Source organism: Panthera onca, chromosome E2, assembly GCF_046562875.1.
Source record: "Panthera onca isolate mPanOnc1 chromosome E2, mPanOnc1 haplotype 2, whole genome shotgun sequence".
NCBI classification, from domain to species: domain Eukaryota; kingdom Metazoa; phylum Chordata; class Mammalia; order Carnivora; family Felidae; genus Panthera; species Panthera onca.
This window is the reverse complement of record NC_138353.1, coordinates 5,520,430-5,653,935: the sequence shown is the minus strand read 5'-3', so window position 1 is coordinate 5,653,935 and position 133,506 is coordinate 5,520,430. Positions and strand designations below refer to the sequence as shown.

The following is a 133,506-nucleotide window of genomic DNA, read 5'->3' as shown; positions in this document are numbered from 1 at the left end:
ACACACACACATATACCTCCCCTCTCAAGAAGAGGGGCCACAGAGTCTGTGCTCTTAGAAATTCCACCCAATGTCCATCAACTGATGAATGGATAAAGAAATTGTGGTTTATATACACAATGGAATACTACGTGGCAATGAGAAAAAATGAAATATGGCCTTTTGTAGCAACGTGGATGGAACTGGAGAGTGTGATGCTAAGTGAAATAAGCCATACAGAGACAGACAGATACCATATGGTTTCACTCTTATGTGGATCCTGAGAAACTTAACAGAAACCCATGGGGGAGGGGAAGGAAAAAAAAAAAAAGAGGTTAGAGTGGGAGAGAGCCAAAGCATAAGAGACTGTTAAAAACTGAGAACAAACTGAGGGTTGATGGGGGGTGGGAGGGAGGGCAGGGTGGGTGATGGGTATTGAGGAGGGCACCTTTTGGGATGAGCACTGGGTGTTGTATGGAAACCAATTTGACAGTAAATTTCATATATTAAAAAATAAAAAAAATAAAAAAAATAAAAGAAATTCCACCCAAACCCTCACAAGTGCCCCCAGCAAATCTGGCATATACCACTCGGGCCCCGAGTCTCCTGCAGCAACCTAGGTTCATGGAGCAGCCCTCAGAATGCCATGTGCCTGCATGCACACAGGAGTAAGGCAGAGCACACCCAACCCCAACCTGAATCCGTGTCTATGGCACTAGCAGTCCTAACACCAAGCCTGTGCAGGCTCCCTACTCGTGTCCTTGCTGAGCCTTGTCCAGCACTGCCTCCTCCTTCCTTCTCTAACCCCTCTGCAGGAGCACAGTGAGTTCGAGGCCACCGCCAGCTGCCTGAATCCTGGGCCTGCGGGAATCCACATGTCAACGAGCCCTAGGTGGTCAGGGCCTTGGGCCTGGCTGTGGTAAGGACAAACAACCCAGGAAGCCTAATACTCTGAGCCAAAAATAAGAGATTTTCCATCACCTCCCTTTTCTTGGAATATTCACTTTACCAATCTTGTCATTTGTTTCTCCATATCTTTGAAATATATGTAAATCTTTTTAAGCTGAAGAAAGCTTTCTTCAACTTTTAGGTCGGCGAATATCTTTCTCAAATGCATGGGATCTAGCTCTTTGACATGTGAACATCAAGGGATAGCATGCCCGCTGCTCCATTTCTGCATGAAGGGTAGGAGCCTAAGTCCAGCAGGAAAAAGTTCCATGGTGCAAAAAAATACTTCCTGTCCTAAAGATGTGGGTTTACTGTAATTTGGAATAGGCCAGTCAGCACACAGACAGTCACCCCAAATAGCAAATGCTGTCCAATCCTCTTACTTGAGGCCTGTTATTTACCTTATCACACAAATATGATAAGTATATGTATCTGCTTGGCTATCCAAAAACGTTAGATTTCTTTCGGTCTTTAATCACTTAGTGGATTGCCTGTAATTGGCATCACATTCCAGTTTAATGCTTATTCTGTAATAAAAGTGTTCTCTTTCTCTTCTGCCTTTGTCTGGAGGTTCTCTGGTTTGGGAGGACATTTTGTTTTTAATTCTGTTCCCCTCACCACTGACCAGAACTACCAATCCCCACCTAACCACTTCAGGTGCCCATTAGACCCCCTCTGGAGGAGCATTTCACAGAGTACCTCTTCCCAATTCCTTCTGGGGCTTCCAGCTCTAACCCACAGTTGTGCAGCACAGAGCTCAGATGCCCCAAAATCCGCACGCAGGAAGATGTCTTTGCTTACATGAGTCCTACTGTCTCCACTAGAGCAAAGTTAGACCAGATTCCAATGAAGACAACATCACAGGGTGACCATCAGCAGTTCCAGCTTGTTTTAATGTTCACACCTAAAACTGATGGAGACAGTGGGGCTTGGGAATCCCAGGGAGATAAGTGCATGCACCAAGTTGACCTGAGGTTCTGAACTGCCTCCATCTGTTGCCCAAATGTCCGTACATGTGAAGAGAATACCTGCTGCTTCCCCTTCCCTACAGAGACCTAACACTGCAGATTCAAATTCTTTTTTTTTTTTTTAAGTTTATATTTGTTTATTTTGAGAGAGAGAGAGAGCAAGCAGGGGAGGGACAGAAAGGGAGACAGAATCCCAAAGAGGCTCCCTGCTGCCAGTGCAGAGCCCCATGTGGGGCTGGAACTCACGAAACATGGGATCATGACCTGAGCCAAAGTCAAGAGTTGTATGCTCAACCAATGGAGCCACCCAGTCACCCCTGCAGCAACAAGTTCTGCATCCAGTGCATGGGGATCTTTAAGATGGGTTAGAGCATCATCTCCCCTCGGGACTCCCTCCTATCTCTGTAGCAACCACAAAGATAGAGGTACAATTCCACCTAGAATCTGCACACAGAGTCTCTTCTCTACTTGGGATTCATGAGAGAAGGCAAGATTTTTGAGCACATGCAGGTAATCCAGGGGACATGTTTTCTTGAGCTTGGCAGATGGACAGAGACATGAAGTCAAAGTCCTCACCGGAACGGGCCCCCAGTGTTGTCCAGATTTCATTCAGTGATCTGCTGCAGCTGTGTGAGGTGCTCCTGCTGTCCAGTTCAGTGCCAACAAATATGGGCAGCAAAAGCAGCCCTTTTCAGGGACGTAAGCCCTGCCTTGATGCCATGTCAAGAGGGGAGAAGGTCCCTAGGTATGGGAGGTCAGGACTCAAAATATCCAGAGCCATGACCACAATTAAACCTAAGTGTAAACTGTGTTACTGGTGTAGAGACATCTTACATAAGAGTGTCCTGCTCAGGGACAGGCTGTATCACACCTGGGGCCATGGGTGCTCTCAACCTAGCAGATCCAAGATCTACCTGATGCCACAGACCCACCCCTAGTCTCTCCTCTTCATCACTCTGGAGGCAGCAGGTCAGTCTCACTGGGGACACTCTCTCCAGCACCGGGGACTGTTTAGGATGTGGGGAATATCGTGTGCAGACTGGGGTCTGGATGACAACAGTATTTGAATTTGCTTCTATCTCAGAGGAGGTGGGGTGAGTCATTCAGGGTCCTCTTCTTCCCCCATAGAAGGAATCTCCATGGCACCCAGGTGTGAGTTAGTCCAGGTTCCTTGTTCTGGGATGAACACTGAGGAGGCTTGCAAACTGCTAGAGAAAGTGATTGTGTCTACTTAATGTGGTCATGAGAAAAACAGATGAAGAGCAATGGCCCCTACCATCTAGAGACTTCCAGTCTAGAGCAAATGGTTACACGGTTGAATTCCAGACTGTGGGGTCAGTGCAAGGAAGGGGTGGTTCACGGGACTATGGGTTCATTTTTCTGTGGTTTTATGAGTACTCTTGTGGCCCCTGAAGGCCATCCACAAAGAAAAGAGTTTTGTAGTCGTAGTATTTGTTTACCTTGTTAAGAATAAGATCTACTTGACCCGTAAACATCACGGAGGTTGGGGGCACTGACCCCACGGTGATGAAAATCTGTGTGTCACTTTTGAGTCCCTAAAAACTTAGCTCTTTTTTTTTTTTTTTTTTAAATATGGAATGCTTCATGAATTTGCATGTCATTCTAGGGGCCACGCTAATCTGTACTATTCCATTTTTAGTATATGTGCTGCAGATGTGAACACCCAAACGCTTGACTCTTACCAGGCTACTGTTGACTGGAAGCCTTACCAATGACATAAACAATCGATTAACATGTATCTTGTGTGTTATATGCACATTATATACTAGAGTCTTAACAATAAAGAAAGCTAGAGACAGTGTTCAGGAAATCAAAAGGAAAATACAGTTACTGTACTGTATTTGTTGAAAAACATCCATGTCTCAGTAGTCTGGTGCAAATTCAAACCCATGTTTTTCAAGGGCCAACTTTAGTTTCTGGTGGGATTGTCCCAGAAAACTCTTAAGAGTTTATGTTAAATTGCTTATTATTATGTTGTAAAGTAGGTAATTGGCTTAAGTGAAATATAATCATACAAAGTTTTTACTAGGCAAATGTAGGAAGACAGAATTGGGAATAAATACCCCACAGGCAGGGAGCTCAGAAGCCTAGAGCAATCTGCCTCCCCAGCTCCACCCAGATCACTCTCTCCAGAAGCTTTTCCAGCTCTGGCCCCACCCTGGGCTGTGGCCTCACTGAACTGATTAGAGGAGGTCAGAGGTTTGGTTTACTGCTCCTCCCATGTCTCAATGGTAGTGCTAATGTTTTGCTGAAATCTAAAAACAGATATACAGGAGCAAAGATTGTATGGTTTGGTGCCTTGATTTCTTTCTCATTAAATTCTGTGCTTTGAAAGGGTTTGGGACAGCACCCCCCTTCCCCCGCCCCTGCCAGAATGTGCCACTTTGGCATGTGGATTATTTTCAACTGAAGACAATTGAGACCCTGTAGGCTCAAGAGATTAATTTTGCTTCTCCCTTAATGACACAGAGGAATCTAAACTGGGGGCCCTTTCCAAACTCTGGTTATTACCAGAAGTACATTTTATCTCAGTGACCCATCTGTTGGCAGGACAAACATCTAATTATCATTGTTGGGGAGCAAGAGTAGACCTGTCCCCTCAAGGGTCCTTCTAGACTAAGGATCCTGGGGCGTTTGGGTAGCTCAGTTGGTTGGTCATCTGACCCTTGATTTCAGCTCAGGTCATGATCTCATGGTTTGTGGGATTGAGCCCTGTGTCAGACTCTGCACTGATAGATTCTCTCTCTCCCTTTCTTTCTGCTCCTCTCTCTTCTGCTTGTGCTCTCTCTCTCTCAAAAAAAAAAAAAAAAAAAAAGAATCGAATTGACAGGAGACCAGATTAACATGAGAAAATAAAATTTAAATCTGTACCTATGATGAATACCACATAGGCATGGAAATTTTAAACACAGGTAAAATGAGGTATATATGTCATTCTGAGGTAAAGACAAGGGGGTAGGTGATGTGGCAATGTTGGGGTTCAGAAGTGAACAAAGAATTCTTGAGACGACTTTGGTGCAGAGGTGGTTTTATTTAGGCATAGGGGCAGGACCCGTGGGCAGAAAGAGCTGCACTAGGACGGTGAAGAGTGACTGGTTATATACCTTCAGGTGGGGAGGGGGTTAGGGATAGTGTAAGTCTCTAAGGAATTTTGGAAACAAGGTTTCCAGGACCTTGAGGGACTACCTGTTGTTCAGAAAAGGTCATTTATTACTGTTTACTAAAAACTCAGTCATGAGACCCTTCAGATATATATCAGTGGGCCATATGCTTGGAGCCTGATTGTCAACCTGTTATCTTGGGGAAGTAGAGTTAAAGGAAGTTTCCAAAGGTATTTTTATATGTTAAAGGAGACTTACAGCATCTTGGGAGGGGGTGTGGTGCTTGGGATAATGTCAAGCTAAAGCAAAAGATTGCTGAGGTGCCTGGGTAGCTCAGTTGGTTAAGTGGCAGATTCTTGGTTTCAGCTCAGGTCATGATATCACAGTTTGTGGATTCGAGCCCCATGTCAGGCTCTGGCCTGACAGGGTGGAGCCTGGTTAGGATTCTCTCTCTCCCTCTCTCTCTGCCCCTCCCCTGCTCGCTTTCTCTGTCCTTCAGAAAGAAAGAAGGAAGGAAGGAAGGAAAAGATTGTCTTTTGCCCTTTGCAAACTATTAACATGGAGGCACTTGAGTTCCTAGAAGAAGATCACTCAATCTGTCTCAAGGTTTGTCAATGGGCTGCAAGTTGCAAGGAGATTGATTTTTTTTTTTTTCTTTCGCCTTTGTTCCCCATATCGATAGGGGTGTAGGATTTCAGAGTGAAGCCATACACTTTACAGGATAAGGAGAGCAGATGTTTGGAAATTAGAGTTCGGCTCACCTGCATATCCCCTTTGGTCCCACTGAAGGAAATCCCTTTCCTGTTCCACCACTGCTCTTCTGCCTTGGATTTTGTCAGCAGCTAGTGGCCAAACCTGGTCTGGGGGTGCCTGGGAGGCTCAGTCGGTTAAGCATCCGACTTTGGCTCAGGTTCTGATCACAATTTGTGTGTTCTAGCCCCGCGTGGGGCTCTGTGCTGACAGCTCAAAGCTTGGAGCCTGCTTTGGATTCTGTGTCTCCCCCTCTCTCTCTTTGCCTCTAAAAAAATAAAAATAAATAAAACATTTAAAAACAAAACAAAACAAAACAAAACAAAGCAATCCCTGGTCTGTTTGGGATCTCCAGAACCAGATGTCCTTCCCCACTCTGCACTAGCTACAAAATGATTAACACAGTTGGGCACCTGGCTGGCTCCATTAGAAGAGCATGCGAATCCTGATCTTGGGGTCATGAGTCCGAGCCCCACGTTTGGGTGTAGAGATTACTTAAAAATAAACTCTTAAAAAAAAAAAAAAAAAAAGATCGCCACAATCTGTTTCGGAACCAGGCTGGGACGCTGGCGGAAAAATCAAGCGGCACTCGGAGATCTTGGTGGATCAGAGATTTATTTAACACCGACAGGCTCAGAGGAGATTGTTTCTCCAAAGATCTGAGCCCCAGATGCGAGCAGGAAGAGTAATTTATACTTGTAAGCCACCGCATTTGTGGGGGGGGGGGGGGGGGGGAGGGGGGGAGGGGGGGTTGCACGTGCAGCAAACAAAGGAAGAAGAACCCGGAGGGATCTCTAATAAGCTAGAGACCAGAGTTTGTTTTAGCCGCATCTGCCATCTTTGGCGTACTTTATTCATTTCTCCAACAAGTCAAGCTAATGATCATGTCCCTTACCTCCTGTAGTTAAGGTGTGTGTGTGTGTGTTGGGAATGCAAGCTGGTGCAGCCACTCTGGAAAACAGTATGGAGAGTCCTCAAAAAACTAAAATAGACCTACCCTATGACCCAGCAATTGCACTACTAGGCATTTATCCACGGGATACAGGTGTGCTGTTTCTTTTTTTTTTTTCTTTAATTTTTTTTTTAACGTTTATTTACTTTTGAGACAGAGAGAGACAGAACATTAATGGGGGAGGGTCAGAGAGAGGGAGACACAGAATCTGAAACAGGCTCCAGGATCTGAGCTGTCAGCACAGAGCCCGACGCGGGGCTTGAACTCATGGACCGTGAGATCGTGACCTGAGCTGAAGTCAGACGCTTAACCGACCGAGCCACCCAGGTGCCCTAGGTGTGCTGTTTTGAAGGGACACATGCACCCCCATGTTTATAGCAGCCCTATCAACAATAGCCAAAGTATGGAAAGAGCCCAAATGTCCATCGATGGATGAACGGATAAAGAAGATGTGGTCTATATATACAATGGAGCATTACTCGGCAATCAAAAAGAATGAAATCTTGCCATTTGCAACTACGTGGATGGAACTGGAGGGTATTACGCTAAGCAAAATTAGAGAAAGACAAATATCATATGACTTCACTCATATGAGGACTTTAAGACACAGAACAGATGAACACAAGGGAAGGGAAGCAAAAATAATATAAAAACAGGGAGGGGGACAAAACAGAAGAGACTCCTAAATATGGAGAACAAACTGAGGGTTACAGGAGGGGTTGTGGGAGGCTAAATGGGTAAGAGGCAGTAAGGAATCTACTCCTGAAATCATTGTTGCACTATATACTAACTAATTTGGATGTAAATTTAAAAAAGTGTGTGTGTGTGTGTGTGTGTGTGTGTGTGTGTATGGTGGGAATGCTTCAGATGCCCTCTCCTAGCAAATTTCAAGCGTGCAATACACTATTATTAACTATAGTCACCATGATGTACCTTTGATATTGCATGCTTACACATCCTGCATAAGTGAACCTTTTTACCACTTGACCAAAATCTCAACATTTTCCCCACCCTCAGCTCCTGGCAACAAACATTGCTAATCTTCACTTTTATGATTCTAATTCTTTTAAGATCCTGCATATATGTAGTTTCAAACAGTATCTATTTTTCTCTATGTGGCTTATTTAACCTAACAAAATGTCCTCCAGTTTTATTCTGTTGCTGCACATAGAAGGATTCTCTTCTTTTCTGAGGCTGATATATGTACCAAAAAGAAATTAGATGGGGGGCCTCTATCACTCTATCAGGAAGAGAGTTTACACCAGAGACAATTTAAACAAAAAAAAAATTTTTTAATGTTTGTTTATTTTTGAGAGAGAGAGAGAGCAGGGGAGAGGCAGAGAGAGAGGGAGACACAGAAACCAAAGCAGGCTCCAGGCTCTGAGCTGTCAGCACGGAGCCTGACACGGGGCTCGAACTCATGAACTGTGAGATCATGACCTGAGCCGAAGTTAGATGCTTAAGTGACTGAGCTGCCCAGGTGCCCTCCAGAGACAAATTTTTTTTTCAATATATGAAATTTATTGTCAAATTGGTTTCCATACAACACCCAGTGCTCATACCAAAAGGTGTCCTCCTCAATACCCATCACCCACCCTCCCCGAGACAAATTTTTATATTAGAAAGAGTTACCTGCCTGGCATGGCAAATATTAGTTTACCAAATATTTCTTCTTTCCATTTCCCTGTGGATGTACTTCCCCCATTTGTTTATTATTGTTGTTGGTAATGTTTGTTATTTTTGAGAGAGAGCATGAGTGGGAGAGGGGCAGAAAGAGAGGGAGACAAAGACTCCGGGGTCTGAGCTGTCAGCACAGAGCCTGATGCAGGGCTTGAACTCACGAACATTGAGATCATAATCTGAGCCAAAGTCAGATGCTCAACCAACTGAGCCACCCAGGAGCCCCTACTTACCCCCTTTTTGAAACTGTAAATCCCTACCCCCTTCTTGTTAAGTCAGCATGGCATATAAGCATGAATTGCCTGTTTTTAAGCCTCATATCTTTAGGATTCCTGTAACTAAGAAATTAAATTTTTGTCCTGTTAATCAGGTGTGGGAAACAAAGGCAAAGAGAAATGTAGCTTAAATCTCCTTCCAGCTTGCAGCCTACTTACTGATGGACACCTGAGACAGCTGAGCATGACTCTTCCCCAAAGAACTCAGGGCTGCCTTCATGTTTATATCATATCAAAGACTTAAAAGTAACCTTCTCTTAACAACAGCTAGCCCTTCAAGGTCTGGAAAGCCTTGCTTCAAAATTCCTTAGAAATTTACATCATCTCTAACCCCCCTTCCTCCACAAACTTAGAAGTTATATAATCAGTCACTTCTCACAAGCCCAGTGCAGCTCTTTCTGCCCACAGCTCCTGTATCTTGCTTTAACAAAATCACATTTTTGCACCAAAAACGTCTCAAGAATTTTTTCTTAGCAATTTCCTCATGAACCTCACTTCCAAATTTTATCAAATCTGTCTTATGTCAGTTTGATTACTAGATCAGCCAAGGAATCTAGATGCAAAAACAAAATGTTTCTTCTCCTACACAGTCTTCTCAGTCATCAGGACAAATATAGCAAGGCCGCTTCATATTTTATAGTGAGAAACCACTTAATATTTCTAGAATGGCTAAAATTAAGACAAAAAGATAATACCACTTTCCATGAAAATGTAGAGGAATTAGAATTCTCATGTATTGCAGATAGGAGTGTAAAAGTTACATTTACTTTCGAGAACTGTTTGGCAGTTACTTATGAAAATAGGCATTTACCTACTGAAGGAAAGCATTTTGCCACCCCAAAACATGGGTTAGTTTAGGCTGGTTATTTTATTTATTTTTAAATTGTTTTTTAACATTTATTTATTATTGAGAGACAGAGAGAGAGCATGAGCATGGGAGAGGCAGAGAGAGGGGGAGACACAGAATCTGAAACAGTCTCCAGACTCTGAGCGGTCAGCACAGAGCCCGACACGGGGTTCCAACTCACCTACTGAGAGATCATGACCTGAACTGAAGACGGACACTTAACTGACTGAACCATCCAGGTGCCCCTAGGCTTGTTATTTTAAAGAAACAGCAGACAAAGGGAAATCTCTGAAACACAGAAGTTTCCTTTGAAAGAGACATTTACATTTATAAAGGAAATCTCCATTTGGAAGGCTCCCTCTGCGTAGAAGAAAGAGGGGGGAATGTATAAATCTCCAGAAAACTCTGATCAGTGGAGAAGGCATGAATTTAAATTTGGACAACAATCGGGGCCCCTGGGTGGCTCAGTCCGTTGGGCTACTGACTTCACCTTGGGTCATGATCTCACGGTTCGTGGGTTTGGGTTTGAGCCCTCATCGGCCCCGTGCTGACAGCTCAGAGCCTGGAGCCTGCTTTTGATTCTGTGTCTCCCTCCCTCTGCACCTCCCCTGCTCGTGCTCAGTCTCTCTCTGACTCTCAAAAAATAAATAAATGTTAATAAGAATTTTTTTTTAAAAAATTTGGACAACAACCATAGCCATGGTTAGTTTTCCGTCTGGTCACTTCCCCAAATGCTTCCCAATAGGTTCACGTGTGGAGTTTCAAACACCATCGTTGTTGGTGCCCTCCCCGTCAGTTGGTGTGGGTGGAAACAACAGTGTTGTTTTAATTACAACTGCTCCAGGTGATTCTAAGCGAGGCCAGGGTTAAGCAGGAAGGATTCCCATGAATTTAGGAGAGTTGAGGGCAAGCTTTGGCTCAAGGAGAGGTAACAGGGTCTCCTCTACACGAGTCTGGGAGGATCGGGTCCAGGCAGCACAGTCTTCCTACGCTTTAAATTGAGTTTGTGAGCATCTGTGGGACAGGAGGGCCCCGGAAGCAATGGCCAGTTCTCTGGTAAGCCGCATGTCCCACGTCAGAGGCTGTGTCACCATTTTCTCCTGAAATTCCGTGCTTTTAGAAATTGCAAATGTTGATTCCTCTAGCTCTGATATTTCTGCCTTATGTGTTCACCTCATTTTTAAGCCATTTTATTTATTTTTTAAAGTACTATATTTTTCAAGTTTATTTCTTTTGAGAGAGAGAGAGAGAGAGAGAGAGAGAGCGTGTGTGAGCATGAGTGGGGGGTGGGCAGAGAGGAGAGAGAATCCCTAGCAGGCTCAGTGTTGTCAGTGCAGAGCCCAACACAGGGCTTGAACTCACGAACCGTGGGATCACGACCTGAGCCGAAACCAAGAGTCGGATGCTTAACCGACTGAGCCACCCAGGCGCCCCTACACCTTTTTAAAAATGATACTTAAGGTTAGGTCTTTACAACACATCTCCTGTATATCCCAGAGCTTTCTCTCCCTTCTCCAGCCTGGCCTCCAATAGCACATCAACAATTGTCGCTTTGAGTTAAAGTCCTACAAGTATTGAAAATATTCCCTTTGTGACAGATTCACAGGGGAAGGCCTTGAATCCAAGATTCCTATTGCTGATGGGGTCTGGTCCTGGGATATCAGTCAAGAAAACCATTTCACATTTAGGTCCCATCTAGATGCCTTATTAGCTCTGTGTGGACCAGGATTAAGAAAATGCACAAATAAATAGGATGTATATGAGACCCAGGATAACTCAGAAGGGAGTTATATATATAAAAAGGGAGTCATGCTGTTTAGAATGTGAAAAGGATACTTTATTTAAAATATATTAAATATTACAGGACATAGAGATTGTAGGTGATTGAACTTTGTATAAATCAACCATATGCTCGTAATTTGATTTATATTCTGATTTATTTTTTGCTGTCCACAAGAACACACCAGTGATAATAGGTCCTTTAGTCTGACTTAGGCACTGATATCAATTTCTTTCATTATAGATGATGTTAACTTCTTTTACTTGGCTTGGGGCTCTCTGGTAGATATTTCCCCTTTGTTTTAATTTTTTAAAATTTTTAAAAAAAATATTTCTAACATTTATTCATTTTTGAGAGACAGAACAGAGTGTGAGCGGGGAGGGGCAGAGAGAGAGGGAGACACAGAATCCGAAGCAGGCTCCAGGCTCTGAGCTGTCAGCACAGAGCCTGATGTGGGACCAAACATACAAACTGTGAGTGAAATCATGACCTGAGCCTGTGAGCCTGACGCGGGGCTCGAACTCCCTGACTGCGAGATCACGACCTGAGCCGAAGGCAGACACTCAACCCACTGGACCAGCCAGGCGGACGCTCGACCCACTGACCCACTCAGGCGCCCCGATATTTCCCCTTTAAAGTTCATATTTTTTCCTGTCAATCATTCCTAAGGATCTTAGATGGATTTACTGCGACGTGCAGAAATTATCACCTTTAAACTGGAAACTTCTTTCGAGTTACCTTTGCTTGTAGTTTCTGATGAGGAAAACAAAGACAAAAGAAAGGTAGATAAAATTAAATTTCCTTCTGACTTGCAGCCCCCTGATAAATAGTTGAGACTGGCAGAGTAAGATACTCCTCAAGGAATTCACAACTGCTTTAATGTTAATGCTTTTCTCAAGACATAAAGCAACCTTAGCTGGACAGTAACCAAACCTCCAGGATCCTGTAAGTCTTCTTTAACATAAGAAAGTACCTGTAGAGGGCCACCTGGCTGGTTCTGTTGGTGGAGCGAAATCAGGGTTGTGATTTCGAGCCCTACCTTGGGTGTAGAGATTACTTAAACATAAAATCTTTAGATACTTGGTGGTCGTCACTGCACAGACTAGACTTGACCTGCTCATGAGTCTTACTCTGCTTCCTCTGCAACCATGTCTGACAAACCCAATATGGCTGGGATTGAGAAATTTGAGAAGTCAAAATTGAAGACGACAGAGCAAAAATCCATGGCCTTCAAGAGAAATGATTGAGTGGCATCTGGGTGGTTGGTGAAATGTCTGACTCTTGGTTTCAGCTCAGATCATGATCTCAGGGTTCACGAGATCCAGCCCCCACCTCAGGCTCTGGGCTGACAGCACAGAGCATGCTTGGGATTCTCTGCATACTCTCTCTCTCTCAAAATAAATAAACATTAAAAAACAAAAAAGACTGATCCACTCCATGTACTGGATGTTTGACAAAATATTTGCATACAGGGGCATCTGGGTGTCTCAGTCAGTTGGGCGACTGACTTCGGCTCAGGTCATGATCTCACAGTCGGGGGTTCAAGCCCTGTGTCGGGCTCTGTGCTGACAGCTTGGAGCCTGGAGCCTGCTTTGGATTCTGTGTCTCCCTCTCTCTCTGCCCCTCCCCCGTTCACACTTTGTCTCTCCCTGTCTCTCAAAGATGAATAAACGTTAAAAATTTTTTAAAAATATTTGCATACAAATAGAATAATGTGTTTGCTGTCTTAGATTATCTATGTTTCTATTAACTTATGAAAAACTGTTACATACTATGTAGTAAATAGGAAATGCTCAGAAGGCTTGTTGTTGCCTTTCTTGCTCTTCTAGTAGAACCTGTAATTGCTATAAAACCTAATGTGATTTGAAGTTTGGGTTCCAGAGCAAAAGGCCAAGAAAAAATTCTTGAGATGTTTTTGGTGCAAAAATGTTTTTTAATTATAGCACAGGTACAGGACCTGTGGGCAGAAAGAGCTTGCACTGGGATTGTGAAGAGTGACTGGTTCTATACTTTTTAGTTAGGGGAGGAGAGATAACATAAGTTTTGAAGGAATTTTTTTTATGCTCAAGTGGAGTTTACTCGACCTTGGAGGTCTGGCTATTGGCAAGATAAGATTGCCTGTACTCTGTAGCAAAACACCGACATTAAGGCAACCATGAGTTCCTTGAGGAATGTCATACTCTGCCTGTCTCAGGTATCTATCAGTGGGCTGCAAGTTGTAAATTTAATTTTGGCTACACTTCTCTTGCCTTTGTTTTCCTCATCAAAACCCATTCAGTTCCAAGTCCTCCAAGAATTCTTGCCTGGGAGTTCAACTCTTTACTATTCAAAAATGTATCCCTTGGCCCATAGGCTAATACCTTGGAAGAAATGCAGGCTCAGGGGCACCTGGGTGGCTCAGTCGGTTGGGCGGCCGACTTTGGCTCAGGTCAGGATCTCATGGTCTGTGAGTTCGAGCCCCGCGTGGGCTCTGTGCTGACAGCTCAGAGCCTGGAGCCTGTTTCAGATTCTGTGTCTCCCTCTCTCTGACCCTCCCCCGTTCATGCTTTGTCTCTCTCTGTCTCAAAAATAAATAAACGTTAAAAAAAAAAATTAAAAAAAAAAGAAAGAAAGAAACGGAGGCTCAGTGGGTGCCAGGGTAGCTCAGTTGGTTGAGCATCTGACTTCAGCTTCGGGGTATGTTCTCACTATTTATGAGATCAAGCCCCACATTGGGCTCTGTGCTGACAGTGCAGAGCTGTTATGCCCAGAATTCGTGATCCCCAAATACCGCCAGGGAGCCGAGTCCGATGTAAAAGCAAAAGAGCCTTTATTCGAGCTAGCTTGAGCTCAATCCCCTACCTGCACTGACGCAGCGGTGAGATACCTGGGAGAGCGAGTTTCAAAAGGACAAAGGTTTTATTGGGGCCTAGGGGCAGTTGGTGAGGTAATGGCTATGGCCTCAGCTGATTGGCTGGGGAAGGGTCCTGGGGAAGGGTCCGAGTCCTGTTAGGCAGGTGAGGGGGGGGTTACTCAAGGGGAGGAGGTGTGGTCAAGGTGAAGGACACAGAACAAGATGGAGTCGGCCGGCGTAGGCCCGCCCTTTCAGAGCCTGCTTGGGATTCTCTCTCTCCCTCTCTCTCTACCACTTCCCTGCTTCTCTCTCTCTCTCATTCTCTCTGTCTCTCAAAATAAATAAATAAACAACAAAAAAAAATTCAGACTCAGATCCCAGGGCGGAACTCCTGAATAAAATTTGCATTTTAACAACATCTCCAATGTGCTTTTGGGAAAGTCTAATTCAGATTAGAATTTGATAAGTATATTTGTAACTCACCACAAAACTTTCTATCAAAGAAATAGACACAAATTATACTGTATGATATAACCATAGTGATGAGGGAGCATGAGGCAAGCTGACAGGCCACAAATACTGCCTGACTCCCAGGTGTGATATTCCTCAGGGCACTCCTGGCTGCCCAAGAACAAAGGAAAGGGAAAAAAAACAAAGGGTTAACTGATAGAGATCATAGTCTTGAAGGACCTGAGTCTCCGTCTGTTTACAAATATCTTAGTAAATCACCGAGAAAAGGGCAATCTTATCAACAGCCTAATCTCCAGAAACCTATAGACTGTTTTCTGGAGCACCAACATCACCTCTCCATAGTGATGGGGGAAACAAAGGCAGAAGGAAATGGCGGATAGAACTAAATTTCCCTATAACCTGCAGCCCATTGACAGATACTTGAGGCTGGCAGAATAAAACATTTCTCCAGGAAATTCCTAGTCTTAATGCTAATGGTTTGCTAGAGGGCAAACAACCTTAGCCTGACAATAGCTAAGGCTTCCAGTATCCTGTGGGTCTTCTTTAGGATATGAAAGTCTCACTGAAAACTTCCCCTGGACATTACCTCCCCCCAGCTCGATAGTGTATATATAACCAGTCTCTCCTCACAGTCCCCGGGCAGCTCTTCCTGCCCACGGGTCCTGTCCCTGTGCTTTTAGTAAAATCACCTTTTTGCACCAAAGACATCTTCAAGATTCTTTCTTGGCCATGGTTCCGGACCCTGGGAGCCCCACTATTCCCCCTGGCCCCCCAAAACCTCATCACATAGTACTCAGAAAAGGTGTATGCCTGTAACAGTTCTTACCTTAAAGTTAGAGCATACATGGGGCGCCTGGGTGGCTCAGCTGGTTGAGCGTTCAGCTCAGGTCATGATCTCACAGCTTGTGAGTTTGAGCCCCGTCCCTTCCCAGAGCTCAGAGCTCAGAGCCTGGAGCCTGCTTCGGATTCTGTCTCCCTCTCTCTCTGCCCCTCCTCCACTCGTGTGTGTGTGTGTGTGTGTGTGTGTGTGTGTGTGTGTGTGTGTGTGTATGCGCGCGCGCTCTCTCTGTGTCTCTCAAAAATGAATAAACATTAAGAAAAAAAATTTTTTAAGTTAGAGAATACATTAGAGCATATGGGACTGTGTTAAAAATTATCTCACTGCAGAAAGCGTGAAACTCACTTAAGTCAGAACCACTTTTTTTTTTTACTATAACTGAACTAGCATGAGTTTACTTCCTGGTGAGTCACAGGTAGAAACTACACCATATGGGGTTGTCACATGAGAGACTAAGAAAAATTACCAGGTGTACTCACAACTGCAAAGAAAAGATCCCCCCCCCTCCCCCCCCGCCATTCCTGGAAACCAGCCAGGGCGTGCCCGGTTGTAGTCTGACCTAAAGGCAGGAACCAATAAAGTTCTGCTGAGTGGTTTGAAATAAAGGCGGGAACCAAACAAGTTCTGCTGAGCGTTCAAATTTAAATGTCAACCAATAACAGCTCTGTAACTGCAAAAAATCCCTAACTTGTTTGTGCCTGTCTATAAAAGAAGCTGTAAGAGCCTTGCTCGGGGCCTTTTAGCGTCACTGGCAACGAGTGCGCGGAGGGCCGGGTTCCAACCTGCAATAAATGACCCTTGCCGCTTGGCTTTGACTCTGGACTCTGGTGGTTTGTTTTCGGGGGGGGGGGGGGGGGGTGTCTCTCGAATCGGGGCATATCACACACAAGGGAAACTTCATGTGCAGCCAAAAAAGGAGATCACAGGGAATAACTTTTTTTTTTTAAGTTATTTATTATTTTTTTTCAGAAAAGAGGCATTAAGAAGTAATGCCATAAGTTTATTTACAAACATATTGAGTATGTTGTATTCAAGAGTTTGATCCATTTTTCAAAGAGACTGCACCTCTTAAAATGCTCCTTTCCACATCTGTGTAATGGATTAATGAAAACATCCTTATTTGCTAAGCAGTTGGTGTCTTACCATAAAAAAGGGGGCAGCAAATCCAGATCCAAAATACATAGTCATCATAATTAGTGACTGTCACTTGTTTTCCACTGAAAATGGCAAATTCTTCCCTGGGCCCTCCTCATAGTGGCTCCTATGGACCACAGATGTTGTGAACCCTTGGATGCTCTGTCCCAACATAGTGCTGTTGGAAGTTCTGTGAAAGGCGCAGAGATTCCAGATGGTAGGAATAACATCAGCATACCAAGTCTTCTTTTCAAGACATGTTGTTCCCTGGTGTGTAAGAGACAGAGGGGTAAGGTTGTTTTTTTTTTGTTTTTTTTTTTTTTTTAAGTTTGTTTATTTTGAGAGAGAGAGATAGTACCAGTGGGACAGGGGCAGAGAGAGAGGGAGGGAGAGAAAATCCTAAGCAGGCTCCTTGCTATCAGTGCTGAGCCCCATGTGGGGCTCGAACTCATGAACTGTGAGATCATGACCCAAGGGAAATCAAGAGTTGGATGTTTAACCAATGGAGCCACCCAGGCACCCCCACAGGGAATAACTTCTAAAACAGACTCACAGAGTAAGGGGGAATGATTTCCTTTTATTTAAGGTTAGGATGGATATTTGGAAAGGGGAGCTTTATCATCTATGTAGAGTTGGGCATAAGGTCACACGTGAGCCTTGAGAAAGCAATTCTAGGGGCACCTGGTAGGCTCAGTCAGATGAGTGACCAACTTCTGCTCAGGTCATGCTCTCACAGTCCAGTTTGTGAGTTCAAGCCCCATGTTGGGCTCTATGCTGACAGCTCAGAGCCTGGAGCTGCTTCAAATTCTGTCTCCTTCTCTCTCTGTCCCTCCTCCATTTGTGCTCTGTTTCTCTCTCAAAAATAAATATTAAAAATTTTTTTAAAAAGAAAGAAGTTCGAGGGGCACCTGGTTGGCTCAGTCAGGTAAGTGTCCGACTCTTGGTTTCAGCTCAAGTCATGATCTCACAGTTTTGTGGGTTTGAGCCCTGCATCAGGCTCTGCATGGACAGCACAGAGCCTGCATAGGATTCTCTGTCTACTTCTCTTTCCCCTCCTCTCCCACTTTCTCTGTCTCTCTCAAAATAAATAAATAAACTTAAAAAAAAAAAAAAGAAACCAGTTCTATCATGCTTCGTATATTATGTAAATAAGGTTTGTGCTCCTTCTTACGTGGAGATTTTGGTATTACAATGAGGTCAAGGCAAGTCCTTACTCCATGAGTTACTCCATAGTTGATCTGCTTAGATATAAGTGGGGAGTAAGCTCAACCTGGGCCTGCCCAAGCTCTTCCTCAGGGCAGTCATTACCTTTTGTTAGTTTCTATCTCCCTCATGGGAGACTATGACCATGAGACTATGGCCTGAAGTGAAAGATAAGATGGAAAGAAGAGGTTAAGTAAAATGAGGGGCTAAGGTTAGTGGGTACAAGCAGGTAAGCAGTAAAGGTCAGGTCTTGGAGTCTAGCTGGTGACATTAACTCCCTCTTTCATCATAGGTACCATTATGAACTCTGCCTGTGTCCACTTGGTAACCGTGGTATTTGTTGCAGGGAGTGCTGACCTTCAGAGATATGGCTGTAGAATTCTCTCAGGAGGAATGGAGATTCATAAATCACAGTCAGGGGGAACTGTACAGGGATGTGATGTTAGAGACCCATGGACACCTCCTCTTTTTGGGTGAGGATAACTCCCTCCAGACTTCCCAAACCACACTCCGGGTTTTGTTCCTTCCTTTGAAGAGTCTCTTGGAAGCTTCTTCTTTGCATGACTGGGATTCAGATCCCTGCAGTAAGGGAAAGAAGTAGGAGTTTGTAGATGTAAAGAAATATCTTCATGATGTTTCCTTTTCAGCTTTAGCTTCCTCTTCCTTAGAGTAACACCATTTCTGTAGATTAGTGGCATTTCTAAACATTAAGTGACATAAAATGGTCCTGCCCACATCTCAAACTCCAATTTCCACTCTTTTTTTTAATAAAAATTTTTTTACATTTATTTATTTTTGAGACAGAGAGAGACAGAGCATGAATGGGGGAGGGTCAGAGAGAGGGAGACACAGAATCTGAAACAGGCTCCAGGCTCTGAGCTGTCAGCACAGAGCCTGACGTGGGGCTCGAACTCACGGACCGCGAGATCATGACCTGAGCCGAAGTCGGCCGCTTAACTGACTGAGCCACCCAGGTGCCCCTCCACTCTTTATCATTGTGTCTAGTACTTGGAAGTGGAGGTCAAGATCTGAACATTGGAAATCCCTCCTATGTGTTCTAAAGGGGCTATTGGGTAACAGCCTTTGGGAAATCATTTCTTAGAATTTTACAATGTCCTCTCTTATCTGCTGAGTGCAATACTGGATTGAAAGTTAGAATCTCTAACAATACTCATTTCTTTTTTCTACTAAACAGGTCTTGTGTCTAAGCCAGACCTAGACACCTTTTTGGAGCAAAAGAAGGAGCTATGGGGAGTGAAGAGAAAGGAGAAGGTAGCCTGACACCCAGGTAGGTTGAATGAATGAAGCAGATGACAGAGGTGGAGTCCAAATGTGAAGGAGGAAGATAGACCTTAAAATGTGGTTCCAGTAGCTCTCCTTGAATAAAAGTCTGAGAAGCCTAGTTTTAGGTCTCTCCCTCTCATGATAAAACATCTGGTATCCAACATTATCATGCTCTATGTTCTGTAAGGATTTGACTTTAGCTCCAGTGATGGCCCATCCTGTCCACTGCGAGGGCCAGGAGACTTTCCTTGCAGCATGAGGGCCTCCATATTCTGAGAGCTGCTCCATTGCTTTGAGGGCCCCGGGGAAATCTCCATATTTATGAGGAACTTTATGCTAAAGCCCTTCTAAATTCTGCTTTGCCTCCTGTGAGAAGTGTATCAGGGTAGTGTGGGCATATTGTGGTTTGGTACAGAAATCCTGGAACACTGGAGACCAATATCATGTGTTTACTGATTTATGATTTCCAATGTTACAAAGGTTTTACACAGAATGGTGCTAGGTAATTTCATCAGATAACAAAACACCTCCCTAAAATGAGAGAATCTAGTCCTTTATTTCATTTCAAAAGTTCATTTTTTTTTTGTATTAGCTAAAACTAGAAATTTCCACTCCATGTGTTTCATTCCTCAATGATGAAATCATTTAATGTATCTTTTTGTTTCTTAGAATCTTATATAAATTAATGCCATAGGGGAACTAGAACATTAAAACTTAGAACTCACAGTGTAAAATAAATTCTCAATTGTTAACTTGTTTCTTAATAATTGCATCATTTCATAATTTTGTCTTATAAGAAGTTCCTATGACTTTGTCATATATTTTTTACTTTCTAATTATATACATATGAGATTCATTTCTGATTTATTAAATCAAAAATTCTGCTATGACATTGGCATGTGCTTTATAAGAAGTAAAATAGATAATTAGTAAAATTCTCATTGAATAAAAAAGGTTTGTTCATACATGTAATTTTACTTCAGGAAAAATTAATCAGTACGATTTTTTCTACTTTCCTCAGAATGTATCTGAATTTAATCCCAAATATTTAATTTTTATAAAGTGATTGTCAACATATTTTACAACTTTGATGGTATTTGTCTGTTTAGAAATGAAAAGTTTTTGTTTTTCTGCTTGGTTCTAAATGTGGGATTATAGCCTTAAACTCTGTATGAGGAGGAATATATTAATAACAATATATTTTTCATGTCTTACAAGTGCTTATTTATAAAAATTTTTATCATAGCTTTTCATGGTGGATTTTAATGAATATTCTTTATAATTTTACTATCAATGAAGACATGTCTGTAATTCAAAATGCTTGTTTTTCATGGGTACACGGTCACTGTTAAAAATCATAGTTGTATACATAGTAGGTTTCCTTTTAAATTTTTTTTTAGCGTTTATTTATTTTTGAGACAGAGAGAGACAAAGCATGAACGGGGGAGGGTCAGAGAGAGGGAGACACAGAATCTGAAACAGGCTCCAGGCTCTGAGCTGTCAGCATAGAGCCCTACGCGGGGCTCGAACTCACGGACCGTGAGATCATGACCTGGGCCGAAGTCGGCCGCTTAACCAACTGAGCCACCCAGTCACCCCAGTAGGTTTCCTTTTAAATAATACATCTTTTTTATGTAGAATTTTTTGGGTTAAATTTTGTCTTATTCTGTTTTTGCAGTTCCATAGTAATCAGCTTCCATTTATATGTGACTTTCCACAGTATTAGTTAGTTGTGGTTTCGTTTCCACATGTGTATTTTGTTATAGGATAAATTTCAACTCATTACATTCTTGGATAATGTGAGTGTAACTCAAATATGAATCAGCTTTATGCACTTTGCCAATAAAATTCTCTTCTCTTCCACCCCCTTCCCATATGTTCATCTGTTTTGTTTCTAAATTCCACATATGAGTGAAATCATATAGTATTAGTCTTTCTGTAATGGACTTCACTTAGTATAATACATTCTAGCTTCATCCACACCATTGCAAATGCAAGAGTACATTCTTTTTGATGGCTGAGTAATATTCCATTCTATATAAACACATACACACTGTATCTTCCTTATACATTCATTACTTGATGGACGTTTGGGCTCTCTTCATAGTTTGGCTGTTGTTGATAATGCTGCTATAAACATTGTGGTGCCTGCACCATTTCAAATCTGTATTTTTGTATCCTTTTAGTTAATACCTAATAGTGCAATTGCTGGGTCATAGAGAAGTTCTATATTAAGCTTTTTTGAGAAACCTCCATACTGTTTTCCAGAGTGGCTGCACCAGTTTGCATTCCCACTAACAGTGCAAGAGGGTTCCCCTTTCTTTGCATCCTTGCCAACATATGTTGTTTCCTAAGTTGTTAATTGTGGCCTATGGCAAGACTATGGTATGTCTTGGTGATGGTCTGCTTTTGTTGAATTTAATGGAAGTTCTCTGTGCTTCTTGGATTTTGATGTCTGTGTCCTTCCACAGATTAGGGCAGCTTTCAACTATACTTTGCTCACAAATCCTTCTGCCCCCTTTTCTTTCTCTTTACTTCTGGGACTTCTATTATACGAATGTAATTCTTTAATAAGTTGCTGATTTCTCTAAGTCTTGTATTGTGATCTTTTGCCTGTGTTTCCTTCTTTTTTCTGCTTCATTATTTTCCATAATTTTATCATTTATTTATTTATTTATTTATTTAATTTTATTAATTTTATTTTTTTTAATTTACATCCACATCACTTAGCATATAGTGCAACAATGATTTCAGGAGTAGATTCCTTAATGCCCCTTACGCATTTAGCCCATCCCTCCTCCCACAACCCCTCCAGTAACCCTCTGTTTGTTTCCATATTTAAGAGTCTCTTATGTTTTGTCCCCCTCCCTGTTTTTATATATTTTTATTTCCCTTCCCTTATGTTCATCTGTTTTGTCTCTTAAAGTCCTCATATGAGTGAAGTCATATGATATTTGTCTTTCTCTGACTGACTAATTTCACTTAGCATAATACCCTCCAGTTCCATCCACGCAGTTGCAAATGGCAAGATTTCATTCTTTTTGATTGCTGAGTAATACTCCATACATATATATATACCACGTCGTTTTTATCCATTCATCCATCGATGGTCATTTGGTCTCTTTCCATACTTTGGTTATTGTTGATAGTGCTGCTATAAACATGGGAGTACATGTGTCCCTTCAAAACAGCATGCCTGTATCCCTTGGATAAATACCTAGTAGTGCTATTGCTGGGTCATAGGGTAGTTATATTTTTAATTTTTTGAAGAACCTCCATACTGTTTTCCAGAATGGCTGCACCAGCTTGCATTCCCATGTAATTTTATCTTCTATATCACTGATTTACTACTCTGCTTCATCCATCCTCACTGTCTTGTCATGGCATCCATCCGAGATTGCATCTTAGTTATAGCATTTTTAATTTTGGCCTAAATTTTAGTTCTTTTATCTCTGCAGAAAGGGATTTTCTGGTGTCTTCTATGCTTTTTTTTCCATCCCCAGCTAGTATTCTTATAATCGTGGTTTTAAATTCTAGTTCAGACATTTTGATTGTATTTGTGTTGATTAAATTCCTGGCCGTGAGTTCTATTGCCTGTTCTTTCTTTTGGGATGAGTTTCTCCATCTCATCATTTTGTCCAGAAAGGAAAAGAGGAGAGAAAGAAAAGAAAGAAAACAAACAAAACAAAACAAAATGAAAAAACAAACTAGATCTTGTGTGTTTTTTCTGCTTGTTAAAAGAATCTAGATCCAAGAATAAAATAAAATATAATAAAATGAAATGAAAACAACTAATTAGATCAAAATAAAAATAATATGTATATATAAAAATTAAAAATAAGGGCACCTGGGTGGCTCAGTCAGTTAAGCATCCAGCTCTTGATTTGAACTCAAGTCATGGTCTCACAGTTTGTGAGTTTGAGTCCTGCATCAGGCTCTGTGCCAACAGCCTGGAGCCTGCTTGGAATTTCTGTCTTCCTCTCTCTCTGCCCCTCCCAAGCTTGATCTAAACAAACAAACAAACAAACAATTAAAAATGTAAAAAAAAACTTAAAAAATAATACTAAAAAGTAACAAAGGGAATTGAAAAAATAAGAAAATAAATGAAGAAAATAATAATAAACAATAAAGAATAGAAATAAAAGAGAAGTTAGATCCTATTTCCCCTAGAGGTAAAGTCTGTTAGTGTAGAGTTGGTGCAAGTGAGTTGTTTGTGCTGGTCTTCTGGGGGAGGGGCCTGCTGTGCTGATTCTCAGGTTAAATTGTTCCAGTGGAAATGCACCTCCAGATTGCAAGGGAGTGGGTTTTGGTGTAAGTGGCAGTGGCCTCTACTAGGTGGGGCTGTTTTGCTCCCTGTAGGCTTTCAGTTCTGAATGACAGAATGAATATGGGGTTTTCCCATTCTGTAGCCCCAGAGCTTAAAGTTCATGACCCCCACTCTTAAGGGGAAACCTGATTAAAGAGCAACTAATCATCCCTCTTGTGTCCCCAGTTTCTGTCAGAACCTCGCGGTCACCCTGACTATGTCCAAGCTTTTTTATTGCAGGCAGCAACTGAATTTCAAAACCCCAAATTTTATGGATTCCCACAGTGTGGACCCACGCCGTTCCTCTGGGGTAGTGTCTGGCCATGCTTTTGCCAGCCCATCTTAAAAAAAGTCATGTGACTATGCAGTTGTTCAGAGTTTATGTCAAAACAGCAGAAAGCCGGCACCCCTGCTTGCCGCCTCAGCCAGAGTGAGTCCCATCTCATGCCTGGAAATATCCCAGCGTGTTGGCACAACCCATCTTTCCTGAGACCCCAGAAATCCTCAGAACACCCTGTCACTCCTGGCATTCTGCCCCTCTTCACCACATGGACACCTTTAAGTCAGGCACTCCCCCTACAGTAGCAGACTGCTACAAGTTCAGATTTTGTGCTCCACAGCTTATACTACTTTGCAGTGGCCTCCATATTAGGCTCCCTCCCTGGGCCATACCCAGAGCAGTATGTCCCTGGGTAAACTCTCTGAACTTCCTACTTGCTGAAAGGTGGTCACTTTTTACTTGTAGTCTTGCAGTTTTTGTTCTCTCAGATCTCCGATTGATTTCGTCGGTGTTTAGAATGATTTGATAACTATCTGGCTGTGTTCAAGGAAAGAGACAAGCTTAAGGTCTCCCAACTCCTCAGCCATCTTAATTCCTCCCCCTTAAAATTATTGTTCCATAGAAGGTTTCCTTTTAAATGTGACTTTCTATAATTTATCTATTTTTTTATTTTTATTTTTTAAATGTTTATTTATTTATTTTGAGAGAGAGAGAGAGAAAAAGAGCGCACGCATATGTGTAAGCAGGAGAGGGGCAGAATTGTGCTTTCTCTTTTACCTATGTAGTTTGTCCCAGAATGGCATTTCTCACCTTAGGACGTTTTTGGACAATGTGTGTGTTACCCAAATATGAATCATCTTTATGCTCTTTCCCAAGATTAGGTATTATATTTTATCCTTAATTTTGTTCTACCCATCTCATGTTTTGATACCATTCTCATTAACTTTTGCATCCTCTGAATGTATTTTCATCACTTTACCTTAGAGATTACTAAAACATTCTAAAGATAACAAATCATTATAAAGTGATATTGTCAATTGCATACAAAACTCTTCTACTTATCAACTCCACCCCTGCACCCACCTTAAGTTCCTGATATCACAAGTTCTGTCTTTTATGTTGTGTATTTTATTACCTAGATTTATGATTGTTATACTTTTATTTAAAAAAATTCTGTAGCAGAAATAAAAGTGAGTTGTGCTGCTTCATTACAGCCTTACAGATTTCTATAATTGTGTAAATATTTATATTTAGCAGAGAGCTTTGTGTTGTGTCATTTTAATTACTGTTTAGAATCCTATTTTAACTAAGACTTCCTTGAACATTTATAGGACAGGTCTACTGGTAAACATACAGAGGTTTTTACTTGGCAAAGTCTTCATTTCTACTTTCATGGAAAACAGTTTTGCCAAATAGGGATTCTCGGTGGATATTTTTTGATCATTCAGTACTTGAATACATTGTCCCATGCGCTTCTTCCTATCAGGTCTGCTGAGAACCCCACTAATAATCTTACAGGAACTCTCTTGTACAAGAAGAGTTGCTTTTGTCATGCTTTTCAAAATTCTCTTATCACTTGTGATTTTTGATAGTTTAATTATAATGTGTCATTGTGTTCATGTTGACATTTATCTTACTTTGAATTTATTGAGCTCATTGAATTTGTCTCTTTTTTCCACATGCATGGGAAGTACCAGCCTTTACTTCTTCATGGAAATTCTCTGTCCCCTTTCACTCTCCTCTCCTTATGGGGTCCCTGTAATGTACATACTGGTTCACTTGTTGGTGTCCCATGGGTCACTTATCCTCATTCCTTTTCCACATTTTTCTTGTTTCTCAGTAGATAACAAAAAGGGTCTTTAGATTGTCTGATTCTTTCTTCTGCTTGATCAAGTCTATTGCTCACCCCTTAGTGTATTTTTAAATTCAGTGATGGTACTCTTCAGCTCCCAATTTCTGGTTGATATACTTGCTGTCTCTTTGGGTTTACATTTTGGTCCTGCATAGTTGTCCTGACATCATTTAGTTACCTGTTTTCTCTCCTTCCATGAGTATCTTTATGATGGTTATTTGAATTCTTTGTCAGGAAACTTATGGTTCTTTTTTTTTTTTGTAATTTTTTTTAACGTTTATTTATTATTGAGAGACAGAGCATGAGCAGGGGAGGGGCAGAGAGAGGGACACACAGAATCCGAAGCAGGCTCCAGGCTCTGAGCTGTCAGCACAGAGCCCTACACGGGGCTCGAACTCACAAACCGTGAGATCATGACCTGAGCTGAAGTTGGACACTTAACCAACTGAGCCACTCAGGCGCCCCAAGTTCTTTCTTAATTTAGGGCCAGTTTTAGAGATTTATTTTGTTCCTCTGATTAGAACACAGTTTTCTATTTCTTTGTATGGCTTGTGATCTTCTACTGACATTTGGGAATTAAAAACAAAAACAAAAATAAAAAGCCTCTGGGCCCAGGATTATGGACTTGCTTTGTACAGGAGAACAAAAATAATAGTAATTCTGGGGCCTGTCATACATCTTCTGGGCATTTGCAAAGTCTGAAATTTTGTAATTTTCCAGTTTACAAAAGTGTAATTACTTCTTTAGAGCCCATGATACCTTCCTCTCTCTGTGTGTCCTCGCTCTGTAGTCTTTTCATTGTTTAAACAAACAGTCACCTTTTGTTTGAGCAGCCACCACAGTGCATCCAGAGGGTGCTGTCATTCCCTCTGCTTCCATGTCCTGTGTGACAGAAATAAGCCCCCCAGGCAGCTGCAAAGAAGCAAGATCACTGAATATACAGGTCATTTACTTGTTTCTCTCCTGATGAGGGGTAACCGTTTTTTCAGTCTTGCCATGGCATGTCACAGAGGGTGAACAGCTGTTGTGTGTAAGTGTCACAAACTTTTCTTGTCTCTTTGATGTGGCTCTTCATTTGTACTTGCCTGGGTGTGCTATGTTCTCCTAACTAGCTTCTAAAAGGTAATGTGGTCCATTTTTGTCTCCACGGGGGAGTAAAGTCCAGGTTGCTTCCTATTCCTCCATTCTGCTGATGTCCTGTTATGAGTATTAATTTTGCACGTTAGCGGGGTGCCTGGATGGCTCAGCCAGTTAAACTTCCAACTTCAGCTCAGGTCATGATTTCATGGTTTGTGGGTTTGAGCCCTGTCAGGCTCTGTGCTGACAGCTGGAGCCTGCTTTGGACTCTATGTCTCCCCCTCTCTCTCTGCTCCTCCCCTGCTTGCTCTCTCTCTCTGTCTCTGAAAAATAAGTAAACCTTAAAAAAAATTAATTTTGTTGGAATGCAAGCTGGTGCAGCCACTCTGGAAAACATTATGGAGGTTCCTCAAAAAACTAAAATAGAACTACCCTATGACCCAGCAATTGCACTACTAGGCATTTATCCAAGGGATACAGGTGTGCTGTTTTGAAGGGACACATGCACCCCCATGTTTATAGCAGCACTATCAACAATAGCCAAAGTATGGAAAGAGCCCAAATGTCCCTCGATGGATGAACGGATAAAGAAGATGTGGTATATATACACAATGGAGTATTACTCGGCAATCAAAAAGAATGAAATCTTGCCATTTGCAACTACGTGGATGGAACTGGAGGGTATTGTGCAAAGTGAGATTAGTCAGTCAGAGAAAGACAAATATCATAAGACTTCACTCATATGACGACTTTAAGATGACAGAACAGATGAACCCAAGGGAAGGGAGGCAAAAATAATATAAAAACAGGGAAGGAGACAAAACACAAAAGACTCATAAATATGAAGAACAAACAGAGGGTTCCTGGAGGGGGTTTGGGAGGGGGGATGGGCTAAATGGGTAAGGGGCATTAAGGAATCTACTCCTGAAATCATTGTTGCACTATATGCTAACTAATTTGGATGTAAATTTAAAAAAATAAAAAACAATTAATTTTGCACATTAGCATTTTAATGTACATGCATGTTAGTGTAACAAATGGGATAACTTACTTTGTATCTTTTGATTGCATCTTTCCATAACACCCTAGGCCTGTTGGCAGACAAGCAAAGGAGATTCATTCCATAGAATGATATGGGAAAATATGGAAGCTGTGGCCTTGAGTATTTATACTTAATGAATCACTGGGAAGGTGGTGGGAGGTAGTGATGGGCAGAACAGATATTATGATGGATATAACCGAACTGGGACAATTATCCATGAAGAAATCCTTACTGCTAGAGGAGATCAAGAGTGTAAAACATTTGGGGGAAAACACTACCTTAAGTCAGTGATATTTGCAGAAAGTGTCTTTGAACCCAAGGACCAAAATCCATTTTTAAAAATATGTTTATTTATTTTTGAGAAAGAGACAGCGTGAGCAGGGGAGGGGCAGGGAGAGAGGGAGACACAATCTGAAGCAGGCTCTAGGCTCTGAGTTGTCAGCCCAAAGCCCAATGTGGGGCTCGAACTCACAAACTGTGAGATCATGACCTGAGGTGAAATTGGACACTCAACCAACTGAGCCACCCAGGTGCCCCCAAAATCCATTTCGTAATCCTTCATATTCTCTAGAAGGACATTTGGAAATTCTGGAAAGTCACCTAAACCATGCCGAAAGTAATCATTGAAACCGTTTCAAATACAAGATTGGATTAGTAATTCACTGAAATATTTCTGAAAGTTAGACATTTAAGAATAAAGATAAAAATTCTACATGTGATTTTGAGAAGATCTTTTCAGAGTATTCATTATTCTCCCACCAACACATAATCCCTCCTCATTCTAACGTCTAATTTTGATAAACTTCAGAAGGTCTTTATCCCAACATCACTGTTCTATAGTTATCACATGACACTTAATTTGGAGCAAGTTTTTATGTATTGTGATTTTAGGAAGGTCTTTAGTGAGGACTCAGTCTTCTGTAATTACTGAGGTATTTGTAGTGGAGATAAAACTTACTAATGCAATGAATCTGGGAAAAAATGTCAGTTAAGGGTCAAATCCTAGTAAACATCAGAAAACTCAGTTTCCAATGAACCAGTATAAAAGTAATAAATGTGGGAAAGTCTTTTATAAAAGCTCAAATCTTGTTGTACATTATTGTATCTTTACTGGGCAGAAGACTTACAAATGTAGTAACTCTGGCAAACCTTTTAACTAGTCTTCAAAACTCACTCAACAATAGAGATTTAATAATGGAAATAAATCTTACAAATGTAAACAATGTGGCAAAACATTTATCACTCAAAACATCAAAATTAGGTAATATGTTATGGAGAGAAGGCTGAAAAATGTTTACAAAAATGTGACAATGCCCTTAAGCAGAACTATAAACTTTCTGAACATCGTAGTGTGCATACTGAAAGAAACCCTACAAATGTAAAGAATATGGTAAAGCATTTAATTCATAACCAAAAATATCCAACGTGAGGCAGTATCTCTTGGGGAGATAACTTACATATGACAAGAATGATGGTCATGTCTTTATCTGGCTTCAAACACTTAACTCAACATCAGAGAAATCATAATGGTTGGAAGCCCTATAAATGTAATGGTTGATGAAAGACCTTTGTTTTTAATACATGCTTCAGGGAAAAAAGAGTCTTTATAACAGGTAAAAACATGAAAGTTGTAAACAATTGGCAGAGTATGTAATGGAAAACAAAATCTAAATAAAATGAGAGGTTTCACAGCAGAAAGCAATAGGTCAATATCATTTTTCAGACACTATTCTAAATCAGAGCGTTTATTATAGAGAAAAATCTGAATATAAAACTCTAATATGAATTACATTTTCACCTTGGAGAATGTAGGCATTGGGGGTATGACCCCACCACACCTGAGAATCTTACTGTAACTTTTGAGTCCCCCAAATTAAAACCATACCTGGTTTTCCACAGAAATAGCCTATCGTTGACTAGAAGTCTTACCTAGAATATTAACAGTCAATCATCTCATTCTTTGTTGTCTGTATTATAAATGGTATTGTTATAATTAAGTAAGCTTGAAAAAACAAAAGATTAAGGAAATCATAACAGAGAGGAAACATTTATAGTACTGCAACGTGTTTGTCAAAAAATAAATCTACTTGGACCCACACTGCTCAAACCCATCTTACTCAATGATCAACTGTATTTGCTAATGTGCCTCAAAGTCTAAAGGAAAGATGGATGTCTGGAGGGGAATAATTTCAGTGTGTCTCTTTTTTTTTTTTTTCTATTGACCATGTTTGAGATTTTTTTTTGCATGACAAATACTATTAATTTCACCCTTAAATCATGTCATGCAATGCCTTTATTTGTGTGCGTGCAAAATGATTTGATTGTTGTCTCACAGACATGAGTGGCTCTTTTATGATGGGGAATTCATTCATACCTACTTTTCCATGGAAGATTGAGACTGTAGTGTACAATGTATGAAGAAAATCTACTTGGAGATGCTGTTTGTGTTTGATGTCTAAGAGGGATACAACTCATGATGAAGTAAGGGTTCAGGGCATTATTATTTGAAATAAAGTAAGATAGAGAAACATTTTGAGTTTTAAATAGTTGTGTTAGTTGCTGTTTAAGGAGAATGGCAGTTCATTAAAATCTGGATGTATTTTCATAATAGCAATTGATACAAGTCAAGAATATTAGTTATGTGGTTGAAATTTAAAAAATTTTCTCAGATATCTGGGGAAATTATAGCTAACTCTTCCATAAAAGGGTATGAAATTATTATAATCCACATTTACTCAATAATGAATAATTATTTGAAAGTGTAGGAAGTATAACTCACAGATCCTTATATCACAGGAACAAGAATGGTTCTTGAATGCTTGTCATGGGCATTTTAACCAAGAATCATGCAGTAATTTTGCAGTGGTTTGTTTAGAGTGCATTTGAACTTAATATATTTTCATTAATAACACTGAATGGATTTTAATGTGTTAACACTGATGTGTAATAAATGAAGTTTTAACCTACACAAACCCTGGACTGTTGCAGGTTAACAGATGGTAACACAAAGTACACTTGACCCTTGATCAACATGGGTTTGAACTGTGTGGGTCCACTTACAGTCAGATTTATTCATAGTACAGTACTGTAAATGCATTTTCTCTTGCTTCTGATTTTCTTGAGCTTCCATTATTGTAGGGATACCATATGTAACATATATAACATATAAAGGTGTAATAATTGACTGGTTTTCATAACGTTTCTTGTCAACAGAAAGCTGCTATTATTATTTTTTGTTTATTTTTTTAAAGCTATTAAAATTAAGTATTGGGGAGTCAAAATTACACATGATTTTCAACTGCATGAGTGGTGGGTACACTGACCATTACTTGAGATTATTTTCCCTATGTTCGTGTATCATATATTTTCTTCCTTATTGTGACTGCTGGAACATTATGATATTTTTAATAAGGATATAGAAGTATTATTGAGACTGTAGCTAATCAATTCATACTGCTGCCTTGGAATCCATCTTGTACAACTAGACTGCCTGCAGGGGCTTTTGAAGTGACTCTAGCTCTGCCCAGTAGCAAATACACTATAGATAACAGTCCCTACAGTCACAAGCAAAGGTAAGATCCTCCTATGACTTCCCCAGTAGCCTCTGTGAATGAGTGTCCACTCCCTCCCTATATATTTACCTTGTGTACCCCCTACAGAAGACTCTCTCAGAGTTTACCATTTTCCACTCATTTTGATTTGAATTGTGCATTCTAGACTTAGCACAGGAACTCTAAAGCACTCCAACCATGCACCCCAAAAAAGGCATCTGCCCCAGTTCCTGCCATTCTGTCTACCTGCACTCAGCCTTGACCTCTCCATGTTGTCCCTCAAGGGATATTGTGTACATTCTCCAGGATCTAAGGGTAACAAACTTCATGTATTTAAATTTCTTTGTTTTCTTTTATTGAACCATGGGTCACCATCCATATGACTACCAAGTACTGGTTCTACTTAACTGCTAATTGAACAAAGTCACTGCAAATATAGTTATAAGCCATATCTACAGAATTCTCAATCACTGTTTTTAAAACTTTACACTATATTTTTCTTTGCTTATGTTGCTTTTCTGAGCATACTGAACACAGTTTTTTTGGTTTTGATATGCACAGAAAATAATATGCTATATTAAGCTAAAGGTATATCTTGTAGTAAGAGAACAAATTAAGAAGAAATGCATGTATATCTATATCTTCAGAATGAAAGGGAATATTAGATCAAATGAAGTAGTTTCCAGATTTCAAAATTGATGATTTCCTAGCAAGCAAAATGTCATATATTCATAGTGGGAATAATTTTCTCTACATTGTATTGAATTGATTTCTCCTAAATCACTTGTATCTTGGTTTGAGAATCTCCCCATGCAAATCCTGTCTTGTCTACCTACTTATTACTCATGTAGGATCTACTCTGTTTCCCTTGTTCCAACGTTCATGAATTGTTGCTTTTATGACTTGCTCAGGGATTTTAAGAATACGTTGCGTGAAATGACATGGTGTTCCAAAATTAATTTGAATATGGGAGTAATTCCACAGTAATTTAATTCTGTGTGGTTTAATTGCTCCCTTTTACTTCTTAACTGGACAAGAATACTAAGTAAGATTTTTTTTAGTTACTGTTCTTTTTCCTTCTTGGAAGTGACATCATCCACGTTATTCACTTTACTGGAACAATTTGATTAGGTGAAAACTTGGAGATTTCATGAGTCATGTGTTATTTTAACACTAATTTAAAGGAACCAAACTTGGGACAGTGCTGGGTGCTTAGTAGGTGTTCTTGACTTAGGAAGAAAACAAATACTAAGAGTGATGATGCAGCCCAGGGTAAAAGATAAAATGTCCAGGCTGAAGCATTGGCATGAGTTCTTCATTTAGGTAGAGGACACCTGTCTAAGGCTGAACTACTGAGTCTAAATTTAGAAGGATAAACTTTACTTGTTTTCTTTCCAAATCATCTCCAGTTCTTCGATGTCCTCATCTCCATTCCAGTGATGTAGGCATCACTGCTATCCTTCTTTCCTGTGTTATGGAGACCCCATTTTCACTGCTGTCTCCTCCCACATAAGCCATGTAGGCCCTTCTAGGCTCTTAGGAGTAGTTTGGAATTTTTTAATTCAATGGGAAATGGTTGGTCACTGGATCATGTATGGCCATACTTGGGACTTAAATACTATGTTGTCACCACTTCATTGGAAGAACAGGAAAACACCATCAATGGGTCACAGGATTGTTTCAGGCACTTGGTACTAAGATGTGTGGGGAAGGATAAAACATGATGATGGTATCCTTTAAGAGGAAGATAAATCCTACTAGAAGCAAATACGGAGAACTCTTGAGATGCAGAGAAAGATCTGGTAGGGAGCCCCTCTTGGTCACTGCAAGGTCTTAGGAAGCTACTTGTAATGGAAAAATGTGACAGAGATGGGAACTTGGAAAATGTGGTTTCCTGGGATTGAGGGAGTCAGATCCTTTCTTCATGATTTAATGAATTCCCTGGTGGTTCTGAGGACTGTTGTTATTGGATGGCAGGGATAACTGTACTTTCCCAGGCCCAGGTCGGTGGCAGTGGATGGAAAGGGGAGATTGGATATTTAAACATTATGGCCATTGTCTTAAGATATCACATGACAGAGTACATACTGAAGATGAAGAAGTCTTCTGGACACGAATAATCAGAATCAGCAAGGCATGTGGATAGTTCCTCAAAGCACTGGCCTCCCAGGTATAAAACCCCAGTATAGGTCTGATGTAGTATAAATGGATCACTTTACAAGGATGCTGATCTGCAACTGGCAGGGACCCCTTTCACTTCCACCTTTCCCCTTTCAGCTTGTGATGAATCTAGTCCCGTGCTCTGGACTGTGTATAAGGCACCTTTTAGTTAGGGAGCAGTTCACTGTTCATGGGCCGTGAACATTTCTGTTTCAAACAGCCCACCCACTTTTTAGTCTAGATGTCCCTACATTGTTTCACAGCCCATGCTATCCTTTCACCCATTCTGACCCAAGCGGAAAGAGGATTTTTATCAGTTGTAGAAACTGATAGAATAAAGTTTGGTAGCATGTTATACTCACATTTAACATAGATTCAAATGAAGATTAATCATTCATTTTTCAGTACCTCCGATTTTATGGTCAACTCTACCATGAAAAGGCTGATGTGTATATATAGAAAAGAGGTGGATTTTGTGTTATGTATACAGTGAGTAGGTAGATGCTCATATCTGATAAAATGGCACAGACACCCTTTGGTGTGCTCTGGGTTTTCCATTTCTTCTCTCTTGTATTGTCTACCCCCAGGTGTTGTGCTCATATTTGCTCTCCCATGGCCCCAAGATACCTACACCACCACCAGGCATCATAGTATGTTCTATGCAGCAAAGGAGGCGGTGTAAATCTGATTGAGCTAGGGAATTTGTTTTGAAGTCTTGTTTTCATTCAAGGAAGGCCATCCTCCCCAAGGCTCTTCTCCCTCCAAGTCATTGACAAGAACTTTGACATATGGGCCAGTCTAAGTAGAAATATATAAGTGTAACACAGGTAGACATATAAGATGTTTGTGAAGGGCTCTTTTTCTCTGAACTGTATCACAGCATCTAACAGAAAGGCAATCACATTTCGCATTGAAACTAGCTATTACAAAAAGTCTGTAGGGGCGCCTGAGTGGCTCAGTCAGTTAAGCGTCGGCTCAGGTCATGATATCATGGCTCGTGAGTTCGAGCCCCGTGTTGTGCTCTGTGCTGACAGCTCAGAGCCTGGAACCTGCTTCAGATTCTGTGTCCCTCTCTCACTCTGCCCCTCCCCTGCTCATGCTCTCCTCTCTCTCTCTCTCTCTCTCTCTCAAGAATAAATAACGACTTAAATTTTTTTTAAGTCCCTAAAATTTACAATTTCCTTAACCTTACTTCATAGGGATTTTATTCTGCATACAAATGGAGTGCTGATGAAGCACTTCTTAAGCCTGCAATTACTTATGGTCTCATGTTTAAATCATCAAATACAGATCTATAGTGAGAATGCTATATTCAATCCCATGATAATATATACCATGTGTTAATGTCTGGTATGCATTTCATAACTCACTTGATAAAATATTTAAATAAGTTCCAATTCACTCTAACTTGGATTGCTTTCATTCAGGAGCATGAACAGAAGTGTGTTTGGGGTCATTCCAGGAAGCTCAAGGAGGGTATTGACCGAAGGGAGAGGAGGAAAATAAGACAGGCTTTTGTTATTTTTGAATAACGAGAATGTGTCTTGTGGATCTTGTGTGTGTGTGTGTGTGTGTGTGTGTGTGTGTGTGTGTGTGTGTGACAACACTAGCATGACCACAAGCATAGAGCAATTCTAACAGTGATTTACCTGTGATGACCTGTAACTTAGTTACCACAGAGGCTCTCAAATTAGTGTCAGAATCCCCAAGTGAACTTGTAAATCAGATTGCTGTGCCTGTCCCCACATTACTACTTTGGTAGTTCTGGGGTACAGCTCCCCCAGTTCCCTTTCATACACATTGTCAGGTGCCTGTCTATGGAACCCACTCTGAGAACCAATGTCCTGGGGCATGTTTATGGTTGTGTTACTCAGTAAAAATATTAGCATATTGCACAATGCAATCAGGCACATAGGTGTCTAATTTTGGTTTTCCAGATGTGAAAGTGAACTCATGTGTGTGCCAGACCTTCCCTGCACTTGTAATTTGGATGTCTGACCTCTATGTCTGGTTCTTAGTAGTCAACCAGAAAGCCACTCAGGTTATATGTGTGTGGTTTGGGCTGGAATTTTCACTTTGAAGTCTCATTTCATAGAGTCTGTTCTCTGCGAAGACTTATGGTGGGGCAGGTTTGGACACTATGCTCAGCAGTGGGAGGTGACTTCCAACTTGCATGCCTGCTGAGACAGGCCATAGAATGGCTTCCATGCTCTAGTTCAACCTGTTGGCTGGAGACACAAGTCAGGCATAGCTGCTAACAAAGCTCCTTGACCAAGTAGGTCCATCTCAGCTCTGCAGGTGGGCAGAGTCACTGACATCTCTGATTGGGTGTCACCACAAGGTGGAACACAGTCTGTTCTGACAGTCTTCCAAGATCTGAACACTGGTTGTTGTAAGGTTTACCCACCTTCTCCATCCTTATATGATACCCTATGGTCCAGCAGTATAGATTCCCCCAAGGATCCACTTGATAGGAGACCTAACTGGGCCACCCAGGAAGAGGCCGGCCATTTGCAGAATGTTGGATTCCCACCTTGGTCTCTCTCTCTTTTTGATGGAGGAATCATTGTTTGAGGTGGTCTCTCATGGTGGGGCACTGTGCTGTCCTGGGGGAGGTGCTTGTGGTCAAAGTGAAATGGCTCTTCTTACCCTTCTAATGCTGTCCTTTTTTTTTTTTAATATTAAAAAAAATTTTTTTTAACATTTACTTATTATTAAGAGACAGAGCATGAGCAGGGGAGGAGCAGAGAGAGGGGGAGACACAGAATCCAAAGCAGTCTCCAGGCTCTGAGCTGTGAGCACAGAGCCCGATGCAGGGCTCAAACTCACAAACTGCGAGATCACGATTTGAGCTGAAGTTGGACGTTCAACCGACTGAGCCAGCCAGGCACCCCTCTAATGCTGTCCTTGGTCTCTGGTCTGGGGTCTCTGGTCCAGGGGTGCTTCAGTCTCATTCCTGAGAACTGAGATTTGCCCAATGGTGTCTTATGTGAATAGTTGCTAGTTGAGCTTATTACAAGACAGACTGAAGTGGGAACCATATATTTCACCATCTTAATGATGTCACCCCTCTGTAATCAATATTTTCATGTCTCATGATCTAGATTTTTTTGATGTTTGTTTATTTTTGAGAGAGAGTGAAGTCAGGCAGAGGCAGAGAGGGGTTTGGGGCAGAGGATCTGAAGCAGGTTTCACATGCTGATGATAGAGGGCCCGATGCAGGGTTTGAAGTCATGAATGGTGAGATCACGCCTGAGCCAAAGTCAGTAGCTTAACCGACCAAGCCACCCAGGTGCCCCATCTCATAAGCTAAAAACGGATGTTTCCCTTTTATAGATAGTACCCACTTGCTGCATTAGTGAGAGAATGAAGACCATTCTCAGCCGACTGTAGACATGACAGAAAATGTTGACATCAAACATCACTCTGAGGGGCGCCTGGGTGGCTTGGTCGGTTAAGCGTCCCACTTCAGCTCAGGTCATGATCTCACGGTCCGTGAGTTCGAGCCCCGCGTTGGGCTCTGTGCTGACAGCTCAGAGCCTGCAGCCTGTTTCGGATTCTGTGTCTCCCTCTCTCTCTGCCCCTCCCCTGTTCATGCTCTGTCTCTCTCTGTCTCAAAAATAAATAAACGTTAAAAAAAAATTTTAAAAAGCAAAAAACAAAAAAACCCCACATCACTCTGGAGGAACGCACTGTTATTGAGAAGGGCCCCAGAGGAACCCTGTGAAGGGACTTCAATCACATCAGTGTAGAACTCAGTCTCCTCGAAAGGAAAAAGAGGAGGCTCTGAGTCGACAAATGGTGGGGAAATAGAAAAGAAGTGGCTACTGTTCACACCATCTGTCATCATGTACGGTGCATTATCAAGGAAGGGCATTAACTGGGCTTTTGTAACAAGATGAGGTCTGCGTATGCTCACTTCCCCACCAACATGGTTATTCAGGAGAATGGTTCTCTTGCTAAAATTCAAAATTTCACGGGTGGAAAATACATCTGTAGGGTTTGGATGAGGCCAGGTGTTGCTTGTTCTGTATCTCAAGCCCCTAAAAATAAGTTAATTCTTGAAGGAAATGTCATTGAACTTGTACCAAACCCAGCTGCTTTGATTCAGCAAGCCACAACTGTTAAAAACAAGGATATCACAAAATTTTGGGATGGTATCTATTTCTGAAAAAGGAACAACTCAGCATCTGATCAATAAGATCTCAGTTGTCCAGCTTCAGAAAAAGCAAGATGGTGGATGATTTTCCAGACTTATTTGTAATATTTTATTTTTTAATCTAATATCTTATAATTCTATATACATGTATGTACATCTGCATATGCTTATATATGTGTATGAATATGGGTTTTATTTATTTATTTTTAACTTTTCATCCTCATGTTTTAGTTACAGCTCTAGGAATAATCCAATTGAATATAGTCAAGCAAATGTTAGGAGGAACATTTGGTTTATTTATGTTAATATTCTAAGGGAGATGTTGGGGTTTGGGTTTACCAAGTTTTTTATATTTTCCCTTACACTCTATTTTTTTTTTTTATTATGTTTTATGTGCTTTCCTGTGTGCATTTTAAGAAAATCATTCTAGGGGCACCTGGGTGGCTTGGTCGGTTAAGTGTCTGACTTCGGCTCAGGTCATGATCTCACGGTCCATGGGTTCGAGCCCCACGTTGGGCTCTGTGCTGACAGCTCAGAGCCTGGAGCCTGTTTCAGATTCTGTGTCTCCCTCTCTCTGTGACCCTCCCCCATTCATGCTCTGTCTCTCTCTGTCTCAAAAATAAATAAACGTTAAAAAAAAAAGAAAATAATTCTAAATTTCATTCTTTCTCTGTGAACACTGTGTACTCAGTACCATATGGTTTAGCTAGAAATTAAAGCATGCTTTCAAAGTCTAGTCACAGTTTGAAGTTACTTCCTACTTTTAATTTCAACTTGTCAATATGTGTACATTATGATACTTATCTGTTTACTTATATCTATTTTTTTGATCAGTTTTTTAAAGTCACAGTGCAGATCATAAGTGAACACACAGCTCAATGGAATTTCACAAACTGATCGCATCTCTATAAGCCCCTGAGATCAAGAAACAGAATATCATTTGTCCTCCAAAATTCCCCCTTGAGGTCCCCAGTAGCTTTGCCCAAAGCCCAGCACTCTTTTAACATGTAGATAATAGATTGCTGTCCTCGTTTTTGCACTTTTTTGTAAATGTAATCAGGCATGAAGAACTCTTCTGTTTGGCTTTTTTTCTTTCCATCTATTGCTTGTGAATTTATCTGTATTTACTGCACGTTGTTGTGCATCATTCATTAGACTGGATGGATCCAATTCCATTGTGTGAATATCCATTGATCTCATCATTCTACTATTACTGGGCAGGTGAAGAATTCTCCGTGTAGAACTGTCATGAATAGTACTGGCATATAAAATCTTTAATTTGCCTTCTAGTGGAACATGCACACATATCTGCTGGCTATATATGTGGGAGCATATTGCTGGTAAATACAGATGTGTTCAGCTTTTATAGATAGTACCCAATACTTTGCCAAAATCTTTGTACTAATTTTCACACCCACCAGCAGTATATGGGATTTCTGGCTTATCTACATACTTTGCAAAACTTGGTAGTTTAGGTCATCTTCACATTAGGCTTCTGGTTGGTATGTGATAATGACCAAGTCATGGTTTTATTTGCTTTGCTGTTGTTGTTACTTCGTGTTACTATGGAGTTAGGCATTAATTTGGGTAATCGCCTTTTCAAAATGTCTAGTTAGTTATTATGACCATTTTGTTCTGTTGTGATATCTTTTTCTTCAGGCTTTGTAGTTCCGTATATATGCTAAGAATGACTCCATTGTCTCCTCTCTCATGCCTATTTCTAGCTCTTGAGCTTGTAGTACAAAGAAGTTCTTAATTTTAATGTATCTAATTTGTCACTTTACCCATTATGGTTAGTGTTTTTTATTGTTTTTAGAAATCTTCTCTTATACCAAGACCACATAGATAGAATCCTTTGTGTTTTTCTAAAAGCATCATTAATTATCTTTACAATTTTGGTGAGAAATGTATTAAAAATCAATGAGTTATGTGGTTTGTGTAGTGACTGATGTTTTTTATTCTTTTTCTTTTTTTCACAACATGGCTAACAAATTGAAACATATTCTGAAAATGCTGTATTGTGCTTTTTTCCTTCTGCTTGCACAAGTCATTTCTTTTATTTCTTTTTTATGTTTTTAAATTATTTTACGTTTATTTATTTTTGAGAGAGAGAGAGAAAAAGTGCAAGCAGGGGAGGGGCAGAGCGAGAGAGGGAGACATAGAATCTGAAACAGGCTCCAGGATCTGAACTGTCAATATAGAGCCTGATGGGGGGCTCGAACTCATGAGTGTTGAGATCATGACCTGAGCTGAAATCGGACACTTAACTGACTGAGCCACACATAGGCGCCCCGCACAAGTCATTTCTTGACATGGATTAACATCACCACCATCTTGGAGCACATTTGTACTGTGATTTCTCTCCATCTTTTCCTGCCAGCGGTGTGTCCGTTGTGTTATAATGTTTGTATTGGGTGTCTTCTAGACTGTTAAGATTAGCCCTATGGACATTGATTGGAGCTTAAAGTAAAAGCTTCCAGGTACACTGAGTTTTTAAAATTTTTCCTCTATATGTCATTGCCAAATGAGCAGCAAAAACATCATGAAGGGAAACCCATTTTGAGTTTCCCCACTGTTGTGGAAAACAACCCACTGTTGTGGATATCAGAACAAAATGATATATTCCTACATACAGCATTGTTATTATTCCTTGAAATTATGCTGTCAGCTTATGATCTAGACCAACATTTCCTTGATTTTCATCCAGTAGAGGCACAAACAGTGCTTTCTTCCATCAGTGTTTCTTCCATCAATGTTTGTTCCAGCTCTTCAACTGAGTTCAGGGCAGCCCAAAGTATTTTTGTCCTTGTGACCACCTCTGTTTCATTTTACACAATCTCCTTCATCTTTTATATCTATGTTGCTCCTTTAAATATTCCCTGTTGATGGTTGGTAAACACCTCTTCCCTAATTCCTATGTGTTTCTCAACTCTCAGCCCTTTTCTTATAATAAACCATGATTTCATGGTATCCAGCACCTGCCTTGCCTGGGTAAGGAGTACAAAATCCCCTCACCTTATCAGATTCATGTAAATCATATGATTTTGCATAGTTTAGTTGTTTCTTCACCCATCTCCCTTAGAAAGCCCACTACTGAAATTTAAGGTAGACTCTCATGAGTATTGGGATTTCTTTACCTGGTTGAATGCAATGACTCACAGAGACATTGGAGAAGTGAGCGTTACAAGTCACTGGATTCTTCTGCATTGTATCCTGCCAATCATAGCATTGGAAAATGTTTCATGACATAAGTTGAATAGATTTTATCCCAGATCCTATATCAGATTAATGAGTGTTTGATGAGGTGGTGTACACATGAGAAAATTAGGCAGGAGTCAAACCACGGTCAGAGTGGTGGATATTGTTGGGAGACAATTTTTTAATTATTTCAGTTTCTCCATGTGTTATAGATAGAGCATTGTAAGTTTTTTTTTTTTTTTCTTAAACGTCTTTCCACTAATGTTTGTGTATAGAAAGCATTGGAATGTAGTGATATTATCTTGTCCATGGGGTAGAGGACATATTTATTTATTGCACATGAAAACAGATGTTGTCTTCTATGGCAAAAGTTTGGGCAGATGTGCTAGGTGTTGCTTTAGGATATTGGGGTTTCCTGGGATGCCTAGGTGGCTTAGTCATTGGGCATCTGACTTGGGCTCAAGTCATGATCTCATGGTTTGGGAGTACGGGCCCCCACGTCGGGCTCTGTCTTGACAGCTCAGAGCCTGGAGCCTGCTTCAGATTCTGTGTCACCCTCTCTCTCTGCCCCTCCCCTACTTGTGCTCTGTCTCTCAGTCTCTCTGAAAAATAAGTAAATATTATAAGTAAACATTAAAAACATTTTTTTAAAGATATTGAGGTTTCCTATGGTCAAGGTCTCACAGATGTTACACAAACCATCTACGTGGGCAGGATTTACCTGTATGAATTGGGAGTTGGGTCTGGGAGTTGGGGCTGACAAGTGAAATTAGTGTGAAGAAGTTTATGGTGTTAGCTGTGTCATAAGGCATAAATTTTTTGAGTTTGATTTAGGAGTCTCTTGTTTTCTGCCAACATTGGAAAATTGTTACAGGCCAAATTGTTACATTGTAAATGTGTGGAATTTTGGAATTTTTATAATTCTTGAGATTATCCATGGACTTTTTTCAAAACAAAATAGATATTTATGAGTACGTTTCTGGTTTTATTTGTTCATTTGTTTTGTTTTCTAGATCGCACCTATAAATGAGAGCATATGGTTATATGTCTTTCTTTGTCTTATTTCACTTACCATAATACCTTCTACATCTATCCACATTGTTGTAAGTGGAAGAAAAAAAACACGACAAAAGCAGAAACAGACCCATAAATACAAAGAACAAAGTGCTGGTTATTGGAGTGAACTGGGAAGGGAGCATGGGTAAAATGGGTAAAGGGGAACGGGAAGGACAGGCTTCCAGTTGTGGAATGAATACATCTTAGGGTAAAAGATACAGCTTTGGGAATGCATTCAGTGCTATTATAATAGCATTATATGGTGACAGGTGGTAGCTACACTTGTGGTGAGCACAGTAGAACCTATAGAGTTGTCAAATCACTATGTTGTACACCTGAACCAATGTAACTTTGTATGCCAGGTATACTTTAATTGTTCTGGCTAGACTATCCAGTACTGTGTTGAATGGAAGTTGGTGAAGGTGCTTCCATACCTTGTTTCTGATCATACAGGAGTTTTCATTCTTTTACTATTGAATATGTTAGATTTCAGCTTTTCATGCTCATGTACCGTCTTTTAGATTTGTGGTGGTTTCTTTGTATTTTAATGAGTGTTTGCAATCATGAAATGGTGTCCAAAAGCTCTCATTCCTGTTATGCATCAATTAATATAATCGTGTTATTTTTTATCTTTAATCTGTTAATGTGCAGTCTTAAACTGATAGCTTGCCATAGGTTGAAACACCCTTGAATTCCAGGAAGAATTCCCAGTTGATTATGCTGTAAAATGATAAAATGTGCTTTTGATTCAGTTTGCTTTGTTTTATTGTGGATGTTACATGAATATTCCTCACAGGTAGTAGTTTGTCTTCTTGTTTACTTGTAGTCTCTTTCTGTGACTTTGATAACCGGGTGATGCTTGTTTAACAGATACTGTTTTGTTTTGTTTTTAATTTTTTTAATGTTTATTTATTGTTGAGGACAGAGAGAGACATAGTGTGAGCAAGGGAGGATCAGAGATAAAGAGAGAGAGAGACACAGAATCTGAAGCAGGCAGCACAGAGCCTGACACAGGGCTTGAACCCACAGACCACGAGATCATGACCTGAGCCGAAGTCGAATGCTTAACTGGCTGAGCCACCCAGGCACTCCATTGTTGACCTTTTCTGAAATCAATTCTTCCTATTGTTGATACTTTCCTATTTTTGCTGTATCCTATTTTGTTGAGTTTGGTTTTATGTTTAAATTTTCTTCCTTCTGCTAATTTTGGGCTCACATGGTACTTCTAATTTTTTGAGGTATAGGAAAGTGATTTGTGCTACAGCATGACAATATTACAGAGTTATCTCTTAGGCAAGTTTATGTGTTCATAGAGGAATGATGTAGTGACATTTCCTTCTCAGCCATCTGATTACATCCTCTGATTGTATATTAGAAGTTTTCAGAATATTCATCTGAGAGTAGTAAGTGGAATGATTTTACTTTTCTCTTATTTGATATCTTTCAGCTGTATCTTCATATGGTGCCCAGAGATTCCTGCCAAAGCCACACATAGAAGCTTCTTTCCAAAATGTGTCAATGGGTAGATATCAACTTGGTACCCTTGAGAATTTACCCTTAATTACAGACTGGGACAGTGATGGGGAGAGTGAAGGGCAACAAAGATTTCCTGAAGTACATATCCAAATGGAGACAACTGCCCATAATAAGAATCTCACTGCCCAAAATGGTGAAGAACATAAAGCAGTTTGGAAAACATCCGTGTTTAAGTCTGCTACTTCTGCAAAGCAGTGCGTTCCTGTAAGCAAAGACTCAAATAAAATACTTAAGGATACATATTCACGGAAAGAAAATTTGAAAACTCTGGGAAGTTATCTAGTCCATGCTGAAAATAATTATTTGAACCCTTCTAAAAAGAGGATTGGATTGACCTTTCAGTCAAATATTCCTGAAAATCAGAGATTTAAAAATGAAGAAAAAAGTGCCAAGTGGCATCAACTTGAGAGGGCCTCCGCTGAGCAGTTGACCTTACAACATAACCACAGCATTTTTAATGGAGGCAGAATTACTGAATGCAGTGAATCTGAGAAAAAATTTAACCAAGGCTCAGATGTTAATAAACATCTGAGGACTCATTTTCCAAAGGACCATTATGAACGTAACAAATGTGGGGAAGTCTTTTATCAAAGTTCAAAACTTATTATACATAAGAGTACACATATGGGAGAGAATCCTTATAAATATAATATATGTGGGAGAGCTTTTAACCAGTTCTCCAATATTGATGATCATCAGAGAATTCACATGGGAAAAAAATCATACAGAAGCGATAAACCTGGGAGCATGTTTAATCATCAGGACTAAATATACATAAGATAATAGGTACTAGAGAGAAAAGGTACATTTGTAAGAAATGTGGCAAAACCTTTGACTGGCACTCAAGACTATCTCAACATCAGCGAATGCATACTAGAGTGAAACCTTATAAATGTGAAGAATGTGGTAAAACCTTTAAGTATGGCTCATCACTATATGGACATAGGAGAATCCATACTGGAGAGAAACTTCACATATGCAAAGAATGTGGGAAAGCCTTTAACTGGGCCTCAAGGCTTCATCATCATCACAGAATTCATACTGAAGAAAAACTTCACAAATGTAAAGAATGTAGCAAGGCCTTTAACCAGCTCACAAGCCTCATTAGACATCATAGAATTCATTCTGGAGAAAAACCTTATGAATGTAAAGAATGTGGTAAAGCCTTCAACCAGCAGTCAATGCTTACTCGACATCACAGAATTCATGCTAGACAGAAATTTTAGAAATCTAAAAAATGTGGCAAGGCCTTTAACAGGCAGTCACACTCAACATCACAAATTTCATACTTGAAAGAATCTTTATCAATGTGAAGAATGTGGGAAAACCCTTAATCACTGTTCAATGTTTACTCCTAATCACAGAATTCATACTGGGTCAAACCTTACAATTTTAAAGAATGTGAGTGAACTTCTTTTTTTTTTTTTTTTTTTTTTTTAATTTTCTTTTCCTTTTGATAGAGAGAGGGAAGGAGAGCGTGAGCATGAGAAAGGGACAGAGGTAGAGAGAGAGAGACTCTCAAGTCTGCTCAGCAAACAGCCTGATTCAGGGCTAGTTCCCATGACACTGGGATACTAACCTGAGCTGAAATCAAGAATCAGTGTAGAATGTCAGCACTGAGAAAGAGCTCCATAGACTCAGATATGAAGAGACAGCTATAAGGAATTGAGATTGACTTTATGGAGCCAATAAAGCCCCCTTGGAATTATCAGCTTAGTACCTTGCTGACAGAGTTTTCAGCAGCCTTGTGAGTTGAGTAAAGAAGATCATTTCTTTTGTTTTTAATATACTTTTTTAAACGTTTATTCATTTTTGAGAGACAGAGAGAGCACAGTAGGGTGGGTCAGAGAGAGAGGGACACACAGAATCCAAAGCAAGGTCCAGGTTCCGAGCTGTCAACACAGAGCCTGATGCGAGGCTCGAACTCACGAACCATGAGATTATGACCTGAGCTGAAGTCAGATGCTTAACCGACTGAGCCACCGAGGCTCCCCAAGAAGATAATTTCTTTTTTTTTTTAATTTTTTAAAATGTTTTATTTATTTTTAAGACAAAGAGACAGAGCATGAGTGGGGATGGGGCAGAGAGAGAGAGACACACACAGAATCTGAAGCAGGCTCCAGGCTCTGAGTTGTCAGCACAGAGCCCAATGCAGGGGCTCGAACTCACGAACTGTGAGATTGTGACTTGAGCTGAAGTCGGATGCTCAACCAACTGAGCCACCCAGGTGCCCCAAGAAGATCATTTCTTAACAGGTGCAGGAACCTCAGGACATTTGGGGACTTCAACTATAGGTATTGTAGCCAAAGTCTGATGGTAAGTATTTGGCTTGGCTTCTGGGCTTGAAATGCTATTAAAATTAAATCTAGAGATTCATTGTGAAAAGCCCTGGCACAACTGGTTTTAAAGAGTCTTTAAGTCACTGCAGCAACTTCTTATTCAGCATGTCTCCAGAAGCAAGGGAAACAAAAGCAAAAATGAGACTTCATCAAAATAAACAGCTTTGGCACAGCAAAGGAAACCATCAGCAGAATTAAAAGGCAACCAATGAAATGGGAGAAGATATTTGCCAATGACATCAGATAAAGTGTTAGTACGCAAAATCTATAAAGAACTTATCAAACTAAACACCCAAAAAACAAGTAATCCAGTGAAGAAATGGGAAAAAGACATGAACAGACACTCCTCCAAAGAAGACAACCAGATGGGCAACCAACACATGAAAAAATGCTCAGCATCACTTATCCTCAGGAAATACAAATCAAAACCACAATGAGATACCACTTTACACCTGTCAGAATGGCTGACATTAAAAACAACTCAGGCAACAACAGATGTTGGTGAGGATGTGACCTAAATATGTTGTTCCACTTTCTTTTGGCAAAAAGTTTCACTGTTAAAAGTCTAGTGATATTCCAATTTTCTCCTATTTTGCAAATGTAGAAATATATTAAATTCTGTTAAATAGGGGAAAAAAAAGAGTCTTTAAGTCAAACCTCTATTCTTGCTGCACTTATGTAAATAACCAGGCCAAGTGTTTTTCTCCTAAACTAGACTTTTTTTGCAATGAAATTTGGCTATGTTTGGTAAAAATGAGGGTGATTATAGTAAAAAATGTTTCAGTGAAACATCTTTGTGGATATTAGACTTAAATGCTATTCATCATAAACTGGACTAAAATGCTGGATCAGTGACATGAAACCTGGTAACTTTTAATACGTGAAACTCCCAAGGAAGTTTCAGATGACAGAATGGAAGGGGATTTGGACAGACGTTCCCACCCCACCCCCATAATGTGCCAGTTTGGCCTGTGGATAATTTCAGCTGAAAATACCTGAAACTGCAGCCTCAAGAGGAAAACTTCTCCCTCCTTTAACCACACGGAAGAATCCAAAATTGGAAGTCTTTCCCAGAAGAACAATTATTAACAGAGGCAAAGTTTATCTCAGTGACCCATCTGTAAGTCAGGGCAAACATCTAATTACCTAATAGCTGCTCTTACTGTCCTGTGAAGTCCATTCATTTCCTTAGGAGTTCTAGGCACCTACACCATTTTCCTTAGTTCAGGATGATATTTGTACCTCATCTTGCCTGACAGTCTTTGGAATGTCCCCATCTATGTGAATTCCTTGTATGTCTACCTATTAAATTTTATTTTCTCCTGTTAATCTCTGTCATGTCAATTTGATTCTTAGTCCATCCAGAATGACCTTTGAGGGGACAAGAATTCTTGTTTTCTGACAGAGGATTTGATTTTAATACCTCATTTTCTGGCATCCCATTTCAAGTATAAAAAGATGGTTGAGAAGTAGGAAATACTTCTACAAGGGTTGATTAAAAAAAATTTTTTTTAATGTTTATTTTTAAGAGAGAGACAACATGATCAGGGGAGGGGAAGGGAGAGAGGAAGACACAGAATCCGAAGCAGGCTCCAGGTTCTGAGCTGTCAGCATAGAGTCCGACGGCTCTATGGGGCTTGAACATACGAACTGCCAAATTATATAACCTGCACTGAAGTCAGACACTTAACTGACTGAGCCACCCAGACACCCTGGGGTTGGTACATTTAAGCTCAGTTTTTGTCACTATTTCAGAAGGCTCCTTTTTTATTTTTTGCATGGTAACTATCTTGTCACTGTTTTCTTTAAAAGCTTCTAAGTTGCAGTCAAAATATATACCCCATTTAATTTGTTTAGGTGAATAGATGGCTGTCTGGAGGAGGATGTATACGTATACAAATTGAGTATGTCTAGGGGTCTTCATTGAAGCCATGTGAGCGTTAAAATCATGCCATGAGTCCCATGTTATGTTAAAATAAAAAACATCTAGTTAGAATTCAGCCTTTCATTGCCTTGTTACAATAAGGTGAAATTGAGCACTTCTATTGTCCTTAGCTCATCAGAAATAATAGAAATGGTGTAATTTTGTGGGGTAAGGTGAATCTGCAATAAACAGAAAAGAAAAAATATAGTAGATCTCAGAAAAAAAAAATGATAGTGCCATTGACTAACAAGGTCTGGTCAGCGGTCAGTGTGTCAATACTCTCCCCAAAATAAGCACTCTTGGCAGCTGCTGGCTGAAATCTTTGAGATGCCCCCACTGGCCAGGGGCCAATGAATCATGTATAGAACATCTACATGGGACTAGGTTCCCGCTGTGCTCACCAAAATAGTAACCAAAGCAAATGAGAGTTTGTCTACCATGTGCAGCAAACCATAAAATCATACATTGAGCTTTTTCAGTAAACCAATTTAAGCTATTTGTATGGACCCACCCAGGAGAAGGAGGAGCTAATGCTCCAAAGACTTGAACTCCTCAATGGCTTGCAAATTAAGGTTTTTAAGGAGAAAATTGGGTTCAACAGTATTCTGATGAGATAAAGCAGAGACTAGATTCAGCTCTCCTCAACCATGAAATCCAGCATTTTTTGACTCCCTGGATAAGGGGGAGGGGGGGGAACCAACCTAAAACTCTATGCCTCTTTAGTAGTTTGTGTTGCAGGAATTCAGAGGGAGGATGCTTACTGTGAACACTGGTAAAGATGACCAAACTAGGGTATGCCATGATGAATTCCCTGATCTCTAATTTAGGGGGTATGCCAGAGGACACTTTCCTTTCCTTGGTGTTGTGTTCTTCATTCTCAAGCATGCAGCCCAGTGAAGCCTTGCATGAAACTCCCAATTTGTTTCATTGTTGATTTCTATTGATCAGAGAGCTCAAGGACTGGGTCAGTTTTAGTATCACTGAGAAAGTGAATGCCCTTGATTGGAGACCTGTGAGGCCATGTTAGCAGATGTTACTTAATAACTTTTGGTCATACTTCACCTGGTACCCCAGAGGTGTATTCCATCTCAAAAGTCTTTCAATCAGAAAAATATCTTTCTTCTTTATGTTAGAGGTTTCATTAGGGGCATCTGGTAGTTCTGTCAGTAGGGTAGTGCTGATAACATGTAAGCTAGTGGGGTTGCATTCCAATCTCTTGAGTCTAGGCTACATGTGCCTTGGCTGGTACATCTGTGCCTAGAGGCAGTATGACCTGTGCACTGTTTCTTCTGAACCATCAAGATCAATGCTGGCTTCATTAGATCAATTTTGTGTAGATAGTGTCAGGGAGCATATGAATTTCTTTCCCCTTAAAGGTCCTTCTAGCTGGACTAAGAATCCAATTGGAATAAGACAAATTAACAGGAGAAGATCAAATTAAATTTCATAAGTAGAAGATACCCTCACAGACATGGAAATCCCAAAGATAATCAGGCAAAAGGAGGTATACATGTCATCCTGAACTAAGGAGGCAGGTCTGGGACTTCACAGTGGAGAAATGCCCTTCACAGGGTGATAAGAGCAGATGTTTGGTAATTAGATGTTTGCCCTTTCACACAGGTGGGCGACTCAGATAAGATTGCCTCTGGTAATACTTATTCTGTGTAGAAAAAAAAAAAAAAAAACAACAACCAATTTTGATTCTTCTCTGCAGTTAAGGAGGGGCAAAAGCTTCTCTTGGGCCTACAGGGTGTCAAATGCCTTTGCTCAAAAAACTCTTCATACCAAAGTGTCCCATCTTGGAGAAGCCTCCCCTGGGCCACTAAAGAACATTGCTTTAAGGTAGTCTCTGTACATAGAGCTGTGTGTCATGTTAGATAAACTCTAGTTCAGGTAACCTTGGTTGAAACCTAGTTTGCCTTTATTGGTTGGTTGGCAAAATACTGTCATAAAAGAGGAAAAATAATATAATTGGGTTTTTTTTTAAGTTCATTTATTTTGAGAGAGAAACAGAGCATGTGAGTGGGGGAGGAGCAGAGAGAGTGGAAGAGAGAGAGAGAATTCGAAGTGCTGTCACTGTAGAGCCAGACTCTGGGCTCGAACTCACAAACTGGGGGATCATGACCTGGGCTGAAATTAGGAGTTAGACGTTTCACTGATTGAACCACCTAGGTGCCCCAATATGTTTAGTTTTAGAAAATTTTCTTTTATTTTTTGCATTAACTTACAAAAATTGTTGTGATGTTATCCAGTGACTAGTAAATTTTTGAAGAGGATTATTGTTGCCATTCTTCATATAACCTATACAACCTATAACTGTCATAAAAATTATTCCATTCATTCATCAAATAATATTTTGGGAAACTATTTCCTAGAATTCTACAACATCCTCTCTTCTCTAATGAGGACAATACTGGATTGAAAATTAAAGAATCCAACAAAACTCATACTACTATTTTTAAAATAAATGAGTCTTGCAATATAGGATGAGTCTAAGCCCTATCTGATCACCTCATGGAGCAGAGAAGGAATCCTGGGATGTGAATAGAATGGAGCCTTACATCCAGGTAGGTTGGAATGAATGAAGCAGATGACCAAGGTGAGGTCCAAAGGTCACGCAGGAGACCAAATCTTAAAATGTGGATTGAGAAGCACTACTTGAAATAATTTTCCAGAAGCTTCAGTTCATATCTCCTGCTGTCACAGAAGGACAGTCCTATCCAACACTCACTATCTTCCTATGTCTTCTAAGGATTCTCCTTCTGCTCCCCTGGTCTTCCATCATATTGACAGTGAGGGCCAAAGTGCTTTCCATAGTCTGTGGGGGCCTGCATGATCTGCCTGCTTTTCTATGGCTTTGGGGGGGGGGGTGGTCTGGGGAAATCTGTGCATATTTCTGAGGAACTCTATGCTAAGCCATTTTTTTTAAGTTCATTTTTGCTGCATAACAGATGTCAATTGTTACTGTATTTCTTAACAATGATGATTTTCTAATTTTGTCTTGCATATATTAAGTTCGCATGACTGTGTTCTAGATGTTTTCACTTTGTGGTTAGTTTTCTGTGAAATTCAGCTGTGATTTTAATTTCTCAAGTTCTGACAGAACATGCTTGAATGTACATGTGTTTTAAAAGTAGTGAGTTTGATCATTAGTGAAAGTCCCCATATTTATTAAAATGTTTTGTTCATATATATAAATTTCCCTTGAGACAAAAATCATCAGGATTTTCATCCACTTTCCTTAAAATGTATCTGAATTGTGGTATGATTAATACCTAAATGTTTATTTTATATAGCTGTGATTCTCAGCATATTTTGCAATAATCGTGTTTCTTTATTCAGAAATGTTTGTTATTGTTGTTGCTTCTAAGGAATGAATAAACAGCCTTGCCATTCTGTGTAAAAATAGGAGTAGCTCTTAATAACACATTCTCTGATGTCATTTAAATATTTATCATACAAAATTTTTAAGTATTTATTTTGAGACAGAGAAAGCAGAAGAGGCAGAGAGAGAGAGAGAGAGAGAGAGAGAGAGAGAGAGCGAGCGAGCGGGAGAGAATCCCAAGCAGACTCCATGCTGTCAGCACAGAGCTCAGCATGGGGCTCCATTCCAGGAATGGTGAGATCATCACTTGAACCAAAATCAAGAGCCAGATGCTTAACCAACTGAATCAGCCAGCTGGCCCCTTTCATAAGATTTTTACTAGAGCATTTTATGATCGACTATAATGGATTTTCTGAACAATTTATGTCATATAACACATGCTACTTCTTCAAATGCTGCTTTTCTTGAGTGCACAGTCTCAGTTTAAAATGAGAGTTATATAGAAGGATCCTTTTATAATAGAGTATCTATGTGTTGTTTTTTAAAATTTTTTTTTCTGGCTGTAGATTTATTCGACACAAAACAATCTCCAGCTTTAATGAGGTGGCTGACCACATCGACAACCAAATCTGCCTGTAAACTGGAATTCAGTTGCTGACCCAGCCCAGGCGCCAACTTCCTGGTTGGCACCAGGGGGCACAGCGTTTCATCTGTTGGCATCTCTGTCAGCTTCCCCTTGTGTGAGACTTGCAGGTCACTTTCCCTCCAGGCCTTTGGGCCATGGCCTCCCTGTCTCAGGACCTCTGTGGGGCAGCGTGGCAGGCATAATCTCAGGGGGCAGGTGGAGGTAAGCGTGGAGATCCTGGATACCCTCATTGGTAAGATAGCAGTAGAAATGTCTGCAGGCAAACTGTTCCTTTATGTAGCCTCATGATTTGAGAGACTGCATGGCCTTCATGATGTGAAGTTTGACATGTTCTTGTCTGCCAGCTCGGGGTGTTCTGGCATGTGGACATCCTTCTTGGCCACCATCACTCCCTCCTTGAAAGGGAGTTCATAAATGGCAATTCAGTTCTTCTCCGGCATCAACATCTTGGCAGCTGCTATGTATGAGACAGGTGCTGGAAAGCTAGAATATCTAGGTTTTATTCAGAATTTTTTAACATTTCTCTTTTTCTTTAAAAAATTGTTTTTTAAACATTTTTTCATTTTTGAGAGATAGAGAAGAGTGTGAGCAGGGGAGGGGCAGAGAAAGAGAGGGAGACAGAATCCAAAGCAGGCTCCAGGCTCTGAGCTGTCAGCACAGAGCCCGTCACCAGGCTCGAACCCACGAACACCAGATCATGACCTGAGCCGAAGTTGGACACTCAACTGACTGAGCCACCCAGGCACCCCAACATTTCTCTTATTCTTGTTTTGCAATTCAGTAACAAAGCTTCCTGTTTAATGATGGTTTCCACAGCATTAATTAGTTGTGCTTTTGTTTTTTAATCTATGTTTTATAATTTTGGATAACAATTCAACCCAGTACTTGAAGACCATGTAGGGTTTAATTCAAATAGGATTTGGGTTAGACATGTCAATTGCCAATAAAAGTATACGTGTATTGGGGCGCCTGGGTGGCTCAGTCGGTTGAGCGTCCGACTTCGGCTCAGGTCATGATCTCACAGTTTGTGGGTTCAAGCCCCACATCAGGCTCTGTGCTGACTGCTTGCTCAGAGCCTGGAGCCTGCTTCAGAATCTGTCTCCTTCTCTCTCTGCCCCTCCCCCGCTCACGCTTTGTCTCACTCTGTTTCTCAAAAATAAATAAAATGTAAAAAAAAAAAAATTAAAAAAAAAAGTATACGTGTATTGTTTGTATAAATACTACCTATACATTGTTGGTTCATGACTTACCACGTTTGTTTTTTTTTTCTTGGTTAGTTGTCAGTGGTTGTTTTATCCTGTCTGTTTTATCCTGGGTAAGTTGTCATAATAGAATTAGTGTTGTCATCTATTTGGGAATGAATTCATATTCTCTTTGGGAGAGAAACACCTTTTTGAATCGAAATTAATTTTTTAAAACTCACATCTATGGGGCCCCCGGGTGGCTCAGTCAGTTAAGTGTTTGACTCTTGATGTCAGCTCAGGTCATGATCTCATGGTTCATGGGTTTGAGCTGAACATTGGGCTTCACACTGTGCAGAGACTGCTTGTGATTCTCTTTCTCTCTCTTCCTCCCCTGCTCTCTCTCTCAAAATAAACTTTAAAAAAAGCCCACTGCAAATTCATAAAAATAACTTAAAAAACTCATATCTCTATCAATTTTAGGTGTCATAATTTATTCTTAATTGTGGCAAAAAATACATGCCATGAAATGTACCATTTTAATCTTTTTTTTTTTTTTTTTTTTTTTTTTTTTTTTTTTTTTTTTGAGAGAGAGAGGGCACAAGTGAGCAACGGGCAGAGACAGGGATAGAGAGAGAATCTCATGTGAGGCAGAGAGAGAAGCAGGGTTAACCCGAAGCAGGGCTTGTGCTCACCCAAAGTGGGGCTCAAGCTCACCTGAAGTGGGGCCCCAACTCATGAATTGTGAGATCATAACATGTGTTGAAGTCGGATGCTTAACTGACTGAGCCACCCAGGTGCCCCTTAACCGTTTTTTTACTAAAGTGTTAAGTGTATTTACATTATTGTAAAGTCAATCTGGAGTTTTCTCATCTTGCAAAACTGAGACCCAATACCTTTTAAGCAGCCAGTTTGACATTGGTCTCCATTTCTAAGCCCCTGGCATGCTTTCTCTCTCTCTTTCTCTTTCTCTCTCTCCCCTCCTTCCTCCCTCCCTTCTTCCCTCTCCATCCATCCATCCATCCATCCATCCATCCATCCATCCTTTCCTCCCTCCCTTCCTGCCTTCCTGCCTTCCTGCCTTCGTCTGCCCATCGTTTCATCCTTCCTTTTTCGTGAGGTTCTCGATACTAGGTTAGTCACTTAAATGAATCATAGTGTAGCTCTCTGTGACTCATTTATTTCACTTAACATAATATCATCACATCTTAACCATGTGTATAAAGTGACAAGATGTGTTTCTTTTTTAAAGCTGGGTATTATTCTAGTGCATGTATATGCTACATTTTCTTTATTTGTTCACGAACATTTCTATTGTTTTCATTTATTAATGGTTTTCTGAATAATGCTGCTATGAAACTGCTTTTGCAAATATCTCTTGAAGATAGTACTTTGAATTCTTTTGGTTATATATGCTCAAGTGGGAGGGCTGGATCATATGAAATATGATTTAAAAATTTTTGAGGAAACTCCATTCTCTTTTCCATAGTGGTTGTGCCATTTGCATTTCCTCTAGTGGTGCATAAGGGTTCCAATTTCTAGTCTTGCTTTCCAACATGTGTAGGTTTTGTTGTCGTTGTTGTTGTTTAATGGTGGGATCTGAACGGGTGTGAGGTGATACCTCACTGCTTGATTTGTATTTCTCTAATGAATAGGGATTTTGAGCATCTCTCATATGCTTATCCATTTGTATATCTTCCTTGGATTATGTCCATTCAATCCTTTGTCCATTTTTTAATCATGCTAGTTGCTTTTTGGTTGTTGTTGCAAGAGTTCTTTCTATATTCTAGATGTTAATTCTTTTTTTTTTTTTTTTTTTTTTTTAATTTTTTTTTTCAACGTTTTTTATTTATTTTTGGGACAGAGAGAGACAGAGCATGAACGGGGGAGGGGCAGAGAGAGAGGGAGACACAGAATCGGAAACAGGCTCCAGGCTCCGAGCCATCAGCCCAGAGCCTGACGCGGGGCTCGAACTCACGGACCGCGAGATCGTGACCTGGCTGAAGTCGGACGCTTAACCGACTGCGCCACCCAGGCGCCCCTAGATGTTAATTCTTTATGCTGTAGAGGCTCTGTAAAAAATTTCCTTCCATTTCTCAGATTGCCTTTCTACTCCAGTTTCCTTAGAATTACTTTCTCTGAATTCCATGAGTTTAAATATATTGTGTTTCATTTCATTAGCCTCAAGATATTTACTGGTTATTTTTTGAATTTCATTTTGACCCATTGATTGTTCAAGAGCGTGTTGTTCAATTTCCAAATATTTGTGGAATTTCCAATTTTCCATCTGGTATTCATTTTTAGTTCCATTCCATTGTGGTCAAAAAAGATACTGGTATGATTTTAATCTTCTTTATTTTGTTAAACTTATTTCATAGACAAACGGGTTGTCTCTACTAGAGAATGTTCCATGTGTGATTGAGAAGATTGTGTATTCTGCTCTTGCCTGGTGGAGTGATCTATGTTATGTCCATTATATGTAATTGGTCTATAACATTGTTCAAGTACTCTCCTTATTGAACTTGAATGTAGTCTTTTTATCCAGTTAAATCGAAGTATTACCCTTTGCTACTATCATGATGCTGTTTATATCTTGCTTCAGTTCTGTCGTTTGTGCTTCATATATATGGGATCTCTGGTGTTAGGTGCACACATAATGATAATTGTTCTGGTACCTGAGTAATTTCATCTCTTTATCTACATATAATGCCATTTTTCTGTTCCTGCACTCTTTGCACTTAATGTGTATTGTCTGATATTAATATGGCCACCTGTGCCCTCTTTTGGTCTCCATTTGCATGAAATGTTCATTTAAATACTTTTACTTGCATCTTATGTGTGTCCTTAGATTCGATGTGACTCTCTTGCAGACAAGAGGTTGTTGGATTTTGTGTTTTACTCACTCAGCCAGTTTATGCCTTTTAATGGGGGAGTTTAATTTACTTACCATCAAAGTAATTACTGAAAGGGAAGAGCTACTACTGCTGTTTTTTCATAGTTTTCTATACTTCTTGTGCCTATTTCATCCCACTTTTCCTCTTTTATTGTGTTCCATTATGTTTTTTTGATGTTTGTAGTGATATGTTTTCATACCATTCTTATTTCCTTTTTGTGTCTTCTATAGTTTTGTTTTGTTTTGTTTTGTTTTTGGTTATCATGGGCATACTTAAAACATCTCAAAGCTGATATTGTCAATACATACACAAATGTACTACTTAAAATGTCCACCCCTGCACCCACTTTATGTCACCAATAACCCAAATTATTTTGTTTTATACTCTGTAATTTAGATATATCATTTTTGTGCCTTAAAAAAATTGTCACAAAAAAAGCAATTTGTGCTATTCATAGCAATAGTCCAGTTTTCTCTACTTGTGTAAACACTTACATTTACCAGAGAGCTTTATATTTTCATGTGGTTTTAGTTACTATTTAGAATCTTTTTAAATTCTAAATAGTATGCTTAACCGATTGAGCCCCTACAATATTTTTGGTTGATATTTTCTGATCTTTAAGTACTTGAATATATTATCCTATGCACTTCCTCATATATGTTCTGCTGAGAAACTATTCATATTCTTAGAGGAGCTCTTTTGCACAAGTTGGATTGCTTTTCTCATGATGTTTCACAATTCTCTGTTCACATGTGATTTTTGATAAATTAATTATAATACATCACTGTGTTAATGTCTTGACATCTACCCTACCTAGAATTCACTGAGGTTCTTGAATTTCTCTCTTTTCACAATTGTGAGAATTATAAACCAATAGTTCTTTATGTAAGCTCTCTACCTCCTTTCACTCTCCTCTCCTAAGGGGATCTCCTTAACGTGTATATTGGTCCACTTGTTGGTATCCCATAAGTCCCTTAGACTCTGTCCTTTTCCACATGTTTTTTTTTCTCCTCTCAATGGGTAACTTAAACTAATGAGTCTTTAAATTGTCTAATTCTGGGGCCCCTGGGTGGCTTGGTTGGTTGAGCGTCTGACTTCGGCTTAGGTCATGATCTCGCAGTTTGTGAGTTTGAGCTGTGCATCAGGCTCTGTGCTGACAGCTCAGAGCCTGGAGCCTGCTTCAGATTCTGTGTCTCCCTCTCTCTCTGCTCCTTCCCCGCTCATGCTCTGTCTTTCTCTGTCTCTCAAAAATGAATAAACGTTAAAAAAAAATTAAATTGTCTAATTCTTTCTTCTGCTTGATCAAGTCTGTTGCTGGCCCTTTAGTGTAATTTTAAATTCAGTTATTGTGCTTTTCAGCTCCCAATTTATACTTGGTTGTTTTTCATACTCTGTCTCTTTTGATTTTCATTTAAGTCATGCATAGTTTACTGGATATCATTTAGTTACTTATCTATTTTTGCCTCTTCCTTCATGAGCACCTTTATGATAGTTATTTTGAATTCTTTGTCAGGTAATTAATAGTTTTCTATTAATTTAGAGCCAGTTTTGTAGTTTTATTTTGCTTCCTTGATTGGAACATGTTTTTCTGTTTCAATGTATGCCTTGTGATCTTTTGGTGAGGATTGGGAATTTATTTTTCTTAATTTTATTTAAATCCAAGTTAGTTAACATGTAGTGTAATAATGGTTTCAGGAGTAGAGTTTAGTGATTCATCACTTCCATAGAACACCCAGTGCTCATTCCAACAAGTGCCCTACTTAATGCCCATTGCCCATTTAGCCCATCCCCCCACCCAACACCCCTCCAGCAACCCTCAATTTGTTCTCTGTATTTAAGAGTTTCTTCTGGTTTGCCTTCCTCTCTGTTTTTATCTTATTTTTCCTTCCCTTCCCCTATGCTCATCTGTTTTGTTTCTTAAATTCCACATGAGTGAAATCATATGATATATATGTTTCTCTGACTTATTTCACTTAGCATAATACAGTCTAGTTCCATCCATGTTGTTGCAAATGGCAAGATTTCATTCTTTTTGATTGCCAAGTAATATTCCTGTGTGTGTGTGTGTGTGTGTGTGTGTGTGTGTGTGTGTGTGTACACCACCTTTTCTTTATCCATTCATCTTTCAGTGGGCATTTGGGCTCTTTCCACAATTTGGCTATTGTTGATAGTGCTGCTATAAACACTGTTGTGCATGTGCCCCTTAGAATCAGCATTTTTGTATCCTTTGGATATATATCTACTAGTGCAATTGCTGGGTCATAGGGTAGCTCTATTTTTAATTTTTTGGGGAAACTCCATACTGTTTTCCAGAGTGACAGCACCAGTTTGCATTCCCACCAGCAGTGCAAAAGGGTTCCCTTTCTCCACATCCTCACCAACATCTGTTGGTGGCTATGTTGATAATTTTAGCCATTCTGATAGGTGGGAGATGGTGGGAGATGGTATCTCATTGTGGCTTAAATTTGTATTTCCCTGATGATGAGTGGTGTTGAGCATCTTTTCATGTGTCTGTTAGCCATCTGGATGTCTTCTTTGGAAAAGTGTCTGTTCATGTCTTTTGCCCATTTCTTCACTGGATTATTTGATTTTGGGGCATTGAGTTTGATAAATTCTTTATGGATTTTGGATACCAACTCTTTGTCTAAAATGTCATTGCAAATATCTTCTCCCATTCCATAGGTTGAATTTAGTTTTGTTGATTGTTTCCTTCTCTGTGCAGTAGCTTTTCATCTTGATGCAGTCCCAGTAGCTCATGTTTGTCTTTCTTTCCCTTGCCTCCAGAGACAGATCTCGTAAGAAGTTGTTCTAGTCTAGATCAAAGAGCTTGTTGCCTGTTTTCTCCTCTAGGATTTTGATGGTTTCCTGTCTTACATTTATGTCTTTCATCCATTTTGAGTTTATTTTTGTACATGGTGTAAGAAAATGGTATAGGCTCATTCTTCTCCATATTGCTATCCAGTTTTCCCAACACCATTTGTTGAAGAGAAGGTCTTTTTCCCATTGGATATTCTTTCCTACTTTGTTGAAGATTAGTTGGTCATACGTTTGTGGGTCCATTTCTGGGTTCTCTATTCTGTTCCATTGATTTATGTGTCTGTTTTTGTGCCACTATCATATTTTCTTGATGATTACAGCTTTGTAATACAGCTTAAAATTTGGAATTGTGATATCACCAGCTTTGGTTTTCTTTTTCAACATTGCTATTCAAGGTCTTTTGTGGTTCCACACAAATTTGAGAATTGTTTGTCCTAGCTCTGTGAAAAATGCCAGCGTTATTTTGATAGAGATTGTATTGAATGTGTAGATTGCTTTGTGTAGTATTGATATTTCAACAATATTTTGTTCTTCCAATCTATGAGCATGGAATGTTTTTCCATTTCTCTGTCTTCTTCAGTTTCTTTCATAAACTTTCTATAATTTTCAGTGTACAGATCTTTTACCTCTTTGGTTAGGTTTATTCTTGGTATTTTACGTTTTGGGTACAATTGTAAATGGAATTGATTCTTTGATTTCTCTTTCTGCTGCTTTATTATTAGTGTATAGAAATGCAACTGAGGGATGCTTGGGTGGCTCAGTAGGTTAAGCATCCAGCTCTTAATTTCAGCTCAGGTCATGGTCTCATAGTTCGTAGGATCAAGCCCTGCATCAGGCTCTGCTCTGACAGTGCAGGACCTGATTCAGGTTCTCTCTCTCTCTTTCTCTCTCTCTCTGCCCCTCCTCCACTGATGCATGCTCTCTCTTTCCCACTCTCTCTCAAAAAAAAAAAAAAAAAAAAAAGGAAGAAAGAAAGAAAATAAATGCAACTGATTCCTGTACACTGGTTTTATTCTATCTTGTGACTTTGCCGAATTTATGGATCACTTCTAACAATTTTTTGATGAGTCTCTTGGGTTTTCCATGTTGAATTATCATGTTATCTTCAAAGAGTGAAAGTTTGACTTTTCCCCTTTGCTGCTTTCATAATTCTTTCTTGTCTGTGTATTTTGTGAATTTGACTATGATATGCCTTGGTGATGCTGGGTTTTTGTTGAATCTAATGGGAGTTCTATGTGCTTCTTGGATTTTGATGTATGTGTCCTTTTCCAGATTAGGAAATTCGCTCACATAAGCCTCCTGCCCATTTTTCTCTATCTTCATCTTCTAGGACTCTTATGATTCAAATGTTATTTGTCTTTAATAAGTCACCAATTTTTCTAAGTCTTCACTCAGCTCTCTAGTCTCTGGTGTGGGAATTTTGTGCCCTTAGAGACATGCAATCAGGTACCCCTCCTTTGTCTCAGGTTTCTGTCCACTCCCCCACCTTTACCCTGTTTGTGTCCAGGCTGTGTGTCTTCCAGATGGTGCCTCCCTCCAGAGTTTTATCTAAGATTGGGCAATGTTTCAAAACCCCATACTTCAGAGATCACTGCAGCTTGGACCCACACTGATTATCTGGGGTGGGTCTTGCTGAGCAATGGCTGGGTGCCAGCTTGTCCCAGAAAACATTTGCATGATTGTACAGCAGCAGAGGCTCAGAGTTTATGGTAAATCCCAATACACAGCTGGGATCTGGTTTTGCTGTGCTCTGGCATCTTTTTTCCAATATCCATAAATGTGGCAGCTCTCTAGGATCTGCTGGAACTTTTGCCCAGAGGGAAGCTGTATGGCCCCTAAGCCTCTATCAAACGCATTTCAAGCAGGGGAACCACTTCTGCCCATGTGGCACATGGAATCCTTAGACTGCGATCCTGCTTCTGGGGATTTGCCCTACTTCCTCACCAGAGCACCACCAGGCACTGAGAGCTCCAAAACCTCAGACTCTGTGCTCCACTGTTTATAGAATCCTGGTGGTATTGAAACCCTCTCCTTTCTCCCTGTCAATGGTTTTGGGGAACAGATTTCTTGTCCACTCCTCTACAAATATTTAAATATTTTCACTCTTTGTCTCCAGCTACTTTCGGGGGTAATGGTGTTCTTGTGCAATCACAGTGTGCTGCACTCTCCCCTTTCTCTTTCTCTCTCTGTCCTCTCTCTGTGAAAACTGCTCCCTAAGGTCTGAGTCTCTGCAGCTTTTCTCTCCCCCAATTCACCTTTCCATACCACATACCTGCCAAGTTCTCTTGCTCAAATTATGCAGATTGTTGTTTTAATCCTTAGATCAACTTCCTAGGTGTTCAAAATGGTTTGATCCTGATCTAGCTGTGTTTCAGGGACAAGACAAGCTCAGGATCCCCATAATGAACCAATCCTCGAGGATTGGGAATTTAAAAAACAGCCATCAGGGCGCCTGGGTTGCTCAGTCGGTTGGGTGTCCGACTTTGGCTCAGGTCATGGTCTCACAGTTTGTGAGTTCAAGCCCTGCATCGGGGTCTGTGCTGACAGCTCAGAGCCTGGAGCCTGCTTTGGATTCTGTGTCTCCCCCTCTCTCTGCCCCTCCCCTGCTCATGCTCTGTCTCTCTATATCTCTCAGTAATGAATAAACATTAAAAAACAAAAACAGCCTGTGGTCCCAGGATTTATGGACTTGCTTAAATGGAGAACACAACAGCCAGCTGTACAGTAATTCTGGGGTCTGTCAAACACTCTGGAGATGTGTAATGTCTGAGTGCTTGTAATTTCACAGTTAAACAATTATTGTTTCATGTTAATTGCACATGATACACCCCTCTCTTGATGTTCCTCAGCTCTGCATTCTCTCTCGTGTTGGAACAAATACTTACCTATTCTGTGAATAACCACTACAATGCAACAAGAGGGTGTTCCCATTCCCTCAGCCCTCCATTTCAGGCATGACAGAAATAAGTCCTCCAGGCAGCTGCAAAGAATCAGACTGTTGCCCATATACATCACTCACGTCTTTCTCTCCTGAGCAGAGTTGAGAGTTTTCTCACAGTGTTGCCATGGAGTGCCAGGTAAGGTGAGCAGCTACTGTGGGCAAGTATAACAAACTTTTCTTCTTTCTTCAAACTGGATCTTCTTCATTTGTGCTTGCCTGTGGGTGCTGTGTTCTCCCAACTGGCTTTTGGAGCACTCAAAAAGGCAATTTGGTCAATTTGTGTCTTCATGGAGGAACAAAGTCTTGGTGCTTCCTATTTCTCCATCTTCCCAATGCCCTATGATGGATATGAATTTTGTACATTAACATTTTAAAGTATATATATACATAAGTGCAATAAGTGGGTTAATTCTTTTGATAACTTCCAGCTATGTCTTCTCATCACATCCTGGGATTGTTGACAAAGACAGGGGAAGAAGATTTATTCCCTATAGTGGTACTGGGAAGATATGGAAGCTGTGGCTTCAAGAATTTGGGTAATTGGGGCGCCTGGGTGGCTCAGTCGGTTAAGCGGCCAACTTCGGCTCAGGTCATGATCTCGCGTTCCGTGAGTTCGAGCCCCGCGTCGGGCTCTGTGCTCACAGCTCAGAGCCTGGAGCCTGTTTCAGTTTCTGTGTCTCCCTCTCTCTGACCCTCCCCCGTTCATGCTCTGTCTCTCTGTCTCAAAAATAAATAAACGTTAAAAAAAAAAAAAAAAAAAAAAGAATTTGGGTAATAAAAGACTAAGAAGGTGATGGAAAAAGTTGAAGGGTAGAATGTTATAATGGATGTAACTAAACTGGGACAATTACCTTTAAAGGAATCCTTACTCCCAGAAGAGATAAAGAATATAAAACATTTGGGGAAAGCCCCAGTTTAAGACACTGATGTTTGCAGAGGAAGGTCTTTATGAACACAAAGACCCAAATCCATTTTTTTTTTTTTTAGCATGTGTATTCTCTGAAAGGAAATTTGGAAATTCTGGAAAGCTACGTATTCCATGCTGAAAGTAATGTTTTGGACCATTTCAAATATATGAAGGATTAATTACTCGAGCATTTTTGTAGATTAGAACTTTGAAAATAAAGATTTAAAAGGCTAAATATATATAGGGGAGCCTGGGTGCTTCAGTCGGTTAAGCGTCCGACTTCGGCTCAGGTCATGATCTCACAGTTCCTGAGTTCGAGCCCCGCATTGGGCTCTGTGCTGACAGCTTAGAGCCTGGAGCCTGCTTCAGATTCTATGTCTCTCTCTCTCTCTGCTCCTCCCCTACTCATGCTCTCTCTCTCCTTCAAAAATTAAAAAAAAAAAAAAAGGCTAAATATAATCAATTTGAGAAGTCCTTTTCTAAAGGTTCATTATTCTTCTACCAACAAATTTTTCCTTGTTCCAAAGTCCCTAATTTTGATAAACATGGGAGCGTCTTTATCCAACCATCACTGTTAAATAGGTTTCACATAATACACAGCCTACAGCAACTATGTGTAATGCCTTAGGAAGGCCTTTTGTGAGGACTTTATCTTTAATAAGTATCAAAGTGTTTATAGTGGAGACAGAACTTATGAATACAACGAATCTGGGGAAAACATTTACAAGGTTGAAATCATAATAAAGTTTAGAGAACTCACTTTCCAGATATCATTATAAAAGAAAAAATGTCAGAAAGTCTTTTTTTCAAAGCTTCAGCCTTTTTATATGTCATTGTATTCTTACTGAATAGAAGATTTACAAATGTAGTGAATGTGGCAAATCTTTTTTCCAGTCTTCAAAACTCACTCATCAATAGATTTCGTACTGAGAATAAACCTTACATATGTAAAGAATGTGGCAAAGTCCTTAACCAGTAATCAAAATTATCTGGAAGGTACATACTGGGGAGAAACCTTGAAAATGTCAAGAATGTGGCAAAGCCTTTAATCAGCACACAAACCTTTCTGAATATAAGAGAATATTTACTGGGAAGAAATATTAGAAATCTGAACAATTTGGTGAAGCCTTTAACCACTGCTTAAATCTTCTTTGATATCAGAGTATACATTCCTGGGAAAAACCTGAACAATACAGAAATCATAGCAAAGCCTTTCACCAGGACTACAACCTAAGTTAAACAAGCATACTGGGGAAAAAACTTATAAATGTAAAGAATGTGGAATGCATGTAAAGAATGTGGAAAAGCTTTACATGGAACTCAACATCAGAGAATGTATAGTGGATAATAACCCTTGAAATGAACAGACAAAAAAAGTTGTTGTGAATGTACATATCAGAAAAAGAGAGAATCATACAACATAAAAATTTAAATATGTAAAGCTGGCAATGTGCAAGATGAAAAAAATATATAATTAACAGCAGAAAATTCACAGTGAAAAGCACTAAGTGTACACGACTTTTTAGATATTAATCTAAATCAGAGTATTTGTTACCGAGAATAAAACAGGTTAAAACACATTGTTTATAGTACAGCCTTCCACATGTTAGGGGCTCTGACCTCTATGCAGTTGAAATAGGTGTGTTGCTTTTGATTCCCACAAAATTTAACTGTTAACAGCCTACTATTGACCAGAAACCTTACTGAGAATATAAACAATTTGGTGAACATATATTTGGAATGTTATAAGCAAAACCATGGAAACCACAACTCTCAGATTATTATATCAGAGAAAGAAGACTGGTTATTGAATGTTTGTAGTCTGTATTTTGACCAAGTATTATACAGTGATTTTGCAGTGGTTTTTTTTGAACTGAATATATTTTAATTAATAAAACTGAATGGGTTTTCATGTGTTAACACTGATTTGTAATGAAGGAAGTGTTATCCTTGAACCAACCTTAACCTACTCTGTCTTAAACAACATTGTAGGTAAATAGACTGTAATGACAAAGTACACTTGAACCTTGAACATGTGGTTTTGCACAATGCATATCCACTTACATCGATATTTTTTAATGGTACAATACTGTAAGTGTATTTTCCTTATGATTTTTGTGATAACATTTTTTGTCTACCTTATTTTAATATAGTCTATAATATGTATAACATAGAAAATATGTGTTTATGGACTGTTTATGTTTTCAGTGAGGTTTCTGGTCAACAGTAGGCTATTTGAAGTTAAATTTGGGGGAGTGAAACGTTATATATGTATTTTCAGCTGCTGGGGGATTGAAGAATCAACCCCTCCATTAGTCCACAGTCAACTGTACTTATGAATGCCGTGGGATAACATCACAATATTCCCTTTTTCCAGTAACCTGAAATTATTTGAGATTATTTTCCCCCAATTTATGTACTGTATCTTTTCCTCCATTTTGTAACTACTCAGACATTATAATGGTTCGAATATAGATGATATAAAAGTATTATTGAGAGTGTAGCTAATTAGTTTATATTGCACTGGACTCCATTTTATATAACCAGGTTGCCTGTAGGAGGTTCGAACTGACATTAGCTCCTTCTAATAGCTAATGTATTAGATAAAAGCCCCCAAAGTCACAAGCTAGTGTACGTTCCTGATATGACATCCCCATTAGCCCTTGTGAACACCAGTCTCCACCCCCAGTGTATTTACCTGTGCACCCTTTGGAGAAGACGCCCACAGAGTTTACCATACTCCACTCATTTTGCTTCAGATTGTGCATTTTAGACTTGGCCCAGGCATGGCAAGGCATTACAACCATGAACCATAATAAAGGCACCTGCCCCAGTTCCTGCCAGTCTCTGCCTCAACTTGAAGGCATACCTAAGACATGCTCTTAGGTCTATGAGTAATAAACCTATTTCAATTTCCTCTGTGTTCTTGCATTGAACTATGGCTCACGATCTAATTCCCAGGGGCTCTACTTAACAAATAATAATTTATCACAGTCACTGCAAATATAATTATAAGCCATACCTGCACAATTCTAAATCAGTATTTGTAAAATTTTATTCTGTAGTATCCTTTGCTCATGTCCTTTTTCTGAGTGTTCTGAACACAAAAGACTCCCATGATTTTGATATGCATGGAATGCAAATTGTAAATTTACCAAGCTTAAGATATAATTGAGGTGTAACAGGACTAATGAGGGAAAAGTTTGTGCGTGTACGTGTACCAATATCTTCACAATAAAAGGGAACATCAGATCAATGTAGGTAATGTCAAAATTTCAAAATTGATGATTTCCTGGCAAACTCAAATGTTACAGATTCATAATAAGAACGCTTTTCTGTACATTGTGTTGAATTTTTCTCTCCCAAATCTCATGACTCTTGATGTGAGAATCTGCCCATGCAAATCCTGTCATGTCTATCTGCCTATTACTTGTGTGGGATATACTCTGTTCTCCTTGTTCCAATGTTCATGAACCATTGTTTGTATGACTTGCTCAGGGATTTTAACAATGGCTTGCATTGAATCACATGCTGTGCAGATATTAATTAACATGGGATTAGTTATACAGTAAGCCTATTAAGTTCCATGTGTAATTGATATATTTCATTCTGTCTCAGTGGGACAAGAGCACTGTTTCAGCTTTCTTTAGTTAATGTTTCCTTCACTTTTTATAAATGATATGTTCCAAGTTGTTCACATTGCTGTGACAATCAGGCAATGAGAAAGCATGAAATCTGGCCTTTTGTAGCAACGTGGATGGAACTGGAGAGCTTTATGCAAAGTGAAATGAGTCATACAGAGAAAGACAGATACCATATGTTTTCACTCTTAGTGGATCCTGAGAAACTTAACAGAAGACCATGGGGGAGGGGAAGGAAAAAAAAGAGAGGGAGGGAGCCAAACAATAAGAGACTCTTAAAAACTGAGAACAAACTGAGGGTTGATGGGGGGGGGGGAGGGGGTGGGGGGGGTGGGAAGGCGGGGAGGGTGGGTGAGGGGCATGGAGGAGGGCACCTGTTAGGATGAGCATTGGGTGTTGTATGGAAACCAATTTGACAATAAATTAGATATTAAAAAATAATAAATAAATAAATAAATAAATATGAAGATGTCATAAGTCATGGGTCATTTTGATATTTGTTTGAAGTGAACAAGCATGGGACAGTTCTGGGTGTGTAGTAGTTTTCTATACTTAGGAAGATAACAGTATTCCATTGGGAGTAATGTTACCGCCCCATGTAAGAGATGAAAACAATCAGATGAAGTCTTGGCCTGAATTCTGCATGTAGAGAGAGACAGGACACTTGTCCTGGGCTGCACTAGTGACTCTTAACTTAGGAAGGTAAACTCTAATCGTTTTTTTTCCAAATCATCTCTAGTTCTTCGATGTCTCCTCATTTCTTTTCCCATCAACCTAGGCATCAGAGCTGTCCTACTCCCACATCAGTCACTCGGGCCCTTGTAGGTTCGTTCTCATGAGCAGTTTGGATTTTTTTCTGAGCAATGAGAAATGACCTTTAAAAAAATTTTTTTTTTACATTTATTTATTTTTGAGAAACAGAGTGAGACAAAGTGTGAGTGGGGGAGGGGCAGAGAGACAAGGAGACACAGAATCTGAAGCAGGCTCCAAGCTGTGAGCAAGCGGTCAGCACAGAGCCTGATGCGGGGCTCGAACCCACAAATTGTGAGATCATGACCTGAGCTAAAGTCAGACGCTCAACCGACTGAGCCACCCAGGTACCCCGAGAAATGATCTTTAAACAGATCATTGGAGGCCATACTTAAGATTTTTTTTTTTAACGTTTATTTCCTTCTGAGAGACAGAGCACGAGGCAGGGACGGTCAGAGAGAGAGGAAGACACAGAATCTGAAGCAGGCTCCAGGCTCCGAGCTATCAGCACAGAGCCCCATGTGGGGCTCGAACCCACGAACCGCGAGATCATGACCTGAGCCAAAGTCAGCCCCCCAACCAACTGAGCCATCCAGGCGCCCCTATGTATAAGATTTAAATACAACATTGTCACCACTTCATTGAGATAAGAGGAAAGAGGTGTCAGTGGGCCACAGGTTTAATTCAGACACTTGGCACTGAGAGAGTTATGAGGGCAGATAAAACATGATGATGGTATCCTTTGAGAGGAAGATAAGACCGACCTAAGAAAATATGGAGAACTCTTGAAATGTGGGTGCACAAATGGGAGGGAGTTCTTTTTGTCACTCCAAAGGCTTAGGAACCTACATGTGATGAGCAAATGTGACAGAGATGGAGACTTGGGAAATGTGGGTTTCAGAGAAGTCAGTTCCTGTCTTCACGAGTTCATAAATTCTATGTATTGCTGAGGACAGGGGATGCCGGATGACAAAGATTCCTGTACTTTTCAGGCCAAAATCAGTTGTGGTGGATGGAGAGGGTTTGCTGGAAGATGCAAATGTTGTTTGTGGGCATAGCTTTCCAATGTCACATGGCAGAGTAGATACGGGAAATGAGGAAGCCTTGTGGACCCTGGCAGGAGCAGCAAACTGCACTGACCTTCCACAAAGCACTAGAATCTTAGGTTTATAAACGCATGTTGGTCTGACCCACTGTAGATGGATGACATTCCAGTGAAGCTGATCCACAGCTGGGAGGAAAACTCAGTCCTGCTTGAGCCCCATGATGAGTGTTCTACTCAGGATTGTGCAAGGTACTGATTAGGTGGGGAGCAGTTCACCAGTCAGAGGCAATGAGTATTTCTGCCCCAAACAGTCCACTAGTTTTTAGGCTAGAAGCCCCTCTGTTCATTCACAGCCCATGTAGCATTTTTTTCCTATCTGGTGTGTGTCTGTGTGTGTGGGGGGAGAAACAGGATTTCTGTCCGTTGTGGAGACAGATGATACCATGAAGTTGGGAACCAGGTTATGCTTGCAATTAACATTAGCACAAGTACTAATAATGCATTTGGGGGTAGCTGTTCTTTTGTGTTCCACTATACCATGAAAAGGCCAATGTGTACGTAATACAAAAGAAGATGTATATTTGTATTATGTAAACAGTGAGTAGATAAATGTTCATGTCTGATAAAATGGCATATACACCCTATGGTGCACTCTAGCTTTTCCATTTCTTCCCTGTGGTATTGCCCACCTGCAGGCATTGTGGTCACACTTGCTCTCTCGTGGTCATAGATGCTTGCCCCACTATCAGGTATCAGACCGTGTTCCACGCAGCAAGGAGGGAGTGTAAATATGATGGGACTTAAGGAACTTACTCTGCAACACTCCTTTTTGTCTCAGGATAGGCCATCCTTTTCAAGGCAGTTCTGTCTTGCTGGCATACCACAACTCTAAGTAAAAACATATCTGTAACACAGGTGGATATGTGAGATTGTTGGGAATGGCCAGTGTTACCTGAAATGTTTCAAGGCATCTGACACAAAGGACATCATGCCTTGCACTGGAATCAGCTGCTATGGAAAGCACCTGAAATTTAGAGTGTGCTTACTCAGATGCGCAAGAATTGTATAATGTATGCAAAAGGAGTGCTAATTCTTTATACTTGGGCACAAAGAGCTGCTTAAGCATGCAATTATTTATTGTCTTGTACTAAAAATCATGAAATACAGATTCATAGTGAGAATGTTGCTTTATTCAATTCCATTATAAAATATAACACCTGTTAATGTGTGGCTATATGTGTTTAATATCTTATCTGATGAAATGTTTGAATAAATGCCAATTCACAATAAATTGTATTATTTGATGAAAGCTTGTGAGGACAAATGTATTTTGGGTAATTCCAGGATGCTCAAGGAGGGCGTTGAGGAGAAAATGAGTCATGGAAGACATTAAAACTGAAATAGACCATGTTAGAGTCAGACTTATTAAAATGTGTATGTTGTGTGTGTGTGTTCCACTATGTTAGTGGAACATAGAGGGTTCCTAAGACTGACTTTTCTGTGCATAACTCAGGGATGACCTTTGATTTAGTTACTACAGAGACTGTCAAATTAATTTTGGATCAGATTTACTTGGAGCATTTACAAAATATCAGATATTTAGGCCTCTTCCCATGTTATTATTTCTTTTTTTTTTAATGTTTTATGTTTTTTTTTTTTTTTTTTTTGAGAGAGAGAGACAGAGTGAGAGTGGGAAGGAGGAGCAGAGAGAGAGGGAGACACAGAATCTGAAGCAGGCTCCAGGCTCTGAGCTGTCAGCACAGAGCCCAATGCGGGGCTCGAACTCATGAAATCATGACCTGGGCCAAAGTCGGATGCCCAACCGACTGAGCCACCAGGTGCCCCCCATGTTACTATTTCAATAGTTCTGGGCTGTAACTCCCCAATTTTCCTTTCTCACAAGTTCTCAGGTGACACCTAAGGGCTAAGTTTTGGGAAGCTACTTGGAGAATAAATGTCTGGGGGCATATTTATGGTTGTCATTTTCAATAAAGATATTAGCCCATGGTGGTGCCTCGGTGGCTCAGTTGGTTAAGGATACGACTTCGACTTAGGTCATGATCTCGTGGTTTTTGAGTTCAAGCTCCACATCAGCTCTGCCCTGACAACATGGAACCTGCTTCAGATTCTCTGTCTCCAAGTCTCTCTGCCTCTCCCCACGATGCACTCACGCACTCTTTCTCAAAATAAACAAACATTAAAAAAAAAAATCAGCCCGGGACGATGCAGTCAGATACACAGATGACCATGAATTATTGTAGGTGGACTCTGATCTTGGTTTCTAGATGGGAAACCTGTGTTTTAAGCCTGAAAGGTTGACCAGTGTACCTTGTCCTCAGTAGTAAAATAAATACCCACTCTGTTATCTAACATCAGTAGAAAAGGAATCAGATATGTCCAAATGCATAAAGCCATAAGGGTTAAATCATTAGAATAAAGCATTAATAACAGTGAACCATACATTTTATTTTTATTTTTTTATTTTATTTTTATTTATTTTTTTTTGTGAACCATACATTTTAAAAGCTTTAGAATGACTTTAGAGTTTGGTGAATAGTGTAGATTGGATTTCACTTTTCGTGAGCCCACAACTCCTGTTTCCCTGCTGTTTTCACTGTTTCTGAATATAAATATTGAACCATGGAAAATGGTAGCTGTGTATTGAGAGTGGAAATGATCTTCCTGGTCCAGATTTTCACTGGAAACCTGCAGGACTTCTAATGTCATCATTTTCCTTTACTGTAGTGGAACCAGGCAAGGTTGACAGGTTTTTCTTCTATGGGACCTGGAACACCAAATGATTTATATGCACGTGAAAACTTGGAAGCACAGAAGTTCTTATCAGCCTGGGTTTACAATAAACATCCCTTGGCAAGTTTTAGGAACCAGCATCACCTGTGCTCCCTGTGAGAGTCTGTCTATTGGTCAGGGTGAGAGCATTGGTGCTGCTTTAACTACAAGCTCCAGGTGACTCTCAGGTGAGGCCAGGGTGAAGCACGAGGATTTGCAGGCATATTTGGGAGGGCTGCATCTGCCTTTCAGAAGAGATGATGATAGTCTGCTTGGTGGGGACTTGGAAGGGGCAGGTCAGTGCAGCCCCATTCTCTGAGCTGTGGCAGGAAGTGTGGCTGTCTGTAGGAGACAGGAAGGAGAAACTCACAGGTAAGTGTCCATGGAGGAGCTCCTTTATTCTGAATCTCTCCTGTGACAAAGTCAAGGAGATGGCAGCGTTTACTGCATTTCAAGATTCTTCTGCCTCTGAGGTGATGAAAGCAGGTGAAGAGGCTGTGGTGAGGCCTTTAAAGGCCTACAGGTGTGATTTCTCCACCTAATAGCACCTCAGAAAGCACTTGAGAGCAGAAGGGAGAGGAAGAAATGGCTGCTTCTCAGGTAAATCTTGTCCTGACTGAGCTCAGGGCCTGTGTCCTCATCTCTTACTGAAATGCTATGACTGTAGAGCTTGAAAACATTTTTTTTTCTTAACCTTTGATGGACCTGCCTGGCAAATTTCTTTTGGACTAGTATTTATCCCTTTTATGATAGTCAAATTCAGCTCTTTAGGACATTCCTGTGTTACATCCCTGGGCCTTCTCTCCATTCTCTCCAACTGGGGTTTCCATATAGCTTGAGGACTTGTACCATGAATTCATGAACTGCAGCTATTGAAAATATTCCCTCTGTGACAGATCCATGTGGTGCTGTGTTGATACCCAAGATTCTCACTGAGATGGGTCTGGTTTCAGGACCCCAGTGAAGGAGGAGAATATGTAATATTTAGGGACTGTCTGGGTGTGGCCTGAGTCTATGTAAACTAGTTAATGAACATGAACAAACAAAACAGATGACTGTTGGGCCCAAAATAAGTGGGTCTTTGGAAAAGAGAGCCTTGCTGTTGAGATTTCTTAAAAAAGAAAGAGAGAGACTATTTAAAATACACTAAAGATGATAGGACATGGAACCAATATGTCGCTTGAAATTCGTATAAAGCTGCTGTATTTTGCATGTTTGGAATTATACCATGATTTGTGGTTGGTTTGTGTTTTTGGGAACTATATCACAGCAGCAATGAGTCGTTCTCTGCATCAGGACACTGGTTATCAATTTGATTTGTTACAGTTCATGTTGACTTTATTCACTTGGTTCAGGGTCTCTCTCCCAGATTCACCCAGAAAGTGAAAGCTCTCACCTTTCTTTACTGGAGATCCTGGCCTTTGCAAATAAAAGTTCATATTAGTCCTTGATCTCTTAAGATTACACTTTGTTCTGCACCTTGTCACAGATATTCTCTCATTTATCACTCTTTTATTTTCAGCAAAAGGCAATCAGTATCCTATAATTATGCTATATTCAAGTATCTTAAAATTCTATACAGATAAAGGACATCATTTCAAAAAGGAACTAATAAGGCATTTGTTGGTGTAAAGGAGGAAGTATTCATGATGTTTTATCTTTACTTGAACCTTCCCTTTGCCCTGGGGTAATGTGGTCCTCACTCTAGATTAGATATAATTCTAGCACCTAAATGGCATGGAATATTGTTGTACACATTGCACAAGCAGCTATCTATTCTTTATTTTGACTCAGTAGTACTTCAAATTGGAATTAAGGAGTGGAACATTGAAAAGGCTTCCCAAGTGCTCTAAAGAGGCCACCAGGAAACAGGGTTGGGAGAAATAATTTTGTATATCGTTTGTAATATGCTGTCTTCTCTGGTAAACATAATGCTTGAGTTGAAATCCTAGATTCTCTGGCAAGACTCATGTTTTTTGTTTTCTTTTGTTCTTGGTAAATAGGTCTTGCTCTCTCTGGATCTGGTCAAGATTTCTGGAAAAGGAAAGAGCCCTGACATGTGAAGAGAAAGGAGACATTACCCACACATGCAGGTAAGTGGGAATGAATGCACCAGATGACAGAGGTAAGGACCAAAGATCAAAGGAGAAAACGTGACCTTAAACTGTGGTTTTGAAAGCTCTGCTTCAATGGACTGATTCTGGAAACCTGGGTTTATTTCTGTGGTGGTCACAGAGGGACCTATCCTGTCTCCCTCTTGTCATGTTCCTACATCCTCTAAAGAATTCCCTTCTGTGCCAATGTCTTCCATGGCATTCACAGTGAAACCCAAATGCCTCCCCATGGCCAGTGAGGGACTGTGTGATCTGATGGCTATTCCATTGCTTTTGGGTGGCATGTGAAAATCTCTACACATAGGCAGTTTCTAAGTAGAGGCCCCAATGTGATTTACTCCTCTCCCACTTTTGGGTACTCTTGTCTGTTGCAGACATGCACAAACTCTGGTACATCAGGAATGTGTGGGTAAATTGAATCTCCCATATCAAATAGTATACAGAGCGGCCTTCCCCATAGAGGTTTCCCTATTGACCAGACCCTATACTCCATCCTCAGAAATGTATGTGGGAGTATGGTGCTTGGGTGGCTCAGTCAGTTAAGCGTCCAACTTCGGCTCAGGTCATGACCTCATGGTTTGTGGGTTCGAGCCTTGCTTTGGACTCTCTGCTGACAGCTGAGCCTGGAGCCTGCTTCGGATTCTGTCTCCCTCTCTCTCTCTGCCCCTCCCTGGCTCACTTGCTTGCACTATCTCTCTTAAATAAACATTAAAAAAAAGAAATGTACCTGGGAGCCTCAGTGTTCACATTGGCCTCACAATGGAATACGTTGGTCCACTTCATTAATACCTAATTGATGCTAGGCCCCATCAAGAACTAAGTGCCAAAATCTTTGGGGTGGGACACTGGAGATGGTAGTGCGAGAAACTACACAGGGTATCCCAACGGGAAGGCAAAGCTGAGAAGAACTTTTCTAAATGTTGCTTGTCAAAATTTCATGTATATACCAATCACTTCAGGTTACCATTAAAAAAGATTCTAGGGCCCCACACTCAGATATCATGACTCCCTAGGACTAGACGAAGGTCATTAGTTTGTACTTTTAACAGTCATTGAGGCTGGTAACCCAAGACTACATTTCCAGTAGCACTAAGCTAGAGAAAGCAGAAGAGCACACCCGAGCCCCTTACACCCAACCATCTTATCTCAACATAAACACTGCTGTTGCCAGTGTGAAGATTAACAGCTTCTGGAAAGATGGCCTTTTCTGCTCATCCCCTGCAAGTTGGAAAGGGACTAGATAAGGCAGGGATGTCTGAGCAAGGCTGTTTGGGGTTCATAATAGGTACTCATTCTCGAATGTCTACTGAGCATCTTTTCCATGGTCTAGGTATAGGAGGATGCAGTCTGTCCAAGATACTGTGCAGGGAATCAGACATATATTACGTGGGTTAATCTTTCTAAAACCTTGGAAATTGGGTACTGCACATTGCTTTGTTCCAGGTGGGTTTTGGATGCTCAGTGAGCCTTCCTGGGTTTAGAGATGGCTTCTCTTCTTTTGCATCATCAGTAATCTTGAAACAATGTTGGATTTAATGGCACAAATATAGAGAAAAGATTGGGAAACAGAAAAGAAGGGTGGATTAGAGGGATATTTAATAGGCCAGTAATTTTCCTTACCTATTTGGTTAGTTTTATTAAAGAATTCTTTTAATGTTTATTTATTTTTGAGAGAGAAAGAGACAGAGAGAGAGAGAGAGAGAGAGAGAGAGACTGAGAGTGGGGGAGGAGGGGCAGGGGCAGTGAGAGGAGACACAAAATCTGCAGCAGTCTCCAGGTTCTGTCAGCACAGAGCCCAAAGTGGGTCTCCAACCCACCAAATGTGAAATCAAGACCTAAGCAGAAGTCAGCGGCTTAACCATGTGAGCTGAGCCTCCCAGGCGTCCCCAGGTGCCCAGTGTTTGGTTAATTCTAAATGTGGACTTTCAAAGGATGTCCCAGGAATGGAAGATGGGATGCTTTGGGTTACCTTGGAAGCACTGTTTTAACCAGCTAGGTGAAAAGGATTCACCAAGTTGTAAGTGCTTGACTCTCCTCTATCTGAGTCTGAGCCTCAAGAAATTTTGAGCATCAACTTGGGCCACCCAGTAGGTGGAGCTGCCGGAAACTCTGTCCTCTGAGCTGTTCTTTGAAAGGAGGATCAGGGACTGACTGTGGAGGCATGGAGGGCAATATCAGGGCCCAACAGGTCATCTTTGACAGAATCTGAAGGGAAAGTTCTCTGTTGGGCTTTGCAAGCTGCTTTTAGGCAGAGGGTCTCTTCCCAGTGCAAATTCAGGGGTAGCTGAGCTCTGTGCCCAGTGTTAGGCCCAAAGTATGGATCAGGAATGGGGCTGGGGGTGGTGTGTCAGAAGGGCCACTGGAGGTGGGATTGATGGGTCTGGTTGAGCCAAGATGCAAGGCTGGTGCTGGGGAGCCCTGGGCAGGTGAAAGGAGAAGCCGGTGACTACAGGTTTAGTCCCAAGAGGAAAGGTCTATGCTACAAGTCCCCTGTGCGCATGTGCCACACTTGGTGGCAACCTGTCTGCGCAGGCGCGGTGGGGAGCCATTACCAAGAGTGAAGTCTGGGCAAGTGAGGGCAGAGTTTTATTGAGGTCTAAGGTGCACGTGCAAGAGTGAGCAGCGAGGGGCAGGGAAAGAGGTCACACTGACTCTTAGGCCCACAATGCAAGTGGGCAAAGTGGAAGGTGATATCGTGTGGTGGTAAATGATGAACTGATGTACATTCACATTTTCAAGGGTTAATTTGACCATTTAATTGATCTATTCAGATGACTGGGCATGTTCCACTTGTAGGAGGTAGTGATAAGGATTTTACAAGAGAAGAGGTGGAAGCCAGTGAAGGAGAGTGTTTCAGTGCACACACCTTAAGCATTTCCTTGATTTTTGGAAGGCCTATTTGACTGTAACTGCTTAAGTTCATTTTCTTCCTTTCCAGTGCAGTGACTGCGAATTAAGTCACAGTTTCCCTACAGAGGCTTTGGTGGCATTAGAACCACTGCAGGCTATGGCTTCCCTATTTAATTTAACTGTGGAAACATAGTTGGTAGGATATCATGTGGTCTTTGTTTTAAATCCATTAGCAGGGGACATGTAGAAATAGTCCATTCAGTGTAAGAATGCAGTCATGATGATGCAACAATCTCCATAACCACCCAGTTAAGTCACATGTGTTCACCTCAAAGATCACATTTCATGATGTGTGTGATAGGAAGAGACAGACACATTGAACTATGTAAGCGTATAAACAAGAAACTGTTGGAACAAGGACGTTTTCTTTATAATTACCGTGGTATATGATGCGTTTTGGTTTTTGTGAAATCAATTTTTACTGGTGTGAAAATACCACCCTCATGTAGCATTAAGAAAAGCAATTTGAGAATAAGTTTGACGTGACAATATTTATAGAAACATTGAACCAAGCACAAGATACTTTAGTGCCTGTGTGTTGCTCAATTTCAAGGGCAATTTCACATACACTCTGAATTTGCCTAAGAGGGAATATCCACCTCTACTTGAAAAATAGTTATCTCCGAAGGTCTAGCTATTTTTGATTGACAGGAATTAATGTTACTTTTTATTTAAATATTTTATAAGTGTATACTTTATAATTTTCATATTATAATACATGATATGCCTAAGGTAGTTGTTTTCTATCACTACCATAACCAGTCATCATGATTTTAGGAGGGAATGTAAACACAATTGTGTTGTTAATAAATGTAAATTTCAGTAGACTTGGCTTTACTTTCTGTTCAGGGTCTTGTGAGGTTAAAAATCAAGGTTTCATGAGGCAAATATCTTCTGGGTCACCACCCTCATTCCCTTATCCTTATGTATGCACAACCACTAGTCTGCTTAGGTTTTTTTTTCTACTTTTATTCAGAGAGAAGCTGTACACCTGTCTAATATGTGTCACCTAAGGATTTGATACATGTATATATTGCAAAGTATTTACCATAAATCTAGTTAACATCCATCACCTCACAGTTAGAAATTTCTTGGGTGTGATAAGAAGTTTGAGGAGCTACTCCTTTTAGCATCTTTCAAACAGGCAATACAGTATTGTGAATTAAAGCCAGCATATACCTTATATACGCATCACATTATCTACTTCTCTGGCAGGGGCCACAAATGTTTTTCAAGTCCTGGCTTTTAGGAATGTTGCATTTTGTTGAGTTTTCACACTTGAGATTTTTATTTTGTTTTGTACTTCTAAATGACTTCTGGTTTTATGTAATTGTGGTTGAAAAAGATGCTTGTTGAATTTTTTTTTTTTTTTAAGTTTGTTCCTTTGGAGATAAAGAGCACCAGAGTGAGCATACGAGCAGGGGAGGGACAGAAAGAGGGAGAGAGAGAGAATCCCAAGCAGGCTCCACCCTGTGATTGTGGAGTCTGGGGGTGGGGTGGGGCTTAAACCCAAGAACTGTGAGATTGTGACCTGAGCCAAAGTCAAGACTTGGACACTTTTGAGCCACCCAGGCACCCTGCTTCATAGGATTTCAATCTTAAATTTATTGATTTTGTGACCTAGCATATAACATATACTACAGAATGTTCCATTTGTACATGAGAAGAATGTGTTTCTTGCACCTGTTGGATGGAATGTTGTAAGACACCTACTTAATGGCATTGAAGTCTGATATTATTTTCTGTCTGGATACTCTACTCATTATGGGAAGGTGCACTATTGAAGTCCCCTGCTAATATATCTTGTCTTTTTCTCTATTCTTGTTTATTAATAGTTGCTTTATATTTAGGTGCTTTTGTGTGGTGTGGACAAATATTTACCAAAGTTCTATCCTTGTGTTGAATTGATCCGTTTAGTTTCTTTTAGTTTTTTAACAAAAAAAATTTTAATGTTTATTTACTTTTGAGAGCAAGAGAGAACTTGAGTGGGGGAGGGGTTGAGAGAGAGAGAGACACACACAGAATCTGCAGCAGGCTTCAGGCTGTGAGCTGTCAGCACAGAACCCGATGTGGGGCTCAAACTCAGACCGCGAGATCATGACCTGAGCCGAAGTCGGCAGCTTATCTCACTAAGCCACCAGGCACCCCTCTATTTATTCTTTTTTTTGGGAAACCTGGTTATATTTCTGTAAAAATCTATAAAAGATTTCTATATATATATTTAACAAACAAAAGTAGTTTTTAAAAATAAGTAACTCTAATGTACCAAATGTTGACCACATCAACACAACAATCTGATGCACAAAAACATTATTATGTACCTCAAGGAGTAAAAAGCAACAAACACAATTAAATGTCTTGTCAATGCAGACACTACATGAATATACAAATCTATTGGTTTAATGTAACACGGACACATTCTAAATACATGCATTAGCTACCTTTCTGCAACATGAAAGGATTCCTGTTTTCTATTTGGTGAATACATATATAATGTATAAAACCTTTAGTAACAGGTACTGGAGGTCTACAAATTGTGAGCCAAGTAGAATGTAAGGTTTTCATCTATCATTTCAGAAAGAACCCAACATGAAATAAATCCACTATCACAAGTATTGCAAAGGTGATTCATAAAAAGTGATGACTGGCAATTTCATACAAAGAAAAAGTCCTCAGAGATGAATGTTACGAATTTGACAGACAGGTAATTTGGTAACCTGCCTGAAAGGACCAATAACTTATTTGGGGGCTTAAAACATCAGATAACAATGCAAATTAATTGATATGTGAGAGGAAAAAAATGCAGTGTATTACAGCAAGAGGTTAGCAAATGGAATACTGTGGAAAAGATTTATTAACCTCTACAAGTTGGTTTTGAAAAACCATTGGTCACTTGTTAGTCAAGTACCCAGATTTTCATTGCAACATTTATTTTCCCACACTCATCAAAACCTGGAAGCAATAGGTGTTTCTCAAAGTGTCATTCACTGTTCTTTTATTTCCCCCCAACCCTCAAATCACAGGAATAGGTTTTTGAATATCAACTAGCCATTTAGGAGACTCCTAAGATACAGATGTTCATAAACATTACACAAGCTACAATTCAGATACCTGCACAAATACCACCAACATTAATGGAAAAATGTGTTGGTTTTCAAAGTGTTAAACACTATATGAGTTATGCGAACACACTCTTGGTGTCCTTCCCAAACAAAAATGGGTGAACACCTTATTGCCATTCTGCCAAACACCACATAACTAAAAACGCTGCATGAGGTGACCCCTCTATTTTGTAAGGCCATGCACTGTGACTTCTTACAGTCTTGGGCTTAAAGTCTGTTTTGTCTCATGTAAGCATGGCTACTCCACATTCTTTTGTTTTCCATTGGCATGGAAGATCTTTTCCCACACCTGCGCTTTCAGCCTGAGTGAGTTCCTACAGCTGAAGTGAGTCTCTTGAAGGCAGCACATATCCTTAGTTTGTGTACTTCTTTCTTTTCAGCCAACGATTCTTTTGGTTGGAGAATTTAGTCCCTTTATATTTCAAGTAAGTATTGACACAGGTATGGATGGAGTTACTCTTGTAATTGTTTTCCATGTTTTTAGCTGTTGTAGAAGTACTTGCCCCTTTCTTATCCATTTGGTCTTTTTCTTTGTGATTTGTTGATTTTCTAGAGTGGTGTACTTTGATTCCTTTCTCTTTACGTTTTGTGTATCTACTACAGGTTTTGCTTTGTGGTTACCAGGAGGCTTTAAGGAGACATCTTATAAAAATCTATTTTGTTAACACCTTAATTTTGCATACCAGGACACTTTGAGACCCGAGGTAATTCTTAAAAGAGGTCAGTGTACAATCCTATGCCAGGTTAGGGAAGAGTTAGTTACTCACTTTCTGATATGTGTGAAGGTTTCTTCCTTTCAACCACATCAACTGGTATTCTCTGCTTCTAACTAAATCTGTTAAGAACTTGTCTCAGGGGGCGCCTGGGTGGCGCAGTCGGTTAAGCGTCCGACTTCAGCCAGGTCACGATCTCACGGTCCGTGAGTTCGAGCCCCGCGTCAGGCTCTGGGCTGATGGCTCAGAGCCTGGAGCCTGTTTCCGATTCTGTGTCTCCCTCTCTCTCTCTGTCCCTCCCCCGTTCATGCTCTGTCTCTCTCTGTCCCAAAAATAAATAAACGTTGAAAAAAAAATTAAAAAAAAAAAAAAAAAAAAAACTTGTCTCAGTATGTGCCTGGACTGCACAAAACCAGTAAACAAAACATTTTATTTGTAACATTCAGAAACTTTTTCAGTTTTCATAAATGTTCAAGAATGACGTTCTGAACACCCATTTCGTAATAACTTACATCAGTGTTAGAAACATAAGTGACATCTCCAGTTAGGTTTGTTCATAGATTGTACATGATATTGTCCTCCATCTTCCATGGAAAATCAGGTATGCAGGAGTCCCACCTAAGAGGGAAGGGCATCTGATATCTTTGATGCAGGAAGAATCAGCCACATACTTTCAACACCCACTGGGAATCAGTGAATTTTCTGAACTGATTTAGGAGCACCAATACATTAATACTTGTAGTCAACATCTTAAAGAGGGCCAAGGTAAAACAAAAACACATTGAAACTACTTATCCCTATGCAAAAAACAGCCCCAGTCTATTTTCAGGCATACCCGCATATTCGATATCTAAGTGTTCCACTTTGTTTTATCCCATATGGTTAAGTATTTTTATGGAGAAGAACGTCTGAATAGAGTGACCGATGTACTCCTTTCTACTGTGAATTGTGACGTTTATTGACAGTTGATGTTCAGATAATTAGATGACTAACTATATCTTTCAGGTTACTTTCCTCTCTGTATGGCTTTGTTTTCCAAAGTGTATACTTAAAAAGGTCTTTCCTTATTCATACATTATCCCCAAGTAGGCATTTGGAGATACTGAGTCATGACTGAATTGAGTTAAAGGCATGGCCACTCCCTTTATATGTTATAGTTTTGTTCTTGTATCATAACTATGATACTGAGGCAGTTGTGAGGTCCAGGCTAGAGGTTTGCCACATTCATTACATTTGTAACGTCTCTGTGCAACAGGAACTATGGTAATGAGTAAGGCTTGAGCAGTCTGAAACGTTTTTTACCACATTCTTTGTAAGTTTTCTCTGCAGTATGAGTTCTGTGATGTTGGATGAGGCTTGAGTACTGATTAAAAGGCTTGCCAAATTCTTTGGATTGGTAAGATCATCTCCAGTATATATTCTCTAATGAAGAATCAGGGTTTAAGTTTTGCTTTAGTATCTTGCCACATTCCCAATGGGTATCATTACTCTTCACTATGAATTATCTGATGTGGAATAACAGTTGAGCAGTCCTTAGAAATTCTGTCATAGTCTGAACATTTAGAAGATTTGCTCTAGTATGAATTCTGTGTTAATAAGTCAAAGTTGAACAGTAATCAAAAGTTTTCCCACGCTCTTTATATTGGTAAAGTTTCTCTCCAAGATGAATTCTGTGATGTACATTAAGATGTGCCTGGGGGGAACGGCCTTGCTACATTCATTACATTGGTAAGGTCAATCTCCAGTATGAATTTTGTGATGGTTGGTAAGGCTTGAGTGGTGCGTAAAGGCCTTGCCACATTCTTTGCATTGGTAAGGTTTCTCTCCACTGTGAATTCTGTGATGTCTCTTAAGGGCCGATTGACAGTTAAAGGCTTTGCCACATTCTTTACATTGGTAAGGTTTCTCTCCACTGTGAATTTTGTGATGTCGAGTAAGTTCTGAGTGCCCTTTAAAGGCCTTGCCACACTCTTTACATTGGTAATGTTTCTCTCCAGTATGAATTCTGTGATGTACACTAAGATGTGCCTGGCGGGAAAAGGCTTTGCCACATTCTTTACATTGGTAAGGTTTCTGTCCAGTATGGACTCTGTGATGCATATCAAGATGTTCCTGGCGGGAAAAGGCCTTGTCACATTCTTTACACTGGTAAGGTTTCTCTCCACTATGAATTCTGTGATGTCTCTTAAGGGCCGATTGCCAGTTAAAAGCTTTGCCACATTCTTTACATTGGTAAGGTTTCTGTCCAGTATGAATTCCTTCATGTTGTCTAAGGGATGATTGCTTGTTAAAGGCCTTGCCACATTCTTTACATTTGTAAGGTTTCTCTCCACTGTGAATTTTGTGATGTCGAGTATGTTCTGAGTGCACTTTAAAGGCCTTGCCACACTCTTTACATTGGTAAGGTTTCTCTCCAATATGGATGCTGTGATGTACATTAAGATATGCCTGGCGGGAAAAGGCCTTGCCACATTCTTTACATTTGTAAGGTTTCACTCCAGTATGAATTCTGCGATGTTGTATAAAGTTTGAGACGAACCCAAAAGCCTTGCCACATTCTTTACACTGGTAAGGTTTCTGTCCAGTATGGACTCTCTGATGTACATCAAGATGTTCCTGGCGGAAAAAGGCCTTGCCACATTCTTTACATTGGTAAGGTTTCACTCCAGTATGAATTCTGTGATGCATCGTGAGGGCTGAGAGCCGGTTAAAGGCTTTACCACATTCTTTACATTGGTAAGGTTTCTGTCCAGTATGAATTCTGTGATGTTCTGTAAGGACTGAGGCCCGGGAAAAGGCCTTGCCACATTCTTTGCATTGGTAAGGTTTCTCTCCACTATGGATTCTCTGATGTAACTTAAGGGCTGAGTGCCAGTAAAAGCCTTCATCGCATTCTTTACATTGGTAAGGTTTCTCTCCAGTATGAATTCTGTAATGCTCTGTAAGGGCTGAGGGCCGGGTAAAGGCCTTGCCACATTGTTTACATTGGTAAGGTTTCCCTCCACTATGAATTCTGTGATGGGTCTTGAGGGCTGAGTGCCAGTTAAAAGCTTTACCACATTCTTTACATTTGTAAGGTTTCACTCCAGTGTGAATTTTGCGATGTTTTATAAAGTTTGAGAGGTACCGAAAGGCCTTGCCACATTGTTTACATTGGTAAGGTTTCTCTCTAGTATGGATTCTATGATGTCTCCTAAGGGCTGTGCGCCAGTTAAAGGCCTTGCCACACTCTTTGCATTGATAAGGTTTCTCCTCAGTATGAATCCTGTGATGTTCAGAAAGTTGTGAATGATGCCTAAAGGTCTTATGACATCGTTTACCTTTGGAAGGTGTCTCTGCAGTATGAATTCTTTGATGTCTTGTAAGGGATGAGGGCCAGATAAAGGACTTGCCATCTTCTTTATCTTGATACGTTTTCTCTCCAGTATGAATTCTTTGATATCCTGTAAGGTTTGAGAACTGGTTAAAGACATTGCCACATTCTTTACATTGGTAAGGTTTCTCTCCAATGTGAGTTAACTTATGTTGAGTAAGGGTTGGGCACAATTTAAAGCTCTTGCCACACTCTTCACATTCATAAGGTTTCTGTCCAGTATGCCATTGCTGGTGGTCAAAGGCTTTGCCACATACGTTACCTATATAACTTTCCTCTCCTGTACCAGTTGTCTGACCTGTACTGAATCTTGATGAATGACTAAACATGCTCCCAGGTTGATTACATCTGCAATGGTTTCTTCCCTCATGAATCCTCTGATGACCACCAACATTGGAAGACTGGTTAAAATTTTCCCACATTCAATATATTTATAAAGATTCCCTCTCTTAGGGATACTCCTGTGTGGAATAAGGTTGGCACTTTGATAAAAGACTTCCCCATATCTATTACATTCATCATCGTTCTCTGGAAAAGGAGTCCCCAGATACCTTTGCCCTTCACTCTGCCCAACCTTGATCCAGTCTGTCGTTAAGTGTACATTCTCAAGGGAACTATGTTTATATCTACTCATGACCCTTTTTGGAACGAAGCGTCAATGCACGACTTTGGCAGGAATGTCTCGGTGCCATGTGAAAATATAGCTGACTGAGGTCAAAAAAGAGAAAAGTAAAATCATTCTGGGGTACTACTCTCAGAGGAATGTACTGACAACTTCTAATATAGAACCTTAAAATCAATCAGAATATCAGGAAGACAGCTAAGAAGAAATCACCAGGACTTCCTTCTTCCATGGACACATAAACTTGCACACAAGGAATTGACCACATAGCTTAGTAGAGAATTCTGTAGCATCTCTTGCTGTAGCACAAATCACGTTCTTGTCTCTCAGAAAGTGAAGAAAGTACCGTATGTGCTCAAAATTAGCAGAAGTAAGGCAATTGAAACCTAAGACAGAAATGAAAACTGTAGGATAAAGCAAAAATAGGAACAATCAACAACAGAAAGGTTGGTGTTCAGAAAACCCCCCAAAGTCAACAGACCTGTCTCTAATGAAGTCAGAATGATAGAGAAGACTAACTAAAATCAGAAGTGAAGAAGTGAAGGCAGACACAGTATAACTGATCCCATAGGAATAAAAATAAATCTAGCCCACAATAGATAATTATCTGGCAAGAAGTAGATAACAAAGAATGGTTATGACTTTCCAAAAAGATAAAACCTACCAGGACTCCATCATGAAGACATCTGTCTGTCTGTCTGTCTGTCTCCCTAGCTATCTAGCTACCTACTTACCTACCCACATATCAATCTGGGGTGTTTAACACAGCATAGAGATCTTGGGTACCTGGGGGAAAGAAAGGTGCATTTTGGCACACTGTTCAAGTTCATTTGGAGAGTAGAGCCCAGGCATGTACCACAATGGCATTTTGACGCCCTCCCTTACAGCCTTGAGAACTGTACCAGTACTCTTGTGGTCAGAAAGCAGCTCCTGCCCAAGATTTTGGAGGAAAGATCATTCTCCTCTTTTCCACATCCCCAAGAAATGATTGTTACAACAACTGTGCCTCTGATTTTGAAGAACTAGACATAGATAGATTTCCTCGTATTTGGAGTGTCAGGAGGGGAAGTTGGCACAGCTCCACAGGGTGAGAGGGCTTGATTATTTACAATGGGTGGTCTGCCTTGCACATTTGGTCCTTGCAGACCTGTCATGGCAGAATCATTGGTTGCCAGGACCAGAGGCAATACTGGGGCTCAAGCCTCCATCGTCAGGGGAGGGGCTCATTTGAGATGGGGTAGACTGTGTGCAAGCAGCATCTCAGTTTCCCGGTAAGAGCTGGCCAGTGGATCCTGGTCACCTCGTGGTGGTTCTCTATGGCTTTGGGCACATTTTGAATATAATGGCATTGGGCAGGATATTATTGAACACTTGCCAACAATTGCGATATAATGAGACCTACAGTCCAAGGGGAGAATACTGGTTGTTGCTTTATTGGAATAAGCTATTTTCTTAGGTGACACTAATATTTACACTGACTTTCAAGTTTTTAATAGATCCTAAGGATGAGAATCTTAAAATGATAGAAAAGTCTCCCTCCTATCATTTAAAGGATTATAAAATTATTATCCGTATAATTATCCATGTATCCACCTATTAATACTCTACCAAAATACAAAGCTTTCTTTCCTTAGATACTCTCCAAAAGTGTTTTTTTTTTTTAAATGCAATTATAAATGCAGATTATTTTCCTCCTTCCTTATAGTTGGGCATTATTCCACTTCATTGGTTTTCTACCAAAGGATTTTGGGTTGTTCCCAATCTTTGGCTTTTACATAGGGGTGGTGAATACTTGAAGGTCACTGTTGTGCAAGTTTGCAAGTACTGTGTAGGTAAATTTGAGGGAAAACTGTTAGCAAAGACATGAAAAAGTATACACAATTTTGCTAGATATTACCAAATTGCCTTCCACAGCTACTTAGAAAATTTCACCCCCAATAGCAAGTATGCCTGTATCTCCCCAAGGTCACCCAGAATGATTGGCACTATTTTGCTGACCTTTTAAGGCACATAGTCTGAGTTCAGTATTTCTGGCTTGAGTCTGCTTCATAGGCCAGCACTTGTGGCTCTCTCAAATTTCCCTCAGCTAGTGCACCCTTCCCACAATCACTTGGCAATGAATGTGTGTGCAAATGTAAACTGGAGAATTGGGAACCCAAATTCTGCAATGTGAATGAAACACACAAAAAGGTCTTTGCCTTTAAGGAGCGCCTGGGTGACTCAGTAAGTTAGCATCAGACTCTTGATTTTGGCTCCTTTCATGATCTCATGGTTTGTGACATCCAGTCCCTTCTCGGGCTCTGTGCTGTCCATACAGGGCCCGCCTGGGATTCTCTCTTTCCAAAAACAAATAAATATTAAAAACAACAACAGGGGTGCCTGAGCCCCTCAGTCGTTTGAGCAATTGAATTTGGCTCAGTTCACAAACTCGTGGTTAGTCAGTTCAAGCCCCACATTCAGCTCTGCAGGAGGAGAAGGAAATACCAAGGAAAAATCAGAAATTCATTAAATAGTTGGGGCACCTGGGTAGGTCAGTCTGTTAAGCATCTGACTCCTGATTTCAGCTCAGGTCATGATCCCAGAGTTGTGGAATCAAGTCCCGGGTATAAGATTCTGTCTCTCCCACTCTGCCCCTTGCCCCAGCTTGCATGCGCGCTCTCTCTTGCTCAGAATAAATAAACACATAAAGAAAACTAAAAACTTAAAAATTAGAAATGAGAGACCAGAATAAACAATAACATGGAAAATAATGCCCAGGTTTTTCAAAACAAACAAAAATGGAAATTCTCCAACTCCATTATAAGAAAAAAGGAGAGGTAACTCAAGCACCAATAGGGATGAAACAGAAACCTCACAACAGATAACCGCAGAAATATATAGTGTGATAACAGATCACTATCAACGATGATATACTAACAAGTTAGACAAAGTAGGAAAAAATTTTAAAGAACGCACAAGTTACCAAGATTGAGAAATGAATTTTGAGTTCAAGAAATAAGGAATCTTCTTAGAGCATCACAAATATACAAGTTGAATTTGGAGTAGAAAACCTCCCAGCATAGGAAAGCCCACAGCCTCTTGCCTTCATTGGTCAATTCTAACAAACATTAGAAAGAAAATAAAATTTTGGGCACTCTTCATCAAAATCTTAAACACAGAATAGAAGGAACCCATTCAAAATAACCCTAGGAGGCCAGCATTACCCTGGTACCAAAGCAGGGTAATTGCCACACAAGAACAAAATATCTGGTTTGTCTGTCCTAAGTATTGCTACTCTGGCTTTCTTTGGACCTTCATCTGCATGAGAAAGGTTTCTCTATCACCCTCACTTTGTTTTTGTTTTTTTTTTTTAATATATGAAATTTATTGTCAAATTAGTTTCCATACAACACACAGTGCTCATCCCAAAAGGTGACCTCCTCAATACCCATCACCCACCCTCCCCACCCTCCCACCCCCCATCAACCCTCAGTTTGTTCTCAGTTTTTAACAGTCTCTTATGCTTTGGCTCTCTCCCACTCTAACCTTTTTTTTTTTTTTCCTTCCCCTCCCCCATGGGTTTCTGTTAAGTTTCTCAGGATCCAGATAAGAGTGAAACCATATGGTATCTGTCTTTCTCTGTATGGCTTATTTCACTTAGCATCACACTCTCCAGTTCCATCCACGTTGCTACAAAAGGCCATATTTCATTCTTTCTCATTGCCACATAGTATTCCATTGTGTATATAAACCACAATTTCTTTATCCATTCATCAGTTGATGGACATTTAGGCTCTTTCCTTAATTTGGCTATTGTTGAGAGTGCCGCTATAAACATTGGGGTACAAGTGGCCCTATGCATCAGTACTCCTGTATCCCTTGGATAAATTCCTAGCAGTGCTATTGCTGGGTCATAGGGTAGGTCTATTTTTAATTTTCTGAGGAACCTCCACACTGCTTTCCAGAGCGGCTGCACCAATTTGCATTCCCACCAACAGTGCAAGAGGGTTCCCGTTTCTCCACATCCTCTCCAGCATCTAGAGTCTCCTGATTTGTTCATTTTGGCCACTCTGACTGGTGTGAGGTGATATCTGAGTGTGGTTTTGATTTGTATTTCCCCGATAAGGAGCGACATTGAACATCTTTTCATGTGCCTGTTGGCCATCCGGATGTCTTCTTTAGAGAAGTGTCTGTTCATGTTTTCTGCCCATTTCTTCACTGGGTTATTTGTTTTTCAGGTGTGGAGTTTGGTGAGCTCTTTATAGATTTTGGATACTAGCCCTTTGTCCGATATGTCATTTGCAAATATCTTTTCCCATTCCGTTGGTTGCCTTTTAGTTTTGTTGGTTGTTTCCTTTGCTGTGCAGAAGCTTTTTATCTTCATAAGGTCCCAGTAGTTCACTTTTGCTTTTAATTCCCTTGTCTTTGGGGATGTGCCGAGTAAGAGATTGCTACGGCTGAGGTCAGAGAGGTCTTTTCCTGCTTTCTCCTCTAAGGTTTTGATGGTTTCCTGTCTCACATTCAGGTCCTTTATCCATTTTGAATTTATTTTTGTGAAAGGTGTGAGAAAGTGGTCTAGTTTCAACCTTCTGCATGTTGCTGTCCAGTTCTCCCAGCACCATTTGTTAAAGAGACTGTCTTTTTTCCATTGGATGTTCTTTCGTGCTTTGTCAAAGATGAGTTGGCCATACGTTTGTGGGTCTAGTTCTGGGGTTTCTATTCTATTCCACTGGTCTATGTGTCTGTTTTTGTGCCAATACCATGCTGTCTTGATTACAGCTTTGTAGTAGAGGCTAAAGTCTGGGATTGTGATGCCTCCTGCTTTGGTCTTCTTCTTCAAAATTACTTTGGCTATTCGGGGCCTTTTGTGGTTCCATATGAATTTTAGGATTGCTTGTTCTAGTTTCGAGAAGAATGCTGGTGCAATTTTGATTGGGATTGCATTGAATGTGTAGATAGCTTTGGGTAGTATTGACATTTTGACAATATTTTTTCTTCCACTCCATGAGCAGGGAATGTCTTTCCATTTCTTTATATCTTCTTCAATTACCTTCATAAGCTTTCTATAGTTTTCAGCATATAGATCTTTTACATCTTTGGTTAGATTTATTCCTAGGTATTTTATGCTTCTTGGTGCAATTGTGAATGGGATCAGTTTCTTTATTTGTCTTTCTGTTGCTTCATTGTTAGTGTATAAGAATGCAACTGATTTCTGTACATTGATTTTGTATCCTGAAACTTTGCTGAATTCATGTATCAGTTCTAGCAGACTTTTGGTGGAGTCTATCAGATTTTCCATGTATAATATCATGTCATCTGCAAAAAGCAGAAGCTTGACTTCATCTTTGCCAATTTTGATGCCTTTGATTTCCTTTTGTTGTCTGATTGCTGATGCTAGAACTTCCAGCACTATGTTAAACAACAGCGGTGAGAGTGAGCATTCCTGTTGTGTTCCCGATCTCAGGGAAAAACTCTCAGTTTTTCCCCGTTGAGGATGATGTTAGCTGTGACTATCACACTCACTTTGTATCTGTGTCTTCAGGTCTGCATGGAGTCTCTTGTAGGCAGCACATAGATGGGCCTGGGCTTTATTTTTTGTTGTTTTTGTTTGGTTGCTTTATTCCATCCAGAGACCCTTTGTGTTTTGATTGGAATGTACAGTACGTTTTCATTGAAAGTATTTATTTATACATACTTATTGCCATTTTATTATAGTTTTGTCATTGTTTCTAGAAACTTTCTTGATCCTTTTTCTGTGTCACTTTTGGTGTCTTCTTTGCACTTCAAGATTCCCCTTTGACATTTCCTGCAAGGGCTAGTTCACTGATGAGGAATTCCTTGAGATTTTGCTTGTCTGGGAGACTCTGTCTCTCCTTCCCTTCTGAATGATAGCCTTGCTGGATAGAGAATTCCTGGCTGCCTATTTCTCCCAGTCAGCACGTGGAATAGATGATGCCACTCTCTTCTGGCTTGCCAAGTTTCTGTTGAAGAATCACCAGATAACCTTATGGTTCTCCCTGATAAGTGAAAGATGTCTTCCTGCTTTGAAGAGTTTTTATCACCGTATTTTGAAAATTTAATTCTAATATATCTTGCTGTGGGCCTGCTTTTGTTGATTTTAACGGGAGTTCTCTGTGCCTTCCGGATCTTTTTTTTTTTTATTTAAAAAAACTTTAAGTTTTTACTTTTGAGACAGAGAGAGACAAAACATGAACAGGGGAGGGGGAGAGAAAGAGGGAGACACAGAATCTGAAGCAGGCTCCAGGTTCTGAGCAGTCAGCACAGAGCCTGACATGGGGCTCAAACTCACGGACTGTGAGATTATGACCTGAGCTGAAGTCTGACGCTTAATTGACTGAGCCACCCAGGTGCCCCTGTGCCTTCTGGATCTGTTTCCTTAGCCAGAATAGGGAATGTTTTGGTTATTATTCCTTCAAATATTTTTTCTACCTCCTTTTCTCTTCTTCCAGTACCCTTCTAGTACTATTCCAAAATTTACAAGTACTCCAGATGATTCTGATGAAAGCTAAATTTGACAACCTCTGCAGGAACTAAGAGAAAATCCTTGACTTGGCCACAGATAAGTGACTCTTGGAAATCTGTTTGTGATCATGCTCGTGTGGTCTCACACTCACCATACACAACAGGTTTATTTTCTTAAGTAAAACTGACTCTAATAACACAATCTGTACAAAACATTAATACATGTTATATGTTGTAAAGAGACCAAATATAGCCTTCTCACTATAAATCTGTACTTGCTGGCTTTTACCCTAAGACCATCAGTAATTACAGGTTCATGCGGTTCTTCCTCAGCAGTCCATGTGCATGTAGAATAAATCCCCGTGCATTCCGTTTAAGGATATTCTAAATTTAAGGGCTAATTTCAGGGCAAAGTGTGATGGCCTTTTTGTCAAATGCTGTGAAACAGTTCAGAGAATGGGAGCAGTTTGCAAATATCTTATGTGTCCACCAGTGCTATGATTTCTAATTAGACTAACCCATATACCACAATTCTGGTCTAAGACTTGGAGGAAGTAGTGACTTGGGGAGGAGGGCCTTCCCTGAATGGAAACAGAAAGACTTCAGATCCAGTTCTCTAAGTCCTGTCAGATTTCCATTGCCTCCTTTGCTGCATGGAACATGGTTGGATGCATGTTGGTGGGGCAGGTACACTGGGACATGAGTGAGCAAGTATGAGGACAATCACGGGCACCGAAAGTGCCAGAGCAAGGAAATAATCAGTATAGAGTATACTCTAGGGTGCCTGAGGTATTTTTTTTGTTCATTATAATTTTTCTATTATTTTTTAAATTTACATTCAAGTTAGTTAACATATAGTGCAACAATGATTTCAGGTGTAGATTCCTTGATGCCCCTTACCCATTTAGCCCACCCCTCCACCACAACCCCTCCCATAACCCTCTGTTCTCCATATTTAAGAGTCTCTTATGTGTTGTCCCCCTCCCTGTTTTTACACTATGTTTTCTTTCCTTCTTTTGTGTTCATCTGTTCTGGGTCTTAAAGTCCTCATATAGTGAAGTCATATGATATTTGTCTTTCTCTAATTTGGCCAAGCATAATACTCTCCAATTCATCCATGGACTTGCAAATGGCAAGACTTCATTACTTTTGATTGCCGAGTAATACTCCATTGTGTGTGTATGTATGTATGTATATGTGTGTGTGTGTGTGTGTGTGTGTGTGTGTGTGTGTGTATATACACACATACACATACACTCCACATCTTCTTTATCCATCCATCCATGGAAATTTGGGGTCTTTCCATACTTTGGCTATTGGTGATAGTGCTATTATAAACATTGGGGTGCATGTGCCCCTCTGAAACAGCATAATTTTGTCCCTTGGGTAAATATCTAGTAGTGCAATTGCTGGATAGCAGGGTAGTTCTTTTTTTTATTTTTTGAGGAACCACCATACTGTTTTCCAGAGTGGCTGCACCAGTTTGCATGCCCACCAGCAGTGCACAAGAGATCCTCTTTCTCCACATGCTTGCCAAAATCTACTGTTCCCTGAGTTGTTCATGTTAGCCATTCTGATAGGTGTGAGGTGGTATCTCATTGTTCCTACATCACTCTTTAAAATGAATATTCCTTACCTGACTTTGCCAATAGGCCTATGGTGTTATGGAAAGACACAAGTAAAAGATACACAATCAGTTCTCTCACTTACTACACTCACATGCATATATGTGAAAATGCTAATATGCAAAATTAACACCCATCACAGGACATCAGCAGTGGAGAAATAGGCAGGACCAGGAAGTTGCTCCTCCATGGAGACAGAAATGGACTAAGTTACCTTGTGAGTGCTCCAGAAGGCAATTAGGAGTACCCCACCCAGGCAGGCAAGTACAAAAGACAAAGAAAAACATCAAAGAGACAAAGTTTGTGACACTGGCCCACAACAGCTACTCACCCTTCCTGACACTCCTTGGCAACACTGTGTGGAAACAGTTACCTCTCATCAGGAGGTGAAAACACAGGAGTGACCTCTATGTTCAGTGATCTGGCTTTTTTGCAGGTGCATGAGGGACTTATTTCTGTCATGAAGGACGTGGAAGCAGAGAGAATGAGGGCACCCGCTGGATGCACTGTGATGGCTGCTCAGACAACAGGTGAGCTTTTGTTTACACACTGGAGAGACTAAAGAGCTGAGGACAACAGAGGAAGGTATCATGGGCTCTAAAGAAGTAACTATACTTCCGTAAACTGGGAAATTCCAAAAATTCAGACGTTACCAATTACTTGTGTTCTCCTGTACAAACAAGTTCATAAGCCTAAACCCAGAGTTTGTTTTCTTAAATTCACTAATCTCAACAAAAGACCACAAGGCCATAAAGAAAAAGAAGAATTTGTTTCACTCACAGGAATGAAATAAATCTCCAAAACTGACCTTGAATTAATCAGGAAGTATTAATGGTATGACCAAGAATTCAAGAAGACAACATCATAAAGATGCCCATGGAGGAAGAAGAGAAAACAGACAGGTAACTAAATGAGAGCAGAAAAACTATGCATGACCAGAATGGAAACCCAAAGAGGCAAAGTATAAGAAACAATCACCCAGAATTTGGGAGCTCAAGTGGAGAATCTTTGAATTTAAAAATATACTAAGGAGTCAGCAACAGACTTGATCAAGCACAAGAAAGAACTGGGCAACCTGGAGACCCCTTGTTTTAAATTACCTAAGAGGACCAAAGAAAAGTGTGGAAAAGAAGAAAGACTCAGGACACATGGGACACCTACAAGTGGACCCATGTGTACATTATGGGGACCCCATAAAGAGAGCAGAGTGAAAGGGGGCAGCGAGTTTCCATGAAGAACTAAAGGCTTGTAGTTCCCCTATATGTGGAAAGGAGAGGCAAGTTCACAAGCACAGTAAATTCACAGTAGGATAAGTATCAATGGCAGGAGATGGGTGAGGGACAGTGTGCTTGGTGATAGCTATTAAGGAAAGCACTTGTTATGATGAGCACTGTATGCAAATGATGAGCCACTGAATGAATTATACTGAAATCAATATTGCACTGCATATTACCTAATTAAAATTTAAATAAAAATTGAAGGAAAAAAGACAGGACATGAACACAGTTGTAATTAACGGACCAAAAATGACCAGTGAAAAGAGAATTTTGAAAAGCTTGACAAAGGCAACTTATCTTGTACAAGAGAGCTCCTACAAGATTGTTAGTGGGGTTCTCGGTAGATGTTATAGAAAGAAAAGCATTGAACGATGTATTCAAATACTGAAAGATCAAAAAATATCCACCAAGAATACCCTACCTGGCACAGCTATTTTCCATGCATGTAGAAATGAAGACTTTGCCAAGGCAAAACCCCTCTAAGTTTATCAGCAGATCTGTCCTACAAGAAATGTTTTTTTAAACTTTTTTTAAAAATGTTTTTATTTATTTTTGGGACAGAGAGAGGCAGAGCATGAGCAGGGAGGGGCAGAGAGAGAGGGAGACACAGAATCCGAAGTAGGCTCCAGGCTCCATGCTGTCAGCACAGAGCCTGACGCGGGGCTCGAACTCACAGACTGTGAGATCACGACCTGAGCCGAAGCTGGACGCTCAACCGACTGAGCCACCCAGGCACCCTACAGGAAATGTTAAAGAAAGTCCTTCTAGGGGCACCTGGGTGCGTCGGTTTGTCAAGTATCCAACTTTGGGTCAAGTCACGTTCTCACGGTTCGTGACTTAAGCCCTGTGTTACTATCTTGCTGACGACTTAGTGCCTGGAGCATGGTTCAGATTCTGTCTCTGTGTCTCTCTCAAAATATAAATAAACATTAAAAATTTTTTTAAAAAAGTCCTCATTGAGCTGAAAAGATTCTAAACAGTAACTGAAAACACATGATAACCTAAAGCTCTGAGAAGTATAAATGTTTACACAATTATAGACCTGTAGTGTTGTAACAAGGTAGGACAAGTCACATTTATTTCTGCTACAGTCTTTTTCTTAAATCAAAGCATAAAAATCAAATCTAGGTAATAATATATGCAATATAAAAATAGAATTTGTAATGTCATCAATATAAAGTGGGTGCAGATGCAGAGATGATAAGTACAAGAATTTGTATAAAATTGACACTCTCGGCTTAAAACAGTGTGTTAGGGGCATGAAGGTGGCTCATTCGGTTATGTGTGCAATTCCTGATTTCAGTTAAGGCATGGTCTCCCAGTTTGGGAATTCATGTCCTGAGTTGAGGGTTACTCCAGTGGCTCATTCGGTTAAGTGTTGGACTTCAGCTCAGGTCATGATCTCAGGGTTCATGAGTTTGAGCCCTGCATTGGGCTCTATTCTAACACAAGGAGCCTGGAGATCCAGATTCTGTGTCTCCCTCCCTCTCTGCCCCTCCCCTGCATGGACTTGGTCTCTCTCTGAGGAATAAAAAAACATTAAAAAAAAAAAAAAAAAGCAAGCCCTGTGTTGAGCTCTGCACTAGCAGCATGTATAAAACTTTGTTATACCTTTAAGATGCTTTAAGTAATCTCTAAGGTACCTGGAATGAAAGTACATACAGACATTACACTCACCAATAAATACATGATGAAATTAATTCTATTAGCATGATAACTCACCTAAACAGGATACAACATTCATTTACCACTAATCAAGGAAAGAAATACACAAGATGAGTCACAGGTACGCACAGGTAATATTGCTACAAGTACATAGATACTTTTATTAGCGAAGGGCATAAAGCTGATCTTATCTGAGTTAGACTTACTCACGTTGTCCAAAAACATTAGGAATTGAAAATTGTCACCCTATCGGGCACCTGGGTGGCTCAGTTGGTTGGGCAATGAACTTCCTTCAGGTCATGATCTCACAGATAATGAGTTTGAGCCCCACATCGGGCTCTGTGCTGACAGCTCGGAGCCTGCTTCACATTCTGTGTCTCCCTCTCTCTCTGCCCCACCCCCACTCACATTCTCTCTCTCTCACCTTCAAGAGTGAAATAAGACATAAAAACAAAATTAAAAAGGAAATTGAGACCCTAAAACAAAATACAAAGTTAAAAGCAAAATCCCACCTAAATAATGCTGTGGAAAGTTCCATACAAAAGGAAGCACATTATTATGGAATTGCAAGACCAGACAAAATGTAACCCAAAAATTTCTACATAAAAATGATGAAGTATTTAAAAGAGGCCCATGATAAATGTAGATATTTTTTAAAGCTTATTTTGAGAGAGAATGCTCTCCTAAAGCAGAGGAGAAACAGAGAAAGAGAGAGAAAGAAAGAATCCCAAGCAGGCTCCACGGTGTCAGCTCAGAGCCCAATGCAGTCCTCAGACTCATGAATCGTGAGATCATGACCGGAGCCCAGGCACCCCTAGCTATAGCTCTAATTTTCAACTGTGACTGTGTACCCATGAAAAAGGAACATTTTCAATTACAGGCATGTCTTCACGGGCATTATAATTGTCAAGAATGTTCCTTAAAATCAACCATGGAAACCTCTAATGAAAACTTTTGTGAATTAAGCACTTAAGACATTAAACAATGTGTTATGTTAATAGATTTCTCCTATCACACAGATTTCAGGGTATAATCCATTGTTCATTTTTTTAATGTTTATGTACCTTAGAGAGAGAGAGCACAAGCCAGGGAGACTTAGAGAGAGAGGCAGACACAGAATCTGAAGCAGGCTCCAGGCTGTGTGAGATCTCAGCACAGAGCCAGACATGGGGCTCAAAGTCACAAACCCAAGATCATTTCCTAAGCTGAAGTTGAAAGCTTAACCAACCGAGCTACGCAGATCCCCTATAATCCATTCTTTAGAATCAAGCAAACAAAAACCTTTCATTTCTTTTTTGTGAATGTGTAAAAAGTTTGAGTAGAAATGGAGAGAGGGAGAGAGAGAAGGGAATTCCAAGCGGGCTCCACACTGGGTAGAGAACTGGACTTAGGGCTTAAATTCAAAGCATGAAGTCATGACCTGAGTTGAAATCAAGAGTCAGATGCTCAACCCTCTGAACCACCCAAGTGCCCCAAAACCTTTCATTTCTAAATAAACAATCAAAAATGTAAAATAGGCCAACAATCGCTTTTTAAAAAAAATATTTGGTGTTAAATTCAGATACATTCTGAGTAAATAAATAATAATTGATTTTTTCTCACGTGAAATTACATTTATAATGAACTCTTTTTCTAAACATAGGATGTTTCCTAACTCTCTGCCTCACTTCTTATAAAGCAAATGCCCATGGTATATCAGGACTTTTGATATAATACATCATAAAGGAATCTCCTATATAACGACTCAGAGTGAAAACATAGGACAAAGTCACAGGGACTTCATATTATACAAGATAAATTCATAAAAGGATTCAATTAAGAAATAAAGTAACAATTGAGACTTTCTTATAGGCTGTGAGTTTTCACTTCTAAATATCCTAGCTCCCCTATGGCATTAATTTATATAGAATTATATGAAAATAATAGGTACTTTACATTATTTCACCATTGAGGAATGCAAAACATTGAGTGGAAATTTCTTATTTTACTTAATACAAAGAAAATGAAAGTTTATTTGGATGGAGAGATAAAGAGAAGTGTGGAAAGGGCAGAGAGACAAAGAGAGAGAGAGAGGAGGGACAGTGGGAGGGAGGGAGAAACCAAGCACCATCTGGGCTGTCAGCCCAGAACCCTATGTGGGGCTTGAACTCAGAAACCCTGAGATCATGCTCTGAGCCAAACCAAGAGTTGGACTCTTAACCAACTGACTCACCCAGGCATCCTGAACTTTCTTTCTTTCTTTTTTTTTTTTTTTTTTTTTGAGAAACAGAGAACATGTGCCAGATGGACAGAGAGGCAAAGGATCCCAAATGGGTTCTTCACTGACAGCAGAGAGGCTGATGCAGGGCTCAAATTCAAACTGTCAGATCATGGCTTGAGCTCAACCCAGACGCTTAACCAACTGAGCCAACCAGGCAACCCAAGAAATGAACTTTTGAAGTGAAACAAAGAACGAGATTTCCTCATATTAGGGAGTTGCTTTATCACCTGATGTGATTACTGGGTCTGTATTTTGTATGATTAAAATGAAAGCCACCTTAATCCTGGAAAGGATCAACCCGAAAACTTGTGATGTCTCCCTCTAGCGTTCCTGGGATTTCTGCACCTCACCTCAAGGTGCCCACCACTATCCTGACACACTTCACACAAGAAGCAAAACAGAAGTCAGAAATGCATTGGCGTACAGTTCCTCAGAAATACAGAGATTTCCGCAAGACCTCAAAGCAAATGGAGAACCAATTAGATTATGGAGGACCTCACTGTGGATGTGAAGAACCCTCCGTGGAACTGAAGGAGAATCCTTAGAGAATGGAAAGCTTGGTATGATGGAAAGCAGATGTCCGATGTGAGAGGAAGAGACCTGAAACTGGCCTTTTCAACCTAATTTGCATTCAAGGAGAGCTGCTCAACCACATTCTGAGGTCCAATTCCTCCTTCACGACTGGACCTCAGCTCTGTCATCCACTTCATTTCCACCTACCTGGGTGTGTAGCTACGGTCTCCTTTCTCTTCACGGCCCAGACATCCTTCTTGTGTTCCAAAAAGATGACCAGGTCTGGCTTTGACACAACAAGACCTGTTTATTAGAAAAAAAGAATATGAGTGTGGTTGGAGATTCTAACTTCTGATCCACTATTGTGCTTAGTAGAGCAGAGAGGACAGAGTGGAAGCTAGAAAATGATTTCCCAAATGCTGTGGCCCAACAACCCCTTTAGAACATGCAGGACAAATTTTCCATGTTCAGATCTTGACCTCCACTTCCGAGTACTAACATGACAGTAATGAGTAGAAATCGGTATTTAAGACAAAAGAGATACCGTTTTATGCCACTTAGCCTTTAGAATTGTCATTAATGTACAGAAATGATGATGTTACCCTAAGGAAGGGAAGGTAAAGCTGAAAAGGAAACACCATGAAGATTTTTCTCTACATCCACAAACCCATACTTCTTTCCCTGACTGCAGGGATCTGAATCCCAGTCATGCAAAGAGGAAGATTCCAAGAGACAGTCTTCAAGGGAAGGAACAAATCCCTGAGTATGGTTTGGGAAACGTGGAAAGAGTTATCCTCACCCAAGAAATGGAGGTGTCCGTAGTTCTCTAACATCACATCCCTGTACAGTTCCCACTGACTGTGGTTCAGGCACCTCAACTCTTTCTGAGAAAATTCTATGGCCACATCCCTGAATGTCAGCAATCCCTGCAATAAAAAACACACTTTTCAAGTGGCCACAGGCAGAGTTCATAATGCTAGGTCAAATGAAAGAGGCAGTTAATGTCACCAGCCAGACTCCAAGACCTGACTTTAATGCTTGTGCTTGTACCCACCGATCTTAGTTCCACACTTTACTTAACCTCTTTTTCTATCTTATCTTTTACTTCACAAAAAACTCCCCATGGGTATAGTCTCCTGTAGTGGAAACAGAAACCATCCAACACAAGGTAATGACTGCCCTGAGGAAGAGCTTGGATGGGCTCAGTTGGAGATTAACCCCTGACTCACACCTAAGCCAATGCATAATAGACTAAACTACGGAGTGAGTACAGTTACCTTCATCTCATACATACATTTTATTTTAAATCTTATGTCTTTGAGTGAGATAGAGCGTGCCCAAGTGGGGGTGGGGCAGAGAGAGAGAGACAGAATCCCAACCAGGGTCCATGCTCAGAGTGGAGCCTGACCTCAGGACTTTCATCCTGACCTGAGCCTAAGTTAAGAGTATGACGCTCAATGGACTCAGCCACCCAGGAGCTCCCTTTTACCTCATTATAATACTAAAATCTCACCCAAGGAGGAGCACAAACCTCATTTCCTATGAAATATGCAGAGTATGTACACAACTGTTCTCTTAAGGCTTATGTGCAACCTTATACTCCACTTGACATAAGATGATGGCCGCCCCTTTCTGAATATCCACGCTAACCCTAAATGAAAGGACACCATTCCCCCTTCCTCCGTGAGTATCTGATTTGGAACTTCCTCCCTGTGATTTCCTTGTTTTTTGTAAATCATTTTTGCTTTGCTCACATCCTCACCTGGTATAGTTTTTTTGTGATTCACCAACGACTGAACTTCTGTTAGTTCAGTTAGATCAGGAGAACTGGTTCTGGCTTAGGTGAGGTTCCTGCTTGATGAGGTAAGATTATTTGTCACCCAGTATTATTCTCTAGCATATTCTTTACCTTGGAAGTAAGAACCTTTATAAATACTGTTTTTATTCAAGAGAATTTTTAAAGTGAAGGCATCAACACAGGCATATACATTTTGAATACTGTATTTACATCATACAGTACATGTGCTATCTATTTCTTAAATGGAAAGTTCTGGGGAGTGACAAATGTACTTAGCATATTCTAATATGAATTAGAATTTCACAACAGGACCTTGGGGATCTTGTTAAAATGCAGATACTGTTCAGGAGTTCTAAGATGGGGTAGATGTCTGCATTTCTAACGAGGCATTAGTCTATGGGCCAAGAGATACATATTTCAATAACGAAGAAGAACTCAAAGACAAGAACTTTTGGGGAACTTGGAACTGAATGGTATTCATAGCAACTATGGGTTCTACTAGAATAGCAAGAAAGGCAATAAAACTTTCCAAGCATTTCCTGGTTAGTAGAGAGCATTCAGTTTTTCATAACTTATTGGAAAATAAATCATATTCTAAGACAACAGACACATTATTCTTCTATTTCCATGTGAATATTTTTTCAAGTATCCAACGTGGTAGGGATCAGGTTTTAACCCAGGTCATCTGACCTGGAGTTGACCTAAAATGACACCTAAAATATACAGAGGGGCCCCTAACCAAATGATCATAGCAGGTGTCAAACCTGAAGAATGATGGAAAGAAGGTATGCACACAAAATTGATCACCTTTATACATTCCATGCTCACATCCATAAATATGCAAAGAAGTTGTATAGATATTAAATGTAGAAAAGTATACTGGTGACTAGGAAACATTTTCAATGAAGGACACCTGGGTGGTTCAGGTGGTTAAGTGTCCACCTCTTGAATTCGGCTCAGGTCATGATTTCACAGTTCACCAGTTCAAACCCCACCTCAGGCTCTGTGCTGACAGTCTGGAGCTGGCTAGGGATTCTCTCTCTCTGCCCCTGCCTCTCTCTTCCTCAAAATCAAACAAAACGTTTTCAGTGACATGAAACTCATAAAACTAATTGTAGATAATGGTGCTTAGGTCTTTTACTCACACTATCAACACAAACACACATTAAGATACAAATACAACAGTTATTTCTGACTCTAGTATGATGAGGGATACAATCAGAAAAATTTTCACCTTTAGGACAGAAAGCTAACATACAGTTGTATTATGTGGACATTCATCAAATAAAGGCTGGTTCCTACATTTTTCTTTAAGGTTATTTATATTGTGAAAGAGAGCATGGATAAGCACGGTGTGAAAGGTGGAGAGGCAAAGAGAGGGAGAGAACCCCAAGCTGTGACTCAAGGCTCCAGGCTGTGACTGAGCCACCTAGGTATCCCTGGTTATTACATTTTTACAGGGTCTCATGACAACAGGGACATGTCACCACTGCTTCATATTGAACTGAATGGTAAGCACCAGAGAAATCTTGCAGAAGCAGTTTTACACGTAGAAATTTAAAGAAACATTTGTGATTGAACACTCTGTGCACCTACCATCCCCTTGAACATATAAGCTTCATGCAGCCAAAGTACAGTTCTTTCTGCCCATGGGTCCTGCCCTGTGCTACTTCAATAAACTATCTGGCACTACACAGTATCTCAAGAGTTGTCTTGACCATAGTACTCCATGTTCTGCTAATATAGTTTTTATTTGAAAGCTTTTTTAAATTTTATTTTTTAATTAATTATTACTAAGGAGAGAGAGAGAGACAGAGAGAGACAGGGAGAGAGAGAATACCAGGAGGGGCAGAGAGAGAGAGAGAGAGAGAGAGGGAGAGAGAAATGGAGAGGCATGGCTCCTGTTCACCTGATGCTGGGCTCCAGCTCAGGACTGGTGAGATCATGACCTGAGTGGAAGTCCCACGCTTAATGAACTGAGCCATGCACGTGCCCCTCATTGAAAGCTTTATTTCATTCATCATTTGTGCTGTTTTATTTCAGGATTTTAAGACACTCAAACATGGTAATTCTTGGTACTATGTGATTCTTCTTTCTTTTTCTGAAATACACAGAAGTAAATAGAGTATGCATGTGTCATGACTATGCAGCAAAACAAAAAGCTACAGGATGAAGGTCTGACTCATTGAGAACCTCGATGTAGAGGTCATTACATCTACTACACAACAATAAGGGTATCATTGTCCGGTGGGGACTAATTTGATGTGGGCCAGGAGACAATGTTCAAGGAAATAGCCTTGAGCCATTTTGGTAAACGATGCTGTTTGTGTAAAAGCACAGGGACAGGATCTGCGGGAAGAAGGAGCTGAAGGAGATTGAGAGGAGCTGTTGATTATATACTTTAAGTTGGGGGTGGGGGGAAGAATTATAAGTTTCTACAGGGATTTCCTATGTTAAAGAAGACTTCCAGGACCTGGAATTCTATCTAGGGTAAAGCTAAGCTTGCTGTTTGCCTCTAGGAAAGCATCACCATTAAAGCAGTTGTGAATTCCTTGAGGAATATCTTCCTTGGCCAGTCTTGAGTATTTCTGTGGGGCTTGTAAGTTGTGAGAAATTTCAATTTTATCCACATTGCTTTTGCATTTGTCCTCCTCCTCAGAAACTACAATGGAGGGAGGGGTGCCTGGATGGCTCAATCAAGCTTCTGACTTTTGAATTAGGCTGAGGTCAAGACGTCTTGATTTGTGAGTTCGAGCCCCGTGTCTGACTCAGTGCTAACCCTGTGTCACCTACTTGGGACTTGGCTCTCTCTTGGCCACTCCCCTGCTCTCACTCTCTCTCTCTCTCTCAAAATAAACTTAAAAACTTAAAACAAAAAAGCTACAAGGTAAAAAGAATACAAGAAAAGAGAAACTAGGAGAAAGATATTTCCAGTTTAAATGTGATGGTGTCTGGAAATTACTCAGGGAATCTGGCTGAAATCATTACAACTGATAAGAAAAATATGAACATTACAGGGGAGGAATCTGGCAGAGAGCACAAACCCAAGTGATAGAAGATAACATCAGCTGTAAGGAAACAAAGTGCTATCAGTGCCTAAGGTACACCTCAGGACATCGGATTGCCGGTGTGCTCTTGTGACCCCAAACAGTAAATCACAATATAAACAAGTTAAGCACAGTGGATTTATAGAGACTTTACTGCATATACTTGTCATGTCCTGGAATATCTAGGGTATCTTAAAGTAGCTTTTCCACATCCTCAAGAGCAGGAACATTCTAAGTTATTCTGTGCCTCATATCCATCTTGTGTATTTGTGCATTTTCATAATCCTCCTCTACCGGGGCACAGAAAGCATTCGGATAAGACCTACACGGGAATGGTTTTCCTTGATTGGTATCCCAGGACCAGACCCCATCAGCAACAGGACAGTTGGCCTCAACACCTTCCTCTCTGGATCTGTCACAAAGGGAATATTTTCAATACTTGTAGGAATTTAATTCAAAGTGACAACTGCTGTTGCCCTACTAGAAGCCAGGTTGGAGAAAAGGGAGAGAGGTCTCTGGGATATAGGGGAGGAATGTTCTGAAGACATAACCTGGAATATCATTTGTGAAATGTTAATAATAGGGTAAAATCTGGGGCACCTGGGTGGCTCAGTGTGTTGAGCGTCGACTGCGGCTCAGGTCGTGGTCTCGCAGTCTGTGAGTTCGAGCCCCACATCCAGCTCTGTGCTCAGAGCCTGGAGCCTGTTCCGGATTCTGTGTCCCCCTCCTTCTCTGACCCTACCCTGTTCATGCTCTCTGTCTCTGCCTCAACAAAATAAAAGTTGAAAAAAATTAAAAAAAAAATAGGTGAAAACCTAAAGCAAAACCATAAGAACCAAACAAATAAAACCATTGGTATTTAAAATTTTTTCATTTAGAGAGAGAGAGAGAGAGAGAGAAAGAGCGCGAGCGCACGCATGCATGCAAATGGAGGACAGGGACTCAGGTAGAGAGAGAAAATCTTAAGTAGGCTCCAAGCTCAGAAGGAATCCTGATACAGGGCTGGATAGCAGGTCCCTGGGATCAAGACCTGAGCCTAAATCAAGAGTCATATGCTCAACTGAATGAACCACCCAGATGTCCTGCAATTTCTACACGCATGGATTATCCTGAGAACAAGGTGACAGGTTCTCTTGCAATGGACTCGAGGCTTACCTGAGAATTGGCCATTTCTCCTTTCCTCTCCTCTTCAAGATTTTTCTCAGAAGATTTTTGTGGAGAAATCCCAGCTGAAGTGGGAGCAAAAGGCTTTAAAGCCACCACTGCAACCTCTTCACCAGTAACCTGGTCACCTGCTGGCAGGGATTTGAAATGCAAAAAAGACCCAAGTTCCTCATCATTTCTGTCAGGAGCTATTCAGAAACTATGGTGTCCCACCTGAAGACCAGCCTCTGAGTTTCCTGTCTCTGCTTTTGGCAGGGGGCGGGGGGTTCTCCTCACACAGAAGCCCACAAATTCTGCTTGAGCATAGGAACAGTGTGTTACATGGACCTGACCCTCCCCAACTCCTGTACAGGAGACCCTTGAGCCAAAGCCTGCACTCAACTCTGATAACTTAATGGGAAGCCTTTCAGCTTAACTCTGGCTTCCCTTAGCATTTTGATAGGAAAAGATCGGATTCAGTAAGGAGAAAGGGAACCATTAGGACCTGAGGTCCCTGGGTGGGGAAAACACATTTTGGAACAATGCTGGGAATGTCTGACTACTGAAAACCCCCTCAGGTGTAAGGTTCCTCTTAAGAATGTGACAGACACCACCTACTCCCCCGCAGGAATTTGACTAAAGACCTAACTAAAAACTGGTAGATGATAAAACTTAAAACCCACAAGGAACAATATGGCCATAGACCACCGTTCCTGCAATGGAAATGAGCCAATCAGGAAGGGACAACCCAGCACCTGGAGTTGTTAATCCAGTAAGTGTAGGACTTGAGAAGGAACAAGGGGGAAGGGAAGAGGGAGAGACCAGAACCTTATACCACAAAGGCCCTTGCCTATTGTCACTGGTATTCACATTCCAACGCCCCCTCTCTGTAAAGAGAGCTTTCCTACTACTCTTCCTCTGTTATACTGTATTAAGTTTTGCCTGTTGCTCATTTTGTGTCCACCTCTTTATTCTTTGATTCAGTGAGAAAACAAATCCCTGAATCCTGGGTATTTATGTAAAAATCCCATAACAGAATCCCCTGGAGCACTTCACTAAAACAACACTGTTGTTTCCACCCACACCAGTTGAGGGAATCTGAGGGGGAGGGTAGCAGCAATGATTATTAATGCAAACTCCACACAGGATCCTTTTGGGAAGCATTTGGGAAGTGAGCAAGGAAAACACAGTAACCATGGGTATGGTTATTGTCCTGATTTGAATCCATGCCTTCTCCACTGATCAGAGTTTCTGCAAATTTACACATTCTCCTCCATGCTGCTTCACAGAAGGACACGCGTTTACAAATGGAACTTTCTCTGATACATGCGAATGAGCAAGTTTTGGGGTGATAGTGGGGTGGTCCAGAGCTGATGGCCAAGAAAGAATTCTTGAAGACATTTTTTCCATTGGCATGGAAGATCTTTTTCCACACCTGTGCTTTCAGCCTGAGTGTGTTCCTACACCTGAAGTGAGTGTCTTGAAGGCAGCACATACCCTTAATTTGTGTACTTCTTTCCTTTCAGTCAATGTATCTTTTGGATGGAGAATTTAGTCCCTCTATATTTAAAGTACTTATTGACACAGGTATGGATGGAGTTACTCTTGTCATTGTTTTCAATGTTTTTAGCTGTTGTAGAAGTACTTGCCCCTTGCTTACCCGTTTGGTCTTTTTCTTTGTGATTTGTTGATTTTCTAGTGGTGTACTTTGATTCCTTTCGATTTGGGTTTTGTGTATCTACTACAGGTTTTGCTTTGTGGTTACCAGGAGGCTTTAAGGAGACATCTTATAAAAATCTATTTTGTTAACACCTTAATTTTGCATGCCAGAACACTTTGAGACCTCAGGTAATTCTTAAAAGAGGTCAGTGTACAATCCTAGGCCATGTTAGGGAAGAGTTAGTTACTCCCTTTATGATATGTGTGAAGGTTTCTTCGTTTCAACCACATCAACTGGTATTCTCTACTTCTAACTACATCTGTTAAGAACTTGTCTAAGTATGTGCCTGGACTGCACAAAACCAATAAACAAAACATTTTATTTTTAACATTCAGAAACTTTTTCAGTTTTCATAAATATTCAAGAATGACGTTCTGAACACCCATTTTGTAATAACTTACATCAGTATTAGAAACATAAGTGACATCTCCAGTTAGGTTTGTTCATAGATTGTACATGATATTGTCCTCCATCTCCATGGAAAATCAGGTATGCAGGAGTCCCACCTAAGAGGGAAGGGCATCTGATATCTATGATGCAGGAAAAATCAGCCACATACTTTCAACACCCACTGGGAATCAGTGAATTTTCTGAACTGATTTGGGAGGACAGATACATTAATACTTGTAGTCAACATCTTAAAGAGGGCCAAGGTAAAACAAAAACACATTGAAATTACTTATTCCTATGCAAAAAACAGCCCCGTGTCTATTTTCAGGCATACCCACATACTCGATATCTAAGTGTTCCACTTTGTTTTATCCCATATGGTTAAGTATTTTTATGGAGAAGAACGTCTGAATAGAGTGACCGATGTACTCCTTTCTACTGTGAATTGTGACGTTTATTGACAGTTGATGTTCAGATAATTAGATGACTAACTATATCTTTCAGGTTACTTTCCTCTCTGTATGGCTTTGTTTTCCAAAGTGTATACTTAAAAAGGTCTTTCCTTATTCATACATTATCCCCAAGTAGGCATTTGGAGATACTGAGTCATGACTGAATTGAGTTAAAGGCATGACCACTCCCTTTACATGTTATACTTTTGTTCTTGTGTCATACCTATGATACTGAGGCAGTTGTGAGGTCCAGGCTAGAGGTTTGCCACATTCATTATATTTGTAACGTCTCTGTGCAACAGGAACTATGGTAATGAGTAAGGCTTGAGCAGTCTGAAACGTTTTTTACCACATTCTTTGTAAGTTTTCTCTGCAGTATGAGTTCTGTGATGTTGGATGAGGCTTGAGTACTGATTAAAAGGCTTGCCAAATTCTTTGGATTGGTAAGATCATCTCCAGTATATATTCTCTGATGAAGAATCAGGGTTTAAGCTTTGCTTTAGTATCTTGCCACATTCCCAATGGGTATCATTACTCTTCACTATGAATTATCTGATGTGGAATAACAATGGAGAAGTCCTTAGAAATTCTGTCATAGTCTGAACATTTAGAAGATTTGCTCTAGTATGAATTCTGTGTTAATAAGTCAAAGTTGAACAGTAATCAAGTTTTCCCATGCTCTTTACGTTGGTAAAGTTTCTCTCCAACATGAATTCTGTGATGTACATTAAGATGTGCCTGGGGGGAACGGCCTTGCTACATTCATTACATTGGTAAGGTCAATCTCCAGTATGAATTTTGTGATGGTTGGTAAGGCTTGAGTGGTGCGTAAAGGCCTTGCCACATTCTTTGCATTGGTAAGGTTTCTCTCCACTGTGAATTCTGCGATGCCTCTTAAGGGCTGATTGAGAGTTAAAGGCTTTGCCACATTCTTTACATTGGTAAGGTTTCTCTCCACTATGAATTTTGTGATGTCGAGTAAGTTCTGAGTGCCCTTTAAAGGCCTTGCCACACTCTTTACATTGGTAAGGTTTCTCTCCACTGTGAATTCTGTGATGCCTCTTAAGGGCTGATTGACAGTTAAAGGCTTTGCCACATTGTTTACATTGGTAAGGTTTCTCTCCACTATGAATTTTGTGATGTCGAGTAAGTTCTGAGAGCCCTTTAAAGGCCTTGCCACACTCTTTACATTGGTAATGTTTCTCTCCAGTATGAATTCTGTGATGTACATTAAGATGTGCCTGGCGGGAAAAGGCCTTGCCACATTCTTTACATTGGTAAGGTTTCTGTCCAGTATGGACTCTGTGATGCATATCAAGATGTTCCTGGCGGGAAAAGGCCTTGTCACATTCTTTACACTGGTAAGGTTTCTCTCCACTATGAATTCTGTGATGTCTCTTAAGGGCCGATTGCCAGTTAAAAGCTTTGCCACATTCTTTACATTGGTAAGGTTTCTGTCCAGTATGAATTCCTTCATGTTGTCTAAGGGATGATTGCTTGTTAAAGGCCTTGCCACATTCTTTACATTTGTAAGGTTTCTCTCCACTGTGAATTTTGTGATGTCGAGTATGTTTTGAGTGCACTTTAAAGGCCTTGCCACACTCTTTACATTGGTAAGGTTTCTCTCCAATATGGATGCTGTGATGTACATTAAGATATGCCTGGCGGGAAAAGGCCTTGCCACATTCTTTACATTTGTAAGGTTTCACTCCAGTATGAATTCTGCGATGTTGTATAAAGTTTGAGACGAACCCAAAAGCCTTGCCACGTTCTTTACATTGGTAAGGTTTCTGTCCAGTATGGACTCTGTGATGTACATCAAGGTGTTCCTGGTGGAAAAAGGCCTTGCCACATTCTTTACATTGATAAGGTTTCACTCCAGTATGAATTCTGTGATGTTCTGTAAGGACTGAGGCCCGGGAAAAGGCCTTGCCGCATTCCTTGCATTGGTAAGGTTTCTCTCCACTATGGATTCTCTGATGTAACTTAAGGGCTGAGTGCCAGTAAAAGCCTTCATCGCATTCTTTACATTGGTAAGGTTTCTCTCCAGTATGAATTCTGCAATGCTCTGTAAGGGCTGAGGGCCGGGTAAAGGCCTTGCCACATTGTTTACATTGGTAAGGTTTCCCTCCACTATGAATTCTGTGATGTGTCTTGAGGGCTGAGTGCCAGTTAAAAGCTTTACCACATTCTTTACATTTGTAAGGTTTCACTCCAGTGTGAATTCTGCGATGTTTTATAAAGTTTGAGAAGTACCGAAAGACCTTGCCACATTGTTTACACTGGTAAGGTTTCTCTCCAGTATGGATTCTGTGATGTCTCCTAAGGGCTGTGTGCCAGTTAAAGGCCTTGCCACACTCTTTGCATTGATAAGGTTTCTCCTCAGTATGAATCCTGTGATGTTCAGAAAGTTGTGAATGATGCCTAAAGGTCTTATGACATCGTTTACCTTTGGAAGGTGTCTCTGCAGTATGAATTCTTTGATGTCTTGTAAGGGATGAGGGCCGGATAAAGGACTTGCCATCTTCTTTATCTTGGTACGTTTTCTCTCCAGTATGAATTCTTTGATATCCTGTAAGGGTTGAGGACTGGTTAAAGACATTGCCACATTCTTTACATTGGTAAGGTTTCTCTCCAATGTGAGTTAACTTATGTTGAGTAAGGGTTGGGCACAATTTAAAGCTCTTGCCACACTCTTCACATTCATAAGGTTTCTGTCCAGTATGCCATTGCTGGTGGTCAAAGGCTTTGCCACATACGTTACCTATATAACTTTCCTCTCCAGTACCAGTTGTCTGACCTGTACTGAATCTTGATGAATGACTAAACATGCTCCCAGGTTGATTACATCTGCAACGGTTTCTTCCCTCATGAATCCTCTGATGACCACCAACATTGGAAGACAGGTTAAAATTTTTCCCACATTCAATATATTTATAAAGATTCCCTCTCTTAGGGATACTCCTGTGTGGAATAAGGTTGGCACTTTGATAAAAGACTTCCCCATATCTATTACATTCATCATTGGTCTCTGGAAAGGAGTCCCCAGATACCTTTGCCCTTCATTTTCCCTAACCTTGTTCCAGTCTGTCGTTAAGTGTACATTCTCAAGGGAACTGTGTTTATATCTACTCATGACCCTTTTTGGATCGAAGCGTCAATGCATGACTTTGGCAGGAATGTATCGGTGCCATGTGAAAATATAGCTGAACTGAGGTCAAAAAAGAGAAAAGTAAAATCATTCTGGGGTACTACTCTCAGAGGTATGTACTGACAACTTCTAATATAGAACGTTAACATCAATCAGAATATCAGGAAGACAGCTAAGAAAAAATCACCAGGACTTCCTTCTTCCATGGACACGTAAACTCGCACACAACGAATTGACCACATAGCTTAGTAGAGAATTCTGTAGCATCTCTTGCTGTAGCACAAATCACGTTCTTGTCTCTCAGAAAGTGAAGAAAGTACCGTATGTGCTCAAAATTAGCAGAAGTAAGGCAATTGAAACCTAAGACAGAAATGAAAACTGTAGAATAAAGCAAAAATAGGAACAATCAACAACAGAAAAGTTGGTGTTCAGAAAACCCCCCAAAGTCAACAGACCTGTCTCTAATGAAGTCAGAATGATAGAGAAGACTAACTAAAATCAGAAGTGAAGAAGTGAAGGCAGACACAGTATAACTGATCCCATAGAAATAAAGATAAATCTAGCCCACAATAGATAATTATCTGGCAAGAAGTAGATAACAAAGAATGGCTATGACTTTCCAAAAAGATAAAACCTACCAGGACTCCATCATGAAGACATCTGTCTGCCTATCTCCCTAGCTATCTAACTACCTACTTACCTACCTACATATCAATCTGGGGTGTTTAACACAGCATAGAGATTTTGGGTACCTGGGGGAAAGAAAGGTGCATTTTGGCACACTGTGCAAGTTCATTTGGAGAGTAGAGCAAGAGCCCAGGCATGTACCACAATGGCATTTTGACGCCCTCCCTTACAGCCTTGAGAACTGTACCAGTACTCTTGTGGTCAGAAAGCAGCTCCTGCCCAAGATTTTGGAGGAAAGATCATTCTCCTCTTTTCCACATCCCCAAGAAATGATTGTTACAACAACTGTGCCTCTGATTTTGAAGAACTAGACATAGATAGATTTCCTCGTATTTGGAGTGTCAGAAGGGGAAGTTGGCACAGCTCCACAGGGTGAGAGGGTTTGATTATTTACAATGGGTGGTCTGCCTTGCACATTTGGTCCTTGCAGGCCTGTCATGGCAGAATCATTGGTTGCCAGGACCAGAGGCAATGCTGGGGCTCAAGCCTCCATCGTCAGGGGAGGGGCTCATTTGAGATGAGGTAGACTGTGGGAAAGCAGCATCTCAGTTTCCAGGTAAGAGCTGGCCAGTGGATCCTGGTCACCACGTGGTGGTTCTCTATGGCTTTGGGCACATTTTGAATGTAATGGCATTGGGCAGGATATTATTGAACACTTGCCAACAATTGCGATATAATGAGAACTACGGTCCAAGGGGAGAATACTGGTTGTTGCTTTATTGGAATAAGCTATTTTCTTAGGTGACACTAATATTTACACTGACTTTCAAGTTTTTAATAGATCCTAAGGATGAGAATCTTAAAATGATAGAAAAGTCTCCCTCCTATCATTTAAGGATTATAAAATTATTATCCGTATAATTTTCCATGTATCCACCTATTAATACTCTACCAAAATACAAAGATTTCTTTCCTTAGATACTCTCCAAAAGTGTGTTTTAAATGAAATTATATAGGTACATTATTTTCCTCCTTCCTATTATTTGGGCATTATTCCACTTCATTGGTTTTCTACCAAAGGATTTTGGGTTGTTCCCAGTCTTTGCCTTTTACATAGGGGTGGTGAATACTTGAAGGTCACTGTTGTGCAAGTTTGCAAGTACTGTGTAGGTAAATTTGAGGGGAAACTGTTAGCAAAGAGATGTGCTCAAAATTAGTAGAAGTATACATAATTTTGCTAGATATTACCAAATTGCCTTCCACAGGTACTAAAAGAATTTCACCCCCAATAGGAAGAATGCCTGTTTGTTCACAAGGTCACCCAGAGATGATTGCACTCTTTTGCTGATCTTTTAAAGGACATAGTCTGAGTTCAGTATTTCTGGCTTGAGTCTGCTTCATAGGCCAGCACTTGTGGCTCTCTCAAATTTCCCTCAGCTAGTGCACCCTTCCCACAATCACTTGGCAATGAATGTGTGTGCAAATGTAAACTGGAGAATTGGGAACCCAAATTCTGCAATGTGAATGAAACACACAAAATGGTCTTTGCCTTTAAGGAGCGCCTGGGTGACTCAGTAGGTTAGCATCAGACTCTTGATTTTGGCTCCTTTCATGATCTCATGGTTTGTGACATCCAGTCCCTTCTCGGGCTCTGTGCTGTCCATACAGGGCCCGCCTGGAATTCTCTCTTTCCAAAAACAAATAAATATTAAAAACAACAACAGGGGTGCCTGAGCCCCTCAGTCGTCTGAGCAATTGAATTTGGCTCAGTTCACAAACTCGTGGTTAGCCAGTTCAAGCCCCACATTCAGCTCTGCAGGAGGAGAAGGAAATACCAAGGAAAAATCAGAAATTCATTAAATAGTTGGGGCACCTGGGTAGGTCAGTCTGTTAAGCGTCTAACTCCTGATTTCAGCTCAGGTCATGATCCCAGAGTTGTGGGATCAAGTCCTGGGTAGGGCTTCACTCCCAGTGAGGAGCCTAAGATTCTGTCTCTCCCACTCTGCCCCTTGCCCCAGCTTGCATGCGCGCTCTCTCTTGCTCAGAATAAATAAACACATAAAGAAAACTAAAAATTTAAAAATTAGAAATGAGAGACCAGAATAAACAATAACATGGAAAATAATGCCCAGGTTTTTCAAAACAAACAAAAATGGAAATTCTCCAACTCCATTAACTAAGAAAAAAGGAGAGGTAACTCAAGCACCAATGGGAAATGAAACAGAAACCCCAGAACAGATAACCACAGAAATATATAGTGTGATAACAGATCACTATCAACGATGATATACTAACAAGTTAGACAAAGTAGAAAAAAATTTAATTTTAAACAACGCACAAGTTACCAAGATTGAGAAATGAATTTTGAGCTCAAGAAATAAGGAATCTTCTTAGACCATCACAAATGTACAAGTTGAGTTTGGAATAAAAAACCTCCCAGCATAGGAAAGCCCACAGCCTCTTGCCTTCATTGGTCAATTCTAACAAACATTAAAAAGAAAACAAAATTTAGGGCACTCTTCATTAAAATCTTAAACATAGAAGGAACCCATTCAAAATAACCCTAGGAGGCCAGCATTACCCTGGTACCAAAGCAGGGTAATTGCCACACAAGAACAAAATATCTGGTTTGTCTGTCCTAAGTATTGCTACTCTGGCTTTCTTTGCACCTTCACCTGCGTGAGGAAGGTTTCTCTATCACCCTCACTTTGTATCTGTGTCTTCAGGTCTGCATGGAGTCTCTTGTAGGCAGCACATAGATGGGCCTGGGCTTTATTTTTTGTTGTTTTTGTTTGGTTGCTTTATTCCATCCAGAGACCCTTTGTGTTTTGATTGGAATGTACAGTACGTTTTCATTGAAAGTATTTATTGATATATATTTATTGCCATTTTATTACTCATTTTGTCATTGTTTCTAGAAACTTTCTTGATCCTTTTTCTGTGTCACTTTTGGTGTCTTCTTTGCACTTCAAGATTCCCCTGTGACATTTCCTGCAGGGCTAGTTCAGTGGTGAGGAATTCCTTGAGATTTTGCTTTTCTGGGAAACTCTGTCTCTCCTTCCCTTCTGAATGATAGCCTTGCTGGATAGAGAATTCCCTGCTGCCTATTTTTCCCAGTCAGCACGTGGAATAGATGATGCCACTCTCTTCTGGCTTGTCAAGTTTCTGTTGAAGAATCACCAGGTAACCTTATGGTTCTCCCTGATAAATGAAAGATGTCTTCCTGCTTTGAAGAGTTTTTATCACCGTATTTTGAAAATTATTTTCTAATATATCTTGCTGTGGGCCTGCTTTTGTTGATTTTCACGGGAGTTTTCTGTGCCTTCCAGATTTTTTTTTATTTAAAAAAACTTTTTTTAAGTTTTTACTTTTGAGACAGAGAGACAGAACATGAACACAGGAAGGGGAGAGAGAGAGACACACACAGAATCTGAAGCAGGCTGCAGGTTCTGAGCTGTCAGCACAGAGCCTGACATGGGGCTCAAACTCACCGACTGTGAGATTATGACCTGAGCTGAAGTCCGATGCTTAACTGACTGAGCCACCCAGGTGCCCCTGTGCCTTCTGGATCTGTCTGTTTCCTTAGCCAGAATAGGGAATGTTTTGGTTATTATTCCTTCAAATATATTTTCTACCTCCTGTTATCTTCTTCCAGGACCCTTCTATTACTATTCCAAAATTTACAAGTACTCCAGATGATTCTGATGAAAGCTAAGTTTGACAACCTCTGCAGGAACTAAGTCAGAGATCATTCTGGACTTGGCCACAGATAAGTGACTCTTGGAAATCTCTGTTTGTGATCATGCTCGTGTGCTCTCACACTCACCATACACAACAGGTTTACTTTCTTCATAAGTAAAACTGAGTCTAATAACACAATCTGTACAACACATTAGTACATGTTATATGTTGTAAAGAGACCAAATATAGCCTTCTCACTATAAATCTGTACTTGCTGGCTTTTACCCTAAGACCATCAGTAATTGCAGGTTTATGCGGTTCTTCCTCAGCAGTCCATGTGCATGTAGAATAAATCCCCGTGCATTCCGTTTAAGGATATTCTAAATTTAAGGGCTAATTTCAGGGCAAAGTGTGATGGCCTTTTTGTCAAATACTGTGAAACAGTTCAGAGAACGGGAGCAGTTTGCAAATATCTTATGTGTCCACCAGTGCTACGGTTTCTAATTAGACTAACCCATATATTACAATTCTGGTCCAAGACTTGGAGGGAGTAGTGACTTGGGGAGGAGGGCCTTCCCTGAATGGAAACAGAAAGACTTCAGATCCAGTTCTCTAAGTCCTGTCAGATTTCCATTGCCTCCTTTGCTGCATGGAACATGGTTGGATGCATGTTGGTGGGGCAGGTACACTGGGACATGAGTGAGCAAGTATGAGGACAATCACGGGCACCGAAAATGCCAGAGCAAGGAAATAATCAGTATAGAGTATACTCTAGGGTGCCTGAGGTATTTTTTTTGTTCATTATAATTTTTCTATTATTTTTTAAATTTACATTCAAGTTAGTTAACATATAGTGCAACAATGATTTCAGGTGTAGATTCCTTGATGCCCCTTACCCATTTAGCCCACCCCTCCACCACAACCCCTCCCATAACCCTCTGTTCTCCATATTTAAGAGTCTCTTATGTGTTGTCCCCCTCCCTGTTTTTACACTATGTTTTCTTTCCTTCTTTTGTGTTCATCTGTTCTGGGTCTTAAAGTCCTCATATAGTGAAGTCATATGATATTTGTCTTTCTCTAATTTGGCCAAGCATAATACTCTCCAATTCATCCATGGACTTGCAAATGGCAAGACTTCATTACTTTTGATTGCCGAGTAATACTCCATTGTGTGTGTATGTATGTATGTATATATATGTGTGTGTGTGTGTGTGTGTGTGTGTGTGTGTATATATATATATACACACATACACATACACTCCACATCTTCTTTATCCATCCATCCATGGAAATTTGGGGTCTTTCCATACTTTGGCTATTGGTGATAGTGCTATTATAAACATTGGGGTGCATGTGCCCCTCTGAAACAGCATAATTTTGTCCCTTGGGTAAATATCTAGTAGTGCAATTGCTGGATAGCAGGGTAGTTCTTTTTTTTTATTTTTTGAGGAACCACCATACTGTTTTCCAGAGTGGCTGCACCAGTTTGCATGCCCACCAGCAGTGCACAAGAGATCCTCTTTCTCCACATGCTTGCCAAAATCTACTGTTCCCTGAGTTGTTCATGTTAGCCATTCTGATAGGTGTGAGGTGGTATCTCATTGTTCCTACGTCACTCTTTAAAATGAATATTCCTTACCTGACTTTGCCAATAGGCCTATGGTGTTATGGAAAGACACAAGTAAAAGATACACAATCAGTTCTCTCACTTACTACACTCACATGCATATATGTGAAAATGCTAATATGCAAAATTAACACCCATCACAGGACATCAGCAGTGGAGAAATAGGCAGGACCGGGAAGTTGCTCCTCCATGGAGACAGAAATGGACTAAATTACCTTGTGAGTGCTCCAGAAGGCAATTAGGAGAACCCCACCCAGGCAGGCAAGTACAAAAGACAAAGAAAAACATCAAAGAGACAAAGTTTGTGACACTGGCCCACAACAGCTACTCACCCTTCCTGACACTCCTTGGCAACACTGTGTGGAAACAGTTACCTCTCATCAGGAGGCAAAAACACAGGAGTGACCTCTATGTTCAGTGATCTGGCTTTTCTGCAGGTGCCTGAGGGACTTATTTCTGTCATGAAGGACATGGAAGTAGAGAGAATGAGGGCACCCGCTGGATGCACTGTGATGGCTGCTCAGAAAACAGGTGAGCTTTTGTTTACACACTGGAGAAACTACAGAGCTGAGGACAACAGAGGAAGGTATCATGGGCTCTAAAGAAGTAACTATACTTCCGTAAACTGGGAAATTCCAAAAATTCAGACGTTACCAATTACTTGTGTTCTCCTGTACAAACAAGTTCATAAGCCTAAACCCAGAGTTTGTTTTCTTAAATTCACTAATCTCAACAAAAGACCACAAGGCCATAAAGAAAAAGAAGAATTTGTTTCACTCACAGGAATGAAATAAATCTCCAAAACTGACCTTGAATTAATCAGGAAGTATTAATGGTATGACCAAGAATTCAAGAAGACAACATCATAAAGATGCCCATGGAGGAAGAAGAGAAAACAGACAGGTAACTAAATGAGAGCAGAAAAACTATGCATGACCAGAATGGAAACCCAAAGAGGCAAAGTATAAGAAACAATCACCCAGAATTTGGGAGCTCAAGTGGAGAATCTTTGAATTTAAAAATATACTAAGTAGGGGCGCCTGGGTGGCGCAGTCGGTTAAGCGTCCGACTTCAGCCAGGTCACGATCTCGCAGTCCGTGAGTTCGAGCCCCGCGTCAGGCTCTGGGCTGATGGCTCGGAGCCTGGAGCCTGTTTCCGATTCTGTGTCTCTCTCTCTGCCCCTCCCCCGTTCATGCTCTGTCTCTCTCTGTCCCAAAAAAAAAAAAAAAAAAAAAAAAAAAAACGTTGAAAAAAATTAAAAAAAAAAAAATATACTAAGGAGTCAGCAACAGACTTGATCAAGCACAAGAAAGAACTGGGCAACCTGGAGACCCCTTGTTTTAAATTACCTAAGAGGACCAAAGAAAACTGTGGAAAAGAAGAAAGACTCAGGACACATGGGACACCTACAAGTGGACCCATGTGTACATTATGGGGACCCCATAAAGAGAGCAGAGTGAAAGGGGGCAGCGAGTTTCCATGAAGAACTAAAGGCTTGTAGTTCCCCTATATGTGGAAAGGAGAGGCAAGTTCACAAGCACAGTAAATTCACAGTAGGATAAGTATCAATGGCAGGAGATGGGTGAGGGACAGTGTGCTTGGTGATAGCTATTAAGGAAAGCACTTGTTATGATGAGCACTGTATGCAAATGATGAGCCACTGAATGAATTATACTGAAATCAATATTGCACTGCATATTACCTAATTAAAATTTAAATAAAAATTGAAGGAAAAAAGACAGGACATGAACACAGTTGTAATTAACGGACCAAAAATGACCAGTGAAAAGAGAATTTTGAAAAGCTTGACAAAGGCAACTTATCTTGTACAAGAGAGCTCCTACAAGATTGTTAGTGGGGTTCTCTGTAGATGTTATAGAAAGAAAAGCATTGAACGATGTATTCAAATACTGAAAGATCAAAAAATATCCACCAAGAATACCCTACCTGGCACAGCTATTTTCCATGCATGTAGAAATGAAGACTTTGCCAAGGCAAAACCCCTCTAAGTTTATCAGCAGATCTGTCCTACAAGAAATGTTTTTTTAAACTTTTTTAAAAAATGTTTTTATTTATTTTTGAGACAGAGAGAGGCAGAGCATGAGCAGGGAGGGGCAGAGAGAGAGGGAGACACAGAATCCAAAGTAGGCTCCCGGCTCCATGCTGTCAGCACAGAGCCCGACGCGGGGCTCGAACTCACAGACTGTGAGATCACGACCTGAGCCGAAGCTGGACGCTCAACCGACTGAGCCACCCAGGCACCCTACAGGAAATGTTAAAGAAAGTCCTTCTAGGGGCAACTGGGTGCGTCGGTTTGTCAAGTATCCAACTTTGGCTCAAGTCACGTTCTCACGGTTCGTGACTTCAAGCCCTGTGTTACTATCTTGCTGACGACTTAGTGCCTGGAGCCTGCTTCAGATTCTGTCTCTGTGTCTCTCTCAAAATATAAATAAACATTAAAAAAATTTTTTTAAAAAGTCCTTATTGAACTAAAAAGATTCTAAACAGTAACTGAAAACACATAACCTAAAGCTCTGAGAAGTATAAATATTTACACAATCATAGAAACCTGTAGTGTTGTAATAAGGTAGGACACGTCACATTTATTTCTGCTACAGTCTTTTTCTTAAATAAAAGCATAAAAATCAAATCTAGGTAATAATATATGCAATATAAAAATAGAATTTATGATGTCATCAACATAAAGTGGGTGCAGGTGCAGAGATGATACATAGAAGAATTTGTATAAAATTGACACTATCGGCTTAAAACAGTGTCTTAGGGGCACGAAGGTGGCTCATTCAGTTATGTGTACAATTCCTGATTTCAGTTAAGGCATGATCTCCCAGTTTGGGAATTCAAGTCCTGAGGTAAGGGTTGATTCAGTGGCTCATTCGGTTAAGTGTTGGACTTCAGCTCAGGTCATGATCTTGGGGTTCATGAGTTTGAGCCCCACATCGGGCTCTGTGCTGTCAGCTCACAGCCTGGATCCTGCTTCAGATTCTGTGTCTCCCTCTCTCTCTGCCCCACCCCCACTCATATTCTCTCTCTTGCCTTCAAGAGTAAAATAAGATGTAAAAAAAAATTTAAAAAATTGTGACCCTAAAACAAAATACAAAGGTAATAGCAAAATCCCACCGAAATAATGCTGTGGAAAGTTCCATACAAAAGGAGGCACATTATTATGGAATTGCAAGCCCAGACAAAATGTAACCCAAAAAATTCTACATAAAAATGATGAAGTATTTAAAAGAGGCCCATGATAAATGTAGATATTTTTTAAAGCTTATTTTGAGAGAGAATGCTCTCCTAAAGCAGAGGAGAAACAGAGAAAGAGGGGAAAGAAAGAATCCCAAGCAGGCTCCACGGTGTCAGCTCAGAGCCCAATGCAGTCCTCAGACTCATGAATCGAGAGATCATGACCGGAGCCCAGGCACCCCTAGCTATAGCTCTAATTTTCAACTGTGACTGTGTACCCATGAAAAAGGAACATTTTCAATTACTGGCATGTCTTCACGGGCATTACAATTGTCAAGAATGTTCCTTAAAATCAACCATGGAAACCTCTAATGAAAACTTTTGTGAATAAGCACTTAAGACATTAAACAATGTGTTATGTGAATAGATTTCTCCTATCACACAGATTTCAGGGAATAATCCATTGTTCATTTTTTTAATGTTTATGTATCTGAGAGAGAGAGAGAGAGAGAGAGAGAGAGAGAGCGAGCACAAGCCAGGGAGACTTAGAGAGAGAGGCAGACACAGAATCCGAAGCAGGCTCCAGGCTGTGTGAGATCTCAGCACAGAGCCAGACATGGGGCTCAAAGTCACAAACCCAAGATCATTTCCTAAGCTGAAGTTGAAGGCTTAACCAACTGAGCTACGCAGGTCCCCTATAATCCATTCTTTAGAATCAAGCAAACAAAAACCTTTCATTTCTTTTTTGTGAATGTTTAAAAAGTTTGAGAGAGAAAGGGAAGGAGGGAGGAGGGAGGAGGGAGGCTGGGAGAGAGAGAGAGAGAAGGGAATTCCAAGCGGGCTCCACACTGGGTACAGAACTGGACTTAGGGCTTAAATTCAAAGCATGAAGTCATGACCTGAGTTGAAATCAAGAGTCAGATGCTCAACCCTCTGAACCACCCAAGTGCCCCAAAACCTTTCATTTCTAAATAAACAAACACAATCAAAAATGTAAAATAGGCCAACAATCGCTTTATAAAAAAAATCTTTGGTGTTAAATTCAAATACATTCTGAATAAGTAAATAATAATTGATTTTTTCTCACGTGAAATTACATTCATAATGAACTCTTTTTCTAAACATAGGACATTTCCTAATTGTCTGCCTCACTTCTTATAAAGCAAATGCCCATGGTATATCAAGACTTTTGGTATAACACATCATAAAGGAAGCTCCTACATAACGACTCAGAGTGGAAACATATGACAAAGTCACAGGGACTTCATATTATACAAGATACATTCATAGAAGGATTCAATTAAGAAATAAAGTAACAATTGAGACTTTCTTATAGGCTGTGAGTTTTCACTTCTAAATATCCTAGCTCCCCTATGGCATTAATTTAAATAGAATTATATGAAAATAATAGGTGCTTTACATTATTTCACCATTGAGGAATGCAAAACATTGAGTGGAAATTTCTTATTTTACTTAATACAAAGAAAATGAAAGTTTATTTAGACACAGAGATAAAGAACAGTGTGGAAACAGCGGGGGGGTGGGGGTGGTGGAAGGAGGGACAGTGGGAGGGAGGGATGGTGGGAGGGAGGGAGAAACCAAGCACCATCTGGGCTGTCAGCCCAGAACCCTATGTGGGGATTGAACTCAGAAACCCTGAGATCATGCCCTGAGCCAAACCAAGAGTTGGACTCTTAACCAACTGACTCACCCAGGCATCCTGAACTTTCTTTTTTTTTTTTTTTTTTAATATTAATTTTTGAGAAACAGAGAACATGTGCCAGATGGACAGAGAGGCAAAGGATCCCAAATGGGTTCTCCACTGACAGCAGAGAGGCTGATGCAGGGCTCAAATTCAAACTGTCAGATCATGGCTTGAGCTCAACCCAGACGCTTAACCAACTGAGCCAACCAGGCAACCCAAGAAATGAACTTTTGAAGTGAAACAAAGAACGAGATTTCCTCATATTAGGGAGTTGCTTTATCACCTGATGTGATTACTGGGTCTGTATTTTGTATGATTAAAATGAAAGCCACCTTAATCCTGGAAAGGATCAACCCGAAAACTTGTGATGTCTCCCTCTAGCGTTCCTGGGATTTCTGCACCTCACCTCAAGGTGCCCACCACTATCCTGACACACTTCACACAAGAAGCAAAACAGAAGTCAGAAATGCATTGGCGTACAGTTCCTCAGAAATACAGAGATTTCCACAAGACCTCAAAGCAAATGGAGAACCAATTAGATTATGGAGGACCTCACTGTGGATGTGAAGAACCCTCCGTGGAACTGAAGGAGAATCCTTAGAGAATGGAAAGCTTGGTATGATGGAAAGCAGATGTCCGATGTGAGAGGAAGAGACCTGAAACTGGCCTTTTCAACCTAATTTGCATTCAAGGAGAGCTGCTCAACCACATTCTGAGGTCCAATTCCTCCTTCACGACTGGACCTCAGCTCTGTCATCTGCTTCATTTCCACCTACCTGGGTGTGTAGCTACGGTCTCCTTTCTCTTCATGGCCCAGACATCCTTCTTGTGTTCCAAAAAGATGACCAGGTCTGGCTTTGACACAACAAGACCTGTTTATTAGAAAAAAAGAATATGAGTGTGGTTGGAGATTCTAACTTCTGATCCACTATTGTGCTTAGTAGAGCAGAGAGGACAGAGTAGAAGCTAGAAAATGATTTCCCAAATGCTGTGGCCCAACAACCCCTTTAGAACATGCGGGACAAATTTTCCATGTTCAGATCTTGACCTTCACTTCCGAGGACTACCATGACAATAATGAGTAGAAATCGGTATTTAAGACAAAAGAGATACCATTTTATGCCACTTAGCCTTTAGAATTGTCATTAATGTACAGAAATGATGATGTTACCCTAAGGAAGGGAAGGTAAAGCTGAAAAGGAAACACCACAAAGATTTTTCTGTACATCCACAAACCCATACTTCTTTCCCTGACTGCAGGGATCTGAATCCCAGTCATGCAAAGAGGAAGATTCCAAGAGACAGTCTTCAAGGGAAGGAACAAATCCCTGAGTATGGTTTGGGAAACGTGGAAAGAGTTATCCTCACCCAAGAAATGGAGGTGTCCGTAGTTCTCTAACATCACATCCCTGTACAGTTCCCACTGACTGTGGTTCAGGCACCTCAACTCTTTCTGAGAAAATTCTATGGCCACATCCCTGAATGTCAGCAATCCCTGCAATAAAAAACACACTTTTCAAGTGGCCACAGGCAGAGTTCATAATGCTAGGTCAAATGAAAGAGGCAGTTAATGTCACCAGCCGGACTGCAAGACCTGACTTTAATGCTTGTGCTTGTACCTACCCATCTTAGTTCCACACTTTACTTAACCTCTTTTTCTATCTTATCTTTTACTTCACAAAAAAACACCCCATGGGTATAGTCTCCTGTAGTGGAAACAGAAACCATCCAACAAAAGGTAATGACTGCCCTGAGGAAGAGCTTGGATGGGCTCAGTTGGAGATTAACCCCTGACTCACACCTAAGCAAATGCATAATAGACTAAACTACGGAGTGAGTACAGTTACCTTCATCTCATACATACATTTTATTTTAAATCTTATGTCTTTGAGTGAGATAGAGCGTGCCAAGTGGGGGTGGGGCAGAGAGAGAGAGACAGAATCCCAACCAGGGTCCATGCTCAGAGTGGAGCCTGATCTCAGGACTTTCATCCTGACATGAGCCTAAATTAAGAGTAGGATGGTCAATGGACTCAGCCACCCAGGAGCTCCCTTTTACCTCATTATAATACTAAAATCCCACCCAAGGAGGAGCACAAACCTCATTTCCTATGAAATATGCAGAGTATGTACACAACTGTTCTCTTAAGGCTTATGTGCCACCTTATACTCCACTTGACATAAGATGATGGCCTCCCCTTTCTGAATATCCACGCTAACCCTAAATGAAAGGACACCATTCCCCCTTCCTCCGTGAGTATCTGATTTGCATCTTCCTCCCTGTGATTTCCTTGTTTCTTGTAAATCATTTTTGCTTTGCTCACATCCTCACCTGGTATAGTTTTTTTGTGATTCACCAACGACTGAACTTCTGTTAGTTCAGTTAGATCAGGAGAACTGGTTCTGGCTTAGGTGAGGTTCCTGCTTGATGAGGTAAGATTATTTGTCACCCAGTAGTATTCTCTAGCATATTCTTTACCTTGGAGGTAAGAACCTTTATAAATACTGTTTTTATTCAAGAGAATTTGTAAAATGAAGGCATCAACACAGGCATATACATTTTGAATACTGTATTTACATCATACAGTACATGTGCTATCTATTTCTTAAATGGAAAGTTCTAGGGAGTGACAAATGTACTTAGCATATTCTAATATGAATTAGAATTTCACAACAGGACCTTGGGGATCTTGTTAAAATGCAGATACTGTTCAGGAGTTCTAGGATGGGGTAGATGTCTGCATTTCTAACGAGGCATTAGTCTATGGGCCAAGAGATACATATTTCAATAACGAAGAAGTAGAACTCAAAGACAAGAACTTTTTGGGAACTTGGAACTGAGTGGGATTCATAGCAACTACAGGTTCTACTAGAATAGCAAGAAAGGCAATAAACCTTTCCAAGCATTTCCTGGTTAGTAGAGAGCATTCACAGTTTTTCATAACTTATTGGAAAATAAATCATATTCTAAGACAACAGACACATTATTCTTCTATTTCCATGTGAATATTTTTTCAAGCATCCAATATGTGTAGGGATCAGGTTTTAACCCAGGTCATCTGACCTGGAGTTGACCTAAAATGACACCTAAAATATACGGAGGGGCCCCTAACCAAATGATCATAGCAGGTGTCAAACCTGAAGAATGATGGAAAGAAGGTATGCACACAAAATTGATCACCTTTATACATTCCATGCTCACATCCATAAATATTCAAAGAAGTTGTATGGATATTAAACGTAGAAAAGTATACTGGTGACTAGGAAACATTTTCAATGAAGGACACCTGGGTGGTTCAGGTGGTTAAGTGTCCACGTCTTGAATTTGGCTCAGGTCATGATTTCACAGTTCACCAGTTCAAACCCCACCTCAGGCTCTGTGCTGACAGTCTGGAGCTGGCTAGGGATTCTCTCTCTCTGCTCCTGCCTCTCTCTTCCTCAAAAACAAACAAAATATTTTCAGTGACATGAAACTCATAAAACTAATTGTAGATAATGATGCTTAGGTCTTTTACTCACACTATCAACACACACATTAAAATACAAATACAACAGTTATTTCTGACTCTAGTATGATGAGGGATACAATCAGAAAAATTTTCACCTTTAGGACAGAAAGCTAACATACAGTTGTATTATGTGGACATTCATCAAATAAAGGCTGGTTCCTACATTTTTCTTTAAGGTTATTTATATTGTGAAAGAGAGCGTGGGTAAGCACGGTGTGAAAGGTGGAGAGGCAAAGAGAGGGAGAGAACCCCAAGCTGTGACTCCAGGCTCCAGGCTGTGACTGAGCCACCTAGGTATCCCTGGTTATTACAGTTTTACAGGGTCTCATGACCACGGGTACATGTCACCACTGCTTCATACTGAACTGAATGGTAAGCACCAGAGAAATCTTGCAGAAGCACTTTTACACGTAGAAATTTAAGGAAACATTTGTGATTGAACACTCTGTGCACCTACCCTCCCCTTGAACATATAAGCTTCATGCAGCCAAAGTACTTTCTTTCTGCTCATGGGTCCTGCCCTGTGCTACTTCAATAAACTATCTGGCACTACACAGTATCTGAAGAGTTGTCTTGACCGTAGTAATCCATGATCTGCTAATATAGTTTTTATGTGAAACTTTTTTAAATTTTATTTTTTAATTAATTATTACTAAGGAGAGAGAGAGAGAGAGACAGGGAGAGAGAGAATACCAGGAGGGGCAGAGAGAGAGGGAGAGAGAAATGGAGAGGCATGGCTCCTGTTCACCTGATGCTGAGCTCCAGCTCAGGACTGGTGAGATCATGACCTGAGTGGAAGTCCCACGCTTAATGAACTGAGCCATGCACGTGCCCCTCATTGAAAGCTTTATTTCATTCATCATTTGTGCTGTTTTATTTCAGGATTTTAAGACACTCAAACATGGTAATTCTTGGTACTATGTGATTCTTCTTTCTTTTTCTGAAATACACAGAAGTAAATAGAGTATGCATGTGTCATGACTATGCAGCAAAACAAAAAGCTACAGGATGAAGGTCTGACTCATTGAGAACCTCGATGTAGAGGTCATTACATCTACTACACAACAATGAGGGTATCATTGTCCGGTGGGGACTAATGTGAGGTGGGCCAGGAGACAATGTTCAAGTAAATAGCCTTGAGCCATTTTGGTAAACGAGGCTGTTTGTGTAAAAGCACAGGGACAGGATCTGCGGGAAGAATGAGCTGCAGGGAGATTGAGAGGAGCTGTTGATTATATACTTTAAGTTGGGTGGGGGGAAGAATTATAAGTTTCTACAGGGATTTCCTATGTTAAAGAAGACTTCCAGGACCTGGAATTCTGTCTAGGGTAAACTAAGCTTGCTGTTTGCCTCTAGGAAAGCATCACGATTAAAGCAGTTGTGAATTCCTTGAGGAATATCTTCCTTGGCCAGTCTCGAGTATTTCTGCGGGGCTTGTAAATTGTGAGAAATTTTAATTTTATCCACATTGCTTTTGCATTTGTCCTCCTCCTCAGAAACTACGAGGAAGGGGTGCCTGGATGGCTCAATCAAGCTTCTGACTTTTGAATTAGGCTGAGGTCAAGACCTCTTGATTTGTGAGTTCGAGCCCCGTGTCCGACTCAGTGCTGACCCTGTGTCACCTACTTGGGACTTGGCTCTCTCTTGGCCACTCCCCTGCTCGCTCACTCTCTCTCTCTCTCTCTCTCTCTCAAAATAAACTTAAAAAAGAAAAAAAAAGCTACAAGGTGAAAAAATACAAGAAAAGTCAAACTAGGAGAAAGATATTTCCAGTTAAAATGTGATGGTGTCTGGAAATTACTCAGGGAATCTGGCTGAAATCATTACAACTGGTAAGAAAAATATGAACATTACAGGGGAGGAATCTGGCAGAGAGCACAAACCCAAGTGATAGATGGTAACATCAGCTGTAAGGAAACAAAGTTCTATCAGTGCCTAAGGTACACCTCAGGACACAGGATCGCCGGTGTGCTCTTGTGACCCCAAACAGTAAATCACAATATAAACAAGTTAAGCACAGTGGATTTATAGAGACTTTACTGCATATACTTGTCATGTCCTGGAATATCTAGGATATCTTAAAGTAGCTTTTCCACATCCTCAAGAGCAGGAACATTCTAAGTTATTCTGTGCCTCATATCCATCTTGTGTATTTGTGCATTTTCATAATCCTCCTCTACCCGGGGCACAGAAAGCATTCGGATAAGACCTACACGGGAATGGTTTTCCTTGATTGGTATCCCAGGACCAGACCCCATCAGCAACAGGACAGTTGGCCTCAACACCTTCCTCTCTGGATCTGTCACAAAGGGAATATTTTCAATACTTGTAGGAATTTAATTCAAAGTGACAACTGCTGTTGCCCTACTAGAAGCCAGGTTGGAGAAAAGGGAGAGAGGTCTCTGGGATATAGGGGAGGAGTGTTCTGAAGACATAACCTGGAATATCATTTCTGAAATGTTAATAATTAGGGGAAAATCTGGGGCACCTGGGTGGCTCAGACTGTTTAGAGTCGACTGTGGCTCAAGTCATGGTCTCGCGGTCTGTGAGTTCGAGCCCCACATCCGGCTCTGTGCTCAGAGCCTGGAGCCTGTTCCGGATTCTGTGTCTCCCTCCTTCTCTGACCCTACCCTGTTCATGCTGTCTGTCTCTGTCTCAACAAAATAAACGTTGAAAAAAATTAAAAAAAAAATAGGTGAAAACCTAAAGATAACCATAAGAACCAAACAAATAAAACCATTGGTATTTAAAATTTTTTCATTTAGAGAGAGAGCGAGAGCGAGCGAGAGAGAGAGAGAGAGAGAGCGCACGCATGCATGCAAATGGAGGACAGGGACTCAGGTAGAGAGAGAAAATCTCAGGTAGGCTCCAAGCTCAGAAGGAACCCTGATGCAGGGCTGGATAGCAGGTCCCTGGGATCAAGACCTGAGCCTAAATCAAGAGTCATATGCTCAACTGAATGAACCACCCAGGTGCCCTGCAATTTCTACACGCATGGATTATCCTGAGAACAAGGTGACAGGTCCTCTTGCAATGGACTCAATCAAGGCTTACCTGAGAATTGGCCATTGCTCCTTTCCTCTCCTCTTCAAGAGTTTTCTCAGAAGATTTTTGTGGAGAAATCCCAGCTGAAGTGGGAGCAAGTGCCTTTAAAGCCACCACTGCAACCTCTTCACCAGTAACCTGGTCACCTGCTGGCAGGGATTTGAAATGCAAAAAAGACCCAAGTTCCTCATCATTTGTGTCAGGAGCTATTCACAAACTATGGTGTCCCACGTGGAGACCAGCCTCTGAGTTTCCTGTCTCTGCTTTCAGGGGGCCTCCCCTCACACAGAAGCCCACAAATTCTGCTTGAGCATAGGAACAGTGTGTTACATGGACCTGACCCTCCCCATCCCCTGTACTGGAGACCCTTGAGCCAAAGCCTGCACTCAACTCTGATAACTTAATGGGAAGCCTTTCAGCTTAACTCTGGCTTCCCTTAGCATTTAGTTGGAAAACATAGGGTTCAGTAGGGAGAATGGGAACCATTAGGACCTGAGGCCCCTGGGTGGGGAAAACACATTTTGGAACAATGCTGAGAATGTCTGAATACAGAAAACCCCCTTAGCTGTCAGGTTCCTCTTAAGAATGGACAGACACCACCTATTCCCCATCAGGAATTTGACTAAAGACCTAACTAAAAACTGGTAGTAGATGATAAAACTTAAAACCCACAAGGAGCAATAAGGCCATAGACCACCCCTCCTGCAATGGAAATGAGCCAATCAGGAAGGGACAACCCAGCACCTGGAGTTGTTAATCCAGTAAGTGTAGGACTTGAGAAGGAACAAGGGGGAAGGGAAGAGGGAGAGACCAGAACCTTATACCACAAAGGCCCTTGCCTATTGTCACTGGTATTCACATTCCAATGCCCCCTCTCTGTAAAGATAGCTTTCCTACTACTCTTCCTCTGTTATACTATAATAAAGTTTTGCCTGTTGCTCATTTTGTGTCCACCTCTTTATTCTTTGATTCGGTGAGAAAACAAATCCCTGAATCCTAAGTTGATGCAAAAAAATCCCATACAGAATCCCATGGAGCACTTCACTAAAACAACACTGTTGTTTCCACCCACACCAGTTGAGGGAATCTGAGGGGGAGGGTAGCAGCAATGATTATTAATGCAAACTCCACACAGGATCCTTTCGGGAAGCATTTGGGAAGTGAGCAAGGAAAACAGTAACCATGGGTATGGTTATTGTCCTGATTTGAATCCATGCCTTCTCCACTGATCAGAGTTTCTGTAAATTTACACATTCTCCTCCTTTCTGCTTCTCAGAAGGACACACGTTTACAAATGGAGCTTTCCCTGATACATGCGAATGAGCAAGTTTTCAGGTGATAGTGGGGTGGTCCAGAGCGATGGCCAAGAAAGAATTCTTGAAGACATTTTCCATTGGCATGGAAGATCTTTTTCCACACCTGTGCTTTCAGCCTGAGTGTGTTCCTACAGCTGAAGTGAGTCTCTTGAAGGCAGCACATATCCTTCATTTGTGTACTTCTTTCCTTTCAGTCAATGTATCTTTTGGATGGAGAATTTAGTCCCTCTATATTTAAAGTACGTATTGACACAGGTATGGATGGAGTTACTCTTGTCATTGTTTTCAATGTTTTTAGCTATTGTAGAATTACTTGCCCCTTTCTTATCCATTTGGTCTTTTTCTTTGTGATTTGTTGATTTTGTAGAGTGGTGTACTTCTATTCCTTTCTCTTTATGTTTTGTGTGTCTACTACAGGTTTTGCTTTGTGGTTACCAGGAGGCTTTAAGGAGACATCTTATAAAAATCTATTTTGTTAACACCTTAATTTTGCATAACAGAATACTTTGAAACAGAAAAACATCAAAGAGACACAGTTTGTGACACTGGCCCACAACAGCTACTCACCCTTCCTGACACTCCTTGGCAACACTGTGTGGAAACAGTTCCCTCTCATCAGGAGGTGAAAACACAGGAGTGACCTCTATGTTCAGTGATCTGGCTTTTTTGCAGGTGCCTGAGGGACTTATTTCTGTCATGAAGGACGTGGAAGCAGAGAGAATGAGGGCACCCGCTGGATGCACTGTGATGGCTGCTCAGACAACAGGTGAGCTTTTGTTTACACACTGGAGAGACTACAGAGCTGAGGACAACAGAGGAAGGCATCATGGGCTCTAAAGAAGTAACTATACTTTCGTAAACTGGGAAATTCCAAAAATTCAGACATTACCAATTACTTGTGTTCTCCTGTACAAACAAGTTCGTAAGCCTAAACCCAGAGTTTGTTTTCTTAAATTCACTAATCTCAACAAAAGACCACAAGGCCATAAAGAAATAGAAGAACTTGTTTCACTCACAGGAATGAAATAAATCTCCAAAACTGACCTTGAATTAATTAGGAAGTATTAATGGTATGACCAAGAATTCAAGAGACAACATCATAAAGATGCCCGTGGAGGAAGAAGAGAAAACAGACAGGTAACTAAATGAGAGCAGAAAAACTATGCATGACCAGAATGGAAACCCAAAGAGGCAAAGTATAAGAAACAATCACCCAGAATTTGGGAGCTCAAGTGGAGAATCTTTGAATTTAAAAATATACTAAGGAGTCAGCAACAGACTTGATCAAGCACAAGAAAGAACTGGGCAACCTGGAGACCCCTTGTTTTAAATTACCTAAGAGGACCAAAGAAAAATGTGGAAAAGAAGAAAGACTCAGGACACATGGGACACCTACAAGTGGACCCATGTGTACATTATGGGGACCCCATAAAGAGAGCAGAGTGAAAGGGGGCAGTGAGTTTCCATGAAGAACTAAAGGCTTGTTGTTCCCCTATATGTGGAAAGGAGAGGCAAGTTCACAAGCACAGTAAATTCACAGTAGGATAAGTATCAATGGCAGGAGATGGGTGAGGGACAGTGTGCTTGGTGATGGCTATTAAGGAAAGCACTTGTTATGATGAGCACTGTATGCAAATGATGAGCCACTGAATGAATTATACTGAAATCAATATTGCACTGCATATTACCTAATTAAAATTTAAATAAAAATTGAAGGAAAAAAGACAGGACATGAACACAGTTGTAATTAACGGACCAAAAATGACCAGTGAAAAGAGAATTTTGAAAAGCTTGACAAAGGCAACTTATCTTGTACAAGAGAGCTCCTACAAGATTGTTAGTGGGGTTCTCGGTAGATGTTATAAAAAGAAAAGCATTGAACGATGTATTCAAATACTGAAAGATCAAAAAATATCCACCAAGAATACCCTACCTGGCACAGCTATTTTCCATGCATGTAGAAATGAAGACTTTGCCAAGGCAAAACCCCTCTAAGTTTATCAGCAGATCTGTCCTACAAGAAATGTTTTTTTAAACTTTTTTAAAAAATGTTTTTATTTATTTTTGAGACAGAGAGAGGCAGAGCATGAGCAGGGAGGGGCAGAGAGAGAGGGAGACACAGAATCCGAAGTAGGCTCCAGGCTCCATGCTGTCAGCACAGAGCCCGACGCGGGGCTCGAACTCACAGACTGTGAGATCACGACCTGAGCCGAAGCTGGACGCTCAACCGACTGAGCCACCCAGGCACCCTACAGGAAATGTTAAAGAAAGTCCTTCTAGGGTCACCTGGGTGTGTCGGTTTGTCAAGTATCCAACTTTGGCTCAAGTCATGTTCTCACGGTTCGTGACTTCAAGACCTGTGTTACTATCTTGCTGACGACTTAGTGCCTGGAGCCTGCGTCAGATTCCGTCTCTGTGTCTCTCTCAAGATATAAATAAACATTAAAAATTTTTTTAAAAAAGTCCTCATTGAGCTGAAAAGATTCTAAACAGTAACTGAAAACACATGATAACCTAAAGCTCTGAGAAGTATAAATGTTTACACAATTATAGACCTGTAGTGTTGTAACAAGGTAGGACAAGTCACATTTATTTCTGCTACAGTCTTTTTCTTAAATCAAAGCATAAAAATCAAATCTAGGTAATAATATATGCAATATAAAAATAGAATTTGTAATGTCATCAATATAAAGTGGGTGCAGATGCAGAGATGATAAGTACAAGAATTTGTATAAAGTTGACACTCTCGGCTTAAAACAGTGTGTTAGGGGCATGAAGGTGGCTCATTCGGTTATGTGTGCAATTCCTGATTTCAGTTAAGGCATGGTCTCCCATTTTGGGAATTCATGTCCTGAGTTGAGGGTTACTCCAGTGGCTCATTCGGTTAAGTGTTGGACTTCAGCTCAGGTCATGATCTCGGGGTTCATGAGTTTGAGTCCTGCATTGGGCTCTATGCTAACAGCAAGGAGCCTGGAGATCCAGATTCTGTGTCTCCCTCCCTCTCTGCCCCTCCCCTACATGGACTTGGTCTCTCTCTGAGGAATAAATAAACATTAAAAAAAAAAAAAAATCAAGCCCTGTGTTGAGCTCTGCACTAGCAGCATGTATAAAATTTTGTTATACCTTTAAGATGCTTTAAGTAATCTCTAAGGTAACTGGAATGAAAGTACATACAGACATTACATTCACCAATAAACACATGATGAAATTGATTCTATTAGCATGATAACTCACCTAAACAGGATACAACATTCATTTACCACTAATCAAGGAAAGAAATACACAAGATGAGTCACAAGTACGCACAGGTAATATTGCTACAAGTACATAGATACTTTTATTAGCGAAGGGCATAAAGCTGATCTTATCTGAGTTAGACTTACTCACGTCCAAAAACATTAGGAATTGAAAATTGTCACCCTATCGGGCACCTGGGTGGCTCAGTTGGTTGGGCAATGAACTTCCTTCAGGTCATGATCTCACAGATAATGAGTTTGAGCCCCACATCGGGCTCTGTGCTGACAGCTCAGAGCCTGGAGCCTGCTTCACATTCTGTGTCTCCCTCTCTCTCTGCCCCACCCCCACTCACATTCTCTCTCTCTCACCTTCAAGAGTGAAATAAGACATAAAAACAAAATTAAAAAGGAAATTGAGACCCTAAAACAAAATACAAAGTTAAAAGCAAAATCCCACCTAAATAATGCTGTGGCAAATTCCATACAAAAGGAAGCACATTATTATGGAATTGCAAGACCAGACAAAATGTAACCCAAAAATTTCTACATAAAAATGATGAAGTATTTAAAAGAGGCCCATGATAAATGTAGATATTTTTTAAAGCTTATTTTGAGAGAGAATGCTCTCCTAAAGCAGAGGAGAAACAGAGAAAGAGGGGAAAGAAAGAATCCCAAGCAGGCTCCACGGTGTCAGCTCAGAGCCCAATGCAGTCCTCAGACTCATGAATCGAGAGATCATGACCAGAGCCCAGGCACCCCTAGCTATAGCTCTAATTTTCAACTGTGACTGTGTACCCATGAAAAAGGAACATTTTCAATTACTGGCATGTGTTCACGGGCATTACAATTGTCAAGAATGTTCCTTAAAATCAACCATGGAAACCTCTAATGAAAACTTTTGTGAATAAGCACTTAAGACATTAAACAATGTGTTATGTGAATAGATCCCTCCTTTCACACAGATTTCAGGGTATAATCCATTGTTCATTTTTTTAATGTTTATGTATCTTAGAGAGAGAGAGAGAGAGAGAGAGAGAGAGAGAGAGAGAGAGCGCACAAGCCAGGGAGACTTAGAGAGAGAGGCAGACACAGAATCCGAAGCAGGCTCCAGGCTGTGTGATATCTCAGCACAGAGCCAGACATGGGGCTCAAAGTCACAAACCCAAGATCATTTCCTAAGCTGAAGTTGAAGGCTTAACCAACAGAGCTACGCAGATCCCCTATAATCCATTCTTTAGAATCAAGCAAACAAAAACCTTTCATTTCTTTTTTGTGAATGTTTAAAAAGTTTGAGAGAGAAAGGGAGAGAGGGAGGGAGGGTGGGAGAGAGAGAGAGAGAGAGAAGGGAATTCCAAGCGGGCTCCACACTGGGTACAGAACTGGACTTAGGGCTTAAATTCAAACCATGAAGTCATGACCTGAGTTGAAATCAAGAGTCAGATGTTCAACTCTCTGAACCACCCAAGTGCCCCAAAACCTTTCATTTCTAAATAAACAAACACAATCAAAAATGTAAAATAGGCCAACAATCGCTTTTAAAAAAAAATCTTTGGTGTTAAATTCAGATACATTCTGAGTAAATAAATAATAATTGATTTTTTCTCATGTGAAATTACATTTATAATGAATTCTTTTTCTAAACATAGGACATTTCCTAATTGTCTGCCTCACTTCTTATAAAGCAAATGCCCATGGTATATCAGGACTTTTGATATAATAGATCATAAAGGAATCTCCTATACAACGACTCAGAGTGAAAACATATGACAAAGTCACAGGGACTTCATATTATACAAGATAAATTCATAAAAGGATTCAATTAACAAATAAAGTAACAATTGAGACTTAATTATAGGCTGTGAGTTTTCACTTCTAAATATCCTAGCTCCCCTATGGCATTAATTTAAATAGAATTATATGAAAATAATAGGTGCTTTACATTATTTCACCATTGAGGAATGCAAAACATTGAGTGGAAATTTCTTATTTTACTTAATACAAAGAAAATGAAAGTTTATTTAGACACAGAGATAAAGAACAGTGTGGAAAGGGTGGGGGGGGGGGGAAGGAGGGACAGTGGGAGGGAGGGATGGTGGGAGGGAGGGAGAAACCAAGCACCATCTGGGCTGTCAGCTCAGAACCCTATGTGGGGCTTGAACTCAGAAACCCTGAGATCATGCCCTGAGCCAAACCAAGAGTTGGACTCTTAACCAACTGACTCACCCAGGCATCCTGAACTTCCTTTTTTTTATTTTTTAATATTAATTTTTGAGAAACAGAGAACATGTGCCAGATGGACAGAGAGGCAAAGGATCCCAAATGGGTTCTTCACTGACAGCAGAGAGGCTGATGCAGGGCTCAAATTCAAACTGTCAGATCATGGCTTGAGCTCAACCCAGACGCTTAACCAACTGAGCCAACAGGCAACCCAAGAAATGAACTTTTGAAGTGGAACAAAGAACGAGATTTCCTCATATTAGGCAGTTGCTTTATCACCTGATGTGATTACTGGGTCTGTATTTTGTATGATTAAAATGAAAGCCACCTTAATCCTGGAAAAAGGATCAACCCGAAAACTTGTGTTGTCTACCTCTAGCGTTCCTGGGATTTCTGCACCTCACCTCAAGGTGCCCACCACTATCCTGACACACTTCACACAAGAAGCAAAACAGAAGTCAGAAATGCATTGGCGTACAGTTCCTCAGAAATACAGAGATTTCCGCAA

The 133,506-nt window shown here is 40.5% G+C and overlaps 5 protein-coding genes and 4 pseudogenes across 6 annotated transcripts; 2 read left to right on the top strand and 7 right to left on the bottom strand.

Annotated features, from left to right (window-relative positions):
- Positions 1 to 3,482: 3,482 nt before the first annotated feature.
- On the bottom strand, positions 3,483 to 3,579 carry LOC132691416 (U6 spliceosomal RNA; annotated as a pseudogene).
- Positions 3,580 to 16,442: 12,863 nt separating this feature from the next.
- On the bottom strand, positions 16,443 to 16,803 carry LOC132691233 (cytochrome c oxidase subunit 7C, mitochondrial pseudogene; annotated as a pseudogene).
- A 1,160-nt stretch (positions 16,804 to 17,963) lies between these two features.
- LOC132691232 (KRAB domain-containing protein 5-like) lies at positions 17,964 to 72,570 on the top strand. 2 transcript variants are annotated; one of them, XM_060652709.3, is made up of 3 exons: positions 17,964 to 18,253; positions 18,976 to 19,068; positions 72,485 to 72,570. In XM_060652709.3, exons 1-2 carry the CDS (start codon positions 18,148 to 18,150, stop codon positions 19,059 to 19,061), a joined length of 192 nt encoding a protein of 63 aa, XP_060508692.3. In that variant the 5' UTR covers positions 17,964 to 18,147; the 3' UTR covers positions 19,062 to 19,068; positions 72,485 to 72,570. The 2 variants fall into 2 exon arrangements, with proteins under 2 accessions (XP_060508692.3, XP_060508691.3); XM_060652708.3 differs by lacking the exon at positions 72,485 to 72,570 and adding an exon at positions 43,193 to 43,455 and having other exon boundaries at positions 17,968 to 18,253.
- LOC132689963 (large ribosomal subunit protein uL6-like) lies at positions 31,536 to 37,576 on the top strand (annotated as a pseudogene).
- On the bottom strand, positions 51,420 to 51,961 carry LOC132674509 (small ribosomal subunit protein eS10 pseudogene; annotated as a pseudogene).
- Positions 72,571 to 81,049: 8,479 nt separating the features above from the next.
- LOC145713215 (uncharacterized) lies at positions 81,050 to 83,042 on the bottom strand. Its single transcript, XM_081791428.1, is given in 2 exon segments — positions 81,050 to 81,177; positions 81,180 to 83,042. Coding segments are annotated over 2 exon segments (1,980 nt in total). The 3' UTR covers positions 81,050 to 81,060.
- A 14,278-nt stretch (positions 83,043 to 97,320) lies between these two features.
- On the bottom strand, positions 97,321 to 103,266 carry LOC144614680 (KRAB domain-containing protein 5-like). Its single transcript, XM_078439245.2, has 3 exons — positions 103,138 to 103,266; positions 97,937 to 98,063; positions 97,321 to 97,440 (listed from the first exon to the last, which is right to left on the bottom strand). Exons 1-3 carry the CDS (start codon positions 103,150 to 103,152, stop codon positions 97,331 to 97,333), a joined length of 252 nt encoding a protein of 83 aa, XP_078295371.2. The 5' UTR covers positions 103,153 to 103,266; the 3' UTR covers positions 97,321 to 97,330.
- A 3,200-nt stretch (positions 103,267 to 106,466) lies between these two features.
- LOC144614679 (uncharacterized) lies at positions 106,467 to 108,518 on the bottom strand. Its single transcript, XM_078439244.2, has 2 exons — positions 106,766 to 108,518; positions 106,467 to 106,681 (listed from the first exon to the last, which is right to left on the bottom strand). Exons 1-2 carry the CDS (start codon positions 108,516 to 108,518, stop codon positions 106,467 to 106,469), a joined length of 1,968 nt encoding a protein of 655 aa, XP_078295370.2.
- Positions 108,519 to 120,438: 11,920 nt separating this feature from the next.
- On the bottom strand, positions 120,439 to 127,483 carry LOC144614677 (KRAB domain-containing protein 5-like). Its single transcript, XM_078439242.2, has 4 exons — positions 127,411 to 127,483; positions 126,239 to 126,375; positions 121,045 to 121,171; positions 120,439 to 120,548 (listed from the first exon to the last, which is right to left on the bottom strand). The coding sequence occupies exons 1-4, from the start codon at positions 127,481 to 127,483 to the stop codon at positions 120,439 to 120,441; spliced, it is 447 nt and encodes a 148-aa protein (XP_078295368.2).
- Between the last annotated feature and the right edge of the window lie 6,023 nt (positions 127,484 to 133,506).

Coding starts and splice junctions, on each gene's coding strand:
- LOC132691232 (XM_060652709.3), top strand. CDS start 18,148: ATGGCTGTAGAATTCTCTCAGGAGGAATGGAGATTCATAAATCACAGT. Junction 18,254..18,975: donor TGGACACCTCCTCTTTTTGG/GTGAGGATAACT, acceptor TCTACTAAACAG/GTCTTGTGTCTAAGCCAGAC.
- LOC144614680 (XM_078439245.2), bottom strand. Junction 97,441..97,936: donor CGGACACCTCCATTTCTTGG/GTGAGGATAACT, acceptor TCTAATAAACAG/GTCTTGTTGTGTCAAAGCCA.
- LOC144614679 (XM_078439244.2), bottom strand. CDS start 108,518: ATGTTTAGTCATTCATCAAGATTCAGTACAGGTCAGACAACTGGTACT. Junction 106,682..106,765: donor ATGTGGCAAAGCCTTTAACT/GTCAATCAGCCC, acceptor AGGCCTTTAAAG/GGCACTCAGAACTTACTCGA.
- LOC144614677 (XM_078439242.2), bottom strand. CDS start 127,483: ATGTGTAAATTTACAGAAACTCTGATCAGTGGAGAAGGCATGGATTCA. Junction 126,376..127,410: donor GGACAATAACCATACCCATG/GTTACTGTTTTC, acceptor CCCTGCCAGCAG/GTGACCAGGTTACTGGTGAA. Junction 120,549..121,044: donor CGGACACCTCCATTTCTTGG/GTGAGGATAACT, acceptor TCTAATAAACAG/GTCTTGTTGTGTCAAAGCCA.